Raw genomic sequence first — 144,179 nt, forward strand, 5'->3', positions numbered from 1 at the left:
ATCTGCGGGGATTCATGGGCCTCACATTTCCCAGTGAAGGTCGGGGGCAAACTTAAGCAGGCAGTGGAGTAAGGACACAAGTAAACTGCCACTTTTCAAGATTCCAGACTAGCACGTGGGGATTTTGTTATGAGTCTCTAAAAGAAATTCTAGCTCAGGTATGCAGATACCCCATTTAGCTAGTTCCCAGGACTTGAACCTGAGATGGAAATAGCCTCAGCCCTGAGGGACAGCAAGCTGTCCACAGCACCATTGCTTTATCAGCTCCTTCTGGCACTGCATCAGACTCCTAGCTCCTATTAAGCTTGTGGTCAAGTAAAACATCCAAGACTTGATTTCTTCCATGCCCATGCCTATTAATTCCCCTGCTCCTAAGCAGTTTGTTGTATTTTAATTAGGCCTAGGCTTTCTTTTATTAATGATCTTATCATTCTGGTCCCAGCCTATCATTGCGGTATGTTTGGCTGTTCTACAATTTTTATTTTTTGATCTAAAGCATCAGTTATTTCTCGAGCATTGTCTTATTTTTTCCTAGACAAGCATGCTTTCTTTAGCTTCATATAAGCTATTGAGCTGAGGTGACAGTAAAGGATAACTGACAAAGACTGATGCACCATCATAGAACCTGCAGGATGACTTAGATAATTGTATCAATATTCTTTATATAGGGTTGCTCAGCCAGATTTGGAGCCATTTAATTATGGCTGCTTCTGTCAATCTTACTCATAAAAATATCCAGAGAAACTCTGTACATTTTTTTGTTAAATTCAAGAAATAGCTTATGAGATTCCCTAATTTCTTATTTTAAAGACTCTAAAAAAACAAACCAAAACAAAACAAAAACCTGCCCAACCAAAAAACATGGCAGAAAAGTGCAATTTGTAAGGCAGAGCCTTATGTCGGAGGGCTGTGGTGATTCCAGGGGTCCCGTACAGTCTCCTCTGATGGTGAAGTCTGCTCTTTTTGCTACTACATCAATAGCTAACTATAAGTTTTAGACTTTTGTCAAATGTAAATACACAACTTTAGTGTTGTCTTCAGAATCTACATTTGTTCCTCATGACCAGGCCCTGTTAATCAGACAAAAGAATGTTTTGAAAATACAGTAAGTTTTAAAAATGAGCAGTTTTTAAGAGGTGAAATAAGATAATTGATGTTCTTTTTCAAAAGTTGTACAATCGATGTTAGAAAATTGCTTGACTTTGTGATCCTTGTATACCTGGTTAGATGATTTAGAATCTGACTTGAAAGCAAGCATTTCTCTTTTTTTATTTAGGAATTGTGAAGATACATAATTTTTACTGATTATCTGTGTTTCTATTGGACAGAAAACTAGAATTTTATACTTATCATTGGATCTGTATTCTATGTCTTACATTAGGTTTCTGGTTTTAGACATGAAAAAAGTTAATGGAGATAACTGAACCCTATTTTTGCTGAATGTGTAGGCATAAGATACTTCCTATCAGCAAGTGAACACATTAATAAAACATCTTATTTCTTAACTGAATAGCTGAAGCCATGCCAATATGTAACAAAACAACAGTTTCATTAAATAGAATTCCATATAGTGGACTGCTGCTGCATGTATTTGTAAAAAGAAAAGCAAATATGGAAAAAAAGTTATGCTTCATATAAAATATACTTAAAAGTCTAAACTTTTCTTAGCAAATTTTTTCAAGAAGGTAGTGATAGATTTTCTAGTAGGTAGTGATAATTTACTTGGACATTTTTCTTTCTTATGAATGATTTGTATTCATAATTTAAACACTAGCTTACAACTTGATTGAGAAGGTGATAAGGCACTCTTAAATTGATATTAGTAATATTACACTTTATATTAAATATATACTCTATATATTTTATTATTATACTTTATATTTACAGCATTTAGATTTTTAAAAGGACTATTGAATCCATTTTTAAATTTAGCTGTAATCCATTTATAAATGTATCCATTGTACAAAAAGGTAGAAATTAATATAGTATATATAAGTTTTGGGAAAAAAATTGAGTAGGTGATATAAGATAATTGACGTTCTTTTTCAAAAGTTGTACAATCGATGTTAGAAAATTGCTTTACTTTGTGATCCTTGTATACCTGGTTAGATGACTTAGAATACGACTTGAAAGCAAGCATTCCTCTTTTTTTATTTAGGAATTGTGAGTTGAGAAAGTTGAGAACCTCCCAAAAGTTGAGAACCTTGACTGAGGTGTTAAGAAGAGCAGTACTATAGATTGCTTTCAGGCAGAAAAACCAATTAAGGCAGAACAGTATTACCAAATGTGTTCTTGAAAAGCAGAAAAGGAGGTAAAGAGATGGCAAAAAAAGAAATATCTTGTTGAGAATTATGAAGTGAGAAGGGAATTCAAGAGAGAACTGGAAGATGTGCTAGAGGAAACAGGTTAGAATGGAAATACTGTTTGAACTGATATCTGTTCACCAAGCTTACAACATCTGTGGTTGCACTTTTAGTCTTATTACAGTTTAGCGTAATCCCACTCCTAGGAAATTCCTTTTTCTGCTTTGCTTGAGCACATTACCATTTTTTGTCTAATATCTTTCTTCACAAAGCGTCCGAGTCAGTCACACCTTGGCTGTCTGGGCCCTGCTTTGAGTTCGTTTTCTCCTCCACTAACAGAAGAGTTTCTCTATTGCACTGCCTACGTTCCACACCTGCCATTCCCTGCCTCTGTTCTTAACATACGGATATCTGAATTCTGTCCTCACAGCGTTTTTGAAACACGTTCTGAAGGATGACCAGTTTGGCCAATCCTGAGAATACGCAGTCTTTAGACTGAATGATTTTGCTGCAGTGTTGAATATAATCGCACCTTTTTTTAATCCCCACTCCCAGCGTTTCCATGTTGTCCTGTCTTTGTTCTTTACTTTCCTCTCAGTCCGTCTTCCTCAATTTCCTTCATTACTTCCTTTTCCTTTACACTCTTTAAATATTGCTGATTGTGTTCAGTCTCTCTTCTCTTTTGCTGTATTCTCCTCAGGCCTACTCACCCATGCCCTTGGATTTATTTATGAGATTATTAGTCCTAAATCATTATCTCCACATTTTACACATTTTAATCAACAACAGACCTATATTTTAGACTTCCAAGAGTTCATCTCCACTGAATGACTCACCCACCTCAAAATCCGCAAAGCAGACAAGAATCCCACTTTTGTCTGCACTGATTCCCTGGGTAGTGACTCTGCTCTCTTCAGGCCAAGAGAAAAGTGAGGTTCCTGGCATTCACCTGCTCCCTCCTACGGCCACCGCCACATGTTGGGGCTGCCTCCTCCAAATGACTTCTGATCTCTCTCCTCTCCTCTCCTCCACCTTTCCCTCTGAGTTAATTCATGCCCTGTTTATTTGGGAGTTGAGCAGTATAATATTATACCCCATCCTTAACACTGCTGCTCATCTGAGTCTTCTTTTCTTCATTCTTTAAAAAATTCCATCCTTTCATTGCCACCAAAGCTATCTTTGTAAGGCAAAGAGAATCATTTGGTCTCCCTTAAAACCCTCAGCAAACTCGTCGCTCTTTTCAAGATGAAGTCCAGAGCCTTTCACACGGCATCTAAGGCCGTCTGTCACCTGTGCCCTGCCCACGCGCCTCCCAAACCTCCCGCCAGAAAACACAAGTCACTTTGATTTCCCCAAACAGCAAATGCTCTTCGTGCCCGACTCTTCTCGTGGCCTGTGGTGCCATCGCTCCTCTCCTACCTTGTTTCTCTGGCAAGAACTCCTCGTACTTGAGGAATTAGCCGGCCGCGCACCCTCTCCTGCCCCTGCACCACAGCAGAGTTAGAGGCTTGTTCCTCTTGGCCTGCACACAAACAGGCGCATACTTAGGTAAGAGACATTAATAGCACTTGGTTACCTTATCTTTTTCTTGCATGAAGAAGATTTAAAGATAAGGGTTTTGTTTTGTGGATTTGTATTTAGCAGTATCGAGAATGCTACCTTTGCAAATAGTAGGTAAATAATGCATTAGTTAAATAGTAATTTGATTAAACAGTAAAGATTCACTGATTAAACTGAATATTGCAGGAAGTTTAATTGTGGGAAATATATATGTGGTATATATATGTGTGTCTAAGTATGTTTGTACACATATATAAGTATATCTATGAATTTCTGTTACACAGTGGTTTGGAAATTCTGAATATTTAAACAAAGCACATACCAAATCTGATAATGATAGGGATAATTTACCGAGTATGGACTATGTGCCTGGCAAGCTAAATACTTTGTTTCCTTTAATCCTCACAACACCTCTGTAGAGACTGTATATCTACTTTATACAAGAGGATACCAAGAGTCAATGAAGTTAAATCATTTTTCAGAGATTGCACAGTTGAGTCTGGTGAAGGGATTTAAAAATGCAAGTTTTTAAATTCTTTAAAAAAGAATCCCGCTTTTGCCTGCACTGATTCCCTGGGTGCAGTTTCCAAAGCTTGGGCTCTTTCCACTAAATTTTGCTCAGTAAGGCAACTCCAAACTTATTTCTCCTTATTTTCCAATGATTCCCTCTAACTAATCATCTTGACTGTTCCTTCCAAAGTGCATTTGGATTGTTTTGTGTGCAAATGGAGTGTACTGACCGGGAGAGAAACAGGAGCCAGGAGCCCCGGGAGAGAGCACTCTGGGAACTGGAGGAGGAGATACACATAAAGGCTAACACTGAGCCCCCGTGTTTGTACTTCCCCTCCCTCCCTTTCTGTTGAGTTATGGAGTATTTGTTTTTGGCTAAAAATACTTTGTTTTGCCACATTTAGAAGCTTTCAGAAATGACAAGAAAATGCTCTTCCTGAAACTTGCCATATGAATGCATTTTTGGTTTTGTTTGCTGAATTTCTGTTTGTTAAAAGAGAGGAAACGGTTAATCATTGAAGCTGAGGATGATTCTGGAGGCTGGGTACATGTGATCTACCTCCAACCTTCGTATCTCTGGCAGACACAAGAGAGACTAAAATTTAGATTACCCTTCTGCAGCCTGTTTCTAACTGGCATTTTGGTTAATCAGAAAAAGGGAGAAGAAAAACAGGATGTATAAATGACTATAATTTTCAAAAGACATTTTTTTTGAAAGGAAAACCGAGTTCCTCATTTTGTTGGTATATTTTAGGCCGTATGTGAGAAATACAATAAATATGTTCTATTTTATCAGGAGCAGACTTAGCAGATGAGATAATATCTCAGACTAAATATCAGCAGTTTTCCTCTGCCAAACTCTACACCTACAGAAAGAGAAATTAGTACACTTTTTAAAAACACTTATATGAGATTAAATATCCTTCCATACTTATTTGATTAAATGAGAAATATATATTATTCCACTAGTGCTAGTAATTAACAGGTTTGTTTCATTTTTTTAAAACCAAGCTTTATGACCCGGAAACAAGAAACAATTGAGGATATATCCTTTTAGAATAACTTAGCTGATTATTAATAAAGATTTTAGGAGGTACAACAATTTTCTCACAAATTATCTAAGTTTCTAATACTTTTCTTTCTTTGACATGGCAAATACAATGCCTACTTTGTTACCTACAAAAATTTTACCAGCTTATTCCATAAACTAAGCAAAGTGACCTCTAAGTAAGTATGTACCTAACAATCCTTAAACTTACTAGGAGAGACTCAAGCATTCCATGTAATGATTTGGTACAAGAAGACAGCTTGACCAGTCACTGTAGGTTCTCTATAAATATTAATTGCATGATTACACTACACATAAGCTGGATGCATATCAGAAGCACATGGAACAGATCTTTTTGTTCATCATAGCAATGAGAAATAATAATTAATATTCTCTTACAATGAAAGTGTTGCATTTTCCTAGTACATTATGCTGGAGGGTTGGTTTTCCAAGGCAACAATATGATAGTTTTCTTGTTTACCAGTACTAACAACAATTTGAGCTAAAGATAAACCATTTTCATATCTAAATGAACTGGCTTAGTTACTGAATGCTTATTATCAGAGTTTCAAATAGTAGAAAACAAGAGAATTAACATACTGTTAAGATGAGCTCAAATGAAAAGACATTCTGTACAGGTAGAATTATATTCTTTGGGATTTTACAGTAAAATCAGTACTTCTTTAGTTTGTGCTTGGTTAATCATGGAAAGCATTTCTTAAGTTAAAGAAATGAAATCCATTATTAACAGCACTAAGAACAGTTAGCACTGTCTCTCATCCCACCCCATCCAAAACTTTGCCTCCACATGTTATTTTGTACTTATTTTGCAATGTTATTATTATGACAGTCCAAGCTGTTCATGATTTAAAGTTACATTGGTCAGTTTATTTATAGAGAGATAGATTTTTGAAGTGAAGACAATTTACTCTGGGTGTGGGTTAAGCTACACAGCACTAGAAAGAATGGGTGTGGCTGGTTTTCTCCTTTCATTTCCTTTCATTATGTGGATTTTGTTTCTTTTTTTTTTTTTTTTCCTTTTCTTCTTCTTTAATTCCGTAAGGTTTTACATGATTTACTCTGTGAGGAATAGTTGAGCTTCTGGAACTGCACAGGAAATGAAAGAAACACAAGACAGAATGGTTGATGGGCCCCTAGAATGTTTGTTTCCAAGTCTGGCTCCTGTGAAAAGTGAAATGAGATTTTCCCAAGGCACCCATTATACAGAGCAGTTTGTTATGCTTTGATTGAATAACTAGTACTCCTCAAACCGGGCTTCATCCGGGCCACCAGGCAAGGGGTGGCTGGGGGACCAGGTGTGTGTGTGTGTGTGTGTGTGCAGTCTGGCTCCATCAAGGTTGAGGAGGCCCTATGCGCTGAAAGGCTTTGCTATCCTTTACCTTTATGTACTGTAAAATAAAGCAATATTAAACTGTAACACCAATATGAGAAAGTTCAACAAAGTTCTCATTTTTTGCATCATGACTACGTCAATGCCACTTGGTAATATTGAATTTTTCTTTCAAAACTTGATTTATAATGTAAAACAACAATTTTCTTTTTCAAAAATGGTCTCTCCTTACTTCTGCTTCGCCATGTTTCTCAGAGTGTGCTTAGTCTTTCTATTGGTAAATCTGGCACTAAGTTGGTGGTAGTACAGGCTGGGGGTATTGCAAATTAAAGCTGAGAATCCAGGGAGGGCAGGGAAAGCACTGACAGTTTTGGATTAGGGCTGGTGTGGTATCATTAGAACCATAATGCACACTTTGCAGTTAGACTGATGCACATCTGGCACACTAGAATACATAGTGGATTCCATTTTTAATTATTTCCCTCTGCTTTAGCATTATTTTTCTTTCCACACTTCAAGAAGTGATTTGGAATGCATTTGTTCTCTGAAATATTTTTCTCAATTCACTTTTCATTTAATGATTGAGTTTGGTGCAGTGTTTCAAGGCTGATTTGCTACTTTCTCTTTGAGGATCTGAAATAATCTTACACCCACCTACTTCTCCAGTCAAAATGCTACTTGAAGGTATAGTTTATTTTTTTCAGTCCTCTGAAGCACTGCTTAGGGGCAGATCAAGACCTTAGCTCTGCTAGCTAGTTCAGTTATGATTGTTTTTTATAGATAATGATGCTTTCTTTCAAAGTGGTAATTAAATCGCCCTATCTCTACAAAATTAGATTTCTGTGTTTTCACATTTTCTGGGTTTTGTTTTTTTTTGGTATCAAAACTCATTAAGTTATATAACTATGAAAGCAATAATATGTTTCATCATTTTTACAGGTTGGAAAACATTAATATTTACTTTGGATGCCAAGATTGGGAGACCAATTATTACAAAAAACCACAAGGCCTTTAACCTCTACCTAGAGACCTGACAGAAAAAATTTAAAAGCTATTAATATAGCCAGTATAGCCCATACATATCAAAATACTATTTCTAATTGGGTATCTCTGTTGGCCCCTCAAAGAACAATTGCTAATTAGCTATATTATAAAGATCAGGATCTATATTTTGATTTTTAATTTATTTAAATGATACTTCATTAATGAATGGTGATATCATCTCAATGTGTTCCTACCTGCCTACCCCAATCATATGCTGAAATACTGATGTCCACTTGGGAGTGGAACCTTTGGGAAGGATCTAATGAGGGTGGAGCCCTCACAGATATAATTATTGCCCTATAAAAGAGACTCCACAGAGCTCCCTAGTTCCTTCCACCATTTGAGGACACAGAAAGAAGTTGGCATCTATGAACTAAAAAGTGGACCCTCACTAGACACCAAATCTGCTAGCTCCTTGATCTTGGACTTCTAGCTTCTGGAAGTGTTGTCTATAAGCTCCCCAGTCTCTGGTATTTGTTATAGCAGTCCAAATGGACTAAGATAAACAGCAAGTGCCTCCACTGACTGGTTTTATATTCATTTTTCAAAGTAACTGTATTAAACCTGAGCAAGTGATGCTTTTCTATAGTAATTTCTCTATAAGTTTATTAATTTTCCCTTATTCTTTGTCAATTTAGACTTAATATATTTATTATCTAACTGGCTGGATATTTTGGGGGTGTGGAAAGGGTAGAGTCAAGAAAACTGATACTGGCCCTGAATTTCAGATTGCTCAGGCCTACAGGAATGTCTATGACCAAATAATCTATCCTGATGGTTACAAAAAGGATAATTTTCATAATACGTTTGGAAAGATAATCTAATGACCTCTTCCTTTCTATAAATAATACCATTTTGGATTTGATTGGATTATATAGATATAGAAATTAAGCTCAATTCTCTTGACATTTCACATGTAGCATATTATATTGCTACACTTCAAATATTGCAAATAGCAGAAATACTGGCTTACCACAATAATTCATTCTTCTCCCCTCCCATCCTTAAAACTCCAACATTTAAAGGAATACTACGAGAGCAATCAAGAAAGTAGAATTTATTTGCATGAAGATGACTCACTTTCCGAAACTGATTCTGCTTGTCTGTGGCTTTTTGGAATCATAAAACTGCTGGTTTGGATAAAACTAAAGTTCATTTTCTTGTAGCATTTGGTGTGATCCTAAAGTAAGTCATAACCATTATTTTACTATGGGAAAAAGATCAGTAGGGGCAACCTTAGTGATAAATAATTACCTGCTCCTAAATAGTTACCATATGAGGAAAATCCCTTGATGTTGAAATACCAAGTGTTTTTTTTCTCTTTTTTTCTTTTATTAAACTGTTGCTTTAATAAGTGTAAATAATATTTGTTCCTTTGTTTTATTTAGTAGAGGAACTTCGCCAACTTATTCCTAGATAAATTTTTAAATCATTAGGCTGTGTTTTGCCTTCTCTAGTTAATCAAAAGCAAAGTATAGGACCAAAGCTGAGAAAGAAGCCAATGGTCTGGACGATTGCTATTCCAGCCATGGAGAGCCCAGTGCAGCACTATGTTTTTTCTGCTGTTGTTTTTTGCACAGCATTCTTGGGGAGAGGCTGTCACTGAGCTATAGATGAAAGTAAGGGTCCCCATTCTTTTTTGGGATCAGAAGTTTTCTTTTCATTTTTTTCAAACCTTGAGACTGTCATGACCAAATAAATGGTTGACTGAGCTGCTGCCGAACTTCCTACTTCTTGGGCGGTAGGGACCAACCGAGGGTATGCATGGTTCTCAGAGGAGAGAGAGAGACACATAGTTGCGTCAACTGACTCAAACATCTCTCCTAAAAATTCAAGTTTCAGTGGGTCCTTATGTGACCATGTTTGGGTGCCACAGATTTACAAAGTGAAGTGGTATCTCCTACTCCACTTTAGCTTCAGTGATAGCATCTAAAGAAAAAGACGCCAGAAGGAAATGCTGCAGGCTGCATTCTCAAATATGTGGTCACCTCAAGAATTAGTACTTTTATTAACGCCTTCTTGGGAAGGGTGTGGATAATCTCCCCTAAGAATAAAGTCTCCTGTGAGGTCGACAGTGTGAAGGATGGGCAGGAGAGGCAATTTGTTGCTGCAGCAAGTGACTAGCTAGCTAAAATAGTAATTTATATGTTTATTGTGCTTTACAATGTCAAAGCACTTATAAATGTATCATTTCAGATTTTATTGCGAAGGTAAATGTCTCTGTTAAATTTTTAATGAGTTGTTAAATTGGTTGAAACAATCTTAAAATTGTTAAAATCTATTTGTAATGGAAATTTGATTGGGATAAGTAAAATAGTAACTTATACTAATTGTATAAAAGTACATTAGTTAAACCTCACTTAGAACACTGATAATTAAAGCTACTTTTCAGCTTTGTTTAAAAATTTTTCTAATATGTATATGCCAATTCTTTATTTTTAAAAATAAAACTTGTTAGTAGATGATTCAGTATCTTGGATTGTCTCAATATCATTTTGAACAATATTTTTTTTGCACAAGTTTAAGATATTTTTCAAACTGTTTATATATCAAATTATTTTATGGTCATGTAATTCTGTCTTCTGAAATTATGGTGCCAGTTTTCCAGTCTATGGATATTCTTACTAGTTGAGGTTCTCTTACAACTGTATTTTCATGGCTATGAAAAAAAGGGGATACTATTTTTTGTCTTCCTTACTTCTTTTCTTCCTCCCTCCCTTTCTTCCTTCCTTCATTTTTTTAACCTGCTTTGGGATGGATATGTTCCTCTCTGAATTACTTGAGAGACAGGACAGGCAAGGAAAGATGTGTGACGATTAAAATATTGATCCTGAATGTCTGAAGTAGATGGGGAGAAAGTGAGGTATTATCTGAGGGAAGTTGTTTCTGCAGTTTCAACAGTAAGAAAGACCTGCTGATGTTTGCTCCTGCATCATTTCAGTTCTGAGAAGGACTCAGGAGAAGGATGATAGTGTTGGCAGATGTCCTGCTACCACCACAAGAGAACTGAAGTGAGAGTGCAGTCATGGAGAGGTAGAGCAGTCCAGACATCCCCAAGGAGCCATAGCTGCTGCTCCCTTTCTGTTTGAATTTTGTCCTTTTCTGATGGCACCTGATTCTCATTTCTCCTTTTTTGCTCCAAACACATTTGCCTCTTCCCCTCCACTGCCCAACCAGCCAGCTTACAGGCCCTCTGGACTTCACACACAGATACAGACAGAGACACACACTCGCACTCACACATATGATCACATTTGAGTTCCGATTCAGAGCTGAGGTTTACAGTGGGTTAAGGCCTCTGTGATTTGACTTCTCAGCTTCTTCATGAGGCACTAGTTCAGATCATGGGGAACTACTTCCATAATGAGTATCATGGACACTCTTGGAACTAATAAGAAGTAGGATTTTAAAGGGATATGATGTAGGGGAAGGAGCATGTTCTTTGGAGCCAGCCAGAGCTGGGAGTGACTGCCAGGCTCACTGGTGGCTGATTGTGTGACTTTCGGCACTTTTCTTTGCCTCAGTTTCCTCATTTGAAAACAAGGATATAAATGACTCTCAGATGGCTTGGGGATGATTACATCATATAACTTAGTCAAAGAGTAAGTGGCTAGCACAAAGGAGGCAAAATTATTTTTTGTTTCTCTTTTTCTAAAAAATCTAGAAATACAGTAAAAATGATAATACACTTAGTGAGATGAAGTGTCATTACTTGTAATGGGAAAAGTCTCAATCGATCTGACCACCATATTTATTTAATCTTATTCTTTCAATGGAGTAGAATTTATATTAGCTTCCAGTAGAACTCTGCATTACGAGAAATAACAAAATCAGCCTTAAAAAGAGGCCCTCTCTCCCAATTTGCCCAGATATAATTGCAGTTATATTGAGAAAGGACCCAGTCAATCTCTCTGCTATTAAAATATGTCCATGGGAAGATGGAGTGTCTTTATCTATGCCCACTGATTAAAAAATGTATGCTTTGAAGAATACTACTTAGTTTCTTAATTTTAAGAGGATGGAAGACAAAACTGGCGCTTACATTTTAGTTACTATGATTCATTTAGTTTCTATGATTTTCACATATATAGTTATTCCTTGAATGGTTACATGTGTACACTTATATGGATATTACACATATTAATCATGAAATAAAGTTCATTTATATGTATGACTTGTGGAAGGAGTCATTACTTTCTATCAATATTTATATACAGAATAGTTACTATTATATTGAATGATGAACCTTTACTTCTTGTTACAATTTCGCAGAATAGATGTTGTCACTTCCATCCTGCCAATGAGGGATGAAGGCTTTGAGGGATCGTACAAGTGACACAAGGTCACACAAGTTACAGCCAGTTAAGGACCAGAGCTGGATGTGACCCAGGCTGCCTGACTTTAGCTATGGGGAACTTCCTACTTTCTTGGCTGTCTCACTTCATGGCGATCAGTCCCTATTGCTGGTATTAGCTATATTTAAATATTCCTTTTTTTCCTTACCAATGTTGCTCATTTCACTATTTTAATGACCATTATGTGAACAACTTCTAATTCATTATCATCAGAGCAGCAGAGTTTGACCTGTATGCTCTAAGAGCCTATACATTTCTACTCTGGGGAAAAGCCGTGTTGGGGAACCCAAAGGACACTGTTGCTAATGGGGACTCATTAGGGTCGTTGCCCTGAACAAGTCATATCTTCCCCTGCTAGTGATCATCTCCAGCCCACTATCATGGTGCACATAAGATATGGGGACCCTGCAGAGCAGTTAAGTGTTTAGCCAACGGCTAACACCTGGGCCCAGAACCTAACTGCCAAAAGAAGACAGAGACCTCCCCTTGGTTATAAAGCAGAATTTGGAGACCAGGAGTGTGAATCAGACCTAGATTTATGTTGCTATTCTCTCTTGATTCTCTCTGTATAATGTACCAGCCGTCTGTTACCATCAGTAGTTTACGGTATCTTAGAGACAGAATCAGAGCAGCAAGTTAATGCCTTTTGTGACTAGTACAGGACCTTTACCAGAAGTTCACCATGAGTTTTTGCTCAAACTTGAGTAGGTGCTAGTTTGAAGATCATAATGTTCCATGTACCTAAGATCTATTACAGGTGGACTGAGAATTGCAGTTAAAATTGATGTCTTCTTTGTCCTCACTTATATTTCACCTGGTGTATGAATATTAATGCTAGTTTTCATTTCTCTTTTGTTTGTAGTAATTCTACTTTTATTTAAGTGCTGCATCAAGGATTCAGACTATGTACTAGTACCTGGAGGACCACAGGGTAAACATCTTAAGTCAAGACACATAGGAAGACATGATAGCCATTTGCCACAGTTGCTGTGTCCTGGTTTATTTAACCCTTTTTTCCACGCTGCATATGCAGGCATAGATCTTCTCAGTAACTCCTTGTTGAAAGAATGAAGACAATGATAAACATGGAAAAATAATCTGGCTACTTATGCTTGACTAGATAAGATTGAGGACAAAGATAGTGTTGAAACCATCCAAAAGTTCTAGAGCATGGGAATAAAGTTGTTTAACATCCAGTCTATATAATTCTGTAGGAAAAGATTTGCTGCTCCTTGAATACATAATTTGTATTTGAAGATAGAATTGTTTGTTTTTATACATTAGGACTAGATCTAGTTAGTCAAAACACTTATCTTATGTGGACAAGGAAAGAAATAGGAATATATCATTCCAAAATTTTGTATCTTGGGAAAGGAAAAATAAGTGAAAAACAAATTAAGCCAAGCAGTCCACATGAGCTGTACAGTTGGTAGAGAGTGACTAGAGATAGGCAGGCAGAAGCCAGAATTATTGTCAGTTCTTGAGAAAGCAGTGATCTCTAGAGGGGTAGGAAGTATAGTGCACAGAGCAGCTGTGCATCCTTTCATTACAACAGGAAGGTTAAGGTAGGTCATGAGATTCTGTGCTCCATTCTCAGAGATGTCTCCTCCTGTCCTGTGATGGTTGTGTCTTCTGTGAAACACTGGTGAGGCCTTGCCTTCAGCTAGGGTGACTTCAATCCCCAAAAGAGATTCACAGACTGAGAAAATATGGAGAAGAAAAGGCCAAATGTTCAAGATGCAGGAGAAACGAACATAAAAGATGCTGAATTCTAAACAATGAAGGGGTAGTGGTGAAATCATCTGGGGAAAGGGGGTCATGTGTCTATAACTATAATTTTGTTGATTAAAGTGAGAAAGAAGTTGAATAAATATCTCCTAATACCCTATTAAATCTCCATCTGTTCAGATAAAGGTGGATTCAAAAAGCCAACACTGAGAAATGTAAGATGTTTTGAATTACATAGGATATAGAATCCTCTTCCCTAATTCATAAGTCTGTGAGAGTAACATTTTTCAACAAAACAAACAATAAAGCAAAATGAACATAATTTTAAAAACTATCAACAAATATATTTATTGTGGTGGCTTTCCCCCCTACTAGATACACCTTATTAGAAAGTAGTATCCCTTTTAGTTCCAGATGGACCATTAAGCAGGTAACAAAATTGTTTTTCCCTCAGTTGAGAAAGAAAACTCTTTGCTTTGCAAACATGTTATTTTCTCCTTGCTCTAGTTTTTGTTTTCTATGACATTAAAGTTTTCTTCTAATAAGTATGCTTTTGTTTCTGGAAGTAAGTTACAGGTACATGTTTACAGACTTATATAACCCAAGGTAGTAGAGGCTGGACCTCACAGTGCTGATATAGATTGGAGACCTGTTCCAGGTAATCACAACCCTTCACAGTTTTTGTACAGCACAAAAATTATCTCCAGCTCTATGCTTTCTTCCACATTTTGCTTTTCTCCAATCCCATCTGGTGTATGTAACTCTCATGCTTCTTGCTGAAGGACAGGATGAGGGCAAAAGAACCAATCTTAAAACAGTTGTTTCTGTGGCGGTAATTCCTAGGATTCCAAATGCCGGGCCCTAACATCTGAGCACTTTCTAGATCTTGTGGACAAAAAACACTGTCCTTTGAAAGACATTTCTCTCCCCACATCTCTCCTTTGTTTTGAAGGGACACTACATCTTTGAATTTGCAAAACTATCTTTTGCTTCTTAAAGTGATAGCTTGAAAAAACCTTTTTATAGGGAAATGATGTTGCTTCTCCAGATGTCATCCTTATGCTGTTATATCTTCCTGCCTATTGAAAGTTATGTACAAAATCTATTGTCTCTTAAAAATGCACAGAAGCATGTAAGATAGCCATTTGAAAGCATCCCTTCTTTGAACTTTTGGCTCTTTGTTGTTAACTATGCTTGTATGAAGAATATAGCAACTATTCGGAATGTTGTTTAGACTGAGCAGTAGCTGATGCGTTGTCCATTTGTGGTCCTAATGGCTAGAGCACCTGTCCTGGGCATCTGGTTGAGATAGCAGCATCATGAGTCTATAAAAATCTCATGGGACCCTCTAGTGTACAGTGCTGACTGATACCGATTTCTGTTGTTTATCTTGGACCTTCCGCTTCTTCTGCTGCTGTTTGTCTTTGTTTTCTTGTTGTTCTGGAGTTTCTCTGCTAGGTTCCAGACCTTTGCTATCAGGTATTGCGTCCTTATTTTCTTCTTTATTAATTTTTTTCCTTTTTCTCTCCCTTCCTTTTTTTCCTGAAATGAAAGGATACACCTTTAAAAAAATACATTCAATCATGTTCTGTTTGGTCATTCTAAGTTTTTAAAAAGGAATCAGATTTCTCTAGTTCAATTAGGTTGCATACCATACCTGTAGATACCAAAAAAATCTGCTATTTAAATGATTCACTCAACTGCTTCTTATTAAGTCTGTACTATATTTCAAAGCGATGTAAACATGAAACACATACAAACTGTAATGAAGTAATTCATATATTTTTATAGTTCTGAATTCTAGAGGGTTATATTGTTATAACTTTGGTAATTATTTTACATGATAGATATTTATGGATATTTAATACAAAGTCTTGAGAAGATTTCTTGCCATGTAGGAAAGATATTTATTAGTGTGTATATGGTATCTGGCTCTTATTTAAGGCACTACTTTGTGATCAAGTTTTTCTAAGTAGCAGTCAACTATTTGCAATCTGCTGATATATATGTATGCTATGTGTTAGAACTGAACTGATTTGGTTACAAATATGCAAATAATAGCTCATGAGGAATACTAAGATAACTGTATTTTAACACAAATACTTATATGTTAAAATTAGTTTCCATTGCAGTTTCTCTACATGCAGAGGGCATTTTGACTACAAGTTACCAACAAGCCTATGAAATAAGCTTACAACAGCAGGGACTTTGTGTCTCTATCAATCAAATGAGTTGATGTGTATTGGATATATACTGGAATATATGGAGGCCCCTGACCTTGAATTGGGTTTGAAGCATAGATTTAATTCAGATTCACACTATGAGGTATTTTAAAAAGTGGCAACACCACGACTTTAAAGGTTTTTGATGTGGGAAGACATATTGAAAGGTAGATTGGAGTCAAGGTGAATTGAATTTCATTCTGTTGTCATTGGAGAACCACTCAGACTTTTATAGGAAGAGAGTATTTCGATCAAAGTGTGTGAGCTTTGCACCAACTTGGATGGATTGGTTAATTTATGTCTAAATAGTGAATTTACTAGATTACTTATTTTCATGTAAACATTTTATGTATACAATCTACACCATAAAATAATTTCTGAGGGAATGGTTTTAATAACGTCCATTAACACATATACCCTAGTGAAAAATCACTGATTTAAATCAATATTATGGTAAATGAAAACTAGGAACTGACGACTCCTTGATATGGGACAAATTCTGATAATACATATTGCCCCATACTGAGTCACGTAAAATTTTAAATTAGTCTCTGTCTACAAAAAGTCACTTTGGACAAAAAATTTTAGAGAAATTATTTGCATGCGAGAACCAAAATATTTCCACGTCCTGAAATAAGCTGCAAATATTAAATTCTGTGGTTTGGCTTTCCTTTTCTTGAGCTTTGGTTTCAGAATCCTAGGGAGCAATATTATTAATACTGCTTATGTATAGTTGGCCAACACAGTCTCCTTGGATTAATGCTTTTATGCCGCAGCACAATGACTTTATACTCAGGTTTGTCTGAGACTATATTTACAAAACCTTTCAGTTCCTTTTTGTAAACTCTCCTTGTTGTGCTCAACATAATATATTTCCAAGTTCCAAACCTATAGGAGAGCAGTTAACAAAAATGAGAATATTCAGACCACTCTAAGCAAATTTCAGTCAAATTGTTCTGGATATGTAGAGCTGAAAAAAAAAATATCAGAATCAACTCTAAGGCCTAGGGTTGAGCTAGTTGTATACTGATTCACCAATTCCATTCTTCTTAGTCACTGAACAGACAAAATTGAAGAGTAAATTTACCTTCATGAATATGTAGCATAATTTAATTTCATAAAGCTGTACAAACTGAAAGAGAGAAATGCTGACTTACACAGTACACATTTGGTTTTCAGAAGGACATGGCTGCAAAGGTTAGATTACATAAGATTTCCATTTTGAGGAGCATTTTGGAGGTGTTCAAGTTCAACTCTAAAAAAATTGTCAGTGAAAATTATTCCAAAGGTCCGTGAAAACTACTGACCCCAAACAAAATGTTACTTTTGTGGAAATCATCCAAAAGTTCAGTGTTTGACATTGTTCTCTTGATGACGGTCCAACATCTTATAGCTGTGATCCCAACTATAATGTTTTGGACACATTAAGAAATATATTGCTTCGATCTTGGTCACAGATTGATTTATCTGTTTTTTTTAGCTACACGTGACAACGTACTCGATTTGGAGTGCATTTCTGCTTATTAGCAAACTGATAGGATTATTTCTTAAGACAGGCAGAAACATTTTTGGAAGTAGCTTGAAACTCAACATTATAGTTTTATTATCCAAGGAATAACTGTTTAGTCTGGGCAGTGAGTGAAAGGGGAGGCTCTAGTAAAGTACATTGTTGTTGCCCTACAGAGGGTTATTGCACAACAGAAAAATGGGATTATTATATTTTACATGCCATGTGTTAGCAGTTGGAAATGCTAACTACCCCTTTTCATAAATAATATATTTTCCCCTTGTCCAAGAAATAAAATAGCAGTGCAGAAGAGTGGCTCTAGTCCATTAAAAATCATGTGTAACTTGGGAAATTTTGTAAGGTTTTCATTAAAGGGGACTTTTTTTCTATGCTGATGACTTTTCATTGATGTGGTCAGTAGTTATTTTTATACTTTTTTGGAGTAATTTTGCAAATTAAGCATTCCAATTATCACAATCTAGCATATATGTTTGTATTTTGTCATTCTCTGATTACCCATGCATTCCCATGATTAAAAGAAAGTCCATTTTTTCTTGATGTTCTAACTATGAGAGTGGTGTTTGGATAGAAACCATCCAAGAGAAATTGCTATTACCAATCAAATTTAACCTGAGCCTTTTGAGGGAAGCACTATGGTGTAAAGTTTTTGTTTATAGAGTCAGAAAAACACAGTCATATTCTAGGTCTGCTACCAATAGGTTGTGTGACTTTTGGCAAGTTGTTGATATCTCTCAGGATTAACTGTCTGATATTAAAAATGTGGATAATCATTACTATTTGCTTAAGTTTGTGAGGATTACACAAGATGCTTATAAAGCACTTAACATAGTGCCTGGCACATATTAATCAAGGGAGAAATGAAAGCTAATGTCATTAGCTCATGATGCAAACATGAATTAAACCTCTACCTCGTGCCAAAAATGTGCTAAAACTTGGGGATAGAAGTGAGATACAGACAGACACAATATAGTTACGTGCTAATGCTTATATAAGGGCAGGTACATGATCCTTTTGGCAGCACAGGAAGGAAAGCATTGACTCTGCCAATGGAGATCAAAAAAGACTCCCCAGCTGGGGTGATGTCTGAGCTGGGTAAAGAATGACAGAGTGTTTGCCAGGGTGATGAGGGAAAAAGGACATGTCAGGCAGTGAACAACATGTCAATGGCATGAAGGCATGCAAGGCCACGGTGAATCCAGGGAACTGAAAGTAGACTGGACTTCCTTGGTTTGATCAGAGTCTATATATAGGCGATTACCCAGAGATGCTGGAACGATACACTGGACTTGATTGCCATGTTGGGAGTTTGTCCTGAGGATGAAAGGTACTGAAACCTGGAGAAGGGCAAGTACCAGAATCTGAGAGTAGGGCAGAGTTTGGATGTTTCTGTGACTAGTTTAGAAAAGGCCAATAGGATATTCTGACATTTGACCTTATTTCCTATTTCAGAAACACTTCTGTAAGTAATAAGAACCCACAGAGCAAGTGTAGGTAGTGACTGGTATTTATTCTTTTAACTTTAATGTTTTAATAGTAGTAACTGAAATCTCTGTGCAGCTCATATAGCCACATATCATTTAAGATTTCACTGCAAACCAATATCACCTGGTTGAATATATGATAGGCATTTAAAAAATTCTGGAATTATTTCCTGTTAATACAAAAATATATAGTCATTTATACAAGCACCTCCTAGGGTCTTCTGCAGACCAGGTTTCCAAGCATAGATGACTTTGAAAAATACAGATTCCCAGGCACCGTCCTAGAGATTATGATTCAGTAGTTCTTATGATGGGTGCAGGAACTTGTAGTTAATAACAAGTTCACCCTCAGTTTACTCTGATAGGCAGCTTCAGTTAAGAGCTAAAGTTCTAGATCAACAAAAAGATCCAGTATCTTTAAATATATACTCTCAAATTTTCACATCACATGTTTCTCATTTAATTTCTAGTATTTTTTCCCCAATGGAAATGAGGTACATTTTTAAAACTTAGGGTTGCTACTCATATTTAAGTTTTCTGATTAGGTACATTTAGAATAGACACATACAAAATGAAAATCCACTGAAGATTGTCTTTCTAAAACTTGTTCAAATAGAAATACTAACTATAGAGAATAAACATGTAAGAAAGAGCAAAAACAAAAGGATATGAGACTCAATTAGTTTTTCCTAAGTTTTGTATTACATATTTAAGTTTCAAGTGAAAATAAAAACCATAAAAAATGTTCAATTACCATTTTAATTGTAACGGAGATATGAATAAAACAGCTGTACTCCCTAGAATCACAAATGTAATATATTTATTGAAATTACTGAAATTATGAGTTTCAGCTCACAATTTTCTGGATGTTTGGAAATACCTGCCTGTTCTCTTTACAAAAGCTGCCTCTTGGTGAATTTTGTGAAAGACACCACTAAGGGGAGCCATTGAGCTTTAAGCTGCCCCACATCACAAACTAAATTTAAAATTTTCTCAAAAAGCTAAAAATGTGTCCTACACTGTAGACTGGGTACGAAACTAAACTAAACCATCACTGAATCTACAACTCAAACCAATTAAACAAATATATCAATAAAAATACACAATTTATCACTAGGTCTTTTTCCTTTACTGGATGTGGAATGAAATTCTATAGGAAAAACCACAGCTTTATACCTTCACAAAAGCACACATGGTGTGAAAATGGGGTTAATCTGGTGATTTTTGAAATTTAAGTTGACCTGATTTTTATATATAGAGGATAGTCCTTTTAGTTAAGATAACACTGGAGAAATTTTGCAAAGGAGGGAAAATTACTACACCGTAACTTCTTCAGCAATTATTATCTATTGTTTAGATACATATTTAAAGGCCTTTGAACTGTGGACTATATAAACACAGGACAGCCTGGCCCAGTGGTGAAGAACACAGCTGAAAGTCAGCGAGGCCAAATTCCTTCTAGCTATATTATTACCAAGTAGAATTGACTTGAGAAACGCATTCAAACCTTTGGCCTTTTTGTTCATTTTAATAAAATAGAAATGTGTCTTTCCTTGCTGTTATTTTAACCTAGGAGTTTACAGGAAATATAGTGAAATTAAGAAAGAATAGACAGTTTTTCTTTTTCTTTTTGGCAAATAAGCATACACTTAATTTCTCCATATTGAAATTTAAAGCTCTGTGAATTATTTACTCCCTAATTAATACTTGAATTGATTCGGTTGCATTTCTCTTTAATTTCCAAGATGTTTCAAATTAATTATTCACCAAAAAATCATTTGATATATCATTACATATTTTACTAAATGCTGTTAGTTTGGGAAATTACCTAAAGCCCATATTTGCAAAGATAACTCTGATTATTAAAATACATTAAGATTGAAATAGCATTTTGCCACCAATTGAGAAGGGCTAATGTAGGAGATGCAATCAATCTATGTTACATTTTCCAGAGAATTCCAAAACAAGACTGTCCTGACTGTAAGATGCTGAGTGCAAAGTTAAGGAGGTGAAAGAGGATAAACTCAAGTTTTTAACATGGCACTCAGGGTCCTGTTCTCTGCCAACTGACCCCTGCTTATTTTGTCATCCACTTTGATGATGGCCTCACATTTCTCTTCCTAGTCACCCCTGCACTTCACTTACCACACCCACAGTGTTACTGAGCACATAGATCTGATACATTTACCTAGAATGCATTCTTTAGTATCCCTTGCTCTAACAGACTTGGTGTTTAATTCTCTGTGCACATGTCACTCCTTCAGGGAAACCTTCCTCATTCTTCCAACCTTTTCCTGGGCAGGTAATTTATATTTCTCCTCTCTTTGCCCCTTAAAGTTCCAATTAGTAATCTGTTGCAATCATCAAGATGAAGATGACTTGGGCAGTCTGTTTTTGAAAATAGTAAGAGTAATGGTAACTGAAATGCAATCAACATTTAAATGTGCCAGGCATATGAGAACCATTACTATAAGCTCCATTAGAATCCTCATCTAACAGATGCGGAAAGTCAGGGCTCTTAACCACTGCACTCTGCTGCCTGCACATTGCATCTTGATAGAGTACAAGATGACATGGCATCCTGGGTTTATTTCACATTTAAGCTACTAAAAGAAAAAGGAGCAGGGGGCAGAGAAAGTGTTTGGGTGTGGACTAACATTATAGTAGAGGGGTTTAATAAAAACTAAGGTTTAGAACACACTTACTTAACCTCTTGAAATGTGAATTTTCTAAGCAGCAAGCTGCCTATCAGAACCTGATGGCATTTTGAAGTAGACGTTTTGTGTCAGTGACGTTCAGTTACCGCATTTTCTATTCTTGTCTGTTTTCTTGCCACAGTCTATTTTTTGGTATTTCCAATCCTCTTCCAATAATAAAGAGGTAGGACATAGTATTCGTGAAATTTGGAAATTATTTATGTGTCATTTATATTTAATTTAGATACTTTATTTTACCTTTAAACTACCACTGTTACATTTTGGAAATACTAACAAAATTACCAGAGATTTCTGTATTTTCTTCTATTTAATATGAAAAAGAGAAAGAAAAACTGTACGGATTTAAATTTAAAACTCCTTCTCAGATTGGAATGTAGTCCTATTATAAATTGTTGTATTTTATAAAGCAAACATCATCAATATCAATAATCACTTGTTAAAATCTGTGATTTTGTAATCTGCTTTAGCATAATGAACTTTATTTTGCCAAATCAAATATTGTCCTTATGAACTGATTATTGCCAGTTGGCCTTTCCCGATGCTTTTCCTCTGGCATTTAAATAATTTCATTACTCATTGAAGATTCAGGATCTGAAATTCTGAATTTTAGCTCTAAGTGCTGACAGAAGTTTCTACAGCCCTTTCACCCAAGATAATTCCATTCCAGTTTATTGCTTCTGGTGCCCAGAACCCTAGCCAGGACTCCTTGCATTCAAGAGGGACATTAGTTAAAGTCCAAAAAAAACCAGATACTGGATACTGCACGCTAGGGTGTCTTCTTGTTGTAACTAATCAGTATTAAAAGAACAGTTAAAAGTACAAAGTGTAGAAAATACCCAAAGATTTTTTTACTGTTTGCAATATTTAAAATTTACTCATTGGAAAAGTAAAGGATATCCTTTATTTTCCAATAATTTTAAAACATAGTAGGGCATTACAATTTATACTACTATTTTAAATTTAGCAGTGGACTTATTTCTCTTGAATCAACTACTTTTTCACTAAAAGTTCATTTGAAATTTGAAAGTAATTTCAGTGTAAAAATTTCTTGACTTTGAAATTCTATCTACTGCTTTAGGTTAGATTGTACAAAACTCTCAGAAACTAAATCACACACATTAACTTACATGTTGAAAATTTTTTGATGTTTGTATAAAGTGTTTTGAACTGGATCTTGGGTCTCATACAATTGTATCTATTTATATCTAAGCATATAAACTTACTCTGGTTTTCAGTTGCTGTCGAGGGGTGTGTTGGTAAATTTCACCTATTAAATCTAGTCAAATTTAGTTCATTACTTTTGCCATAAAATTCACAACTAGTTTGTGACATGAATATTAGTGCTTGCTTAAGAAAAAAATTACTCTGCATGTGATATTTTGATTGTGTTATATAGTGTTTATGAACTTGTAATAGGGAGATTTATGTGTATTTTGCTTATATTCAGAAATTCAGACAGTGATATGGCTGGCCCCCCTATTTCAAAAACCATTGAAATCTGCCTAGTAACAATGTCAAATGTCCTCCCCCAAATTTTCAGTTTAGACTAGTCTTTTCAAAGTATTAATGACTATCTCAAAAAGGAATTGATGTGTTTCTCTGTTTTGTAATACTCCTACCCTACCTTGTCTCCCTACTCACTGCCTTCCTTTGGCTGTGCTGGCTGTTGCTGTAGATTACCATGTTATATCTCAAGACATAGAAAACGTATGAGTTGACAGAATCTTTATTTCAAATATTTCTTTCACATCATACTTTAGAAAAGTCTGTTCTGACAATTTAAGTATTTTTTAAAAACTCAGTGAAATAGCCTCTTTGAAAATTCCTATTACCAGATTTAAAATATGTAAATAGTATCACAGATAGGTTTCCCTATAAAATTAGTTGAAAGCAGAATACAGTTGTCATTCAGACCATCTATCAAATGGTTCCCTTAAGAAGTCTGAACAAATGATGTCTTTAGTATGTCATTATAATTAATTCCTTTTTAAAACTTTTTGCATTCTTTGATAAATTGGTTTGCCTAGTTTTGTGTCAGTTTGAATTTTAAATGAAACAATTTAATGTTGAAAGTACTGCCTACAGCGCTTGTTGTTTTGAAAATCTGAGTCAAAATTATTTCTTCCTGGTGAACTTTTATTTTCTTTCTCTAAATCTTTCTGATTTGACAACCATGCTCTCTGAGCCCTCAAAATACATAGTAAAGAAACATACTAAAGAATGCTTACATTTGTTGACTTACCTGATTAATGTACCTTTGAAAACTAGAAACTTCAGTTTTATTAATACTTAAATTTGAAAGTTAATAATATTAAAACTTTTTTTCATCCTTACAAATTCTCATGAGAGAGCACAGTAATAGTGAGTTTTCATGCCAAGCTTAGGATAACACTGATATTTGAATTTTCCCCATTTTCCTTTAGTTAGGTGAAGAAACTGTAGGCCCACAGTTCAGTTTTTCATACTGGAAATGAATGTTCTGGAATCTGTTTATGGTAAATATCCACCAAATGTCTTTTTTTTTTTTTTTTAAAGAGAATGACTAAGCCAAGAGCACTGTCTTCATCTTTGATGAAATATAGCTTTCCAATTAACAGGAAAGTCCTTCATTTCAAAAGGCTGAACAGAATGCTACTTGAAAATTCATTCCAGCTGGTTCAATTGAAGAACTGAAAGAATTCCAGAGAAAGAATATTCACTTGGCATTTATCATTTGATTTTCATTTGGATAAATTTCCATTTGCTCCAGGAACTTGTCTCAGAATTTTATTCTTCTGAGACAGAAAAAGAAGTGTTGATAGCCATGTTTATATTGTACATCCTCCCTTACCCAAATTGCCTGCTCGGTTGTATTGACAGGAGCGGATGGCCTCATGCTCACTGACATATTTGCAGTGATTGATTATACAAGAAATGTTGATATTATTCTAGCCTCTTTCATCATTTTATGAACTAGTTGACTAGGCTGTCTAATTCTAATTCTATCACAGCCCATGCTTTCTTTTCTTTAAAGCTTTCTACTGTTCTATGGGGGGAAAATGTAACTCTAATTGGAATTACATCACAAGGGGAAAAATAACTACCATGTCTCTTACTTAGCATGTGTTACTCTATGATATTTTAGTAAATATGTCACACACTATGGTAGCTATAATTTAATACTTTCAACTAATTATTGATTACCTATGTAAAGAAAATTTTTATGCATCTTCAGTACATTCTCAAATGTTTTCACTTTGCTTCAGTATTTTCTTTTTTTGCTACTGACTCTATCTCAAACTATTGATTTCTTAACTAGTTTGGAAGACACTGAAAACCTTACTTAGTTTCCACTGTATTAAAGTTTATAATGAATACATTTTATTCACTCAAATGAGACTATAAGGTTCATATTTCACCTATGGCAGATAACGCAAACTATTTTAAGTACTTTTTTTCCCACTTTGTTGGTACAAATATCTGTTCTCAATTAGAAATACTTTCCACATGCATTTTCATAACTAGCAAGATAGCTCCTTGTAATTACTTCACAATAGTGGTTGCAAATGCTTGAATGGAATACAACTGATTTAATTTCCTTAACGATTTTTAGCAGTTGAATGTTCACCAATCTAGAAATATTGACCTTATAATTAAGCAAGATTAGTAAGATTTTACTGCATCTCATTTTACAGCTTTTCACTGCACTCCCTTTATTACTGTATTGATGTGTGTTAGGGTGGGGGAGAAGAGTTGAGAGGGTAGACACATGTGCAACAAATGTGGGTATATGCTTGTGTGTGTGTGTGTGTGTGTGTGTGTGTGTATACATATATATATATGTATACACACACACACATATTTATTTTTAGGTCCCTTTCCACCACAGATGGAAAAGTTCTATTTTTCTGGTGGATTTAAAAATATCAATTCAAAGACAGAGAGCCTGTTTTCCAATTTAATTTTCAGTGAGTCTGAAAAGAGAGTCCTATTACAAGAGTCCTTCAGAAACTTGAATCCTCTCTTTTTCTCTTTGCAAACCTTCAAAATGTTGTGGGGGAATGTAGAATACAGGGCTAATAAACATCTGATGAATGAAGAAGAAATCAAAGAATTACATTCACTCTTTGAATCCTTAACCTTCTGTATGTGAACTTCCCTTCCCAACTTTGACATTATGATTAGAAGCCCAATTTCTCTCCTCTTTCTTTGCTACTAAATAGTTCATTTGTTCCCATTGTTTTGATTGGGTCCCTAAGTGTATCACAATATATTATCTACAGAATTTTGATCTATATTTCTAGGCCCTTTTGTTAATATGTTAAAGTGACAATGAGCTACACTTCTATTTTTTGTAATATTAGCAAAAACAGTGTAGTAACTGTAAATACAATGAACTTATCTTTATAGAAACTCAATCTTAATTTTGATTCCCTATAAAAAATATTTAAAAAGGAAATACAATTCACAGGAAAGGTGGTTTTGGGTAGATGGATGATACTGGGGCTTCTAGCATTGGGCTCCTGTTCATTTGCATTATTTTGTGCCCCGGGAGCCTTGAGACAAATGAGGTCCATGCACCAGGTGCACAGGTATAGCATTTCTACCATTGCTCCAAAGAATATGGTAGCTTTGGCTCTATTTTCACCTACAGTCTGTACCCGTAGCTATGTGATAAATATTTGTTGAAAAAATTAAATGAAAAGATGAATAACTCTTTTCTTGATTTGCAGGAAAGCTGGGAATGAGAGGCTTAAGGAGAGACGCTTTTGGTGTGCCTCTCACCCAGGCAAGCATGCTGTGACTACCTGGTATTTCAAATAGTTTGTCTTAATGAGTGCATTTATTATTATGAGGTCCTCAGCCAGCTAGACACTCTTGTTTCAATATCAGCTTCCAGTGGCTACAGCCCACTCCACAGAGATACATCGTGGTCTTAAGGGAATAGCTGACTTGTCGTACCCTGGATGATCATCTTTGGGACCAAATCAGTGATGAGTAACTAGAGTATCCCTAAGGCTGCTTCAAGAAGAGACCTTAAAAGTTCAGGCTGCAGCAGAGACTCCTGCACTCTTCTATTTTGAGAAATAATTTAAATTCCAGAACAGTTTCAGGGATTTGAAGGACGCCTTCTGGCCCAAAGCTGGCCTAACACAATGTTTCTGAGACCAGAAAATTAGAGGTGGTCAGGTAGAAGAAAAGAGAAGGGAAATGGAGAGAGGAAGGGGCTTTGGATGACTGTAAACAGTTGAAAGATGGCAAAATAAATTTTTCTTCATTAAATTATCTTCCATAGCAGACAAAATGATGTTTTATTTGGTTGGGAATGTAGTCTTCTTTTAAAATAATGAAATAGGACCATGGCTTATCTTGGTCAAAGCTTGGTCCTTTGGAAGTAGCACTACACAGTCTTAGAAGCCTGATTTCCCTGAGTATTGAATGACTGTGACTTTTGTTATAATTCATTGACTTTCAGTGGAATTCCACCAAAATGAAGGATCATTTGGTAATATGATGAAACTCCCAATTTAAGAGGGTGTAGCAAGGGCAGCAAATGGCATATGTAATCAAATGGGGAAGTATGGGGAGAAAAATTCCTAGGACAGACTTAAGCAAATGAGCAAAAAATTAAAGAAACTGTGATGATTCCTGAAGGAATGAATGTGTCTCCTTCAATTTCCATGAAAATGAGTATTTGTTTAACTGAGTATTTAAACATCAAACAAGGTGATCTTGGAAATAACAAGGCCAAATGAAACAGAAAAAAAGTTTTAAAGGGATGAATAGTTTTTGATAACCCATTTTTTTGGTTTTTATTTTCTGAGCAAAGTGAACAATCTTCCTGTGTGCCTGAAGACCATACTAAGGTAGAAAGGGGAATATGCGATCAATGATGGTGTATAAACCCTTCTCTTATCTACAGAGAATTTTTAGGGGAAAGGGTAGTGGTCAGGAGGTGATTAAAAATACTGGGGAATAAAAATATTTAAAGAAGGCAGAAGTATGATTGGCAGATTTATCTGCTGTGCTGGGGGCTTGGGTATAGGAAGGAGAATATTTCGTCTTCATTGCAGCTTGGTCTCCCTTAATAAAGTGTACTTTTGGGCTCTGCAAATTCGGTTGGTACTTTTTAGGTGCAGCGGTCTTAAGGAGTTAAGCACAAAATGTCTCCTGGGCAACCTCCCTGAGTATGAACAGGTCTGGGTGTTGGCATGTGAATCCGTCCTAGCAGAAAACTACCAGGGATTTCTAAAAATGAGCAAATGTTTCAGAGATCACTGAATGACTGCATAGATGATTTTCACTGCTCCTTATAACATGTGGTGAACAGTTGTGTTCCTTATGTATGTTAACATATATACCACTTTTTATTTATACATGGATTAATATAGTAACATATTTTGTAGTATGAGAGTAGTCACTCCTTGTTTATATACATATTTCAACATACATTTCAAGGGCTGCTTTCTCCATGAAGTCTTCCTTGATTGTTCCAGCAGGTGAGCAGGTATACAATAAAGTAGAGCTTCAATGACCTCAGACTTTGAAGTTAGAAAGTTCTGAGTCTGATTCCGTTTAGTCATTGTCTAAACATTGGGGGATGATACTTAAATTCTCAATACCTCATATTTAAAAAAATGTGTGTTTTAAAAAATGTGTGGCATTAAGTTACATGTCAAAAACCTTAAGGAATTATCAGCAAACGTGCATGTTAGATTAGTTCTACTATATATCAATAAGGTTTAGTGCAGCACTTTTGGTGCTTCAGGTGCTTCCTTTATGATCTAGAACAGTTAATTCCTGTTATTCTTACTATTTGAGAAAGGTGTGGGGAACAAATGATATAAACTCTTAGAAAAAAGAAAGAATTATGAAATTACAGCTTCTAAAATAATGATGGTGATGATGTTCTCTATGAAAATATAAAACAGTTGAGTGAATCACGTCCCCCTTGAAAACAGAACAGCCTTATTCTAACTAGAGTAAAACCTTAGGGTCACTTAATTCTTTTAAGACATTTGGCGGAAGTCGTTAACCCCTTTAGATCCATCTGCTTTAGTAAAATTTTGAAAACTTTACCCCTTATACATCTCTTGGATGTGTTATTCTCTCTTCATTCTCGATTAGTTCAAGCCTCTTATCATATCTAGAATGCATTTTGGCAAGACTAGGGACATGCTTTTTTGACTTCCAGATGGTTTCTACCCTGCTGCCAGTGTACCTTCGTACAGCACAGAGGGCATCTGTTGTTCCTGTTGGTCCCTTGTTTTTAAGGCTCCTCAGTGCTTGTACCCCCTGCCGGTCATGGTTCAGAGGGCCCTTTACAATTTGACTGTGGCTGATTTTACAGAGTGGCATTTCTTTCCCTAATTTGCCTTTACTTCAGCCACACTACATATCTAATGATTCTTTAAGCATATCATGCTCTTTCCTGCTTCTGTGCCTTAGACGTTGCTCAACAGAAAGCTTCTTTAGCAGGAAAAAATCTACTTATACTTTGAGAGCCAATAAAAATTTGCCTCCTCTGTTTCCATACCCACCCATCTATTTTGCCATTATTTGTTTACAACCAACTCTCCCATGAAATTACGAACTCTCAAATGAATCTTACACGTATTTGTGTATTTTCCTTGCCATTTTCACTTCTAGCATCTAAAAGAGTTCTTGGCATAGAGTAGTTATGCAATACACAAAGTCAAATGAAAGAAGGAATAGACAGAATGTTCAAGGCCAGAACCATGCAAAGCAAAATGAGTGGTGACACCATTAAGGCCTAAACAACAAAAGAGTTTAATAACAGTTCTATTCATAAAAACACATTTTCTAGTAGGACAAGTTATTTTATTGGACTTACTTTTCCTTTGTCACAATTATATTGCAATGTCAGTTTCTTTATGCTATTCTTAGTGAAGGAGTCTTTGGACGATGATATGATCCATATGAGTACGACATCATTACCTCACCCCAGCCGGGAAGCAGTGAGGATACAAGGCTTACCTACAGTACCATTGCATACAGCTTCCAAATTCAAGACTTCAGTTTATCCTTCGATTAATATGCACAACACACACATGATGAGTTTAGGATGATAGATTTAGTCATATTTTTCTACAGTCTGTTTATAAGAAGGATTAACATTCCTTTTTAAAATCATGAAAGGTAGTCAGAGGGGACACACAAACAGAGTAATGAAAGAACTGGGCAGACTTCACTGCATCTGTCAACAATTTCTCATGGAAGAAATCATCACTGTGTGTTTACTTCATAAAAATGAGCAATACCAGTTAATATTTGTCTTTGGCTTGGTGACCATTTACTTAGATAGAGCCCATTAAGAGACTGTTATGTGAAATAGGGGTCCTTCAAATTTCCAAGTAGCGAGATATTTTTACTGGAACTGCCTTGTGGTAGGCAGAATAATAGCCTCCCAGAGATGACCATCTCCTAAACCTGGAAACTGTGATGTTACCTTATATGGCAGAAGGGAATTAAGGTTGCTAATCAGCTGACTGTGAGATGAAGAGATCATCTGAGATTATCCAGTTGGGCCCAGGCTAATTACGAATCTTTAAAAGTGGAAGAGATCAAAAGAGAGGGTCAGAGAGATTCTATGTAAAAAGGACTCAACCTGCCATTTCTGGCTTTGAAGGGGGAGGAAAGGGCTGTGAGCCAAGGAATATGGGCAGGCTCTACAGGCTGAGAAAGACAAGGGAATGGATTCTCCCCTAGAGCCTCCAGAAGGGAACATAGCCCTGCAGACACCTTGATTTTAGTCTGACAAGGTCTATATTGAACTTCTGGCCTGGGGAATTGTAAGATGATAAATTTATGTTATTTAAGCTACTGAATTTTGGTAGTTTATGGCACCAAAGAAAACTAATATGAGTCTAAACTTTGTAATGGTTTTCTTCTATTTCAGTTCTTAAATATAGGCCAACACAGTTTGGAAGACCACCATCCCACTATTCAAATGCTCTAGGTAACCTGAATGGATCATCTTGGTTATGAACAGCACCCATCTTGTCTACACAGAGTGTTGGAACGTAAGTACTTTAAGTTCCTTCCTGGAAACGTTATTCCAGGAAATTTGGAGAAATTGAATGTATTGATGACCAGATACAAAATAATAGCTCAAAGGCAGACAAGTGTCAGAAAGAACCACATTCTAACTTTTTTTAAAGCTCATACTTACACTCTTTATCCAATTCTTTAGAGAACTAAAAATTTGCTTTTCCTAAAAATGGTCTGATTAATTATAAGCCAAATTATGAAATAATCTTATTTTTACATATATGGTAGATACCTTTTCAATGTCAGTTTGTGAACAAGGATTCCTATTAAGCAGAAATTCATCTGGACTGTATCATCTGCAAGATCAGCTTTAAGAGAAATGAAAGAATGTGAAAACAGGGAGATTCTTTAAGAACGAAATTATACTTTCCTCCATGCACCCACACCACTGAGGTTACAGAACTTTGGGGAATTTATTGCAATGTTTTCTGTACTCCTGGTGTTCAGTGCTTCAGTTCTTGCTATCAGAACCTCCTGGGGTCAGAAAGTTTTGCCCTTTCAGATACTTTTTTCAGCCGGTAAAGGCTTCTGAGTTAACAAGAAATCAAAATGGGATGCTGCATTATGTCAGAACTGCATGTTTAGTCTGCCTTCCTAGAAATAATCAAGAAAAGTTACATGTGAAAAGACACAGATGCTCCTTTCTCAGCAATATTTTCATACTTTTGAAGTATAATACGAAAAAAATCTAGCTGAAATCTAGAACAAATACGTATTTTGTATATCTGCATGTTTTATTGATTTCATTTATAAAAGTTCACAAAATATAAACATCTTTTGGAAATGCCTGAGATTACATATACAATATAATAATTGTATTACATTGTATATAATATAGAATACAGGAATACATGTTATATCACGTTGATGTTGACTCTTAGCCCAGCATGTTTTTTCTTTGAAAGTTCATAGGAAATTGATAATCTACTACTGATTCTGACTTATAATGAGTATATTTATAGCATAGGGAATATTTTATTTCTCAGACCTCCTATCATTTTAGAAAAATCTTTGGAGGGGTACTAAAACTAAGTTGTCCCAAATTTAATCATATTACTAATGTTTATTTTTTGTGATTACATGAAAAAAAAGGCTCAAATTAAAGCTGCTTTAATAAATATGTTTTGTTATAAACTTATTAAGAAGCTTGTGTAAGGAGTTGTCTGCAACATTTACAGTTGGTGTCCAGACCAAATTCTACAAAATGTCTCCACCTGTCAACTACATTATATAACATACTGTTCAAAAATTTATACAGTGAAATAGAATTAGTTGATATTTTGATATTTGGATTCAAGATAAAGACTCTCTCACATCGGATGTACAGACTTAGAAGAGCAGTTAAGTAAATACCTACTGATATTCAAGGAATACCAGGTTCATTTCACACTTCATTCTGTTTTTGAAAGGAGTGAAAGAAGGACTGTATCTGACAGATTAGGAGACTAATCCCAGTGTAATAAAATTTATTTGATTCCATTGTTGAAAACAACAACAATAGCAAAAGCAAATTTTTAAGACTCCTATTTGGCTCTCTCTGACTCCCCTCCCTGGAGTGCCATTAAACAATTGACTTTTGAAGAAAAACAAACACATTAGTAAAAAGTTTGTCTTTGTGAGTCTTTTCTACCTTTGTCTTTCATCTTTCATTCAATTTCTGAAGAGAGAAAGCAAATGCAAATCTTTTCAACTTACATTTTTTACAACTTCTTTTCTGTTCCTGTTTCACCATTTTGGCTTTTCACGCAGCTCTGATTATTCATTCCTATAGTTTGAAATGTACTATGTTCACACCTTATCAATAGTTCTAATAAAACATAGAATTCAATTCTTGTGACCAACACTTATCACTGGTACAGAATATTTAGTGCCAACCTCAGACTGATTCCAGGTCATATTTGTATCCACATCCTCCTTTTAACAGGGCCCTACCCTCTGCTCTCTTGGGCTCACATGCAGTTCTTGACTGTATGGCCAGCTGGGTTTAAGAAGGAGGTGGACCTCCGAGTTGACAGCTAAGTGTGCCTCTTCTGTACAGCTGAGATATGGAATTGTCATTGGTGAGCATTTGGTACAATTTGGTAGCTTGAAAGGCTGGGAATTCACATTTGTGATATTTTAGCAGATTTTAGTCTCATTGGCTTATTCCCAAGAATTGGGTAACATGTTACATTTTTGATGATTTGTTGGTTATTTGTTATTCTTTAAAATTCCCAAGGAATGAGCAAAATATCCAGTGGGAACATTGACGTGAGCAATAGACTTTTATAAGCCATCAGCCGTGGCACATCACATTAAAAACCCCAAAGGCAGGCCAATTTTGGGTCAGAATTCTCCCCAGTTCGAGGAAGGCTCTACCATTAAGAACGGATGAAGTTCACAAGAAGTCTTGGATTAAAATGTGAGGTTTGGGGGGAGGGGTGCATGTTTATTGGAAATAAAAAGTTTTCTGTCATAGGGGGTGCAATCATGGGGATTATCAAGGGTATAATAACCCACCTGCAAGAAATTCATGTTTTGCAAACAGGTGTCACCTGAGCTAAATGAAGATGAAGTTTGACTTTTATTGGAAATTTAAAAAAATAGACAAACCCTGAAGTAGAATATTTCTTTTTTAAAGCTTGTCTTGAGTTCTTCATTGTTCAAACCTTGGATTATCATAAATTCATCTTAAATTACTTTCTGGTGATCATGAGTTAAAGTGCCTTTTTTTTCCTTCCTACACATGAAAACGTATCATGCTCTTTAAGAAGGTTACTTTTTTCCATCCGTCTGACCATATCAATAATAGTCATGAAAAATAGCCGTCTTACATGAGATTTTAGGACCCAAAGAAGCTGATCATTACGAGTATTTCAGGTCTATTCACAGAAGAAAATAAGGTATCTGACACAGGAGGGTCAACCCCTTTGCTACAGGCTTGTACTCCAGCTTCCTTTTCTGATTAGTCATTGCAGTGACTCCCACTCTGAGATTAATTGCATGACCCTTAGAGATGAATGATGCTTCACTTAATCTTAGCCAATGCAATCTGGACAACCTCAGGGTTGGTGAGGCTCCTCTTGGGTGGTTTTCATTTGTTTTAAGAACATTAAAGTATCTCATAAATCTATATTTATTATATTGGTGAGTAATCTACTATAATTAAATATGAAATGCTGAAGACAATGTTAAGGTGACATTGGGGTCACAAACCTCCTTTTATGGTGGTTTCATGGCTGCAAAAATACCCTGGAATTTGCTTTTGTCTTTATGTCTGCATCTGTTTAACATTACAAAGAATCCAACAGCATATCATTTTCAGATGGGCACTTTAGAAGTGTTTTAAAATAAGTGATGTTTTTTGATGACAATTACACAGCGCTTATAAGAAAACAATTTAAGTTGTTTTAATTTTTAGAAAGCATGTGGTCAACAATACCCTCATTCAGTATAATGTGTCCTCACTTACTAGCATTACAAAATTTGGTGATCCAGTCTTAATGAATACAGTCTTTAAGATTACTCAGAATTGATACTGGATCTATTCTTACTTGTTTCCAGACTGAGACCAGTATGGATAAGCAGAAATCAGGCTGAGTAATACCAAAATCAGCTTAAGTACCTATATTTGTAATCTGTGACTGAGAACAGACTGTGATGTATGCTAAAATTAACCTTTGAGTTATTGTCAGGGAAACGAATTTGCTAAGCAAATCAGTATTGAAGCAAATGGTTGTTTGTAGAGGTATTAAAATTATCAAAATATATGAAGTTTTCCAGAACTTTCTACTTATTTATGAAAATAACCAGAGTTACCGAGCAGTTTTATTTGATACTTGAAGTGATCACCTAAGCAATTTCCAATTGGCAGCAATAGATTAACCATATGCAGTTGAAGAAAACAACACGGTTGAATGTCTTTCAAACGTACTCCTTAATTCACATGAGCAATGCCTTTACTTCTTTGAATTTTCTAATTTTTTAATATGTGACAAGATGTATACCCTTCACCTACGTCCTAAAAAACTAAATAATGTTTTTTGGAATTTATCTTCAATAAAGGATATCTCTAAGACAAATGAACAAAATGAAATGAATGGGCATACCTAAAGATAAGAGACACACATATAGGGATAAATTCAAAAATCAATAACCACAAATCAATAAATAACTCAGACTGGGAATGTGTGTATGTCAGAGGATAAATGAATTGTAGGATATAAAGAGAGCAAGGTGAGCATTTGGTGTTAGCAAGTAAGCAGGGGAAATCACTTTTTTTCACATTGATGTGTGCTATAAAATCTATTCACTCAAAAGTTGAAAGATTGAATACATTTCAGGCATCCATGTCTAAAGTAAGAGATATAAATGAAAGACGCCTTAGAGTTCCTCGCTCACATGATTCCATGGCCAGTTTAATGTGCAAGATAAAGCTGCCCAAGTGAGAAAGCTTCTGTGTAAATCTACACACTGCTTCTGTCAGCTTCTCTTCAAGCTGGCCTTGAAAGATTATACTGAGTACTTAATATGGAAATCTATCATATGCACGAGAACAAATACAAATAGACCATGACATAGGCTTTGTTAAAAAAAAAAGTATGTTGGTGACTATGTTTGTAGTTCTCTGACTCCATGCTACTATTTTATATTACTGTGTAGTAGACACATACTTAAGCTTTGAGGAAAATGGTGTAAGCCTACTTCCATTCTAATGGCTTTAGAGAACATGGCAGTGAAGTCCACCTGAAAAGCCAGGTCCTCATCTTCCCATAGGACACCAGTAACAATAAAATCCAGCACAGAAGCAGTTTGATCGTTTAGCTCTATGCTGATTTCTTTCTTTTGTTTTTTTATTGAAGTATCATTGATGTACAGTCTTATGAAGGCTTCACACAAACAACATTGTGGTTTCAACATTCACCCACATTATCAAGTCCTCACTCCCCCATCCCGCCACCATTACAGTCACTGTCTATCATCTATGTTGATTCCTTAACATCTTATGTTTCTTTTGCTTTTTTCACACATCTTGGTCTTTTTCCTGATGGAGGCATATCCACAATTCCAAAACTTGGCTAAGTGAAGTGTTTGTAAAAATACACAGGCAGTGCCAAAGCAACCACCAACAACTTTTTCCTATTTCCGTTAGGCCATCCTTGAATTTGAGAATCTCTAATTATGTTTTAAGTGCTTTAGAAGGCTTAATAGACCACTAGTAGATTTTACCACATCTTAATTCTGAAAGTCAATATATGATTTAAAGGAAACATATCCATGTGTTTCGTACTAAGCTTATTTTGTGAGCTCAACTTGATGTCTGAATAATATTTAAAAGCCTCTTTAAATTTTTAAGTCTTCACCAAGAGCAAGGTACCACATACCCTTAGTAATGTGCCGGCCCTTGGCAGCCCAAACGAAAGGCTGTAAACACATATCCAATACTAGTACTAGAGGAAATAAATTCTCTCATCCTTTCCACAACAAATAGCTGATTGCCCTCTGTTTGCCTACTTGGATGAGTATGCTCTACGTTTATAATGTTAGAACGCAACTCTAATTGTGTTCACAGGCAGTTTCCTTTGTTGCCACAGCAAAACCACTATATTCTAGGAGGAATTTTGTAGCATAGCCCTAGCTTCAGTCTCACGTGCCTTCAGCAGATGTCTACAGCAATTGAGAGCTGCATTTGGTTTTTCCATACAGTTGTGAGTTCCCACAGAACAAACCCAAAGTCAACGCTGCAGCTACTTTATTCACACACGCACGCTGTGTTCTCTCTTGGAACTCTATCCATTTATAGCTTCAGGCTTGGAAGCCTCCTGGGGTGGGAACTCTGTACCACGTCTGGCATATCCACTGACTTAACACGACACTTAGGAGACCATATATACTTGTAAAGTGAATCAAAAATCCGAATCTTTGAACTACATTTTTAGTGAATTTCATTTTATATCTTCAGTGTTATTTTATAGTAGTTGGATGGCACATTAATTTTCATAACCTTTTAAAAGGCCAAATGAGGATCTTTATTAGGATCCATATTTAAATATAATCCTGTGGAAATTGCATAAAGCACTTACAGCCTGCATGTCACTGACTCTATTGATGATAGTGTCTTTGTTTAGACAGCCTGATGCTGCTAACATAACAATTCGCTGTATTTGAATATGGTGCTGGCAATTGTGAAAACCCTTTGGCTTTAAAACATCATTGTGATTTGAAGCCAAAGAGGACTCATTGGCCAATTTGCTCATTAAGCTCAAGTTTGTTCTTTGAAAAATACAGTGGTAAAACAGAAAGACTTAGCAGTTTTGGTGGTAGAAAAAGAATGTTCTCAATTTTATCAGCAACAACAATGACAATATTAAGAAATAATGGATAATTCCAACCACATGTGTGGTGAGTATAATTAGAAAAGGTCAAACAAATAGAAATAAATGGTCATCTTGAATATGTAGCAAAAGTGTTAGAAGAGACAACATGGGAAGAAGACTAGAATAACAGACAAAAGATCCAGGGTCTAGTCCTGAATCACTTATTTACTAGCTTATTAACATTTTGTGGCCTCAGTTGCTTGAAATCTCCCATACTTGAAGTCAGGCCTGGGTTTGAGTCCTGTGTCTGCCACCTATTATGTGTGATTTTAAGTCAATTATTCATATTCAAGGCATCAATTTTCTCATTTTTAAAATGGAGTTGATAACAACAATGAAGAGATACCCAGAATATTTAAAGGACCACATGATGTAATTATGCAAAACTGCCAAGATTTAGACAAATCTTATTATTAAATCACAGTCCAGGTGGAAAGGATCTCTATCAATGGATATGTGTTGTTAAGTTTGAGGAAGCACTGACAACCCAAGCAAATTCTTCTTCTGTTTTTCAGCTTTTTGTAAGATGATACTGAATCCCTTGTAATTCCTGGAAAACTATTTTTATCTCTTCTTCAGTAATCAGCAGTCTCATCTATATTGTAATCATTTCATCACATTCCCAGAAGAATGTAACTAGGTGACTGAACTACTGTGCTCCAACTCGTAGTGGCCAGAGGTGAATAAATTCCCTTTCAAGTATTATTTAGTGGGGATCCACAGAACATTATGATTTAAACCAACTCAGAATTCAGATATTACTTTTAAAGATTTTCTGATTATAAAAGCTATACATGTTAAACAATTTGGTTTTAGATGGTGAGATCAATACTTAAGGGCTTATTAGTAATTCATAAACCTCCTTTTCTCCGGAAAGGAGGCTTGTGAAACAGGCATTTTAGTTTAAAGGAATAGAGTTTCCTGGCAATCTAATGTTTAATATGATGAATTAAAAATCCTTTTATGTTTCCTATGGAACTTTGGGTGTTTGCAGTTAGAGAATTCTGGATCACATTTTAGTAGTTTTATTCTTCTCATTATCTTAATACATGTATTTAGGCCCTTTGGGTCTCAAACTAATATTTTTTTTTACATTTAGTGTTGTACACACATTTTTATTTAAGCAATGAACATCTGTCATCTGCCATTTATTAATATTAATTATAAATGGTCAGTGGCTCATGGGATCCAAGTACAGCAGCTGAGATTTTTCTAAATCAGATCTCCTTAGAGTTTATATTAAAGTGTTCAGAGTAATTCTCCTAAGCTCCTTGCCAATTCAAGGCTGGTTTGCAACATAGTGTTTTAGATTATGCATTTAGCAATTAAAAAAGAGAGATAAATGACAGAAACACTGCAAAAAGCATTGTGCCAGGGAATTAAGCAGGACAAATATGTTGTTCAAAATAATATGGTACCAGTAGATGAATGGATAAAGAGGACGTGGTACATATACACAATGGAATATTATTCAGCCATAAGAAAGAAACAAATCCTACCATTTGCAACAACATGAATGGAGCTGGAGGACATTATGTTCTGTGAAATAAGCCAGGCGGAGAAAGACAAGTGCCAAATGATTTCCCTCATTTGTGGAGTATAACAACGAAGCAAAACTGAAGGAACAAAATAGCAGTAGACTCACAGACTCCAAAAAGGGACTTGCATTTACCGAAGGGGAGGGTTGTGGGCGGGCAGGTGGGGAGGGAGAGAGGTGGGTATTGAAGGGTATTATGTTTAATCCACATGGTGTGAGGGGTCATGAGGAAAACAGTGTAGCACAAAGAAGGCACATAGTGGATCTGTGGCATCTTGCTGCACTGATGGACAGTAATGGCATTGGGGTATGTGTGGGGACTTGATAATATGGGTGAATGTAGTAACCACATTGTTTTTTTTCATGTGAAATCTTCATAAGAGTGTATATCAATAATACTTTAATAAAAAATTAAAAAATATATATATAGTACCATGCATTAGTATTACTACAAGTTAAAGGTTGTAGGTACAGTGTATGTGTTTGGAATGTTACAATATTTCATCTCTTTTCCATAGTTTTGCTGCTTTAGATGACAAATGTGGAAGTGACATTTCCATAAATTAATAGAAGTAAGTACAAATTGAGGAGAAAACCAAGAAACCAGTAAATACAAAGCCCAACATGTTAGTATATCTTGAGAGAGCTAGTGCTCACAGGTACTTGTTCCTTATCACCCCACAAGATCCTACAGCTACAGCTTAACCTACACTAAGGCATCGGACTGACATAGCCTCTGCATGATGCCTTGAGGGGCACACTGACATATTTTTCCCTTCCATGATGCTAGCAATTTTCCTAAGAAAAAAATTGTGTGCTTTACTATAGTAAAGGGTCCATAGGAATGTCAAGTTCAGGTTTCACCTGAATCTCATTGAAAAACATAAAAGAGATCTTATAAACCATTTTGCTTAATGGTTTCATGTAGAGTTCTCTAGCACACGCCTATTAGTTGGTTAGCCCTTAGTTCAATGCTAGCACTTAAAATTTTTTATTATTTTATTGTTGTAAAAAGCACATAACATAAAATTTACAATCTTAGCCATATTTAAGTGGACATATTAGTGGTATTAACTATGTTCACACTTTTGTGCCACCATCACCACTATCCATTTCCAGAAATCTTTTCTATCTTGCAAAACTGAAATTCTGTACCTCCTAAATAACAATTGCAATTCCTCCCTACCCACAGTCTCTACTAATCCTCATTCTACTTTCTGTCTCTATGAATTTTACACTCTAGGTTTCTCATACAAGTGGAATCATATAGTATTTGCCTTTTATGTGACTCACTTATTTCACACAGCATTACATTCTTAAGGTTCATCCATGCTGTAGCATGTGACAGAATTTCCTTCCTTAATTTTTTTTTTTGTTTTTACTGAGGCAAAACTGACATACAGCATTATATTGATTTCAGGTGCACAAAATAATGGTTTGATATTTATATACATTGTAAAATGATCACCGCAATAAGTCTGGTTACCATCCATCTGTTACCATAGAATGTTTACTTTTAGGATTTACTCTTGGCAGCTTTCAAGAATGCTCTACATTATTATTGGCGATAGTCACCATGCTGTACATTACATCCCCATGACATTGATATTATTACTGGAATTTTGTACTCTTGACTTCCTTCATCCATTTCACCCATGCCCCAATACCACTACACTCTGGCAATCACCATTTTATTTTTTGTATCCATGATTTTTGTTTCTTTGTTTGTTCATTTGTATTTCTTATGATTGCACATATAAGTAATATCATAAAGTACTGTTATTCTCTGTCTGGCTTATTTTGCTAAGCACAATTCCTCTAAGGTCCATCCATGCTGTCACAAATGGCAAAAGTTTATTCTCTTTTATGACTGAGTAGTATTCCACTGCATATAGCACATCTTTGTCCACTCATCCATTAATGGACACAGGTTTATCCACATCTTGGCAACTGTAAACAATGGCAATGGACATAGGGATGCATGTATCTTTTTGAATCAGTGTTTTCATTTTCTTCAGATAACTTAGAAGTGGAATAGCTGAATTGTATGGTAGGTCTAGTTTTAATTTTGTGCGCAGCCTCCATAATATTTGCTATAGTGGCTGCATTGATTTACGTTCCCACCAATAATGCATGAGGGTCCCCTTTTCTCATATCCTCACCAACATTCATTATTTCCTGGCTTTTTGATAATAGTCATTCTAACAGATGTGAGGTGCTATCTCATTGTGGTTTTGAATTGCATTTCCCTGGTGAGTAGTGATGTTGGGCATGTTTTCATGTGCCTGTTGGCCACCTGTATGTTTTCTTTGGAAAAATATTCAGATCCACTGTCCATTATTTAATTAGATTATGTTTTTTCTATTGAGTTTTATGAGTTCTTTATATATTAGCCCCTTACCTAATATATGATTTGCAGATATTTTCTCCCATTAACAGGTAGTCTTTTCATTTTACTTATAGTTTCCTTTGCTGTGCAGAAGCTTTTTAGTTTGATGTAGTCCCATTTGTTTGCTTTCACTTTTGTAGCCCTTGCTTTGGAGTGTATTTTCTTCTAGGAGTCTTAATGGTTTCAAGTCTTACATTCAAGTCTTTAATTCATTTTGAGTTAATTTTTGTGCATGGTGTGAGTAGTCTAGTTTCATTCTATACATAAAATTATTCATCCACAAATAGTGACAGTTTTACTTCTTTCTTTCTGATTTGGATGGTTTTTATTTATTTTTCTCATTTAATTGCTCAGGCAAGAACTTCCAGTGCTATGTTAAATAAAAGTGGGGAGAGTGGGTATTCTTGTCTTGTTCTTGGCCTTGGACGAAAAGCTTTTAGCTTTTCACGGTTAAGTATGTTTGCTGTGGGCTTGTCATATGTGGCCATTGTTACACTGAGGTATGTTCTCTCTACGCGCACTTTGTTGAGAACTTTTTTTTATCATAAATGGATGTTGAATTTTATCAAATGTTTTTTCCTCATCTATTGAGGTGATCACATGATTTTTATCCTTCACTTTGTTTTTGTGGTATATCACATTGATTGATTTAAAATAGTGAACCATCCTTGCATCCCTGAAGAATTTCTTTCCTTTTTAAGGCTGAATAATATTCCATTGTTTGTGTATTCACCACAGTTTGCTTATCCATTCACCTGTCAATGGACACTTGGATTGCTTTTACCTTTTGGCTACTGTGAATAATGCTGCTATGAACATGGGTATACAAATATCTCTGAGACCCTGCTTTCAATAATTTCAGGTATATACCTAGATGTGAAATTGATGGGACCATAATGCTGTTTTCCATAGTGACTCTACCATTTTACATTGCCACAAACAATGCACAAATGTTCCAATTTCTGTGTATGTTTACCAACAATAGCACTTCTACGTTACCTATTTTATATACCTGGCTCTGCATAAGATTTCTATAAAGCAGAGGGTTCTATTACTAAAACCCATTTAAAAACTATTTTCTAATCCAGTCTTCTCATATTGTAGATAGCCCAGCAATCTATTACCAGGAGCAAAACAAGGCTCAATAAAATGCCCAATCAAAGGCTGCTCTTCTCCCCGTAAGATACCTCTTGCTTGCCTCCCCTCTTCATTACTTTTCTTTTTGGTTCCACTTTTTTGGTGCCCCTTCACAGACCAACTTTCCAGGAGGAACTCTTTTAGCCAACTACTCAAATCTGGTTTTCAGAATACCTGGCCCTAAGTCACCCCAGGCAATGAGAGCAAACTTACTGAGAAAGACCTATTTTAGTTAAGGGATAGTCCTTTTTTTCCACTGTAGCAGCTAAGGTTAGCTCAAGTAGGTGGCTTCCTTTGCTGTTTAAAATAGGACTGATAAGAAGTGACTCAAAAAGAAAAAAGCAGGTAAGTTAGTACAGCGATAAATTATGAAATATCTATATAGCTTCACACACTGAATTAATAACATCAACATAGCTGTTGATGGAAAGCAATAAAACCACACTATAGAAAATACTGTCTATAAAGTAGCATGCTCTAGTGGAAACTGCAGTGCACCAGGATTCTTATTCCTCTTCTGTCATTATCACCCTTGTGTTAAGGTTGCTTGGGCAAAGTCACTTTATCTCTTTAGATCTTGGTGTCATTTTCATTTGTTGCCAAAAAGAAGACTAATGAACTGCTCATCTCTAAGATCTCTTTTGACTCTCATTCTGTTGTTTCATTTTTTGCTATCATAGAAGAAAAATAAAATTTTTCCTAACACACGTCCTCTTAATTACATAGGCAGAAGCAGAAGTGAGTTTATGAGTGATATAGGGCAAGATAGCTTACATAGACGGCTGTCCACATGTACGCACAAATAACATTATACTAGTGTGCCTAGCACTATTTCTAGTACACAATTGCTGCTCAGTGTTTGTTGAATGACCACCCATATATATAAGATTAAACTTATCTAACCAGTTTTTAAAAAATTAGCAACCCAGAAGGAAAAGTTGTGATTATTTAAAATTTAGAAAAACCCACTATAAACATAATCAAATAAGTAATAGAACAAGAAAAGTACTTGTCATACACATGACAAAAGGTTAATATCCCTACTATCAAAGAATTCCTACAACTGATTCAGGAAAGAAATTACTCAATAGAAAAATGGGCAAAACATATAAATAGGTATCCTGTAAAAACTCAAATAATTAGAAAACATTTAAGTAGCCTTACTAGTAGTAAGGCTGATCTTACTAGTAGGAAAATGTCAGTAATAAAACAGTAGGACATCACTGTCAGTCCAACAGATTGACAAGAGTTTAAAGGACTAACAACATCCAGTTCTGGCAGGGATATAAGGAAAAAGTAATTTCTGATATACTGTAAATGTGAGCTATTAAAATCTTTTTGAAAGTAATCTGGCAGAATACACTAGTATTTAAAATGTGTACATCCCTTGATTTATCCACCTAATGTTTGGGACTCCATTTTATATTATATCTCACAATTATTGAGTGCTTACCATGTGCCAGACAAAAGTCTAAGAATTTTATAAAGAGTTAATTTATTAACTCTTTATACACACTACAGAACTGCTCACAATACACCTCTGTGAGGTCATTACTGTTATTAGTCCACTTCGCAGATGAGGTAAGCAGGATATACAAAGGCTAAGAAATTTGTTGAAAGTCATAGAATAGTTAAAAGCACAGATGGGATTTGGTTCTGTGATTCCAAAGCTTAGATTCTAAATATTATGATGTATCACCTCTTGTACCTCTGATAGAAACTGAGTGCATCTTCATTCACATTACAGAGATGTTTATTATAGGAGCAAGAGCAAAAAAAAACGGGAAACATTTTTATTATCCATGTATATCATTAAGGTATATTGGTATGTATACCATGCATAGCATATATACCATTATTGGCACTAAAAAGGAATGCTTTTGTGAAAACTAAACAAAGAAACAAACAACAAATCCAGAGTTGAATTAAGATGTTTCTGCCTTTCAAATGATTTCATTAGTGTTTTACATCACTAAATGGATGTTGCAAGTATTAAACATTATATTTTGAAGATTGTGAACATGAAAAGAAACAATGATTCTATGAGTAGATAATACTTTGGAAATTGAAGAAATCTGCAGGGATGGGAGGAAAGGATAAGGCAAGATACAAAACAGGAAGAAAGGCACTAAGTGCATAAAACATGGTAGGAAGCCAAAGGGCTGAGGGAGAGAAATTAAATATAAAAACTCCCTTCTCCTAACTCGTGCCTCATATCGAAATTACCGAGTATCATAATTCTTCCAAGTGGTAAAGACACCTCAAGACAAATGCTGGGCATAGAAGCCACAGGGCATAAATTTGCAAAGAAGTAAAAAGCTAACCTTTTCAAACAATAAGGCTTCTCTCTCACTTACCAACTTTACATTTCCCTGTATGGCCCCGGAAGATGACTGGTTAGCCAGAGACGGGTAAGATTCCTCAAGGGAGGAACAACCTAAGACAGGCACAGTCGCAGGGGGGTCATCAGGTGAGAAATTGGGGATCAACAGAGGTGAGGCTTAGAACCTCACCCCCACTGTTTTGAGAGAAATCTTCTGCATCCGTGGATGTTTTGTTGCCCTTGTCTAGCTCAGATTAATACTTAGTCTACAGGCACACACCTGATCATCTACATTTACCCTCTTACAGCACTAAACTATGTTTTCTACCATTATCTTGCATCTACCTACCACTTCAGCATTTTATTAAAAAAAATAATAATAATAATAATAAGGGAGAAATGTGGGATTCACATATAAATCAAGTATAAAAATCAAACGAATAATCATATTTGACCTGATTGTTTATAGTTCATGATGCGTGATCAAAACTGAAAGTTTCTGTGATATGACTGTCCTTGCACTGTTCACCATGTAAGAACTTGTTCACCATGTAAGAACTTGTTTGTTATGCTTTAGAAGATTGGAGACAGTTGAGAATTAGGCTTGGGGTTGATTAATAATTGTGCATTGAGTCCCCTATACAGAATTTTATTGTTGTTAACAACTATCTGATCAATAAATATGAGAGATGTCCTCTCAAAAAAAAAAAAACTCCCTTCTCCTACACATTTCAAAGCAAAATTTGACAAACTGGACAAGTGTGAATCCACCACAGCTTTGCCCATGAAATACTTTGGTAAACTTGTGTCTTAACTATGGAAACAATGAAACAAGTCAAATTTGAAATAAAACAAGATCTCTGTATGATTTTGGTGTTGTTTGAAAAGCAGATATGCATCATGTCAGATGTTTACAGTGTATACTTATTATTCTGAAGGATATTTCATGATTATATGTCCATATTCCATAAAATATAATTAGCTATCTAATTAGTATTCTACTAATTACACTGTAGAAAATTACATTATTATTTCTGTCAATTGGGATAATCAGGTTGCAATTACTGAGACATTAATGGCTGATATTAAGTATGCATAGATTTCTATGGCTGTCTTATTTCTGGAATTAGCAATTATTCATATCTCCCAAGTGTGTATTTAGTATATTGATATTTCCTTGCCTAAAATGTGATATTATTCAAAAAAATCCATGAAAAATAAGTGGCATTTGTGCTTCCAGACATTAGATTTCATGTAATACAAAAGTAAAAATGGGCATCTTATTTAAAAGTGTACATGTTTTGCTTTAGGTATAAAATGTAACTGGATTCTGTTCAGAAACTCTTCCCTAAATCTGATCCTTTGCAAAAAATAAGAAAAGCAGGCTTTTCTAGCAGAAACAACAAATAAACAAAACAATCCTTTTCAAGGCATAATTCTCAATTATGGCAGCCTGGGCTTACAGAGGCTAAAGTTATGACCGGGTGGTGTATACGCAGTATAAACACAAAAGTTCAGTAATTAGCTTTGAGTGAATTTTCAAGTTCCAGTGGCCTGGTGCATAATCAGGCAAAAGGTCATTACCCACACTGGTGTATTTCACATAGAACACACAGCAGCTAGAAATGGAAATGGACATGTCTTCACTTAAGCTTGCACAAATCAATCCCAGAAACCACTCATATAGGAGTAGTGGATTCTTTTTTATATTAATTTCAGAGCCAGTTAACTCACACAAAAATGTTTTTAGCAAACCAGAGAAGTCAGAAAAAACTTAGTTAAATTAAATAGATGAAAAAAAATTGGTTACTTTTCCTCACTTAAATTTTTTGCCCATAAGTAATATTGGACAGGGATTACCCTACAGAAGGGTATATGCTTCTAGATTTTGTTAATTCTGAACTTTTTTTTGGAAGGAGCTCATGTGCATCTGTTTTGGCAGCCTAACACCCTTATTTCTGCATAGAATTGCCAAAAACGGCTCACATGTAAGGATTTCCATGGAGGAACTCCTCCAGGAGGAGAGCCATCACCACAGACAACCACATTATAACATGAACTAGGGGTGGGTAGACTGGGAGGGAAGTGGGAAATTCCTGTGTTCCATCAAATATTTGTTTACCAGAAATTTTCTTTCATAGTGCTGTGAATTGCTTCCCTTTTCCTCTGAAGTCTCAGCCCCCTACCTACTTCTCCTTAGTTCAAGATGCCACATATACACCTCAGTGCCCTTGACTGTCTTTAGAATCTATGTCCACGGATGCCCGATATATATGTATTTACACTTTTTCTCTTCTCATGTTAATCTGTCTCATGTTTAATTTGATTCTTAAACCAGCTCGAGAGGTAGAAGAAATTTTTTCCTCCCCATAAAGAGTGAAATTGCACACCCAAGAGATACCTTCCTTCTGCCTTCTTGCTGGTGAAGATGGAGCACAGTATGGAGTACCTTGCCTGGACTTTCAAATATGCTATTGTGGGAATACTAGTTCACATGTACAATGCTAACTTTGAATTAATTTCCTTTGGCTTTGCCTTAATTAGTTCTTCCTGCTGACTTTAAATAAAAGAAGAAGATAGATGAGGAGGAGGAGGAGGAAGAAAAACTCTTCTTTTACTGGCTCACCTGCTACTATAACAAGGCTGCATGTTAGGATAGTCTTCTGCAGAAGTTTCTTTGTGGAATATTTAAACATAATTACTTTTAGTTAAAAACAAAAACAAAACTGTTTTTAAGGCGGTGTAGTATCTTCAGGATTTCTTGATGCTTAGATGATTTACATGAGGTATAATGCCCAATTTAAGGAACTAACTAAGCCTACTTTTAAAAAATGTTGCATATAGATATCATGGTCATTTTTCTCCTTTTTAGAGAAATACAGAAAGATTGATAATAAAAAAAAATGTTTCACATGTCTTTGGCTTCAACAATGGGCATGTGACTTAGGCAGATGAATCACAGTACTCCAGTTCCCCAGCCACAGTGATTGGTTCAAGGGGTGGAATGACTCAAGCAGGGTCAGTTTGAGTCCTTTCATGAGCTTGGATGAGTGGACACTGAAAGAGAGAGAGTACTATCTATTTTTTTGGATTGAAGCAATATGGATACAGACTTAAGGCTGCTCAGAGCCAGCTTTCTCCCTGAGTGGAAAAAGATTCTCTGCAGCAGGGAGAACAAGGCCAATGAACAGAGAGGAACAGAGGCAGCATGAGTTGAATTGGCAAGAAAGAGCCAAATAATATTGTATGAACCCTTTGAGCAAACTGTGCCTAAAGCTGAAGGTTTTCTTTTTGCTTAAGGTAAATTAAAATCTGTCATTTTTCAACTAAAATGCTCTGATGAATATAGAAGGGGTAACATAAACTTGCTGAAAAAAGATTATCAATGGGGAAAAAAAATACTAATACTAATATGCGTTTTTCTGTTAAAGCAATAGTCACATGTGTTTGCAGATAATGTTTTTGGAGAAACTAAAATGCAGAAAGAAAAATTATAGAAGTATTTTTAATTTAGGACTTGCAAAATTGGATGCTTTAAACTAAAGGTAAAAAGGAATGAACTGAAGATTAAATACAAAGAGAAATATATGTGGACAGCAGAAACATAGTGGACTAAGAAGTTTTGAATAATTTGCCATTTACACTCAGTTTGTACATGTTAGTAATAATAATAGCCCAGAGTTTCCAGACACTACGCTAGAAACTTTATACTTGGATTTGTCCATCAGTAAAAAAATATATACCTTATTCTTTTTCGGTCCGGTTTGACTGATCTACAAGGATTAAACTTTTGAGTGGTCCATTCCCATTCATGATGATGAAAATGACATGGTTTTAATGTAAACAAGTTTCAGAATGTTTCTGTTTCAATGATATCACAGGATTTAATGGTAACCTCATTGCATTCACTTGGTCACACCTCTTTGGAGGCCTAAGGACAAGGTATCCAGTCGTTTCTGTCAGGCTATAATAATCTCCAAAGTTAGTCTGTAATGCTTCTATGAAGAAGTTGCTGGAGTAAATAAAAAGAGAACAAGATAACGATCTATGGAAAGAATAATTCTCTTGTGCCTTCAAATGTGGGTGTCTTCTCTGCCAAAGAGGTTTTAGCAACACCAGCAGTTTCAAGGAGCAACTGTCTTAGGGAGGTACGAAGGAGGACAGGGGCATGAAAGGAGGAAGTGTCTTTTTGCTGGAGAAATGTTTACTTTGTAATTAGCAAAGGACAAGAAGGCCCTTTTGGAAACTGTACTTGGGGGTCCAGAATTTAAATTTATGCTGATGCTCTCTGAATCTCTCTCTAGGGAACCCCTCTAATTGGCAGGGATCTCAGTTGGCTGGAACAGGCTGCAAATGAAGCCAAGATCTTGGGGTCATTTCTCCAAAGGGCCCCGTTAACTCAGCTCAGTTCCACAGCCACAAGCTGTACCTTTAACCCCACTTAGCCATCTTGCAAACACACATTAGCACACCAACATGATGGTCACAGAAAAAATACAGAGGCTCACCTTGAGACCAAACAAAAAGTAGGCAGAGATATGTAATTATTGCCAACAAACCAAATGTCTTTGTAAATGTGTTAGCAAACTCTAATGAAGACTGCAGCTACTGTTGGAGCAATTGCAAAGCTGAAAACTCAACATGGATATAAGCTACAAGTACACTGATCACCAATGGTCATTACCTGTGGTAATGATGCCAACATATAGGACAGGAGAATCACAATGGGAGAAGTACAATGAATAATCTACACTACATCTCCTGTATCAACGATTGAGTGTGTTGTTACAAAGAAAGAGACAGTACCTTAGTAAGAGAGTGTTGACTGAATGAGTAAACACACTCATCTAACGGCAAATAAGAGAAAGACCCCTGTGGTGGATTGCAAAAATGGTTACAGCTCTCCACCCAACCTGTATATATAAGCCATCTTGCAGCTTCTCCCACCAAGAGGTAAACTCTCTTCAACTCCTGAATCGGGAATGGCCTTGTGACGGGCATAGGTTAACAGAATGTGGTGAAAGTAAAGCTGGGCCAGTTCTGAACCTGGCCTCAAGAGGAATTGCTTCTCCTCACCCCCTCAGAGCCTTGTAGAGCTGCCAGCCACCTGGATGATGATAGAAACACAGTACAATTTCCTCAGTCCTCAGCCAGACAACCACATGAGGGAACCAAGCCAGAACTGCAAAGTGGACCTCAGCCCAAATGGCCCACCCATATTTACTGTTAAATAAACATCGCTGTTTTAAGAGTCTATATTTTGGGGTTAGTTGTTATGCAGAAAAAGTTAACTGAAACAGCATCACCCTCAGGCATGGGATCTAAATAATGGCAAGATTGTTGTTTGTTTAGGGGTTTAAAATGCTTTGTATGCTACAGCTACTACTCTAGTCAAGTGCGTATTATGTTACACTTATCAGTGTGTGGGAAAGCAACAGATATTTTTAAATATCACAAAAAAGAAATTTCAGAAACCATAGGCATTTGCAAGGATGATTTGTGGTAAAGAGTGTTTTGGAAGAGGGATGCTGAGGTACACACCAACACAGCAAAGCAGCCTGAAAATGACTTCACTACCATCACAGCAAGGAAGGGGCTGCATAGACAGTGAGAACACTTCAGTATTTCCCACCATGAATAATGTCCACCATGAATTTTAACCATCACTAATAATGTCCCAAATATCTTAGACAGCCTACAAAGATGGAATAATATGAACTTGGCATTAATTATGAGTAGATACTAACTGATGATTGAATGATACAAAATGGTACAGTATACAGGATTGCCAGGCAGGAAGTAAAAGGCTCCTAATTTTCTGCAGAGCTTTTTCTTTAACATTGAGAAGTTTAAGAATGGGATTGTCAATATGTTAGAGGCCAGAAACTGAACAACTGTCATTCATTTTTTTCAACATTTATTTAGGTGCTGGCTATAGTCTTCCAGCCCCATTATTATGGAGGAGAGTAAACTGTATGTATAAAGGATCATAGCATATTCTTTAACCTAGAAACGGTCAACAGAAATCCTCCCAAAGATCCTGCTATTGTAATATAAGTGTCAGGGAAAATAATGAGAGGTTGGGGCCTCTTGTAGAGGCTATACATTTCTTTAAGTTATATGGGTAATAAATTCTGAAACATATCCATCGAGTTTGCAAGCTGATTTGGTGTTTCAGGCATTAAATTGGTGTCAGTGAGAAAGAAACAAAAAAGAATAAAAGTTGAGCAATTTAGCTAAAGAGAAAAACATATTCATATAAAATCAGGACTAGGTTATGAGTGAACATGACTGAAAAGGATCTGAAGATGAACTGATTTTGGGGAGATTTTTAGAGGTCAGTGGTGCCTATATCCTTCAAAACCAGTAGTACACCTGTACTATTCTTAAAAGCCTAATGTTAAATTAGGTTATGGTATACACAAACTGTAATTCTTTAATGAATAACAATTATACTCTAGGTCTGGTATTATTAGTATTACAAAACTCAGAGAGTGAAAATTTTGAAGTATGAGGTTGAGCCATTGTGGGGAAGTTGGGGTTCCTGTAACCAGGATCCTCACTGAACTTAAACCACCTGATGATATAACTGGCCTGTTGCTAGGCTACCACTCCCACACCTCCCATTGCCTCCCTTGAGGCAATAAGCTATTATTGCACTGTATAGAGAGCTTGGCCCAGTGCTCTGGGCAGAGACTTTAGTGCTCGACCTACCACCCGGAGAACAAGCTGGGTAATAAACCCTTTGACCCCAAAGAACGTTTTGCTGTCATTTTCTTTGGTCACATTGAATCCAAAGCGAATTTGCCCGGGGCTGAAACCCATTGGCAAGACAATTAGCGAAGTCTGCAAGGTTCATTGTTGACCAAGGAAAAAGACAGGCTGCCCTTATGGTGGGGGGCGGAGGTGCTTCAGCAGGCTGCATGAATGGGGAGACAGTAGATTGTCTCCCAGTGGGTATGTGGTCTGAGGTGGCTTGCCTCCTAGAGGACTGGGCCCCACCCCAGGACTGGAGGCAAGTGGAAGTGACACCTGAGGCTGTAGAGGTGGCCCTTGGTATAGTAAGTAGGTCTTTTGAGAGACAGAGTGCCCATGAGGCAGCGGGGACTGTGGGATGGCTGCTTCTCACAGTATTAAAAAAGTCTACAGAAGAGAAGGACATGCTCCTAAAAAATACCCAAGAAATTGTGGCATGAGAACCTGAGCTGCAAACTTCTGTGGATTTCCTGAAGAAGGAAGTGGCATTGATGCGGGAGGAGGTGGCGTGAGAGCACCGGCAGTGAGGTGCCATTGAAGAGATAAAAGATTCCTTACAGAAAGAGATGGCAGCACTACCAGGTGCTCTGAAGGACGAAAAGGCCATCAGGGAAAAGACAAACTCCTGAGGTGGCACAAGAAGGCCAGATGCAAAGCATTGAGGTGAAGGTAAGAAACATGCTGAAGACTAAGCTAGCATTGCTGTGAGGCACCGTAGAAAAGGTACAGGTTGTAGAAGAAGAGGCACTCAGGGGAAGGGAGAGAAAGGTGCCATCAGCCCCTGGAAATGGAGGAGCTGGGGAAGGATGAAGGGGTGGTGCCAGAGGCACTGTCCCCTCCTGTAATGAAAACACACCCAGTGGTTATAAAGAAAATAAAGACCTAGCAGCTAAAAGTTCCACAAGAAAGGAGCAGCCCCCTCCCCAGGTCATGGAGCACTCTATGCTCCGCCCCTATACTCAGGCTGAGCTGGTGGATTTGGGCTCCTGGTTTAGGCAGAAGCCCTCGGAGTCAATATCAGCTTGGCTCCTGCATCTGTGGGACTTAGGGGTGGATGGAATTGTTCTGTCGGAATCAGAGATGGGAAAGCTGGCTTCCCTTACAGTGCAGCCCGCCTTGAGGCAGCGATTACAAAATGCACATCAGACCCCAGGGAGTCACTCTCTCCTCAACTGGCTCATGGCTGCACTTTATGCTGTGCGGCCCAATCAGGGCGATCTACCATCCTCTCCTGTTAGATGGCAGATGTATGCTGAGCTCCAACAGGTGTTACAGGAACCAGGCCTAAGAAATGCCATCTATAGTCTAGAGAATTATGACCCAGATCACTACTGGGATGAGAAATATTGTGCTTCAAACGGCTCCGACATCCACCTTTGGGTCTATAGTGGCCATTCTTTCCCCTCACTTAGGGCATCCCATAAGTGAGGTGACATTTACAGTAGCAGACTTAGGAGAGGCTGAAGCAATGAGAACACAGAAAGAAGTAAGGTGTTCTACTCACAAGAAGAATTTAAAGGGCCCCATGAAGGTTACGAGGATCCAGATGTGGGTTGAATTAATACAGGCAGGAGAAGATGGAAGGAAATTAGATGGGAAGTCAAATAGGATCTTACCAGAGCTATGGCAACAACTGAAACTAGAACAGCAGTTCCAGCCATTAAGACTAAAGAGGCAGAGGTCAGACACAGAGCTACAAGTCCAGCCTGTTTGTTTACAAGACTTCCTGCTGGAGAGTGAGCCAACCTCACTTGGGCTCACACAGGAAGGTGATTGGGGAACATGGTTTGACTGAGGGGAAGGTCGAGGTACCTGCTCTGAGGGACCAGGGGGGGACTAGAGGCCACATGTTGAAATAGCTCTCCTTTGGTCCCCAGTGAACATACAACATGTCCTGGCTCTGGTGGACACGGGGGCTGAATGCTCACTGATTCCTGGTAACTCTGAGCAGTTCCCTGGGACCCCCACTATCATAGATGGATGGGGGGTAAGGCTATGAGAGTGAAACAAGCCCAAATCCCTCTGGGAATAGGGCGTCTACCCCCAAAAGAGTATATTATGTATATATCTCCTATCCCTGAGTATCCTTTGGAGATTGATATCCTGCAGGGTCTATGGTTGCAGACCACTGCAGGTGAGTTCAGACTGAGAGTACATGTGGTGAAGGAAGTTTTGAGGGGACATGCTAGGCACCTGCCCAGAACTTTGCCTGTGCCTCAGTGGGTGACTACTACCAAACAATAAAATTGCATGGAGGGCATAAAGAGATTGGAGAAACTCTCCAGGAGCTGGAAAAGGTGGCATTATAAAGTGCACCCAAAGTCCTTTCAGTTCCACAGTGTGGCCAGTAAAAAAGCCAGATGACTGTGGATTACAGAGAACTGAATAAAGTCATACCCCCTATTCATGCTGCTGTCTCCTCTATTGCAGACCTGATAGATGGATACCCTCAGCCATGAACTAGGAACATACCATTATGTGGTAGATCTTGCTAATGCCTTCTTTTCCATTGACATCGAGCAGGAAAGTCAGAACAGTTTTCCTTCACATAGGAAGGACAGCAATGGACTTACACTTTCCTTCCACAGGGATACCTCCACAGCTCCACCATCTGTCATGGACTTGTAGCCCAAGAGTTGGCTACACAGGAGAAACTGCCAGTGGTGCGGTTGTACCATTTTATTGATGATGTCATGCTCATATCCGATTCTCTTTCAGATCTAGAAGGTGCAGCACATAGACTGTTGCAACATTTATAGGAGAAAGGATGGGCTGTGAACAATACCAAGGTTCAGGGACCTGGTTTGTCTGTCAAATTCTTGGGGGTCATCTGGTCAGGTAAGACCAAAGTTATACCAGAAGCAGTTATAGATAAAGTCCATGCCCTTCCTACCCCTACAACTGTAGCATTGCTACAGGAGTTTATGGGTCTTCTGGGCTACTGGAGAGTATTTATCCTTCACTTGGCACAAATTCTGAAGTCCTTATACCAGTTGGTAAAAAGGGGCATAGGGTGGTACTGGGATGAGACATGTGCATCTGCCTTTACTACAGCAAAACAGGCAGTCAAGGCTGTGCAGGCATTGAGTGTGATAGACCCATCAAGACCCTGTGAGCTGGATGTTCATGTGACTGAAGATGGTTATGGCTGGGGTCTCTGGCAGCAGCTTGAACAAACTTGCTGACCTACTGGATTCTGGTCACAAGTCTAGAAAGTGGCAGAGGTACGATACGTGTTGATAGAGAAACAACTGGCTGCTGTGTATCACACCTTGCTGGCTACAGAACCCATCACTGGAATGGCCCTGATAAAGGTAATAACCATGTATCCCATCTTGCGGTGGGTACAAGACTGGACCTAAAAGCCAAGGAGTAGTATGGCCCAAGTGCGGTTCTTACCTACAGCAGCATAGTGCCCACTCTAGTAGCCCCTTGAGTGAAAAACTCCAATGCTTATTGGGGCCGGTGACATATACTAGTGAAAAGCAGGAAGAACTTGCTTTTGAACCATTAGTAGCAGAGAGTCCCTATCAGGAGGGAAGAGCCCCTACCTGAAGATGCATGGTATACAGAAGGCTCCAGATGTGGTCAGCCCCCAAAATGGAGGGCATAGCTTTCCATCCTAAGGCTGAGACAATATGAATGGAAGATGGTGAGGGGAAGAGAAGCCAATGGGCAGAGTTGTGTGCTGTGTGGCTTGTGATCAGCCAGGAGCTCTCCCCTATAGTTGTCTGCACTGACAGCTGGGCTGTCTATGGGGGCTTGACCCTGTGGCTGCCAACCTGGTACCATGACATCTGGCTGGTTGGTCACCGACCCTTTTGGGGGCAAGAAGTGGGGCAAGACTTATGGTCCTGTGGTCAGACCAAAAAGTTACAGTATACCATATGACAGGTCATGTGCCACTGGCATCCCCAGGAAATGATGAAGCAAATAAATTGGCCCAGGTATGTTAGTTAGAAGGAAAACCTGCCTCTGATGTAGCCCAATGGTTACATCAGTGTTTTTTGTATGCAAGGCAAAAGACAATGTGAGCTGTAGCCCGTCAGTGAGGCTTGCCTTTGACCTTTGAAGAAGTTAGCAGAAACTGGTAGGAGTGTGTCGTGTGCTCCAAAAGGGACTTACACCAAGTTCCACAGCAACATGGGAAAATAGCTAAGGGGCCTATACCTGTTGTCAGGTGGCAGATAGACTATATTGGGCCTCTACCTGTGTCAGAAGGATGTCGGTACACGATGACTTGTGTGGACACAGCTACTGGACTTCTGGTTGCTTTTCCTACCTGTTGTGCAGACCAGCAGATGACCAAAAGAGGCCTGGAGCATCTCTTTGCTGCCTAAGGCCAGCCACAGGTGATTGAGAGTGATCAGGGCACCCATTTTACTGGACATACACTGCAACAATGGGTGTGACAGCTGGGAATCAAGTGGAAGTTTCATGTGCCTCACAATCCTACCACAGCAGACATGATAGAGAGGCACAATGGCTTGTTAAAATCTGAACTAAAGTCAGATACCAATAGTCTGTGGGGATGGTCAGTCTGCTTATGTACCGTGCTATGGCATTTGAACGAGAGTCCCCAAAAGGGAGCCTGAGCCCCGTTGACATGTCAACACATATGGCTGCCTCCCCTGTACAACTGCAAGTACAAACCAAGGAAGAATCACTGAAGCCGAGGTTTGGCCACCAGAATAATACCTTGCTACCAGCACCAACTGCACTGAACCCCAGACTCCACTGAGTGGACATGGCCTTGGACCTTTTGACACATGGACCAATGATGGCTGGCTCTCCTGGCACCTTAGGGACAAGGCCTGGAAGCTGGCCTCCTGTGTATTCCTGGAATAACAGCAGGATGCCCCCCAAAAGTCACAGTAATGTATCCTGAATGGCTAGAAGGTAGGAGCATCTTATGGGGGAGTTCTGTTTTATCATTATGGCCAGTGCATGCACCTCCAGTAGCACTATATATAGACCCTTCCGTAACCCCCACAGGGAAAGGAGTAAAAGTATGGTATACTAGACCTGGAAGGGACCCCCTTCCTGCTACAGTCCTATCACAGGACCACTCTCTTGCATACATCCTACCTGATGGACAAGATTTGCCTACATTGGTGTCATTAAAACATGTGTCTTATTGCCCCTAAGGTCTTTGTGGATTGAGAACTTCCTCTGGCTTGAGGATTATTATAATGTTTTTTACCTGTACCTTGTTGTATCTTAGTTTTTGTTATTATCTCTAAATTGTTATCCTCTGTTGCTGTTGGAATCTGGTTGCAGTGTTCCAGCTTTTGTACAAAGGGACCATTGCAGAAGATTGAAAGTATGTAGATTGTAAGGCGAGAATCCGGGAGGGGTGGAGTGTGGGGAAGTTGGGGTTCCTATGGCCAGGATCCTCACTGAACTTAAACCACCTGATGATGTAACTGTCCTGTTGCTGGGCTATTGCTTCCACACCTTTGGACAATAAGCTATTATTGCGCTATATAGAGAGCTCGGCCCGGTGCTCTGGGCAGAGGCAGAGACGCTAGTGCCCAACCTACCGCTGGGAGAACAAGCCGGGTAATAAACCCTTTCACTCCAAAGAATGTTTGCTGTCATTTTCTTTGGTCACATTGAATCCATAGCGAACTTGCCCGGGGCGGAAACCCATTGGCAAGACAGCCATACAAAACTGCTAATATTTGGCCATTTATGACCTTATGACCTACAAAAAAGGCAGTTCTATGTAGTTCAACCTATTGGGAGAGTATTAAAACACAAGAGATGGCTGTAGCCTCATAAGTAGTCTTGGTGAAAAGAAAGGTAAATGGTGATTAAACAACTGGCAGCCTTCTCCACTGAGGATATTAAATGAAAAATTGAGTTTAGCCTTTAAGAGGAGGTAATACATTTATATTAAGGAATATCTCTCTCAGAGTAAAGGGTGTCATTTACTGAAATAGACTATACCTTTCCTGGTGATTTTAAATATACCTGAATATTTTTAGGTGGTACTTGAATATTTTAAATTTAAAAAATATTAATTTTTAATAAAGTTTGATTATTACCTTATGTTGAGGGGACAAAATCTTCCCCTCTGTTCCATCATCTTGTCCTTGCTGCCAAGCTTCACACCGTGAGGGTTTTCATTGGCAGCACCCGGTCTGCCCCAGAATCGGAACAAACAACGCATTTGGGTAGGGACTGACCAGGCCCCAGAAGGGATAACAAAGAGAGAGTGTTGAGTTTTATACCAGGGTTTCTCATCCTTGGTTCTAATAGCAGATAGCTGTGTGGGACTGTTCTGTGTATGGTAGGCTATTTAGCAGCATCCCTGGCCTCTACCCACTAGATGTCTGTACTGTTCCCCTCCCCCAGGTTGTGATAATCAGATGTTTCACCTGTGAAGCAAAATCATGCCTGGTTGAGAACCACAGTCTCTAATGGCCTCACCTCAGCTCTGTATTTTGTTGAATTTTCTCTGACCTATGTCAAAGGGCTAGCCTACTAACTGGGATAGAGAGAGAGAGCAGAAAGCTCCCTTCCTCCAGTGCTTAAATAGGATGAGTGTCTGTGGGCCAGCTGGTTTCCCTCCATGAGGTGAAGGTGGGGAGAGTACATCATGTAGATACTCTAAGCCAACTGGCATCCTACAATTTTGAGCTAATGAATCCATCTACTTGGATTTTGATGAATTGTTCTGGGACTCTTGGCTAAATGTCTTGGTTTGAATTTGAATGAATATTTAACATACATCCTTCCTGTAGAAAATCTGACTATTCATCACTGGAATAGTTGTAAAGATTTTAAGAAGTAAACTAAATACAGAAGAGCAGACCTAGGGACAAAGCAGACTCATCATTTTTTATTCCTTTTAAAACTGATTTTGCTGTAATTTTAAATATAGTGCTTGTGATAAACATAATATATATTTATAATACTGCATTTGACAGCATGTTTAATAACAGTTGTAAGTTAACATATAACACTTTTCCTTTCTGTAAAACCTACTAGACCTTTACTACTTTGTTTTAATTTGGGAAAGGCACCTAAGGTGATCTATAATATACTCAAATAATGCAATAATTCCCAAACTTCTTTTTCTCCCTAGAAATATTTCTAGATTTTTTTAAACAGGCATACATCCTTTTGTTGTGCTTCACTTTATTGCACTTTGCAGATAGCGCATTTTTTATGAATTGAAGGTTTGTGGCAACCCTGCATACAGCAAGTCCATTGGCACCATTTTCCCAAAAGAATCTGCTCACTTTGTGTCTGTGTGTCACATTTTGGTAATTCTCACAATATGTCAAGGCTTTTTGTTATTATTATATTTTACGGTGAACTGTGATCACATATTTTTTATTTTAATTGTTTTGGGGCACCACAAAACTTGCTATATGAAACAGCAAACTTAATAAATTTGTGTGTGTGTGTTGATTGCTCCACCAGCCAGTCTTTTCCCCATCTTTCCTCCTCTCCTCGGGCCTCTCTATTCCCAGAGACATGATATTGAAATTAGGAATTAGGCCAATGAATAACTCAAAAACAGCCTCTAAGTGTTCAAGTGAAAGGAAGAGAGTCATAAGTCTCTCACTTTAAATCAAAAGCTAGAAATGATCAGGCTCATCAAGGAATGCATATCAAAAGTGGGGATAGACTGAAAGCTAGGTCTCTTGTGCCATTTAGCCAAGTTGTAAATGCAAGGGAAAAGTTCTTGAAGGAAATTAGAAGTACTACTCCAATGAACACAGGAATGATAAGAAATTAAACTGCTTTTTTTTGCTGATATGGAGGAAGTTTTAGTGATCAAGATAGAAGATCAAACCAGCTATAACATTCCCTTAAACCAAACCCTAATCCAGAGCAAGACCTTAATTGTCCTCAACTTTATAAAAGATAAGAGAGGAGAGGAAGCTGCAGAAAAAAAGTCTGAAGCTAGCAGAGGTTGATACATGAGTTTTAAGGGAAGGAGCTGTAACATATATCTCCATAACATAAAAGTGCAGGTGAAGCAGCAAGTGCTGATGTAGAAGCTGCAGCAAGTGATCCGGAAGACATAGTTAACATAAGTGATAAAGGTGGCTACAGTGAACAACAGATTTCCAGTGTACACTAAACAGCCCCTTTCTCTTAGATGTAGATTCCATCTAGGACTTGCATAGCTAAAGAGAAGTCAATGCCTGGCTTCAAAGCTTCAAAGGACAGACTGACTCCCTTATTAGGGGCTCATGCAGCTGGTGACTTTAAGTTGAAGCCAACGATCATTTACCATTCCAAAAGTCCTAAGGCCCTTAAGAGTTATGCTAAATCTACTCTGCCTGAGCTCTATAAATGGAACCACAAAGCCTGGATGACAGCACATCTGTTTACAACATGGTTTACTGAATATGTTAAGCCCACTGTTTAGACCTACTGCTCAGAAAAAATGATTCCTTTCAACATATTACTACTCATTGATAATGCACCTGGTCACCCAAGGGCTCTGATGGAAATGCATGAGATTCATGCTGTTTTCATGCCTGATAATGCAATGTCCATTCCTCAGTCCATGGATCAAGGAATTCAACCTTCAAGTATTATTCTTTAAGAAATACATTTTGTAAGGTTATAGCTGCTAGAGATAGTGATTCCTCTGATGGATCTAGACAAAGTCAACTGAAAACCTCTGGAAGAGACTCACCATTCTAGATGCCAGTAAGAACATTTGTAATTCATGGGAAGAGGTCAAAATATCAACATTAATGGGAGTTTGGAAGAGGTAGATTCCAATCCTCATGGATGACTTTAAGGGATTCATGACTTCCATGGAGGAAACAACTGCAGATGTGGTGGAAATAGCAAGAGAACCAGAATTAGAACTGGAGCCTGAAGATGGGACTGAATTGCTACCATCTTATGATAGAACTTGAATGGATAAGGAGTTCCTTCTTATGGATGAGCAAAGAAAATGGTTTCTTGAGATGGAATCTACTCCTGGTAAAGATGTTGTGAAGATTGTTAAAATGACAAGACAGGATTTAAAATATATAAACTTCATTGATAGAGCAGCAGTAGGGTTCGAGAGGACTCACTCCAATTTTGAAAGAAACTCTACTGTTGGTAAAATGCTATCGAACAGCATCACATGCTATAGAGAAATCATTCATGAAAGAGTCAATTGATGTAGCAAACTTAATGACTGTCTTATTCCAAGAAAATGCCACAGTCACCCCAACCTTGGCAACCACCACCCTGATCAATCAGTAGCCATCAACATGAAGGCAAGACCCTCCACCAGCGAAAAGGTTGCTACTGACTGAAAGCTCATATGATGGTTAGCATTGTTTTTAGCAATAAAGTATTTTTTAACTAAGGCATGTACATTTTTTTCAGACATAATTCTGTTTCACATTTAATAGACTACATTATAGTGTAAACATAACTTCTATGGACACGAGAAATCAAAAAATTCATTCGACTCACTTTGTGATGTTCAATTTATGGGGTCTTCTGGAACCAAATCTTCACTGTACACCTGTATTTATCTTTTAATGGTTTCTTTTCTCTTTCTCTGCTAGGAGGGATGTTATTTCTTCTTTACATCAAGAAAGCAAAATCTGCCCCATTTGTTCTATGACTACCTGTTTCTTTTCTTAATCCCAAGATCAGGCACTACATGTAGTTAATTAGTATCTTCTTCATGCAATTAGCCAAAGATCAAAATTTCTTTCATTCTTTGTAAATTTCCTGAAAACTCAATTCCTATAGGAAATTCTGTTCAATTAATTAAAGGAAAGTATAAATTAATGAGAAACATGATCCTCCTCTCTCTGACCAAACCCCAGCCCCACAAACAAAACTTCACCCTTTGCATCAAATACAGGTACAAATGTATTTCCTTGTCTTATTTCACTTCTCCTTATCTAAGATGGTTACACCCAGTATATCAAAAGAGTCAATAAGTATAAGTTGATGACCATTGAAAGTGCCATTTTCTCCTTGTTTTCATCTATGTCAATGTACTGTTTTAATGCATTTGGGATACTAGTCTATATATTAGCCTTTACAATCTCTTAAAATATATGATATATATCTTTGACATTTCAGACATATAAATCAATTGGTATAGACTCAAGCCAGAAACTATTGCAATGCTAGTAACTTCTTATTAAAGCCAGTAATTAATTCATAGAGAAGTTAGGAGTGATTTAAAGGTAGGATTCAGGTAAAGAAAAATAATCCTAAAAGGTAACCAGATACAAATTTAGATTCCGGGCTACAAATGTAATGGAAATTAACATTTATCTCCTCAGATTCATTTGCTCTTAACTATTCTAAGCATGAGAGGAATGTTTGTAAAGAAAAATGAGTGTGTGAGTATGAGATTGAAACCAGTTTTTCCAAAATATACATATATTACACAGCATTGCACAACTAGAATAATCTGTTCTGTTACTAAAACCTACTTTCTTTTATTCTGCTTCTTTGTGTACATTTTGGGAAGTCATTTCTGGATCTTATCATTCTTCCCTTGAGGCCTTGCCTTTGGCAAGTACAACACAGCAGAAAAAGTCCTGAACACATGCTCCATACCTTTTCCAAATACGAGTTATCTACCTCTGTCTATTGTTAACTTCTTCACCAGGAATGATATAGATTTAAGTTTAAATTCAAGTTTAAGTTTAAATGCAGGATTCTTAATTTTATTTTAAAAAACCTTATCTTTTAGTTCACTCATCCAGAAATGCTGTAGCCATGAACCTAAAAGATCTTATTTCATGGGTCTATAAGCAGTCAGGAGCAACTCAATAGCTATTCTGAGGGGTAGAAGAAATCATCTTTATTGTGTTTATCTTTATATGTGTGTATACATTTGATTATATATATATATATATATATATATATCAGAGTCTAAAGAGAGCCCTCTGGGTAATGTTCTTATTTTGATATGATATTTGATATAGTGGTATGTCCAGAGGTCACAATTACTTTTCTATTTGGTTTCTTCATGTCAAATAGTGTATTTAGTAAGTTACCATTAAGAGAAGTTACAAAAACTGTTTAGTTGAAGAAATAAGGAATAAAGGGAGAAGTGGTTTCTTTCTTATCTTAAATTTCTAGGGCACTTGGGAAAAAAATTTGACAGATAATATATATAGAAAAATTAACAGGGATTAAATAATAGAGAAACTAAATCTGGAATTTAATTTTAAGTGTGATCCATATTTCCTACTTGGTAGTCTATGCATTATCAAATTTGAAATAGAATAAAACACCTAAACTTTTATAGTTGCATAAAGTTCTCTTTGTAAATGTGAAATGTCACTATGTCTTACTCAGAGTGGAGTAAAAAAGAGCAGAAAGAAACTTTGAAGCCAAGCTTATGTCACAGGTTACTATTTTAAACTTCCGTGGCATTATTTATCTTATCTTTGCTAGTTTTCAAAACTGACATTTTCAATGTTAATATTTAAGTCAAGTGCTACCAAAATACACTAGAAGACCACATTCTCAAATAAAATATGATTTTGTATCATAACTTAGTTTTTCTACTGGGTAAGATATACTTCACTTATAAAAGCCAAGTATACTGAATACTGATTAGTAATGGAGAATCTTTGTGGAAAGAATTAAGATGAGCAAAGACCACCTGTAAGTCATTAAATTTCAAGTAAATGTAATAAACATAAGTAAATGTATGGCTATGGGAGCTTACCAACAAGTAAAGTGATGAAATATTTGATTTTCAAATCCAACTTTTGAAATCTAAGATGTTTTAAATTAATTGGTAACAAAAGCCAGAAAGACCTTTTTCACTAGCCAACTTTCATTCCTTAAACTTAATTTTAATCAAAACCTCTCACAAATTTACAAAAACTTGATGTTCCCTGTAAGACAATTCCTATCTTCAAGAATTTTATCACATTAAGTACTTAATTACTAATGGGGCAAACAGCCTTTACATATTCTGATGATGGCCAATTCTTTCGGTACAGTGAGACACTTTGCAAAATACAGGTCCCAAGGTGACCTAACTTCTTTCTTGTGTGATCAATGTTCAAGTTTGTATAACACGGTTCTCTGTGTACCCACTGAACATTGTTTGCATATCTATAATTTCTCTAAGTATCTGATATTGTGATTGATTATCTGTTAAAACAGTTTAATCCTCCACTGGACTCTGTATACCTTCAGGATATTCAGTTTTGAATCACCAGGGCTTAGCACTGTGTATGGCCATAAAGTAAAAATTCAATAAAACTATGCAGAATGAATGAAATAAGCAAAAACAGTTCAACTACAGAGGCAGCCAAACTCCTTTTGAGCTGCAATTAGTTGAGAGGATCACTTATTGGTTCACCAGATAACTACTGATAGTTACATAAAACTACTTGATGTATTTGTTCTCAGTGGTGCTGAGGACATTACTGAGAAAGAAGGAAAAATTATATTCCAACAACTTCAGATCTTCTAAATAGAAATTTAATCACCCTAAAACATCATATTAAATGGTATATTTCTCCTTGGCAATCATAAGACTTCAGAACAAGCCCTGACACAGGGTTATTTAATATTCATCTAATAGGTTCAGCAATCTTGTATATAAAGTTAGTGTAATATGAAAAATGTCTGGGGATAAAACATCATTAATGCTTGTATTATATTTATAAAATATGGCCTTGGACATTTACTTCATATACAAAGTCAGTATTAAAAACATGTCCATTTAAATATTTAAAAAATCCCATGTAACCTTTAAAATATGTTTAGCTACAAAAGCTTATAACCTAATTGCTCTACTTTGTTTTGTGGGCAATGAAGAAAGGAGTAACTTGATGGCTGGTGCCCCTTCACCATGTTTTTTTTGCCTAATGGCATTAGACTTTGTGTTTGTGAGGTGTCTCAAAAGTGTTTTAGGCATCGAGAAGACGGGTGACAGGAAAGATAATGGCACCTCGAAAATAGAGACCTAAATCCCTATAAGGGAGCCTCCTTCATCAGAACTGAATTAGTACACTTGTATAGTAGTTTACAGGTCTGTACCATTTAAAAAATTTACACATCCATATTCTGTAATTTACAGCCGACACATTGGTTGGTACACATTTAAGGGTTTTAGACATGAGTGGTAATACTAAATGGTTCCTAAGAAATAAAGTGAAATTCACATCAATTTATGAGGCATCACATAAGCACATTTTGTTAGTATGACTGTACCTCGTTCTCCCTTCTGACACTTCTTTCTTTGCACTGTACACTTTCTTGTCTCACTGGTAGGGGGACACAGGTTACCCTTTGTTGATGGATGCTGTGTTATTTCTCGGACCCGGGTTTCAGTTCCTCTTTTGAAGCCACATGTTTTTCCTTTCTTTGTGCATGGACTCCACGGGCCCCACTCACTGGCCTCGCAGTGCGCTGAAACAGAACAGCAGAAACAGTCTCAGCTGGCTCACAAGTATTTTCACGATCGTTAAATAAACTAAAAGATTTGCTTCCATCAATACTTGCCCAAATTCTGAGCAGAAATCCTGCAAACAAATCCTTGGGCAAGATAACTTAAAGAGAAAGGGAAAGGCACGAACTGAATAGCTGCAGGTTTTCAGTAGTCATATTACCAGGTAAACTCGCTCTTGCATTGGGTTTACTTTTCACCCTAAAGTTGATTAACCCAGGCACTAAAATAATTATCCACAATTGACCAATGTGTTACAATTTCTAAACCACTGCTACAATTGATTGATCCTGACCATACCTTGATAGAATAGTCATTGTTATGGGCTAGAGAATTGATTCTCAAACTTTACAGTGCAACAAAATCACCTGGAGGGTTTGCTAACGGAACACGGGACCTCACTCCCAGAGTTTCTGATGCAGTTGTCTGGGTTGGGGGGCCTGGGACTTTGCATTTCTAACAATATCTGTTATACTGTTGGTAGTACTGAGAACACACTTTGAGAACTCTGTTAGAGGATGGTTAAGCTAAAAAGGAACATTGGCCCTTGGCCTACAATTCATTGCCTTTTCTACTTTATGTGCTGTTGGGTACTTAAGTATTATCATTTTTTAAGGGGCATGGTTCAGGCAGCAGCATGTATTGTAAATGAATACTGGGTCCATTTTAGCTAATAAACTGTTTCTACAATTAACGTGATGAAACGATTTCTAAGATGAACTGAAATACTTTTTCTCAAACTTCTTTGGTTGATTTGTGTTCCTTTTTCTGTACGTATTAATCTCAGTGAGGGCTTTCCAAGGCTTTGTAACAGATTTTTTAAATAAATATCTGCAAGGTGCTATCTTTATATTTAGGTCCATAAAACTTCCTAATTTAGAACAAATGGAAGGTCTTGCAACAACAACTTTTTCACATGACATAAAACACTCTTTCCATGAAAACAAGTTGCCAGTAAACTTTGTTGCTTCCTTTTGATTTAAATAATTCTTATTTTAGAGGGGAATGTTATCTTTCATACAACCTGAAGAAATATAACCTAAATGTTTGGGAAATTTAAATCCACTTGCCATACAATTTTTAACATGATTTTTCCATCACTTTCAGGTATCTGAATGCAACACATTTATCAGAGTTAAAAGGAAATAATTAGATAAGTGGATTTAAGTTTCCATGAACTTAAATGAACTTTCTTGAACCACCTTCAAAATTGTTTTCATGCTCAGTTATATCCATTATAATTTTGGTTAAAAAACAGAGCAACCAAGTCACTTAATGACATCATAAGCTCTTGCCAGTTAAAGACATATCTTCTATGCTGATAATAAATCATTAAAAAGCAGTGGATCTTTAGTACATACAAATAAAAACACCTCTAAGAAAGCAAATAGAAAAATAAAAATAAAAGCTTATGAATTGTCATTTTGTCTAGTATTCATTCAATGCCAGAACTAAGAGGACTAAATTAGAAAAAATGGTCATGTTGTGGAAGTGACCAGAATCTTGGTGTTTTTTCACAATAGTGAAGGTGTTGTAGGCAAACATATACCTAGATTCCAGAAAAACAGATGTAAAAAATTATGGGATAGGTATCTGTGAATCCTTAGTCAGATGATGACTGGTTCTAAATATGAAATTCTTAGATAATTCCACTGAGGAAGGAGGGAAAATATGAAAAATTATAAGTTTAGATAGAAAAAAGCTTTAATAACTTTTTAGTAGATGGGATAGTTAAAAAGCCTTGAGAGGCAGAGAATTTTTCCTAGAGAAATACTGTAGAATGAACCTGTCCAAAAAATATTTCTGGAAGAAAATAGAAATTTTGTAAAGACTACAAAAAAAGGTGAATTAAGTTTTATTTAGGCCATTAAGTGTGCAATGTAGATACTGGGGCACTATTTGGTTAAGAAGTAATTAAGAAAAAGAAATATTTAACTTATGTATTAAGAATAATCTTAATGCTGGAAATCTTCAGAAGTATCTCAAAAAAGTCATTAGCTCCCTGTTCCCAGAAATGGCCATGCTGTGGTTGATCTTCAGTCTGGAAAGCTGTAAAAGGGATTCTTGAATTGGGAGAAAAGTTCAACTGGATGTCCCATCAGTAATGGCCTTATAACACTATTACTCAATTACTCTCTTTTACTATCACTATTAGTCTATTTTTTGTTGACTAATGGTTCCCTAGACAACATAGTAAGGGCATAGTCCTTGCTACACGTTGTTTGGAGCAGGACATCTTCCCTTCTTGACAACTTGAACAAGGTCACCTGTTCAAGAGGAGTCATGAGGATGACAGAATGACAGTGTAGAAAGGAAGCAAGTATTTGAGGCACAAATGGAGGAAATAGGTTCTTTTCTAAATTTGGGTTCTGTGGACATGTATGCTTAATGTGACCTGCAAAGCACGGAGAGTGGATATGTTATGACGTGAAACTTTCAGTCTGGTTCTGTATCAGGGTGCTATTTTCTATTTGTGATCTTTCTTCTCAATTAAAACTCTGAGTGAGAAATCACACAGCATACAACTTAGCAAAGGGATAGACACATTCTTCAACCTCTTGGGTGAGCACTAGAGACTTAGAATCGAGGTACTAATTATAGCAGTGACAATAACTCACATTGCATTCTTGGTATCACCATTTCAGCTCTCTGGGTCCTAGTTTTCATACTTGTTAAAGGATCAGGCTTTAATGTTCCCTTGTGATAATCAAGCAGGTTGTCATTTTTTCATGAATTCCTGGGACAAGCCCATGGACAAGGCCTGCGTACTGCTCGTAGGCTTGACACCACCTGGTGGGAGGCATCCCTTATGGAGCAAACAACAGGCATCAGCCCTGAACAAAAGTTGCAGGTTTGCACAATTACTATGTCCTAGGTCATTTATACCTATCTGTTCAATGAGCCAGATTCAGTAAAGAGCATTTAGATTCCTAAATCTAAGATTTAGGAATAAGATTATGCTCAAATAAATAAATTTCTTAAAGTTTGTGTTAAGAACTAGTTTTGATCTAAATAGTATAAATTACCGGTAAGCTTTAAAACCGAATCCAACAGTGCCAGATGTTAAATGCTGATGGGAAAGCTTTAATACATTTAAGATAAGTAGGCTTTCAAAGACTGAACACTTATACCTTCAACAACTAAGAAAATCTGAACACGTGCCTCTTTTCCTGGGTAGAGAAATACCACAAACTTTCTTTAACTCATCCTGAATTTCTGTCCTTGAATATCTCACAGAATTGTTTCTTATTTTTTCCACAGTTTGGAACTTACTACCTTGAATCATTAGCCCTCAGGACCCACCAAGGGATGAGTGTGAAGTGCTTGCTCTGTACCTTTTACTCTATTTCTAAGTTGTTTTTCTGTGTTTTTTTTTTTTTACTAGAGGGAAAAAAAGCAACCAAAATGAGCCATGATCTGTTTCATGATTGTTGTTTTCCAGATGCTTTGGAAATTATCTTTAAAATACCAACCGTTTATTTCATTCTCCCAAAAACTTTGTTTAGAAATAAACTTTCCATGTGAACCTGAAATGGTTAAACCACCACTTTAGCATTATTACTCCAACACTTGAGATTCTAATGGATCTATCTGTGGGGACCCCAGGGGAGTCCTGGAGGCTATCTTGTACTGGATCAGGAGGACATTCGTGTGCAGATGCCAACATTGGTGCAGCATCAAAGGTTCTCGTAGCTCTTGCCCAGGGGATTTTGAGATTTAGTATGCTGTGTTCCCATTTGGTTTAGCATCTGCTCCCCAACTGTTCATCAAGCTCATAGCTGTAGTAGCTGCACAACATTTAAGAGGGGGAAAATATAGCCTGACAGTGATTCGTTATTTAGACAAACAACTTGTCTAAGGGACCTCCCCTCCAGGAAATACAGTATGCAATTAATTAATCAGACCCTGGGACTCTGTTTTTCTGCCAGTTTGAGCGAGTCCAAAATCCTCTCCTTGTTTCTGAATACCTGTGCAAACAGGACACTTCAGCAAAACAGTTTGAGAGAAAAGTGAGTTTTTTAACTACATCGGTTCCAGTTCCCTAGGTCTCTGATCCATCTACTGAGTATTAATGGGTTATTTCTAGAGAATATATTTCCCGCCTTTGGAAAATAACTTTGGTCCCTGTTTCATATGAAATCTAGGTGTTTTCTGAAACTCTTGCCCTATGGGGGAAATTTAATCCAAGATCAAATTTATATATACATAATATATACTATATAAACATATATATAACAAATTACTGTAAGTAAAACTTCATTAAATAATGATGCAAAATAAATCTATAATGAAAAGAAGAGTTAAAACAGTTATTGACAGTCTGTAAGAAATAATGGAGCACCCATGGGGTGTTAAATTGTACTGTGATAAATATTGAGTAAGGCGATGGGAAGCCCATTAAGATGGTATCTTCGTAAAGGACCAAGAAAGCTTCTGAGAGACAGTCCCTCGGGTTCTTGTGAAATAGCACTTTGAGCAGCACTTGCATGGAAACTGACATCATCTGAAGCACGTCTCATCTCCTCTAAACATTAGAGCTCCTCCTCACCAATGCTGACGCACTCCATGGTATGGTTGTTGGCTTCCAACCCTTCTGGGCAATTGTCAAGGCACTTCCCGAGGTGTAAGTAAAATCCATTTTTACACTTTGTGCAGAAATTTTTGTTGAAACAGGTATCACAGTCAGCTTTGCATTCTGAAAGAGAAAAAAAAGAAATATGCCTTCATCATCTTCATTTAACCATTGTTTGTCCATTTCTACATGCTTACAACACAGGAGCATAGAACTTCTGTATCAGATAAACACTTGGGATTCAAAATTATTTTGCCAAACTGAATTAAGGATTCCTCCATAGTCATTTAGTTGGTGTACATCAGTCATTGATTTCAAAATTATGATGTTGATTGCCTTATAAAACAATTTTGGCGATATGTCCATGGCCAAGAATATGTATAAGACCAAGTATTTACTTTTATTAAATGATAGAAAGTGGAAAGTGTTACAACAGAACTTTAATGAACTAAACTGGGATATTGACTTTGTACTGCTCTGAGGTCTATTCGTTCATTCAATCAATATTTATTGCCCAAGTACTATTTTAGGTATTGATTGACAGTGGTGCATAGAAAAGAGATAAGGCCCAGATTTCACAAAGCTTACATTCTAGAAGGGGAAGCACAATACAGGATAGTAATAGTTGACCCTTTCCTGTGATTACTGTAGGACACGACTGCAAATATTTTACAATATTAAGTCATTTAAGCCTTATAATAACCCAGCAAAGTAGACCTTATTATGATTCTTGTCTTACTGATAAGGAAACTGAAGCTTGGAGATTTTATGTAACTATCCCAGGAGGACAGAGCAGAGTGGTTTTTGAGACAAGACAGTCTGGTTGTAAGTGATCTGCTCTCTGGAAAAAAATAACAACAAAAGGTAGGAAAAAGAAATGGAAAATGACTGATAAGGGGAAGAGGTTGATTATTTTGAAGAAGGTGGTCATGGAATGTCTCTATACAAGAAGGTGACATATGAGCAGAATCTTGAATGAATGGAGAAAGTGAGTCAAGCAACGGTGTGGGTGATGAGCTTTCCAAACTCCAGAACAAGTGACTATAGATCAGTAATTGCAAAGGCCTTGTGGTGGGAAGATTTTGTAAGAAGGCTAGTGAAGTTGATGCAAAGGGGTTCAGGGGGCAGTCATATGAGATGAATTTGGAGAGGTAAGCAGGGCCACATGTGACATATGATAAAGGAGTGATATTTCCTAATTTACATTTTAAAAGTTACTTGGTGTATAGTGTGGAAATAGACTTTCAGAGTCCAGATGAAAAGTGGTATGTTTCTTACATCTATTTCCACGTGATAAATAAATCTTACAGTTGCTATACAGGGATCATTCTTGAAGCAAAAATAGCTGAATTGGTTCTTTAAGTCATTAAATGCTTGGATTTTGTGATGGCAATGGGAACTTAGATGGTACTGATACTTGCAGAACTGTCCTATAGGTTCATTGAATAAAATCATATTCTCAGGTTTTTTCTTTTACAATGCAAAAAAATAACCAAACATAAACATTGAGTGATTTTTATAAGTGGTAAAACATTTCCTGAGGCTTAAGTCTAAGTCTGGTTTAGCTTAATTATCAGGTAGACATTATTTACTTAACATTGAATATCACAAATATCCTAGAGGCCATTTCAAATCTGGAAAGTCCCCAAGGATGAGATAAAGTATAATTTTGTGTAGGCACTTACTTGTACACTTATTTATATCTGGATATCGAATTCCATAATATCCACTTGGACATGAAGAGAGACACACTCCAATCTGCTTCATGCCAATTCTTTCCAGAACAAAAAATAGTTTGGGCTTACATGACAAACATCCATTGTAATCTGAACACGTTGCACAGCCTCCTTGGCAGCCTTGACTGACGTTAGGATGCACTGAGAGGACAAATGTAGAAAGAACAAAACAAAGGTTAAACCATAAGTGTCAAAATCCAGTGGCATTATTTGGGCAGGATATAAATTTTCTCACATTAATCTTCAGTTTATTGGTAATTTGTGAATGAGTTGGTATTTTTTCCCTCTCTTTTCTGTGATCTTATATATCTTCTATGATCTATTATTTCCTTTTAACATATACATATATTATTCTTACATTCAAAGTTCTTAAAATATGAGCATTTGAAAAATAAGAATATATTGTCTCAAACTATTTATAGGTTACTAGCACCCTGGCAGATTGTAGACTGGGTAATTTTGTACCCATTCCCTGAAATCAATACACATTAGTTTTACTTTTCATTTATGTGGTGGACGATGAACTTGTCTCCAATTTCTTCAGGCAAGGCTGACAACATAGACTGGGACTTAGCTTGAGTAAGGACACTACATTCTAGGATATCTTTTTTTAACTATGGTCCATGAAAGAACAGAATTTTACTCTTTGATCCGTGGCAAATTAATTTTGAAAATATGTATCTATTTAGCATCCCCCCATGCTGTCCTGAAATATTTCTTGTCACATGAGTTTAGTATTTATCAGTTCAAATTGATTTAATGGTGAAAATGTGACATTTTTACCTTACCTGTATTTCCATGTGGATCAGATGTGAATACAGTTGACCTCTGAACAATGCAGGGATTAGTTGTGCTGACACCCATACAGCCAGAAATCCATGTATAACTTTGACTCCCCAAAAAGTTAATCTAATAATAGCCTACGGTTGACAAGAAGTCTTATTGATAACATAGTCGATTTACACACATTTTGTATATTACATGGATCATATTCTGTATTCCTACAATGAAGTACGCTAGAGAAAAGAAAATGTTTTTTCAGATTCCTACAATAAAGTATGCTAGAGAAAAGAAAATGTTTTTTCAAATTGTTGCAAATCTCAAAAAAATTTCCAAAGTATTTATCAAAAAGAATCTGTATATAAGTGGACCCATGCAGTTCAACCCTATGTTGTTTAAGGGTCAACTGTTTTAATAAAATTTATCATAATTTATGTTCAACATTTTATATTTTGGGAGAGAAGTTTTATCATTTTTGTGCCATCATTTTCCATTTACTTCAGAGGCAAAAACATATTTGGTAAGAACATGACCAGTCCACACTAAGAACTACTGCTACACATATTCCTGAGAATTACAAGGTTTCCAAGAGTCATCAATACATGTGGCGAGACTATTCATTAGCAAGTCTGGACAAATATAAACAAACATTTGGAAGATTCATGTTTACTTGCGATCTTTATGACTTTCAACCTCCTCATGACTATTAACTGGACATCAATATCTATGTCTGAGCTGATGAAAAGTGGCGACCTATGGTGAATCTCTCATGCAGCTGGTGTTTGGAATTTCTTCTCCTAACGTTTTCTCTATTCAAATACAATATTAATAGCTTTATTGTCCTTTCAGGAATCTAGAAGGGAAGAAACCTGACCTGTACAAGAAGCAAAAGTTGATGCACAAGAGTTTAAAGGCATCCCTGTGTATTTCTGACTTCTTTTGTTTGATTTAGGGAGGAATAGGCTCTGATGGACCCGCCATTATTAAGTCTATCTTCACGGTGATGTTTGCTTATTGCTAAGTTCTTCACCACAAAAATAAATCTCACCAGGCTTAGTTAGAAAGGGTACCCATAGGCTCAATCAGCCTTCCCACAGGGATGTATGAGTTAGCTACAGAGAGGTCATTTGATTGACCAGCACCCTCTGCCTAGAGGAAATCATCCCTGAATCAGCCACAGGAACCACAAGCAGCTTATTCTCATTCCAAGACGTTTTGTAAATAAACTGAGGAAATGTGTGGGGGAAGGGAAGAAGTCTGCTTTTCTTCTACAAGCTCCTACGTGGGGTGGGGTGGACATATAAAGTGGCACAGGACATTTAGACATTATAAGACCTAGGGGACATGTAAGTGAAAACTGCTTTCCAAGTAACTGGGTCATTTTTCATGCCAGTACGTCAGCACTGGAGACAGACAGAAAATATGTAATATTTGAAGTGGAGAAAGACCCTAAAAAGAAAAGGGGTGAAAGAACTGCAGGTGTTCAGTATCTAACTGACCCATTTCAGGATGTAAGGGGTATAGGTAAAAACCTGTAAAACCTGTTCATAAAAGCTGTCTATGAAAAAGTGGACTCCATTCTGACAAAAAAAAAAAAAAATCACGCCAAGCTCAGGGTTGGACTGGTCTATGCCAATCTGCCTCCATCTCTGAAATGCAGCTGGTCAAAGGAAACACAGTTTTAATTTCAGGTACCTTGAAACTTTTGTCAATTATGATATAATTTTAAACAGATCATTTATGAAAATAAACATGATCTACATGTTCAGAGTCTCAAAAACTGATATACCTTAAAATAAATCTCATTTTAAAAGTTGCATCTTGGATGCTTGGAAATTTCTCCAGGAGATCATTCTGTACGTGTCCCATGATTGGCAACCATTTCCACCGCAATTATGAGATGTGCCAAACTACCTTGCACGCCTCCCTTTTTGAAAAATTTACTGATGAAATGCAGCATGAACACCTCATACATTGTGCTACAATCATTGTTTTTGTTTGCCTTTTTCCCTATTTTGCCTTTTTTAAACCAAGTTTTTGACAAAATAGAGTTGTGAAGAAGTAAATAAGACATAATTATCCTAAGTGGCAAAGAAAATTCCTGTTTGTTTTTAATCAGGGAATTTTTAATATCAGCAGGTACAAATAATGACAAACTTGATTTCTTCAGGAAGGTTTAAGTATAAGACTGGGGTAATTGAGAAAAATTGATACTATGAAGCTCGGATTCTATGATTTTAGATTTTAGTTTTTAAAGTTGAGTAGCATAGTGATTGCTTCCTTGAATGCTGACTAAGGGTCACTCAAATTATAGTCACTATTACACAACTAGATACAAATTTCCCAAACCTCATCTTAAGGCAAACGTTTTTACTTTTTATATGGAAACCACAGAAAACTTTGCTCTGTATTGACTGTAACAACCCTTTCAGCCTTAAAATTGTATGATTCTAAGAAAGAGAACAGAATTCTACATTGTCATGCTTCTCCTTTTTTCCCATTTCGATAATTACTTCATTTTGTATTTCTGAATCAGTTTTTTTCAAACAATGTTTTTGTACTATTATTTTACATGAGCAATGGAGGCATTGTGGTTAAGAGGTTTCATAGACCTCTTATGAACTTAATCTTAGAAAATCAGTTAAGTTATCAGTATATAAATGATCATGGTGGTTAGAGGGGAGGAACACCACCATTACCTACATCAAGAAATTGCATAAGCTTGAAGCAACTGCGGTATTAAGTAGTGGTTAAGGGATGTATAAGGGGTACCAAGAAGACTGGAAGCACAGGGTAGATGTAGATTATGGAGCTCTTTGTGGGCTGGGCCAAGGAAATTATTCTGTAGATATGGGGAATTTGATCTGCTGTGTGATATGAACACATTTGAATTTTTTAGAAAGGTAATTTTCCCAGCAGCATGGCAGGCTTGGACACTAGGAGAAATGGAATGTTGTGGTTAAGGTAAAAGGCTGATGATAGCTTAAAATACAGCAGAGGCAGTGTAATGTGCCAAGGAAGGGATTACTCCAAGGATATTTAGTAAGGGAATCAATCAAATATAGCGATCAACAGAATGTGGGCTGAATAAATAAGAGAATTTGGGAAGGTGTGTGTCGAGTTTTAGCCAGTGGATAGAAAAGAGAGGGATGGCTGGGGGAAGTAAAAGTCTGCAGTTGGAGGTCTGGGGCAAGGTACACAGAATAAAAAGGTCTAAAAATATAGACATGGGTTGGGACCTTTGACTTCATAGGTATTATGAAATAAAATCATGAAATAAACCAGAAAGCGATGTTTAATAGATGGAGCTTAGTATTGTGGTGGTTGATAGAGATGTACATGTGAATCTCTGGTGGTAGCTACTTAATGAAAGACGTCCTCAGGCTCTAAAGAGTGCCAGAAAAAGGAAGCAGTCCAAAATACGGGGCATTTAGTAAAAAAAATAAAGTACAGTATCAGCTGATTTTTAGTAATAACTTTTATTTCTATACTTTTTTGTTTCTATGCATGGGTCTCATAGAAAGCTACATTGTCCGCAGTAACTGCTGTTAGTAAGGATAAAAGCTATCACAATTATTTATTTTGAAACCCAAAACTAGGACTCAAATGTTGTAAACTACTGGAAAAGCAGTGAGTTTAGATTAAACATAGAACCTAGGTCTCTAATATCTGTCTCTTCATATACAAGTAAACTTTAGATGTGTAATGTGGGTAAATATGAGTGGAAAAATTGGCAGAATTCATGGGAACTTTAAATTGGGAACTTCTGATTATAAATATGTCAAATACAAGGTAAAATTAATGTCTTTTCCTAAAATTGAGAAAGAGGAAAGTATCTCATGTATGAAGGTTAAGTTTGAAAGAGTATATTTTAATGCATAACTTAAACCAATTTTCAGTGTCTGAACTGCTGACACTCACTGTGTAAGTGACTTCAATATCTCTAGCTGTTAAACAAGACTTCCTACTGTTTCTCTATTTAAGAATCTTGTGATGCTTAAATGGTGCAACAACTCCTAAAGGCTATTGTCATGAGAATGAATTCAACTTTTGTGACAGAATATCCAGAACATAGAGTTTTAAATGGTGCTAGAGTATTTGGTAGATATGCAACTGTCAGCTAGTTGTTTTCAGTGTTTATGATATACCAAACCAATTGCAGCACTGGAATCTAAGTTCTGTTTCTGTTCAAGTTTCAAGGATTTGCCTTATTTTAATCCCCTTCTAAAGCCCAACTGCAAACATGCTAAAATCTATTTTAAATTGCTGTTTGGAAGAAACCCATTATTGCATGCTGCCAATTACCTCTGATGGTCATTTATTTGTGGCCAGAGAATTTCAGAAGTGCAAAATTTAACAGACTTTAGGCTTATAAAAGAGGTTTGACTAATGGAAATGTTTAACTTATTGATTTTATAACTCATATGGTCACATTAACAAATTAACAAATAAGATAAAAGTTATTTTTAATTAAAAAAGTACAGATCCTCCCTAAAGCATTTTTCTCTACACAACATACACTGCCTGCTCTTCTCTATGTAGTGGCCTTAAAAGACATGGTAGGGAGAGGAGACTAGTGGAATTCTGTAACCAAAGTTATTATACATCTGTCCTTTCCTTTTACAAGGATGTTCACATTGACTGGAAGCTTCTGGAAGGCAGGAGTTGGGTTGGTCTTGATAATGTCTTTATACTTTTCTTGGTAATTCCTATCTTCTAAACAAGGCAGCTGTTTATTTAGTAGGTTCTCGGCAAAGCCTTTTTGATTATTTAATAGAGGAAGGAAATATACAATATAAGCTATTTATTTGTGTTTTTAAAAATAATAAAGATGCCAAAGCAGTAAATATTTGATAGAAAATACCTATGATAATTGATTTTAAGTGGGCTGTACCTATAAACATCTGGTAAAGAAGTCAAGTTTCAAGTCACCTACAGTTTGAGGATTCATAATTATGAAATAAATTATTCAAAATAAAATAACTAAAGCTTTCCTAGGTGCCCTTTACTTCAGTTATCCATTTTCCTAGAGAAAATGTAGACTTCCGTCTTGTCTAATCTAGGAGAGCACATTTCTATCATACCTTGGGACTTGATTGTTATATAATACTTTTTAAGTTTAATGGAATGTTATGCTCACAGAAAGAGATATTTTGTAGGTCCATTGGAAAGTTTGGAAATATCAAAATCTTTAGGAAAAATCTAATATAAAAAATTTGAATTACTTGGCAGTCTCTTTCAAATTCTATTGAATCTATCCCAGAAAATATTGAGAGTCAATGTTTCTTATTCATTCGTAAGTTAAAGCTTCCAAACAAGCACTGACAATGTCTTTTGGTCAATGTGGGGTATTAGGTATAGAATATCAAGTACCAAATAAAATATCAAAAGCTGTGTCAATGAATATAATTGCTTCTTGGTATACAATACTCCTCTGCATTCTCAAATGATTATATTTAGATGAATAGAGGTCTATCACAGTCCTGCATTATTATTTTTGAATACAATTTATTGAAAAAGCCACATTTATATATACCAACATATATAGATTTTGCTATTTTAAAATATCTATGTGACATCTGATGGTTTTAATGTTTTAATATACCTATGTTTTAATCATTGCATGAATTAAAATTCACCTATGCTATTTAAATATATGTAAACACACACATACTTATATATAATTAGACACATGATACACACACATTCAATTTGGTCTTTTATCAAGGTCAATAGCATGGCCATTAATTGACCTGAAACTGTTGGGGTAATAGAGACTGCTACATCTTTTGTCCCTGTGAATCAACCCTGAATACTCTGGAAGTTTGTGTCCACACCAATGGGTTCACAAAATTCCTACCAGTCTCAGAGAGGAATGTATTCACCAGCTGCTGGATACAGCCCATTTAGGGCCCCACCATTATTATGTGGGGAAACATACTGTTTTTAATGGAAACTATTTCTTTGAGAACTTGGAAAACCTTTCTTTTTCTTTTACTGAATAATAATTTCCTGAAGGGAGTCTAATATTTATATTCTATAAATACTTTAAAATAAAGCCACAGCAATAAAACAGACCTAACATTAAATAGCAATTAGCTAGACTTTCCACTAAAATCAAGCCAGCTTGAAATATTAAGAAAATGGCTAGCAAATCATGGCAGGCACAGAATTCCTGAAATCTAAGATATGATGAACACTTGATAGCTAGATGCCAACTTGGTGGCTAATGGCTGTGGTTTGCTTCTCCATAGGCTATAAAATCGGACTAGAAATGAAAGACGAAAGTGGGATGCACTGTTTTCATTTTGTGGAGACTATGTTTAAGGCTTTCAACAAAAATTTCTTAGAACTCACTGTGTGCTCAACACTAATGATGCAGAAAATGTAGGAGTGAACAAGATGTCTGTTTCCTTACCTCTTGGTGTCAGTCAGTTGGTAAGCAAGTAAAGAAATAACTAAATGCTTAAAGACTGTATCGGGAGTTGTAAGGAAATAAACAGGTGGGCAAGGCAGAGAATAACTCTAGGGAGCAACCAGATACAGTGTTAGGGATGGCTCCTTTAAAGCGGTTACCCTTTAACTGAGAGCTGGAGAATGAGGAGTCAGCTATGAAGGCCTGAGGAGAAGGAGTATTCCAGGTATCAGCAAGTGCAAAGGTCCTAAGGCTGTGAGAAAGCACTGGCAGGAGGAGCTGCACAGGGAACAAATGAGGCTGTAGCGCTGTGCCAGTGTGAGACGAGGCTAGACCCTACAGACCCCTGTGGACCAAAGTAAATAGCTGGCGTTATATAGCAAGTGCATTTGGACTCTACATTGCTAAGTAGTATCAGAGAGAAAGGAAAGAACACACCTTATCACCTGATTTTTTGTTGAATCCATTTCACTTTACTTTTTGTTAATTTTGTGAGTCATGAACAGAACCAGCATCTCATATTCCATGAAAACATATTTGTTCTCCTATTAATTTTTATATTAGAGGAGAATGTCCTAAGTAGCCACAACTTGGGAATTTATATTCAGATTCCAATCTATACAGAGGTTGTGCCTCGGTCTATATGCTCTTTGTTCCTGGAAACACTTCATTTCTCCTTTGTTCCTCCCATCTCCTCCAGCAGTGATTTTAGTTCACTTTGGGGTTTCACATCTTCATTCTCTTTTATTGGAGTGTGTGTGTGTGTGTGTGTGTGTGTGTGTGTGTGTGTGTGAGGTGGTGGTGGGAAGAAACAGCAAAGTTATGAAATATAAAAGAGGTCACAAGAACAAATAAAGAGGATAAAAAGTAAAGCATTTTTCAATCTTGCCTATAATCTTGTTTGTTTTTTTCTGAATTCTTGCCATTAGTGATGCATATTGACACCTCCTAATTAACTTAGAGCAGCAGCACTATAGTTTTCATTTGTAATATAACCTTCCTTTTAAAATTTCAGTATTATGTTCTTTTTCTACTAAATGAATCAATAACCTCTGGACTAATTCCAAAGTTGATTCTTCAAAAGTAGTGAAAACAATATTAGTTCTCCTGTGACCTATCAGATAACCATAGTTGAGTCTGCTGCTGAAACTGCAACAGAAATCATTTATAGGAATAAAAACAGTGCTTTTTCTTCTAACCACAAGTAGAAAATCTATCATAAAATTTTTGCACTCTGCTAAGGGTGTAAAATGTAAGGTACTGAATCAGCATCTCCAGCTGTTGCTAAGGGAGGGAAAGCTTCCACTGTCCAAGTGGCCATGTTCCCAGGTGGAGGTGAACAGAGGACAAGAGGGCGTGGATAGGGGTAACAGAGACCCAGATTCCGTAAAGAGCCAGGTCCTGTTGATGAGTTAGTGGGTGGTAATAGCGTTTTTCGTGAGACAGATCCAACAGTGTTCATCCAACAGTGGGAATCATTATGTGCTCTGGTCTAGCGGAGAGAGCCATTCCTGTTTTTTTTTTTTAAAACAGAATTAATCAGAAATCAACATAAACAGAAAATGTGATAGTTTGATGGTAATGAATCTGCATGGGTGTGATTCCATAACTACTAAGCTTGCATTCTTGAATGAAACAAACTTCAGTTTGTGCTAAAAACAAACTCCACTTTGTTATAGTATGAATAAACTTGGATCTTCTTGCCACACAGTGTGCTAAAGTAGCGTATCTGATGGCTAAAGTCTTTGCATAAGCAAACAGCAGGCAAGGGACTCGTGGTATTTTAACAGGCACAAGAAGATGTGCAAATAGTGGGTACACCATTAAATAAATCCAGCTCCCTCTGTCGTATCTAAAATCCTGAGCAGAAAAAATAAGTGGACTTCTCTCTTAAAGTCACAAAACTGTGGACAAAATAGAAGGTCATGACATGCATCTTTGTGAGTATGATGCATCTTTGTACTTAAGTACATGGCTCACTGCATCATAACCTCATTCTGAAATGAGCCCTTCATACTTCTCAGAGAAGTGCAAGGACAGGGCAGCAGACTGTCGGTCTGGACTCACAAAGAATTCTGACATTTACTAGCTGAATAACCAAACTTTATCTCTTTATCTAGACATTCATTTAAACAATTAAATTATCCAAAATCCAAAGATGAATAAAACCAATAATCCGCATCAAGGAGTTGCCAGTCTGGTTATTTATTTGGACAAAAGCTTCCTCACCTCTGAAAGCCTGGGCTTCCTCACCTTTAGCATGGGGATATCCACTTCGCAGATACCTGGGGACACTGATGAGGCATGTGGAAGTACCGAGCACTCTTACAAGCACTCATCACAGATTAATTGGTGTAAGACATTTTGTTTTACCCAAGAAGTGCTAACTACATCCTTCTGCTGTTTCCACTCTTACTCGAGGCAGCCAGGAGCTTAGTCAATAATAACTCTCTCAAAAATCTCCAAGCAAAGAGGCTGGAGAGATGCTGATGCTTCTTTCTAGAACAGGAGATTTGGGGAGCCTTGGTGAGCCAAATAGGGACTCATTAATAGTCATAGGGAGGAGCTATTTTTTAAAAACCACAGACACAATTTTTAATGGGTAAAAATGAGGGTCTCACACAACATTCTGGAAAAGAAGTCCTCTGGGACTCTAGTAACCCACTAAAGACAAAAACCTTTAAACAGACTGAAAGAAGTATCATCATAGAGATGATGTCAGAATGGTATAGAGAGCCCAAAGGTCTATGCCAGTGATTTTAAAACTTTACTGTGTGTAAAAATGACCTGCTACTTTTTAATAACGCAGATGTATAGGTCGATTCAGGAATGAAGAGGTGGGCCTAGGTAGTTGCATTTATAAGAAGCACCCCAGGTGAATGCAATGCAGGTGATACACACACCATACTTTCAGTATCATAACATTTCAGTATCTTCACAAATAAATTTTTATTCAGTGATTACTGAAATACACTTATCAATGTTCAAGAAGCCTACCTTACAGTTAGCAGAGTAGTCTTTTTATATTCTATGGGCCATAAGTATATAAATCAGACATTTAATGCATTAGGAATTAACACGCAGGAGCAATTCCTGATGGCCAAGGTATCTGAAAACTTCAGAGAGTGGTTAGGAGTAGCTTTGAGATGTGAAGGAAAAGAATTTAGACAGATGGAAAGGAGGAAAGAGAGAGAATGCTATGACCAAGAGTGTTTATGTAGGGATATATAAAGAAGATTTGGAAGAGTGGTGAATATAACTGTGGAATTTAAAAGGATCTTAGAGCTCTTCCCTCTTAAGTTTCATATGAGAACACTGAGGTCCACACAGTTAATAAGCTTCCAGCTGATAGAATCATAAACCTTTGGAACTTTAGAGGGATTTAGTTCAAACAGCTTCCCAAGAACAGTCTATTTAATCATGTCTAATAAAACAAATCTTATGATATTTGGGGGCAACCAATATAATTATTTTACAGCATCTCCTCATATTGAACATCTTAAAACATCTCCCCATATTGAATGTAAATCTGTCTTTAAGGAAGTTCTACTACCACAGAGAACACCCAATATGTTTTCTATTTTTTTTCTTAGGACAGTTTGTCAAATGATACTTGGTGCTTTGAATGGAAAGATGGATAAGATGTAGGAGTTCAAGGTACGGTGAGGTAATAAACAAAGTAAAGCCGGTGTGGTAAATATGATGTAAGAGTCCTTGGTAGAAAGGAAACAACTACCCACCAGGAAGCACCTACTTGGGTGCTCTCTGATATTTAGGCTGGATTTTGAGAAATAAGGGGCAACTAGGTGGGGGTTTGAATTTAATCTTATATGTAATTTGGAGGAACTGTTTAACAATATATCAGTGACATGATCTGATTTGGTTTCAGTAAATACTGTCTGATGGCAGAAAGAAGAATCACTGGGGAAGTGAGGCTAAAGGTTAAGACAGTCAAGAGGGTGCTGTGCTCTATACCTGGCTATTGCTGTTAGCTGAATTAGAATAACATTAATAGGATGCAAAAGGCAGGCATGGATTTTAAAGTTATTTCTGAAGAAGAATGGGCAGGATTGACATGATTTGACAATTTTAAATGGGCAAATGAAGGAGGAAGAAATGTTGATTTGGGAGTTTCTATTTTGGGAGATCAGGCACAATTAACTGAGATAAAGGATTCAGGTATCAAACTTAAAGGACAGGTACTGATGGAGAGAGAAAGGCATGTAAAAATGATTATTTTGCAGTCCTGGAGGCTTGGATTTGTTTTATTTCCCCTTTTTATCCCTATCACATAGACCAGGACTAGGCATATTAACAGATTCATAGTAAATCATAAAAAATAAATAAACCCCTTCATTTTATAAAAAAACAAAACTTACAAAACCCCCTCAAAACAAAATCAGGCTTATGGAGTTTTGGTGCTTTGACTAGGATCACCTAGCGTTAGGATGATTTTTGGTTTATGGAGAGAAATAGAGGAGGAAAAAGTTAAGATTAAATTTAGGAAGTATATGAGTATCAGGCTAAGAAGTTACTATAAGAAGATAGCAAGGGAACATTACAGTTTTGAAAGGCAATGGAATGTGTTTTAGGGAAAGTTGTCCATGCGTTATAGGAGTTCAGAAAACAAAGTTGGGGGGATGGTTCCAACCCAGCATTTCAACCATCACCCCTAAATGTGTAAGAACTAAGAGTTTTACAAAGCCAAAGAGAGCCAAAATGCTGGAGCTAAGTATAATTTCTTACAGCATCAATATCCCATGACATTTTTCAGTGTTTGAGAGCACTCCCTGATGCTCGGTTCTGGGTGACTAGTCACTGTGCATGCAGCAGGACCTGGAAAGTTGGTCATGAACACTCCCCAGAGTAGGAGCAGAGACACCTGATAGCTACTCCTTTGATTTTTCATCTTCCTCACTGGATAAAACCACTGTAGGCCTGTATACCTATATACCATTTTCCTGTAGGCCATTATAAATGATCACTCTACATTGAGATTACAGAGCCAACACCTTTTGTTACAGAAAGAGACACAACATGGTTCTTTTTTCATCATACCCCAATGGGCATGTTGCTTTGGACATTCTATATCCCCAGAAGACTCACTGATCAATTTTAATTAGGAAACTAATTTCAGGATCCTAATTAATACTCTATACTTAACAAAAATAATGATTACCGTCTGTGAAATAGCAAAGTGGAACACTTTTTCCCCTTAATCATTTTACAAAATAATAGTATCACTACAAGTCTGTATTTTTCTTTCTTTTTTTTTAGCTTATAAAGACTGTTAGGGGAGCCATCAGCTTAGAATTTTATTCTCTCTTCTTTTTTTATTGAAGTATCATTGACATAAAATCTTATATTGGTTTCAAGTATACAACACGGTGGTTCAACAATTACCTATATTACTAAATCCTCACCCCCACTAGTACAGTTACTATCTGTTGACGTAAGAAGGTGTTACAGAGTCACTGACTATATTCTCCATGCTGTACTACTATTCTTATGATCAACTTATATTATGATTGAGAATTTTTGTGTCTCTTTATCCTCCTCACCCTTCCCACCCACGCACTACCACCTCTTTCTTATAGTCACCACCAGTCACTTCTCAGTGTCTATGAGTCTACTGCTATTTTGTTTAAAATTTTATTCTTAGATTTGAAAGTATTTTTTCTGAGTTTTCAGTCTTTCAAATAGCTTATTTGATACCTTTTTCTCTGTAAGTCCTTCCCCTCATGATGTGCTCACACATGGGTATTCCAAGGGGAAAGGACCTTAAAGACCCACCAGTTCACCTTGTCAGCCAGGAAGAATAATCTCATCCATAATCAAGATTTCCCCTAAGTTATATGCTTTTTGTTGTCAAACCCACAAAAATTACACTAATAGTAGGAACTTCAACTATCTCATATAGGAGACAAATGGGGGGAGGGGCATTGTGGCAATGCAGAGTAATTTGATGAGAGCAGTTTTAAAAAAATTGTGCCCTATCATGAATCATGTTAGACTAGGGCAACATGATTTATAGTAATTTTTCAAGATTTGGATCTCAAGGAGTAACGAAATAAGAGATTGTGAAATAAATCTTCACCCAGTGAAGAGATAATTCTCTTTGAAAGATAATTAATTAAAAAAATAAGAAATCAGATTGCCAGAAGATCCACTGAGCACTTCTCTGGAATGTCAGTCCTTGCAACCGTCTGCTCTGCAGCATTCAATGTCACAGAATGGCCATAGGCATTGTTACTTCTCTTGGCTCCACTGTGAAGTGATGTTCGTGAAGTTACTTACTTCTCTAGTCTCTCTTTACCTCTTAAGTAACATGAGGGTATTATGCTGCATATATTATTACCCAAAACCTTCCTAGTTATTAAAACATGTTATTCCTAATCCACAGGTACTCTTTCTTTAGTAGTTTCTCTTTCATAAATAGCACCATCCAGATGCTAAAGCCAGAAATCTAGGAGCCCTTCTTAACACCATCTCCAATCCCCTTTCCTATGGATTCCACCTCCTTAAATAACAGAGTTCACATCTTTTTGTTTTCTACCACTGCTACTCTACCATTTAGCAATTACAGTGACCCCTGCTTTACAGACAGTTTGCAGGCTTCTTATTGCACTTCCCAAGCAGCAACTTCTTTAGTTTGCTTGCTTTGTTCTCTCTCATCCTCTTTTTTTGTCTAATGAGGAAGTCTTAGTTGCATATCAGCTGCAGCAAGAGAACTCACCCTCATTTAAACCTTCTCTGGCATTCTCCTCTAACAGGCTTACTGAAAAACAGACTATAATGGGGGAGGCTGTGCCTTAGGTCAGAAGATCTGGGTACACACTTAATTCTATCATTTCTGGCTGTGTCATTTTGGTTTGTTTCTTAATTGTTTTGAGCTTCAGTTTCTTCATTTATAAAACAGTTAACAATATAGCAAGAGATTTTTGTGAGGTTTATGTGAGATAACACATATAAAATACCGGATACTTATCTTTCATTACTCAAAACCCTTCACAAGTTAGTAATAATGTACAGAAAAGAACTGGATCATATTATTTTCAAAACTCTGATTCTGGCAACTGAAATCTTTAAAGCTATGAGTTGATGTTAGGAAAGGTCATCAACAGACTTACATAAGAAATCCAAGTAACTTGTTGACATGTGTTTGCCAAGCGGGTACTTTAAGTAGATCAGATTGTATGTTCCATGCAGTGGTCAAGGGGTTACCATAAAAGGTTTGAAAAATGTCTCTGAGAGATGAACAAAAAATGCACTATTTTTAAACATACAATATTTTAATGTTTGTTTGGTAAAAGTAATTCCAGTTAATGAACCAGTGTGAAAGTTCAACTATAGAAATTAGTCAATGTACTGAAAATGGAAATATGCTCAGCCAAACTATGCTACTTCATTACAAGCTTTATCTAACAATGCCAACTACGTTTATACTGTGCATAACATACTTCCTATGATTGTCACAAATGTCATGTTAAATGATGACTCCTAATCATTGGTCATAAATTTTCAGACAAGAAAATACTGGAAAGCCCAATAAATTCCAGTGTTTTCATTTGATCTTCCTTCCATTTTCCTGCTGCATCCCCACATGCTGTCTAGTATCCTGTTTTCCAGAGAAAAATCTGGGTGTACATTAGGCTCATTTGTAAACCATCTAATTAATTTTTTATTTTTTAAACATTTCTTAAAAAGAAATGTTATTCAGCTTAGAGTATCTAGCAACTCTAATTTATCTTATGCCAAACATCATTTAATTCTGGCTTTGTAATTTCTTTTCTTAAACAGTGTGACATGCTACAGTAGATTTCAAGTGTGTTTTGCTCACTTTTGTAATCCCAGCACTTACTGTATGTTCAATAAGTAGCTGTTGAATAAATGAATGAATTTATGTTGTTTTAATTCTGGCTAAGTTTAAATTCAAAATTTCCCCCTACTTTTCCCCCAACAAAACTTTTTTCACTTGTTAGCTTTTCAAAATATGGCCTAAAAAACTCCATGAAAGTACAAAGAGAAATGCATGCTTTTGAATTCAAGCCCTAAATCCACATTCTTGAAGTTCAGACAGACAACTCTCTAAGGTCAGAACATGCTACATGAAGGAAAGTGGAAAGAGCTTTGGTCTGACTATTGGAGGGACTTCAAGATCAGTCTTCTGCTTTGAGAAAATGGGAAGATTATGGGTCTCATTTTATAGTAGATGCAAGTGAATTACAGACTAAATGATTTATCTAAATTATACAGCAGAGTATTAATAAGGAATCTATCCAGCTGCCTTTTAATGTGGGATTTCTCTATAGTAAAAACTCAGGAAAATCTAGATTCTTAAACAGCAATCAGAAAGATGTTACTCTCCTGTAATGAAGTTTATGAACTTTCCATTTCCTCTCCTTTATATCTCTTTTTATTATTTTCTTTGCTAAATCATGAACAAATACAGGATCCAAGTAGAATTCTACTGGAGACTCAGCACTGAATGACTGTCCCATTATATTTTTGAAGCAAAAGGAGTAAAATCCCATTGTAGTTATTTTAACATTACTTACGTAGCATCTTCTTCTAAAATGCTTGTCCTCAGGGGAAGAAACCCAAATTAAAGTAAAAACAAAATCCTACTCCCACAAAGAAGAAAAATACTCCCACATATAGTAGTGAGAATCTTTGACTGACTTACCAAAAAAGAAACTAAATTAAAATTTATGTTTTTTTATATTTTAGTATAGGCCATAAATCAACAGAGGAAGGAGGAAACACTAGCTTGGATGTACACCTTTTGTAGTCAAGTATCACAGTTAATCATTAATAATGTAGAATTAATTTGAAATCTGGTCACTGAAGCCTCTGATGCTCTAAGTTACTTAGCTGTGTAATCCCCTAGTATATAATAAACACTTGAAAATGCTGTGCAAACAGGAAACCACAGAAGTGGGACACTGGTGAGCTTCCACCCCTTGAGGCTAAGGTACTGCCCTATTTTAACAAGTGATATTTGATATATGCACTAGAGCCCAACCATTATCCCTTTAAATAGTTCTTGAATAATAATATAGAAACCAGAGTGTATGTCAGATGGGATCTCAGATGCATTACATCATTTTGGTGGGAAAATGGAGAACTAGCTAAGAATTGCATTTGAACTGGCATGGTGATAAAAAGATCCATAATTGCTCCTTACCTTTTTTAAACCGTTAAAACATTAGTAGCAAAGTTTTACTATTTTCAGTTTAAATTAACTCATTTCCCCTAATTCTGTGCATATTAAAACATATCATCTCTTTAGTGATAACTTAAAATAATTATTTTGCAGTTCAGATTACATACAGTTCAATCTCATTCCTGTCTTGATCCTTTTTCCCTTAGTTTTCTCTCCAATATACAGTATTGGAATCTGTGTATCAGACAGCATAAGGCCTGCTATTGCAAACATTAATAAGATCTATCATTTAGGAGTAGTTACTTATTCTTTGTTTAATCTCTAATGGAAAGGATTTCTCTAAATATTTACACCAGAACAGTTGTCAGAATGAATCCTGCAAAATTGCTGGCATACTCCCAGGAGCAGGGGGCCAGCATGTGGGGAAATGGAGATTCTTGGTCCCTGGTCATATAATTTTAAGCAGCCTTAGAATTTCAGGGAGCTGCTTGCTAGAATATGAAAGGCTTGTATTAACAGAAAGATATGTTGGTGTGCAGACCAATTCAAGTAAAGTATTTGAATGGCCACTTTTGTTTATTGCTCTTGTACAAATTACTCTCCATTTGCTTCACATTTAAAGTAAAAGGATTATTTAGGTTTCGAGACCCAGTATATTAATTGTATATGAGGAAAGAAACTTGTAGAAATGTGAAGAAACACCAATCTTACTCTGTGCAATGGCCCTCAAGGTGCTTAATATATAGAAGTGACTTGTTCCTTTCATGAATTGCTGAGTGAGAGTCGGTAAGCAAGAGTTAGACAGGAGAGAATTGAAATATGCCAAGATAAATGCAGCAGTGTCTTATAAATTAACATGATGATGTGTGTTTGTTTTTTCTCTGGAAGATTGTAAAATTATGGCTGCTCAACTCATTTTAGTAATGGTATAGAATTTGGGGAGTGGATGAAGAAGTGAGTTTGGGCAGGGAGGGGTGGAGAAAATACCCTGCACTGGAAAATCTTGGCAATTTTCATTTGAAGAGTGTTCTTATCTGATGAATGATAGCACTCTGCTCTACTGCCTGTTAATCCAGTAGTTTGGTTTAAAACTGTTGCATAAAGGTTTCTGGGATTGTAAACTCTCCATATGTAGTATGGGCAATATGTTAAGTTGAGAAACAAACAGTTTATAATGAATTCTTGGAATGTCAGTGATATGTCCCATGGGTGCTAAGAATGGTAGGGGTAATCTGAAATGGTTTGGAGTTCCTCTTCCTGGAACTCTCCCTTATTGTATTAGAAATTAAACTTTATGGCACATAACGGTCACAAGTCTGAGAACACACATGAATAGGGGTTGGCTCCTGGAGACTCAGTGCTGGGTGGGATGGCACATGCTATTGGGCCAAGTATGCACTGACATGATCCTGCAAGCCTAACTAGCTTCTAAGGGAATCTCATTGATTTATGTTAAAAGCTTGGATCTATATCTATCTCTGGAGAGAACTGCAAAGTTGGATGGAGGTCTTGGAAATGTGCTATAGGAAAGAGCGACTGCCTCTAATTTTAAATTATATCAGTCTTTGTGGAAAGGGCTAAGAGTTATCAACTTGAGGATGGCATGAAGTGAGTGAGTGAACTGAGGCCAGAGGGATTAAGGATACTACCTTTGGAATTTATTTCTTGCTGGAAAATAAGGCTGAATTCTGTGAGAGAAAATATGCAGCTGTTCAATATGTTCAGATTTAGTTTGCCGCCAAGGAGCATTTGTCTGTATCTTTTGTGCTTCATGGCATTAATTACACATCATCAAGATGCAGTGATACAAGTAAACACAAGTCACAGTTTTGCTGCTAAGTTGTCAAAAATTAGAATTCTTCTGTTCTTTGGTTAGTTCACAAATTCAAGACCAAAGAAAATCAAATATGTAGTTCCACTAAATTGCTGATATCATATTGACAGCAGGTCATTATAACTCTTTGCTGTGCACAGCGCATGAGGTCAGGGTTCGTTTGTCAAATTTTACCTGAAGATTGCCAGTTGCCAAAGACTAGCCAGAAAAAGAATCTGACTGCCAGTCTGTCTGTGGATTTAAAATAAGCAGTATCACCCAAACATGTTTGAACAAAGAGAGCTAGCAGTTTTAAGTACTGAAATACACTGAAGTCATTCTGAATCCTAAAGGAATGTGAAATTTACTACATTTAAGGACAATGATCATTGGGACCTCTGTGTCTCTGTTCAGTTAAAGACACATCACATGAAGTGACAGAGTATCTGTTCTGGGTATTTGAGGCAATGCCAAGAGTTTCAAAGACAAATTTTCACTTAGGTTATTTTGCACAGATATATTTGTGCTACTTGAACATCTTCTTATAGAAAGGTTTCACAATCTTCTGATTTCTAACTGAAAGTTTAAAATTAGAGCACCACTTAGTTATGACGATTTATACTGTTACTTACAGCCTTGTCTTTCTAAATGGTATTGTTTTTATTAGGAGAAATTGTTAAGTTTGCTCTTGACCTTTCCCTGGCTCTAGAGGCTTTAGAATTCTTGTTCTGGTGACATGTACTACTATTTTCTTATTTCCAAGTGTTACTTCAGTAACATTATATCTCCATTGTCCTTAGGATGTTTACAAGGATCCCTTCTCTTTCCATCCTAATCAGACACCTCTTTTACAAAGACTCAGACTAAATTCCTTGGGTTCTTTTTATCTACTCAGGAAGGGAGGAGAACTTGAAATGATGACAGCAGGAGTTCTGTATGTGTGCATTTGCGCTTATGTAGGCAGACAAGGTGGTTTATAGGATGATGGTGACATGAATTGTGCACGTATCCAGGCGGCCTATTTCCATCTCCTGCATGCTTAGGGTGAATAACCTACTGAGGAAAAAATTGGTGGAAAAGCACTATTTTCTGATGGATTTCCTGCTCTCTGTAACTCATGATTGCTCCCAATCCTTAGGGACAAGTAACTAGGTCTGACCACAAAGCAATGGCTCAAGCGTGCTGTGATGACCCTCCTCCCAAGGATTCTGGCTTTCTTCAGTCTAATTACTTTTGGCAATTGTGGTTATTGGGATTTGGCCTAGTGATTCGCTAGAACCCAAATTCTCCCAAGCAGCCCCCTCAACAGGCAGAATTAAGTCTGACAGGAAGCCCAGACTTCCACCTCACTTTTACATGGAGTTTTCCCTGGTTTATGACAAGGTTTGAAAATCCTTCATGGACTAGAAAAGAATAATAAGCAGGATTTAATGAAGATAACCACCCAAAGAAGAGCCCATTAGGAGAGAAGTAAAAACAGTAAGCTTGTGAATAAACAAATTACCACATAACTTAACTCATTAAAAGAGAGGTAAAATTATGCTATTTATAGTAGTTTTACTAATCACCAGTAGTCAGTCTAAGTTAGTCAGGGATTGTAGAAACTGTAAAAGAAAGGGATGTTTATTTCTTGTTAGGCAGTTTTTAACCATTACGTTTTTCCTAAACATGAAGAGGACTCTAAGACACATTACCAATCATTATTCATTATTAAGTGGCTTTGAAAGAATTTTTGGGGAGGCTTGATAGCCCTTCTATCCTACTTACTGTTTGATTTATCCATAGTACAGTCCAGCAGCAAGGCCACTTATTCAGCCCAACCTGTGCTCTTACTCTGTGATGTCAGCATCTGTTAAACTCACTATCATGTCCCACTGTGTGCACTTTGCTTTGGCTGTGACAATTCTCTCCCAGGTAGCCTCATCTGCACTAGTCAGTATCACACATGTAATGACACTATTGATAAACAATATGGGGCTGCCTGACTGTTTTGTATTTTAAACTACTATCTGCTCAAATGAAATATATCTCATCTCTTATCACACACTACAAAAGTCTATTTTTGTCTAAACCTCATGAAACTGGCCTTGTTTTCAACAGATGCTTAGCTGTAATAGTTATCCCTGAATGAAGGGCCCAACAGTAGCGCTCATTCTTGGCTACACATTAGAGCCACCAAGACTACTTCTGAATATATACATGTCCAGGCCCCATTCCCAGAGATTGTTTAGTTTGAAGTTTAGGGTGGAGTCCAGGATTGCTGGTTTCTTTTTTTTTTTAAGAGCTCCAGGTGATTCTAATTTGAAATCAGGGTTGAAAATCACTGTACCAAGGCCCACAAAGCAAGAATTTGGAGTGGAGGTTACTGTTAATGCTCATGGTAAGAGTGACATAAATAACAGATTTTATGAAGCATCATAAAGAACTTTTCTGGATAACCAAAACTAACCAGTGAAATATCTATTATGGTTGTAAATTACCTAGAAGGATTTTGATATTTAACCACAAAATTATAGACTTTGCCACATCCTCATGCCTAAGTTAATCTTCTTTTGGATATGCACACTGTAGATGGGAAGAATAATCTTAAGAGTATTTCATTTAAACTTTGCTATTTTATTGCTTCTAATGAAAGAAACCAGCAACTTTTTATGTTTAAAAACCATCAGTAGGACAGGCTTAAAGAAAGAAAAGAAAAGGGGTGGAGAAAAGAAAGAGGTAGGAGGGATAGTCCTAGAATAACTGAAGCAAACACTACAGTAATCATTAAAAAGACTTGTTTGTTAGATGAGGAGGAAGAATAATAGCCAAAGAGAGAGCAAGGGAAAAAAAGAGTAAGGTGGAGTTTGAGAAAATTCCTCCATGATTGTCTCAAGTATCTCCCCCAGCAGTTGAGGTGATGTGGAGAAATCAAGGAAGGACATGGGCTTTGGCATCAGATGTGGGCTGGAATCCAGGTCCACAACATGTTTGTTGAGTGACCTTAGGCAACTAGCTTGGGGCCATTGGCATTTTCCTTATAGCGTAAGTGTAAGGACTAAATGAGATGGTATTTGCAAAAACATCAAGTACAGGGACTGGCAATCACAGTTGATTGAAACATGCAAGTTATTTAAATAATAATCATTATCACACACTCATTTTGACAAATAAATATAAATGTATATTAAGATAAAGTACATGTGAATATAACAGTGGCTCTGAGTAAAGCCATGGTTTGCCATGAGGTGTTTATACACACTTTGATGTAAAAATTTACCTCTTTCTTATCAGTAAAATATGACTGATACCTGTTCCCATTATATGTCAGGCTTTGTTGAGATGACTGTGTTCCTATCTGTGAGGCCCCTTTGTATGAGAGGAGAACACAATAATGGGAAGCCAGCTGCCCTTTTTCTTACCAACTTATCAAGCATATGTTAAGAAAACAGTGCCCTAAAATAGCAGCTCGCAGATTCTGTTATTTTATATTGTGTGGTGGTGGTTTGTATTATGTGGTTATAAAATGGGGGCTGCTTTACCACTTACTCTCAGGAATGTACTTTGTATTGGGGTATAATTATAAATATGCTTACCAGCTAGTTTTCTGAGGACAATTTTTTGGGAGTGAATATAGTGCATTGCATTATTGTGTATTCATTTTAGAAAGATGTTTAAGGTAACTGAATCTAATCCCATGCCCATGCTAAGTGTTCAGAAGAGAACTAGAGGAATAGTCACTCTGAAAAATATAACCCTTTCTGGTACAGAAAGCCCAAACTGAATAGGAGGAGAAAGAAAGGGCATGGGCCCGGCTGTTACTAAGGCTGGACAATTGGTAGGGATGTTGCAGAAGTAATCCATGCAGAGGTAACAAAGATGGGCTGGGTTCCTTCATCCCATCCTGAGCTTATCTTGTTTTAAGAGAGCACACTTTGTAGGGAAATCTGCTAGAAAGTAGAATGCCAGTGTTACAGGTAGATGCTAGATCCAAATGCAATGATATTAAAAGACCATTTTTTCACCTTAACAAAACTTATCTTTCATTACCATAAAGTTTTTCAAGTTGCCTATGATTTGTGGCAAAGTAATATAGTTCCACAGGGGATGAGAATTCCAAGAATGATCTTCAGTTGGAAGATCTGGCAATTTAATATTGCAGCTCACGATACCAGTGACCATATTCTTATATAATACAGAGACTATAAAAATGAGAAACCACAGTTGAGAATGATATAACTAGATTCTTTAAAATAGCCAAGGTACTTTGATGTAACAGTAAGCAAGTACCACTAGATGTTAGTCATGCATTCAACAGTCCCTTTATGTGAGTGACTCAAAACACTTATCATCAGTCCCTGACACTGTAACTTTGATTCTGAATTACTAAATGTCCTCCTGGCCCTCAAAGTAAAGTCAATTCAAAAGGAAAATAAATTTCCAGAAGGAAACCAAATTTGCTTCTCCTATTTTCCCATCTTTTTGATTATCTCCAGTGTTTTTCCATTCACTCAGACCTGAGTTCTTATACTCCAAACAAACAAAAAAATAGTTTAGTGCCAAAGATGGCCCTCTTAATGTTTTCCCTTCATGTCCAATTAGTTGCTAAGACCTATGGGTTTGATCAATAAAAATTGTCTGCTTACGTACTTCTTGCTCAATCACTGTCATAGCACAGGGCCTTGCTACCTTAAACCTGGGCCACTGTAATTGCCGCTTCCCTCCCAGCACAGGCCACTTCTGAAAGCCTGTCATGGTAGTGGAGTCCTAAAGCATCTCTTGAGTTACTTTAACAAACCCGCTCCCTGTGACTCTGCCAAAGGACAAGATGAACCTGCTGAAAATCAAGCATGACGACTGATACTATGGCTGTGGTCTTCAGGTCTAGAAATTGTGAACCATGGGGAATGGCACAATGAATTAATTCTCTACTTTGGAAAGTTACTTACTTTATTATTTTTTAGATGATGAATTTACTACTAATAAATAGATACTTATATTTATTTGGATTCTTAATCTTTATCCACTAAACTTAGTTGAACAAGACAACCAAGTTGAAAAGTCTTGCTTAACCCCTTAGTTGTGACTTGCTCTCATATCAAAAGATTAAAATTTGGAAAGGTGATAGGAATCATTTAGATTTAAATTTCTGAGCAACCACCTAGTGTGGTAAAGGGACTTGCTTGGGTTAGCCAGATCTTAGTTAGCAGGGCTGGATCTAGAACGCAAGTCTTCTATTTCTCAATCTACTTTCTCCAACATACACTGGGAATTCTCCCTCAATGGCTTCTTGGGTCCCATACCATGAGTTTATGAAGCTTGCTATTCATCAAATTCATAAAGGTCAGATGGTACCCTAATAAGGTAGTGTTTTGAAGACTGATTCAATTTTGCAGAAGGCAGAAAGATAGTTAAAAGGTATTAAATATATATTTACTTCGGTGATCATATTCTTTAGTACCATTGAGTGCTCTCTAAAAAATTTCCCGAAGAATTTTAGTGACAGCAGATGGTAACTAGTTCCATTGCCAAGATTACAAATGTGGCATAAATGCTCTTATCAGATAAGAGGCACCTGCAGCTATATTTTTTTTAATGAATTTTTGAAATTATTCAAACGTTCCATTTTTGAAAAGAATTCAGGTATTTTGCTTAAACATTACACGGTGTTGAAACACATTTGAAGCAGAAAATAGGACATCTTAGCACTAATGGCACTTAGATGCTAAGCATTCTCAACACCCCCACAAACCTTGGAAATGAACATTCCTTTCTTTCCAGTATTACTGGATGAGAACTTTAATCAAAATGCTAGTGATATTCCTGGTTGGAAAGAGCTGATGGACAGAATAAAATAAATAGAAGAAATAGGCAGATGTGTATTTTATACTTCATGTATTTTGTTAAGGTATAATTGCAAAGTATTTCAGACTTATTAGGTTGTCCAAAAGATAGTCAATTTTGAGATTATCCAATCATTTTAAACCTTAAGAAAAAAAATTCATAACCAAGAAAGCAACCCATATTTTTCCTCAAAAATCAAAAAGCAAGGTAAAAAAAATCTATATAATTTATGATGCAACACTTTTTCAAGTGACCATTCTCAAAAAAGTGCTAGTGTATAATGCAGTACTCAGAGAAGAAAATAGTCCTAAGTAAAACACATAATTTCAACACACTGTCTTGCATGATCCTTACCATGCTCTCAAAACTGAAATGTTTTCCTAATGGTAACCAAAGTTGATTCTTACATTTCATGAAACGTAATACCCATTCTGATGGCATTTCAAGAATTCATTATTTGCAAAAGGATTTTGGGGGGATGGGGTGAGTGAATAGTGAGGAAATGGGAAGAGAGATTATGACAATGTCCAAATAAAACATTTGGATAGATAATAAGAGGGGAAAGATGATTTAGTAAAACAATATACATGGAAGTTTTATTTTTTTGATAGTTTATTCTTATAACTGCAGAGGGATCATTTGATCTTAATTCTATCCAGGATTTGGACAACTCCATATTGTACTCTATCAACATTACATAGAATTTAAAAGAACTATGAATTTAAAAATATTAACCATTTAACTTAAAAATATTTTAGATATTTAGTGTTAATCTAAAATGATCAGACGACTAATAAATTCCTTTTTTTTAGTAGCATGGCAAAGGTTTCTCCATAATAAGTTGAAAATCAAATTTAACTACATGTCGTAATTTCCATTCATTGCTTTCTGGGGATCTAATTTGTGGAATATTAAATGCCAGTGAAATATTTAATGAAGAAAAGAAATGATTTAGCAAAACTTATCTTCTTACTAGTTTAAATACTGTTCATATTTCATGCTTAAAGGAATATTGAAATGATGACTTTAAATCAATTTCATAGACATTCTTATATTCTCAATTACATTACATGGAATAACTTGGGATTAAACAGACTATTTAAAAATTATTTTTTAGTAAAATCCTTCTATTAAGTAATAAACAAAGAATTAAAATAGTATAACAAAAGGATGTTTTAAGAAACAACTCTGACATTGTATTTATGATTAGATTAAAATTCACAAAAATAAGTATATTTTGCTTGTATTTAAATGTTCCTTTTAGTGCCTAAGAATTTGAACTTGTGGCTTTGATTCATACAGATACCATGATTGTTACAGAATATACTTTCTTCAGCAATGTTACTTATGTCTCTATCTATTGTTTCCTTCAAAGATAAGGTAGACTGGTGTCAAAAATAGGTGCAAAGATGTAGCCAATATCCAGATACTTCCATTCAAAATTAATATTACAAAATGTATAGTAGAATGAAAGATTTTTCTGTTTTATGGTTAACTTTTTATTTTCAAGGATTAGCAAGTGTAATCACCAAGAGTGTATCAGAATCTCAAAGAATGGCTCAATGTATGAAACAATGTCAGGAGCAATGACCAGAATATTCCAATAAATCAGTTTTTATTTTATTAACATTAAAATTATCTCCCTTATATTCTTATTTATTTCAGACATTTTTATAAATGATTTTAAAAAGTCTCATAGACTTTGCAATGGGTACTTTGTAATTAGTATGCTATGATGACTTTTCAAAACTTGCATTTTCGGGAATTTAAACAATTAAAGCCCAATTCATAGATGTCATCAAGTGAAAAGGACATTGTAGTGGTATCTGATGTTTCTAAAAATAGTCTTCTGGCACAATATGATTATGCAATGTCTTCTGAATAACCAAATAATACATTATATTTTCAAGCTTCACTGTTACTATTAGATATCTAATTCTTTGACATTGGTCACTACTATGTAATACACATAAATGTCGGTTCAAAATTTCCAGTCAACTAGAACAGCTTATTTTCCAAACATATTGGGTAAATAATGGATAAGATTTATTACTTAATATGCCTGACATTTTCTTTCTGACATGGATCAATATATAGCATAAACAGCAAGAGACAAGTTCCACTTAACTAGCTGTATAGCTTTCTATAGGTTACTTAGCCTCTGATTTTTGGTTCTCTCTGTAAAATGGGATTATTAATACCTGCCTCTATACTCTATACTCATAAGTAGCTATTTAAGGGCCCAAGTGAATAATTAAAGTGAAAATGAGGTGCAGAAGCATAAGGTATTGTAATTATGATTATTATGGCAAATGTGATCTTTACTTTTATTAGCAGATAACCTGGAATTAAGAAGGTGTCTGTGCCAAGTTGCAAAGGCTGAAATGAAAATGAGTTAAAAACTGGAGTTGGGGTTCTTGATTTAGCATCCTGTACTTAAAGCTATGGTTTACCTTTGAAAATGTGGCTGGCTGGGGATTTTTGATGGCATTTCATTTTTATCTTGAATAGATTTAATTTGGTCATCTCTACGAGTTGTATGAATACAAACAGGTAGAAATGTTATTTTCTATTTATTCACCCATAACTCAACAGACATTTTTTAAAGTACAAAGCTGTGTAAAGTGTTTCTTTTATAGCAGTAAACAGGACCACTGGTTTGCAACAAAGGGGACACAAATGGCATAGCAGTTGTTTTAGGGAAACAAGAGAGTACTGATATGGCTTTATCTGCTGTATCTGAGGTTTAGCCATGGTTCCTTGGACTTGACAATATTTAACACTGCAAATGGATATCTTTTTTTTATAAGAAACTTTTCTATTAAAACATTCAAGAGACCCTTTAAGAATCTTTGAAAAATAGTTCTTACACTTTAATTTTCTACCTCTCATATCATTAGTTGAGATTTTAATAGTTTAGAAGAGCGAAGTTTTTTAACTACAAGCCAGAAATGATACTCTTAAACATTCACTTTACTTGTCTCTTGAAGAAAAAAAAAACTCCAGTTTTTTTCTAAAATACTTTTGACTGCTACCTTATTTTTTATTAAAAAAAAACAAAACCTTTTCCTAGTCTGTACTTGGGGAAAGTTTTTTAAACGTTTCTTTCGGAGACTTCCTAAAAAATGAGTGTGCGCAAATGCAATCTGCAAAACGAGTTTCTGTACACTTAACAAAGATCTTTCATTACCCTCCACCCCGCCTCCCTCATTCTCCAAAAAAAGCCTCACTGCACCTGCCAAGAGTTAAGTCTGTCTCTTCGGAGGACGCAAGAGGTCGCCCCTCTCCCAGGATTGCCCCAGCAGGCTCCAGAGCGAAGGAGCAAGGAGCATCCCCAACCCCGGGAGCCGTCTCCCAGCCTCACTCCCACAGAATAATTGAATTTCAACCCATTTCCATCCACTCCCTCTTTTATCCCCACTACACAACCAGAGGGCGCCTTTGACTTGGCCTTGAGACATTAAGGCCATCGAAAAGCAGTTCGCAGGACTCCAGGATTCCTCTTCATCCAGCCTGGAGGTGCACCACCCCGCCGCTCCCTCAGCGCCACCCGCGGCTTCTCTGGCCGTTGTCCTAGCTGGAGGCCGTGCCTAGCTGGAGGCACGAATGATGGTCAGCTTTCTTTCGTGTACCTTACTTCAGAAACAGTGTCCCCCAAACTGCAGTCAGAGTCACCTCTAACACTAACGCTCAGGACCCTATCCTGCCCCAGAGGTTGGGTGGCTCCTGGCCCTGGGTTTCACAGGTGGTGAAGGAGGGAGTGGGCTGTTGGCGCTGAGTGGGCAGCGGTGGGAAGAGCAAAAGAAAGCAAGAGGCTGCGCTGGTGCCCAGCATCCTTTTCCCCAGAGACCTGCGACTCGATTCCCGCAGCCAGACCCCGCGAGGGGGGATGGCGGGCACCTCCAGGAGCCAGGGCCAAGCTCGAGCCCCAGGCCGCTCCTTCTGTGAGGCGGCCGCACAGCTGAGTGAAAGGGTGGGCGGAGGAGTTACGAAAAAGACAAACCATTCAGAGGCCAAGAATAATAAATCGGATGCCGTGACATGTTTAACTTAGGCCCTCCTGCCTCCTACAACGAGATTCTAGAGGCGGTAAGGCTGGGCCCGAGCCCCAGCCACGCTTTTGAAAAGCAGTTGTCAGGTGAATCAAACTTTGTCTGCCTGAGGTAAGCGACACAAAGGAGCTTTAGGTGACCCTCACGTCCAGGGGCAGGGCAGAGGCAAACAGCGGCGGAATAGCGATTCCTGCCTCTCCATCCCACATAAGCCCTTGCTGTGTCCGCGCTGCACCGCGCCTGCCCCGAGGAGCTCGGCGGGCAGGCTGTGGGAGAGGGCTGGGCGCGCGGGCAGGGCGCTGCTGAGAGTCGTTCGCACCCCCTGCATGGGAGGTCCGAGGGGCCAAGGCGCTTGCATCGCTCTCTCTGCCCCACGAGCTCCGGGAAGGTTTCTCCCTCCTCTTATCCCACCAGTGCCCCCATTCCGGAGCCAGGGTTGCCCCCTGCTCTGCTACTGGCGAGGGGACAGACTCCAGAGCATCTCCGGGCTACCTGGGAGCAGGGAGAGGTGCCATACTCGCGTCTGTCTCCTCATCTCTGGAAGCGCCGCCCTTCAGACAGACCAACTTGGTGGAAGGTGTCCTGCGGGTACCCGCTGAATCCCAACTAGGGCACTGTCTTAAGGCTTCACAAGCCATCCTTCCAAGGTACAGGAGTCAGGAGAAGGGGCAGCGTGGAGGCGAACCTGAGTGTTTTAGGGAGCCCTACCCGCAGTATGTGTCTGCCCCAGGGGACCCACTTAAACGTGCCTGAGGTGGTAAAAGCTCTCACGCGTGACAGGCAAAACTGTAACCGGAAACCTGGCACCTTCGGCTCCCAGCGACCGGCTCCGCAGTCCTGAGACCCCGGGGGAGTGGGACAGCGAGTGGCTCCGCGAGCGCGCAGACCCGCGAACCCCGAGCGCCCTGCACACCCACAGGTTCCGCTCGTGCGAGGTCGGGGCAGGCGGCCACGCAGGCGTCCGCTCTCTGGTCCCCGGGCTGTAAGCCTGGTGCGGCGGGAGGGCCCGACCAGGTCTCTCCGCGCGAGGCGGCCACCCGAGGTGAGCGGCCCCCGCGGCCGCGCCTCCCCCGGCGTTTGCTCCGTGGTCAGGGCATCCCCGCGGGTCTGGCGTCCGAGCGGCCAGGGCCTCGAGGCCCCCGTCCCAGTATCGGGAAGGAAAGCAAAAATCTCTAGGGCTAGTCTAACGAAGGACCGAACTTCTCCGGGAACCTTAAGTTACCAAGGAATGGGAGCCACTCCAGCGTCCGACCCGCCCGGCGCTGGCACGGGCGAGGATGCGCGGGAAGAGCCGGGCACGAAGGGAGGCGTGAAGACGGAGCCTAAATCGTTACCTCCTCTCGGAGGCGCGGGGCGCGGGGCCGGAGGACCGCCGCCGCCGGGAGCCGCCTCGGCACCCCCAAAGCCACACGACAGGTGAACGCGGCGGGAGGGAGGAAACGCACAAAAAACCCTGCACTTACTTCTTCGCTGGCGCCTTCCCTGAGAGGCGTTTTGGCTGCCGATGTATTCCATAAAGTTCAAAATGATAAAAAACCAAGAAATCAGTCGCAAGTGCATAGTAACCCAGTAATGTTTCCCTTCCTTTTCTCCTTTTTCTTTTGATTGTTAATTATATTGAGTGTTTTAGAAATATACGTAGGTGTTAGAGAGCAAAAGAGTGAGGACCGAAGCAGCGGACAACTTCTCCACTTCGATCCGACAGGCGTGCTGGATGGCAAGCGAAGAGGTCTGGAGGACAGGGACCAACTACTGTACTTTCAGATTGTCCGAGCCCTGAACTGCGGCGGCTCCGCGAGGGTGGCTGTCAACGCCGCGAGCGAGGGTTCCACGAGCAGCGAGCGGCCTCGCCCGGGCGGCCGCAGGTAGCATGGTGCGCGGCGCGGCTGGCGGGCGGGATCCGGGCGGCGGCCCCCCGGGCTCAGAGGGCGCGGCGGCTGCGGCGGCAGCGGCGGGGGCCCCGGGCGCGCAGGGGAGCGGGCGCGGTCGGCAGCGCGGCCATGGCCAAGGGGCGGCGGAGAGACCCTGAGCTGCTTCTGCCGTTCGCGAGCAGGAGACGCTCCAGTGGTGGAGGCAGGGAGGAGGGAGGGAGGGAAGGACGGACGAACGGGGAGGGGAGGGGGATGGCTGCGGGGGGCGGAGGGAGCTCAGGGGCGGGGAAGGAAACTGCTGGAGCAACAACCCTGAGCGACCTCAATAACTTTCAATTTCAAGAGGGAAAGAGGGAGCTGGAAAAGTACAGGCGTTGTGATTTGGCAGCGGGACGGGAAGAGGCGCCTAAGGGGTCCCGGGTCTGCGACGGAGCATCTCTGGAAGCGACGAAGAAGGCGAGAGAGCACGAGCTCGGGGGTGGAGGAGGCACAGTGTGCGGAGAAGAGCCCCTCAGAAGGGCAGCTCTCGCCGGGAGAGACGGCTCTCTCCAGCTGGGGAGTGCGGAGGCCGAAGGTCCAGCGGGCGCAAGACCCTCCGACCCCCACTTGCGAGTCTGGCTGGTCCCTGGCGTCCCCGGCCGGGTGCCCCCGGCTCTCCCGGGCTGAGCGCCTCCTCTCCCGGCTCCTCGACCCCCAGCGCCGGCGCGCCACGACTGGCCCCGGGCAACTCGCTGCTCGCCCCCTTGGCCGATCGCTTAAGGGTTTCTGGCAGCGGACTCCTTCCCAGTTTTCCAGAGCCCCTCCTCTGCTGCTTTTCTCCCTTTCTTCCTTTCAATAAAAGTAGCTGCAATTGGGCGCTGGACGGGTGGGGAGGAACCTCAGTGGGCGCTGGCGGTCAGCTCGCCCGAGAGTTACCTGCCCGGCGCGGGTAGGACCCAGAGGTGTGGACGCTCTGGACTGTCCATTTGGAAATTTAATTGTGCTGCAGCTTTCCTCCACAACGAGCTTTTGCTGAGGTTTTGGAAGGTTTTCCCTCGGGCTAGTTCTCTCCGTAGTCTGCTTGCCCTTGCTCGGCGCTCTCTTTTTGACCCTCAGTCTTCCAATCATCTTGAGAGGATCTGTTGTGCAACTTAGTTTCTCATCTGGGGGATTGGGAATGATATTTGGAAAGACTTTTCCCTGTTTTGGGGGGAGAACGGGAGGGTGCACTACTTCCTTCTGTTTCCAGAGCAGGTAGGGACCCCACTGCTGAGCAAAATAAGGTTTGCTTGCCCACTCAGGGGTGGGAGAGCCCAGGGCCAGCACTCCTGAGCCGTGTACACCCTGAATGTTAAGTCAATGGTAAGCTTCGCACCTCTTTTCTCCAGTAGCACAAGTCGATGAGCTTCCAGGAGTATTTAGTTGGAAGTCACAAGCCCCCAAAATGATTTTGTATAACTTGTCCCACATGCTAACGGAGTATCTGATATTAATGCAATTTCCGAAGGACTACCCTCTGTATGTAGCATTACAGTTTTACACAGGCCCAAACTTCTGAGGTCATTTTGAAAAAGCCCCTGATTCAGAGACACCTTGCTAATTTTTATATTCAAATAATTAGCTTTAGAAAATGGCTAATGCCTTGCAAGAAAATAAGTAAGATTTGTATTTCTCTCTTTCCTCCATTTGTGATTCCTGTTACTGGATTGCCTTCAATTTGTGTGTCAACAAATAAGAGGAGAAAAAAAAGGCTGCCTTCTCTATCCATCCCATTTTGCAAGCTTGCAATGCTTCGAATTGTTGCATGTCTCTGAAGTATTCAGTGGTGTAGTTGTTATACATCCCAAAAGTGAGGGTGAAGATGAAATGGCCTGCATGCAAAAGGAAGGAACATGAAATATATATTCTTGTCAAGGTATTAAAAGTTAGAATCTGAGAGACTGGCCTTTCCATGCTAATTCCTGAATTAAATATCATTTATTACTTTGCATACCTGTATTGGAATTCTAAAGGTAGGAATCATTTTCTTTAGATTTTATATTACAGGGAAGACAATAATCGCATCAAGATTAAGATTTGGGGATAATTATATAAGAATTCCCATTGGTAACATTTTGCTTTTCTCTGGTAGAACTGTATTTTCTATACATTACACACACACCCTGAACCCCTTCCCCCCAACACACACCACACTCCCCCTCCTTTATCTGTTGCATAATGTCCAGTTACAAATGACTGAGTTTATCACTTCTAACCAGAAAAGTAGCAGATAACAGGACAATCCCTATAATGATTATCCAAAAAAGAAGCTACTCTATTTTTCTGTGCCCATCCCAGTCAACTTTGCTTTCCTTCTTAATACTTCAGATCCTGAATATCTGCACCATAAAATGTGGGGGATTTAAAGGCTGTGGGAGGCTCCCTTTGAAAAGGACTCCAGAGACAGCCTTTTTAATCCGGGATACTTGAGCCGGATGGGATGAGATTGCAAAAGGGATGTAAAAAAGCAATTTGGTGAACAACTTCAGGGAAATAAACACAAAGAAAGACACTTACTTTTCACTGTGTGTTGTGCAGACATATGTTAGTTGGATGGGAACAGGAATGACAGTATAAATAAATAAACAAACACAGTGAGAGGCTGCAGTTCTTGAGCCATCCCAGAAAAGAAGTACTAGATGCAGTGGGCAGGAAAAGCTTGTCAAGGAATAAGCGCTGTTCTTAGGAAGCATAAGGAAAACATTAAAGAAATGGTGAGTGTATTCTTTCTCTCTTGACGCTATGCTTTAGAATAACTTTTTCCTGATCCATGTTACCATACTATTAAATGTGTGTTTACTTGCCTGGCTGAGTCTTAAATTTCCTCAACTGTCCTAGAAGCTTATGGAAAGCATGCCATGGCCTATTTTGTGCAACATAGTATCTTCTTTTTTTTTTTTTTTTTTTAAATCAAGAAAACAACACTCACAGAAGCCTGTGGCTGTCAACAGATTCCAGGGCCTAAAGCAAGTTAAAAACCATAGGCTCAGCCGAGAAGTCAACATTTGCTTGTTATTTTTCTCCAGAAAACATTTAAGTCACAGGGAGCTTGAATAACCAGGAGTTTAAGAGAGGCCAGGAGATTAGAGTAGTTTTGGACAAAGATAGGGGATTAAACACATCCAGACTATTTACTACAACTTCTCATCTTGTCTTTATCACCAACCTAACCAGGCAGTGACAATAGTAACAAGTTATTTTTGTCCATGGTAGCAGTGGCACTTTACGGAAAGAAAATGATTGTCATATTGTTGAATCTATACTCAAATATGTGAAAGGTGGTATGCTCCAGAAAGAGAGAGCAAGCCCAATAGTTCAGAATGGGATATAACTAGTAGTGATGAGAGATGTTTGGCAAAGTTCAGGCTGACATCAGTCATTATACCACAGAGCTAACATGCAGATCCTGAAAATGCTCAAGTCTCCAGTTACTCAGATCTGGAGGCATCTGAGTGCATAAGTCAACCGTGGCACTGCTGGCGGTGGTCTGTGTAACTGACACAGCTAGAAGTCAGCCCTGAAATACAGAGCAGACAGCAGTATTTAAAAGCCATTGAAATGAGTAGCTGCAAGACAACTACTATTTTTGGAGACAGAAATAAAGAAGACAGAATTATTATAGCAATTTAAAAAAATGATTAAATGGTTATATAGCACTAAGAAAATGAGAAAATCAAGACCCATGATGGATTACTTTCTGTCAACAAGAAAGAATGTTCTTCCTCCTGATGAAGTTATGGGACACTTATAAAATTGTGGTGAGCACTGTCTGGTGCGTCTATTTTTAAAAACTTCTTTCTTTCACAAATTCATTGCTGGGCTCATTTTATTCTTTTTTTCTCTCTTTTTTTAAAGTTTTTTTTTTTAATATACAATATTATGTTGGTTTCAAGTATACAACATGTGATTTGACAGTTACCTACATTATTAATGCTCACCCCGAATACTGTAGTTAGTATCTGTCAAACATAGAAAGATGTTACAGATTGATAGACTATTGAACTTCCTGGGCTCATTTTAAAAGTAAACATCCAACAGTACTTAATATAAAGAATTGAATACTCCAGAAAATTTTATTTGATTATACAGCTTTAATTTTAATGAGGCTCTGTGTTGCAGGAAGAAAGGCACTAGACCAGCAATCTAGGCATCAAGGTGTGTCCTTGTTCTGTATATTGTTGTATTGTTGCATTTCAAATTTCTTTGTCTGATAAATGAAGAATTCATCTAAATCATCTCCAAAGTCCCTTTAGCTCTGCAAATAGTGTCAGTATATCTGAAGAAGAGAGACAGACTTATAATTTCAAATGTCAAAGCTATTTCTAGTTATGTGACATCACAGCTTTCACATCCAGAATTGTGTTTAATTGAATAGCTCCAGATTTAGAAATCTGCTTGCAAACTCGTTCATTTTCTGGAAATTCCTAACCCATTACAAGAATCCTAGATGATGCTGGCCCAGCAAACTAAGTCCAGGACCAGCTTAATCTTTCTAGACGTCTGTAGACTTCAGGACAAGGAAAACACATTTTAGACCTCAGCTTCTGAACAGATGCCCAGAAAGAGTAGGGAAAAGGGACTTTTGTACCTCATGGAGGTACCACTCAATCTCTGACTGTTTTCAGGAATCATAGGTGAGGAAGGAACATGGATTTCACTGAGTGAGGACTTTCCTTTTTATTTTGTGTTATTCCTTTCTTTTCCCTATTCTTATCTTTGGATGAGGATTTCCACCCATGTCTCCTTTGTGACAGGAAACTCTAAAGAAAATCAACAGTAAAGCCTGAGTGGCTGTGGTCACAGCTTTAGATTGAGAGATTACTATCAAAGACATAAAAGTACTATAAGATACAGTGCAAGGCTAGATGAAGGATACTTTTAATAAACAATTTTTTTTGCAGTTGCTTTTGCATGTGTTTTCTCAAAGCAGCCTCAGAACACTTAGTTTATGGGTGAGAGAACTGAAGCTAGAAAGGTGAGGCTGCTTGTGTAAGCTTATATAGAAAGTATTCTGCTTATTTTACACTATCTCAACATCTATTTTCTCCCTGCCCCCCCAAGATGTTGACTTCAATGGAGTAGCTACCAAAGCTTCCTTCCTCTGGTTTCTGGCTGGGTTCCCTCACTGGCCCCAGCAGGAGATCAGGGCATGGCAGGAGAGAGTGATTCTGCAACCTCCCTCTTTTGGCATCTTTCTGGAAGTAGCTGTAACCCTCAGGGTGGCAAGCAGCCCCTTTTCCATGTCTCTTGCTCTCCACCAGATGTTTCCTCTCCTTGCCTTTTTGGGCCTAGGAATGGAAATGGCTTCCCATTGTTTCTAGTCCCTGATGCCTCAACATCTCCTGTTGTTGCCCTTAACTCTGCCCTATTAGAGATGCCTTTTGTAAAAGTATCTTCCAAAAATTATTGCTTTGTCCCTAAGTGACACATAAGTGTCAGGGTTGGCTCAGTCAGAGAAGGGACTTGAAACCACATTGTATGATTTAAGGCCAATGCTTTTCTTTTCATTTCTTTCATCTGGCCTTTCCAGAGGAATGCACTCTGATTAAAACTGAGATGGGTGAAAGGGAGGCAATCAGAGGGGCCTAGAGGGCTATAAGCCAGGCGAGTTTGTCAAGTAAGGAAGGGAGTACACAGCAGACATCAGAGCAAGGTCATGGGCTAAAACAGAGTGAATAACTAGAATCAGAATGGCAAGGAACAAGTTTATGTTCAAAACTGTAGCCAGTTATCAGAAACAATGTAATAAACAGGAAAAGAAGGAGCGAGACAGGAAAGAGCAGCAGCAAAAGGTGAAATTGATTTTAAGGCTGTTTTGATTAAGCTAATTTTTAATTATTTATTTTTTCCTGCTAGGTCTAAATCTAGTCTTGAACAATCCCTAAGTGAGTAAGGGTACCTTATTGGAAAGAGTAGTGAAGTGTGGCCACTAGGGTGAATCAGTCATCCATTCAACACAGAAATACTAATCAATGGTGTTGACAGTCGGTGACTGCAGGCCGGACAGAGAAGTGGAGTTTTATGCATGGTCTTTAAGACAAGAATACTGAGGGGATGACTTTTTAGGTTGTATTGGTGTTCTGGTTGAAAGCAATGTTATAGTTTATGACAGAGATAAAATGGCATAGAGGAACACATATGGGCCTGAACAACAAGCTTTAGGAAACATCTTTTCAAAGCAGCTACATTAAAAACCAAACAACCCCTCTCCTTGGATATGCTTACCTGTTATTTACAGTTTACATTTGCTACTACTGATTCTTTTAGGTAACTACTTTGCTCAGCTGGTCACTGTTGTTTCAGCATTCACTGAACATGTGGCAAACACCATCCTAGGCTCTAGGGATACAAAACTATGAAGACTAGGGTCTTGCCCTCACTGAGGGAGGCAGGCACATAAACCATTAAAGCTTCCATGAGATAAATGCTATGCGATAAGGGCGATGTGGTATGTTGTGGGAAGAGGAAAGAGGAACAATGCTTTGAAGGAGGAGATAAACTCTCTGTCTAAGATGTACAGCATTTAAGGGACGAATGGTGAGTCTTAATGTGGATAAGGAAGGATTCCTTACTTTGCTTCAGACTGGCCCTGATTCAGAGGTGGAGGGATAAGCTCTTCTATCTTGTTTTGTGGAGGTCAGTGGTCACAGTTGGCTGCCTGCTGGCTTGGGAGGCAGCCCCACTCTGAGAGTGGTATCAGGCTTCCTCCTCCAGCAATCCAGTGAAGCTCAGTACTGACCATGTGGGAGTGTGGTTACCAGCTGACGCCTGTGCGGGGGTCTATGTAGGTTAATAGCTACACCGTGGGCAGATTCCTGTCATGTGGGAAAAATGGCATTTCATTTCTCCTACTTCCTATAAGTGTTTCAGTAAATTTAGAGTAACCAACAAAGGAATGAGGGACAGCCTTCCTAGGTGTCTGGCTGCTCTGGTTCTCCTGTCCACCCCCATGCAACACCATTCTCCATATGTTCTAGTATTCCTGTGCAACATGTTCTCCCCAGACAGTGCTTTGTGCTCCCAACCGCACCCAGAAGTCCTGTGGTATCTCATCCGTTTGGTTGCCTGCACTCCCCACATGAGAAGCTCCCTACTCTGACATCCAGCCATAGTTTTCAAGTTAGTGATAAAGGTTTAGCTCAGCTCTGCCCTTCTCTTCCCTGGTATATTCCTTTCTTTTAGAAACATATCTTGAAATTAGAGTGACCTGTGAAGTGTGCCCTCTGTGTAGGGAATTTCAAGCCATTAGGAGCCACAGAAGGGTTCTGGTTGGCTAGTGGTCCTGACATTTGGACACTAGCCTACTTGCCATCTTTTCCAATTTGGTGGGTGGTAGTCTGTATTTGTAGGTGAGACTGCCTCAGTGAGAAGTATTCTGCAAGAAGATGGAGGGAGGCAAAGGACTTGCCTCCCAAGAAGCTTGTGTCTGTTACATATTGCTGTATAACAAATCACCTTTAAATTAGTGAGTTAAATTGTCTCTCAATTTCGTGGCTCTCCTTCTGGTTTACTCTCATCCACTTAAGTGCTTCACTCACATGTCAGCTATCCGGTCAGTGGGCCTGGACTCAGATGAGATGGCAGAGATGGTAGGCCTCTTTCCCAAGGTGTTTTTTCATCCTCTGAGCATGGAGCTGTCTGGGTTCCAGATCCACAAAAGGGGCAGTTGGAAGGCAGCATGGAAGTCCTCCAGTGTTACTTCCATTACATTCTTCGGTCAAAGCAAGTTACAGGGGTAGCCCAGATTCCAGTATTTACCCAATAGAATCCATCTTTTAATATGAGAAGCCAAAGAGCATTTGGCTGTTTTAATCTATCACAGAGCTAATGAACAAGTTATTGGCCATTGTATAAAAGTATCAAGCTTTAGAACCCTTTGACCAGTCAGAAAACTGACACTAAATTGAAACAGGAAAGCAAGACTAAGGTTTGCCATATATTCTAAAGAGGGTTCTCGTTCTAAATTAGTTATTTCCCTGGACTGACTTTCAATTCTAGTCCTGAGGACTCAGAATATCAAATAAGTACAAAGTTCCAAGCCATTTTTGGAACAAACTTTTGGCCTTCAGTCCATAAATAGAGAGCCACTTACATTTAATGAAATAGGTGCAGTCATTTTCCACTACAAAGTAGATTTACCTTCAGAGTTTAGGAAAGGAAGTAAACTAATGGATTTACTCCCTCAGCGTTAATTGATTCTCTGACTTTCTTAAAATTGATACATTGATGTTGAATGACTTTATGGTGAATTTTCATTCTTTGTGGTCATAATTTCAATACTTTTTTAGTGACATTATAAATTACATAAAATATGGTATCTTTCATGTTTTTGTTAAAAATAGTTGGTATAGTTATTAGACATTCAAGGCCAGGCTGGCATCTAATAGATAAGTAATAACATGGAGATCTTGCCACCAAATAATGATATTTATACCTATAGCTTGGTTTTACTCTCTATGTGTATATTTTTTTTCATCTATTTTCATTGCTGAAATTATTCACATCATTATGTTTACTACTTGAAATCATCAGAATCAGAAATTTATTTTAAGTGCAAATACTCCCAGTAAAGTTAAAAATGAGTGACTTATTTTAATTAGATTGCTTTATTCTTAACAGATCTCTGATATGTGGCAAGGGGAGAAAGTGACCTGTACTAGGCACTATGAAACATGAGAATGTGTGAGATTTGTGTTTAATAAGGATGTTTAGTGTTGCTGGGAGATGGCAAAGTGAGGGCAGAAACAGAAGCTGCAAGAAAAAGCAGCAGAAGGGGAAGTGTGAGTGGTTCAAGGATGAACTTAGTCTCCTAGGTATGACCTAACAAAGCATTAATAAAAATTTAAATTTGACACCTTACTGCAATCCCTTTAACATAGGAGGAGATTGTGTAAAAGATTACATAATGGATTGTTCTAAAAACAATTCAGAATTTCCTGACAGATTCACCTGAGAGTAGGTAAATCCTATGGCATAAGAAAGAAGAAAAATTATCCTGAAAGTGCAATGCAGATTGAAGTAGATGAATATATATTCTCGAACTCACACACACACAAATGAAGCAGAACAACTATATCATTTTCACTCTTTATCCATTTAAAAAATAGAGTAATAGGCCAGTCTCTTCTTGAAAGTCAATTATTCATGTCCTTTTTCATGTAGGAGTAGAATTGTTGTGAGTATCTAGGGTCTTGTATTAAATGTCCATAAAGAATTTATAATCTAAGGTCAAAGGATGAAGTAAAATTCCTCCCTCCCAATGTTAGTTGGACCTAATATAATAGTTCAAGGAAAGATCTACTGAGGGCTGGAGACATCTGTACAGCACCAAAATTTGGGTGAAAAGTGACTAAAGGAGGTCCCCTACAATGCTGACCTTTGCAGGGCCTTGTGGTAGCCATGCAGTTGTCTGACAAAGTTAGGCATAGAATGTATAAACTGAAAAAAATGAGATCAAAAGTGATTAAGTCACTTCAACATCCAAGCTTTAAGAGCCAGGGTCACATTCTCTTTCTGCTGCTGTGATGATCATGCAAGCACATAACAAAATGAAGCCTTCATCAGACTAGATCCCTGTGGGATTATGGTGAGCAGCCTCTCACTCCCTAAACCCTGCTGACTGTGCTGGAAATACAGCACGAGTGAGCAACACAACTTTGTAGTTATTGGGCTACTGAGATTTCCCATGAGTTATATTCTGATTCCTTCAGTTAGCATAGGTCCTAGTATGTAAATCAAGATAAGTATGCAGAAAGAAAATAAATAAGGGAATAAATATAGGCAATTTCCATCAAAATAACAAAGAGAAGTAACAGATAATTTACAGGGTAGAATTTAATAGGTCCTTACTGATAATGGGCAAGATTGACTGAAAAACGGAACAGCTGAACCCCTCCCCAGGAATAAGATACATTTGCTGTTGCTCATTAAGTTGGCATTTTGAGGTTAAATGAAGAATGGTTTCTTTTATTTGATGTCCATTGTTAAAGAATGACTACCTTTAAGGCTAAGATAAAATACACACATTTTATAAAACCGAAGGGTTTGGTAGTTAATCTTATCTTTCATACCTGGCCAATATTTCAGTCTGGTACCACAACTCCCTCCCTCTGAGGTGAACACAAAGTCAGTTGTGCTTCCGCACTGCTGCTAAGTGTGATGGGACTGTGGCACTCTGAACCAGCAGGTTCTCAGGGGCTTCAAGATCCATTATATACAGGGTTCTAGGCTGTGACTGCTCATCAGTGGGAGTTGGAGTAAAATGGGGAAACCTGTTTGTCACTTGAACCTGATGTAAGAACTTTTAAGCATCCTGGAGAGAGCAAAGTGTAGTGTATACTGTTTTTAAAGACCTTGGAGGGCTGGGGGAATTTCCAATTTTTGCAAGCTTTTCAAAATAAAGAACAATTTCCATAATGTAGGTTGTGCCAGCATAATTTTCTGTACTGAACTGAAGTTTCAAAAGCAAACCAAAATCTTTGCCTAGACACTGGTAAAACTTCTGATTTGTAATGAAAGTTTTAGTGGACTTTGACTTGCAAAATTCACAGAATTCTAGAACTGTAAGGATTCTTCCATCTAGCATATACTCTTTTATTTCATATATATGAGGAAACTGAGAACTGAAATATTAAATGACTTGTCCAAGGCCATCCTGGCAAAGCTGAGACTAAAACCCACTCCACTTCATTACTAGGAGGATTTTGTTGACTACACCAGGATTCTGAATGCTTTCTTTCAGCATTCAGTGTTTCCTTACTCCTGTAACTTTAGAAATCCATATCCTTTTGTTTCATATTAATGGAGTCTGAGAACAGCTCATTCATTTACTAGTTCATTCATTCACTCACTCACATTTATTCAACATTCCTTTAACACCTTCTTTGGGTCTTGTTATTGATCCTCACTGCCATTTTCAAATGAGGAATTCTTCATAGAGCTTAAACTAATTGTGAATTTACCCATTCCCTTGGGTTAAACACTCTACTTACAGTTCTTTTAATAATTCTCGATTGACTTTCACATACTTGTATTTACAAAGTCTAGGGTTGGGTAAATTCTGAGTATAATATAAGGAAGTCTTTATAGCTCTGCATATACCTTTGTAACTTGTATATTTGTTGTATAGTAGAAAACTACAATATGAATTTGCTATACAAGTGGCCCTGTTTTTTTCTTCAGTCATAAAAAGAAAATTATAACCTGATTAAGTAAATCAGGCAATGTATTTATCCCATGTATTCTCTTATACTTGTACTGCTGAAATGTATTCATTTATTTTCAAATGTGTTGCCAATGGGTTTCAGCCCCAGGCAAGTTCGCTATGGATTCAGTGTGACCAAAGAAAATGACAGCAAAACGTTCTTGGGGGTTATACCCAACTTTATTTCCAGGTGGCAGGTCAGTCACTAGAAACCCATTTACTCAGAGTGAATCTGTATGCAGCAAGCCGGTCTCTGCTTCTGGGCCCCTCTGTCTGCACAGCCGTCCTCTGGGCCTCTCTGCACAGTTGTCCCGCACAGCCATCCTCTGGGCCTCTGTTCTTGGTGCTGCCACCACTCCAGCCTCTGCTCTGCTCTCCTGCAGCCTTGCAGCCCTGCCACCCTGTCATGCCCAGAGCACTGGGCAGAGCTCTTTATATAGAGTCAACAGCCATGTATTGCCCACAGGTGTGCAGTGAGCTAGTCAATCATGACCAGGTGAGAATCCTGGCCACAGGAACTCTCATTTTATCCACATCAAATCACTGTAATGTATAAAAAACACTTGGATTCTGCTTCCACACTTCTGAGTGAATTCGGAGTGCTACTATGTGTGCAATAAGCATAAATGTATTAAATGTTGGAAAGCAACGCCAAAGAAATGAAGGACACATGCCTCCAGGAGCTCCTAATTTAGTTATGAAGAAGATATAAAGAAATATATGAACAACAAAATTGTTACATTATATTACTTTCTTATCGCTAGAAAAAGGTTACTATTTAAGTTACAGAGAAATGAGCAAAACTAGGTCAGTTCAGTCAAGGAATCAGTCTTTGATGACTTGAGGGTTAAGCCAGATTTTGAAACAAATCTGAGGGAAATACAGGACAAGGGCAGTTCAGGTGTTGAAGTTATTACTGTCCAAAGGCAAGATATAGGCTCAAATTTTTCCCTCTCTTCTTTGAGATCAATTGAATGACCCACTCTGTAAATTTGCCCCTTAGAATGTTCAGATTCACATTCAACAGCAGTTCCTGAGCGCTCATGTTCCAGGCTCACTGCAAGGCACTGTAGCATGTTTTCACATTTGTTCACTTAATAGTTCTTTCATCCAGGCAGGTTGGCAGGTTGTTCTCAATCTTTTTCTTCATGCTATTTGTCTTACTCACCATTGGAATCTGAAATATATAAATAACGTGTGTGGGGGAGAGAGAGAGGAGGGAGGCGAATGAGTGAGCCCCAGCTCTGGCTCTGGCCCCATTCCCAAAGACATCAGTGTAACAGGCCTTGCCGCTCACATGTGGTCCACAGAGCAGCAGCACAGAGATCACCTTGCGAGAAACGCAGAATCTCAGTCCCCACCCTAGACCTGCTGAATCACAATCTACTGAATCATTTTCCCAGGTGATTTGTGTGCGTGCACATTCAAGTTTGAGGAACTTCTTTGTGATGTAACCATTTGAGGGAACTTTTGAAAGTGCTCATGAATGGGCTCTATTGAACACAATTAAATCAGAATCTCTGGGGTTGGGGCATCTGTGTAATTTAAACACTTATCAGGAGGTTCTAGTGTGCCAATAGCATTGAACACACTGCCCTGCTCTTTCCCAAATATACCTAAAGATAAAAATCACATACAGCCTTTGTAAACAAAATAGATTCCAAAGTCTAGGTTTAGGACCTAATGAATCAGAATTTCCAAACAAGACACCTGTTCATCTGTATATTTAACAAGCAGCTCAGGTGACATTTATTAACTCTTAGGAGGCCTGGGAAACACTGATAATCCTGTGGTGTTCCATTCATCTGCTGACCTTGTAGGAGCTCAGTTATGTTTCAATGCCTCTGTATCCTTTTACCAGGTGACATGACGGAATGGACTCACAAAACAAGGGGGTAAACATGGAAAGGAGAGACTATGGGATGAGATACAGGTTCTAAAATACCTGATGGGGTGGGAGCAGAGGTAAAGGTGGGACTCAAATCAGCCTGCATCCCTTTATCTTTATCAAGAGCCATTGCTGCACCTAGATCAGTGAATGATTCTCAGTGATTCTAAATCTCTTTGTTTGAGGAAGGGCTAGTGATAAATGGGGACATTTCAGAGAAGATAACCATAGCTTTTAGGGGAAGGGAGAGCAAATCAGAATGGTTAACTAGAGACTGAGTGTCTTGGGGTATATGAAGGGAATGAGTTATTCTTCAGTATTGTGGGAAGCCATCCTTTGGATTCCTTTTACTCATATTTAATCCCCAGACTGAGGAATACTGATTTCAAGAACACGTAGTCTCTTTATTGGTAAATGTCACACAAAGAGCAACTGCACATTTCTGTACTGGTGTGGATTATACTTACTGCATCTGTTCATCTTAACACAGAGCACCACATTGGCTGGGAAGATAAATTCTTCATAAAATTGTTAGTGGTCATTCAAGACCTTGTTCTTTCCAAGGCTTTGCACTGATTTATAGAACCATTTATACTTTTATTTGTTACATTTTGTATTAGGAAAATGCCATGTATTTTAAATATCTACATAGAGAAATGTGTGGAACACTCGGCTAGGTGCTACAGATAAAAAATATGGGGGGGATACAGTCTCTACCTCTGAAAGGCTTAAAAGTTATTGGGTGGGGAGAATAGGGAGCCAGAACTTGTATGCATAAGATATAAACAACAATGGAGCGGAGTGCATGGGAAATTCAGACAAGTGCTAGAGGAGTTAAGTGCTGTTATGCCTGTGGGTAATTGTGCTTTGGGCTCACCCTTTAAAAGGTGCCTATGTGAACTAAGAGACTGTATTCTACTTCATCGCCTACTCTCACTTATAACTTTAACAATTATTTAACTTTGTTAGATATTAGCTGAATGCAAACGCTTCTTGGATTTCTGGGGGTGTAAACTTAAAGTACTTCAGAGACACAATGAGTTATCAAGTTTGAGTATCTAGGGAAATTTTAAGACCCTAAGATAATTAGCCTTTGTAATATGCTCCCAAACTGGACATTTGGCAGATAACTATTGTCCTGCCTTCTCATTCTAGCAAGGGGTTGTGATTTCCCAACAAAAGCAGAGGAGTTGCAAAACAGCAGGACTTTGCTACAGTTAGTAATTAATGAGGTGCTAAAAGTGCCAAAGCAGAGGCTCCCAGATGCCGTGTGTGACTCAAAGGGATAAAAAGCACCCAGAAATTCAAACAAGAGTGTCATTTAAATAAACAGAAAGTCAAGTGAGTCCAGTCTGTGGAATGGGAAGTGGTCTATTGACATCAGGAGTCATCATACAACTGTGTAATGCAATATAATCAGGATTAGTCACTACATTTTGCAACTTGTGAAAAAGTGGAGTTCTTTTTTTTCAATTTTGTAGAAAGTGAGCAATTATCTACTTTGAGTACTCAAGAAAGTCAAAATGAACTCCTAATGTGCCACAGTGTTCAAATAAATAACCAGTCTGCTACAGGTTCCCACCAGCATGACTTTCCTCTGCCCCTTTAATATACATTAATCAATCAAGTTAATTATTAATATTAGTAGACAAGCCAAAGTACTTTACTAATCAACTAATAGCTGGACACCCAAGGCCTAATGAGAGCTTTCTTTACTGGGAGGAGCATTCCTGAAGAAGAATGACACAAGAGGTCATTTTGGACCTTGGGAGCTGCCTAAAATGTAATGTTTTCCTGCAGAATAGAATTCCTGCCTAAACTCAAATGAGTGTCAAGGTATTTTCAAATAAAGATTTTATGTTTTCTTCTTCCATTTTATTTTCAAGAGCATTGATTAAATTTTGGGGTTGTAGCTGCTAAAATAACACTGTAACAGGGTCTACCAACATAAGATAGCAGAAGCTCATTAAACAGAGCTTGCTAAAATATATATCTATCCATAACTATATCCATGTATGTATATACATATATTTATTACATATATATATATGTGTGTGTGTGTGTATTTTATGTAGTTTCTCTGTTAGAATGGGGAAGAACTAAAAAGATCAGATGTCATTTGATTATCCTGGCATGGGTATTATTCCTATGAGGGATTTTATAAACACTTCTATTATTATTGATGTATGGTACTTAACGCTTCAGTGACCTTCAGAAAACTCTCATGTTGAATAAGTCTACCTGAGATTGAGAATGCAAAACATGTGAAAGAAATCTCTTAAATGTATTCAAGTGTTAAGATATTAGGAGAATTCAGCAACTCCTTCATTTGCCTTTTTGCAATAAGGAACTGATACATGTATATCTTGCCATAAAGGAACATAAAATATTTGCACATTTACAAGTGAATGTATGTATATTTATTTATTTTTGTGAAAAGCTGAATTTCATTGATTTTGGTTAGAGAACTTTAAATTGTAGAAATAAGGCCTTCATGGTAGACTTATTTGATTTGTTAAATGCTAGTTCATTAAAAAAAGAAAACACTTTCTGTCTCATACATACTAAAGCTATTATTGTGAATGTGGAATTTTAATAGTTAAAATCACAGAGTATTTAATGGTTTATTTTTGGGATTTCTGGTACCAGTAGGTGAATGAGTTAGACATAAATGTAGTTTACTCAGCAGAGTCATTTCAGCTCTATCCATTAAGAACAACTGAATTGCTTTTTTCCTTTTTTTCTTAATTTAAGGAAACTAGTAGATTTTCTCAGGGAGGGGGAGTATTGTATCAAGTACTTTCCATGTTTTAAATTGTGTTTTGAAAAAGAATTTACTGGATCAAGTCTTTTCCTCCAGCATACTCTAGAGGGAGTCAAATCTAAGAAAGTTCTGTTTAGTGCATTTCAACTGCCATTGGTTCTTTTTAGAAATTCCTTTTCTTGGTGACAACACTGTTTTGACCCTCTTAGTTAATAAGGGTCCATCCAAGGAGTTGGTTAGAACCTGGAGATAATGAGGTCAAGATAGAGACTGACTCCCTGTGTGGACCAGTTATCATCTCACAGAAAAAATACCCTCTCCCTTGGTCACAGGCCACACAGTTCAGCCTGTGATATTTTGGCATGAATGGGGAGAGAAGAAAAGGTAGTGTGCAGAATAGGAGAGTATTTATGAGCCAGGGAAAATATTTCCTCCTGTACTGGAATCATAAACTCCACTTTGGGCCTCAGTGCTGCCATTAATTAGCTGTATATTATACTCTTTGAAATTCAGTTTTTCAATTCTGCTAAAATAAAGGGTTGAACTAAAAAGGTCTCAGATCTAAATTTTATGATATTTTAACAGATGATAATTTATGGTTTGCATAAAAGCACACCTTGAAAATCTGAGTATGAGCCTGTAGCTCCTAGGAAATCGTAGAATCTAGCATTTTTTTCCATACTATGTTTGTACCATCACTAAATGTGCACAACTGGACTATGAGTTCTTCCTCCAAATGATTCTTGGACTTTTATCACATTATTTCTTTCTGCACTTATTGCACTCTTTCTTCCACTTGGAATTCCTTCAGCTTCTATGTACAATTATAGAAATCCTATGTGTTTTTCAAGGTCCTACTCAGCTGGTATGTGCTCTGTGAAAAATGCCTTGTTCCTCCCAACACTGTGGGAATGATCTTTGCTTCCATTGAACTTTCCTGGAATTTTGCTTTAATTTTTCTTTCAGCATTATCGTTCTCTGCCTTGCATTATAGTTGTTTTTGGACATGACTTACCTCTTAGACAAATCTTCAAGCTCCTTACGTGAGCTAAACTTTACATTCTTCATTTTAAGCAACGTGGTCTACTCTTTGGAGATGCTCAGCAAAAATTTGCTGACAGAATGAATAAAAGAATGCCATTGGAAAAAGAACATTTAGTTTTGAAAACATACTTAAGGACACATGGAGTCTATTTAGCATCACTAATTGCAGATCTTTAGGCTTCATACTTGAATGCTAAGAAGCTCCTGTGTTTGTGAGGAAGTAATATTAGGAAACTTTCTATTTAGGAATGGAAGGAGGAAAAAATATATTTTGTAATTTGCATTTTGTACTTTACGTATTTATTTCTAAGAAATCATATGCTTCGATTTTCTTCTCTGGCAACTAAAACTGGTATGTACTCAAAGCAATTATTGAACAATTATTGTTTAAGATTTGCATAACATTTCCACACAGTTAGTCTGTAAATGTAGACACTGGAGATAAGGAGTATCCATTATTTTTCTAATCAGGTATCAGTTTATTTCTAGATTTCAAATCTCCAAATAGAGCTGGACATAGCATCAGAAATTCTTCCATTTAGTACAGGATGTGTATTAGGATTTTGCTTCCATTTCTCAGCTGTTGTCATACCTTTGATTTCTGTTATGCCTCTTTCTTACCTTCCATTTTCACTTCTACATTTGTTTCTTCCTTGCAGCCCACAGCTATAGCAAGGCATTTGTTACACTGGGTGCCCAATACACACTTTATCTGCTTTAATTCTCACTGATCCCTTTCCTTAACCGGAGTGTGAAATTTTATCCAGGGAAAAGAGCAACATGTGTAGATTTCTTTTTTTTAACTAATGGTTACCTACCTTTCAGGGGCCTTTTTCATCACAAACATTTCATTTTGTGTTTTGACTTTTCTGAATTTCTTTCTTCAAGTGGCTGCCATTTCATTCCTCTTATGTATCAGCTTACACGTGGGATTCCCTCCCTCGGTAAGTGCAGAGGCATAGATTCCTGGTGATAAAATATCAAGTGGTAAGTTTGAGATTTTTGGACAGGAGGGCTTTGTGCATCATCATGTCCTTTATATTTTCATGCCATGAACATATATTTTCATGCCATGAACATATATGGCTTGATCAGTGGGTGTGGACACAGTTTTCTTCTGCCCCTGTTAATTCCTTCCACTTAGGTGTGGCCTCATCAGCTCAGCTCAGCTCCGGGCTGAAGGCAGAGCTCCATCCAGATTGTTTAAAGACTCTCTACCCGCATCCAACTGGTTAGCTCCCTGGACTGCTGTGCTACCTGGGGTGGGAAGACTTTATCCCCATCTGAAAACACATCTGAAAATTATCTTAATGATAATATAGCAGAATAGGATCATTGACCAATTACAGAGTAAAAAAGATTGATGTTAAAAAATAGAAATAGACTGTTAGAGACGAATCAATGTAATTTGCAAGGATGAGCTCTGGTAAGAGTTCACGGCACCTGGATTTTTTTGTTTTTGTTTTGTTTGTTGAATTTATGTTCTGTTGAACTGTTGTTTGTTTTTCAGAGTTCCACCAAACTGAGCAGTCTGAGTGTGCAATAGCTAATAGATACAGAGAGCAGAGACTTTGTAATAAGCTTACCTTCCAGGTAATTTCTAAGTCTGCATTGTAGAATGAAGATGTTTTCATATAAAATCAAACTAGTAAATGTGAAGAAAATAAAGGATGTTTTTATCCTTTACAATGAAACTCTGAACAGAATTTCATAATAGATATAGTTATCATCGTCTGCGATTTTGGAGTCTTAGTTTCCACTATCTTCTTTGATAATTCTTTACACAGTTTGAGGTGTATCTTTAAATGATAGAGATACTTTGAGCATCAAAGCCATTGTGACTCTACTGAGCAGCTGGCCTTCTGCCTTACAGAATGGTTGGTATTCTTTTCTCCGGGCCTCAGAGTCAACTTCAATGTCAGGCTGCCTCTTCAAGCCATTGATAATGATATAAGTGGTGGTAAAGTATAACACATATATGACCAGTATTAATAAAGTGGACATAAGTTTTATGAGGTTATCACAGAAATGACCTATTCTCAGTATTTCAGAGTTTTAGATTATGTCATCATCTTCCTTCCTTCCTTCCTCCTATCCTTTTATCCTTGTTTCCTCCTCTCTTAATGGCTAGAAAGTGTGGATGAACTGAAGAGTTTATATGTACTGAATTCAAATATTTTTTGAAGCTCCTAAGTGAGTAACTAGTGATAGAGCTTGTGCTTAAATATCTTGGAATAAAGACACTACTGCCATCAAGTTTTCAGAATCTGGAACTGAGCCCATCATAGCTATTGTGTTTATCATAAAGACCTAAGTCCAGTGCTAAGATCATTTCTTGAAAAAGATTAGTGGCAGAGGAATAGTTTCCATAGTAACCTGTTGTCTACTTTTAGCTGTGGAAAGGTTTCTGGCAGTCTTTGCTGCCTTTATCCTGGATGTTTGGCTTTTATTCTTAACATTTTTTTGTGTTTCTGGGTGCTGTTCATATCCAGGATAAAAATAAACAAAAAAAATTAAGTATCTTTCTTTTTATAGCAAAATTTTCTAAAGGTACATGATAAGAACTTTGAAGGCATATGTACATATCTATAGTGCAATAATTGTCTCAAATATTTAGATATGACATTGGAAACCTGCTAAAGAACCTTGAGCTAGAGAGGAAAAAGAGATTAGGTTTTATTTACAATAATGCAGAAAAATATAAAAATGTTTTGCAGGGATAAAGCTATGTCGTGGCAGAGGGCACAGAAATAAGAAGTTATCTTAATCTCTCTCAAAAGCCTTATCTGAGTTATTACTAGGTGGTTTCTCCTGTTGTCTTTATACTTCTGTTCAGTCTTATGCCAAGATTTTTGAAAATGCAAAGGACATAAAGAAGTAAAGCTCTTAAAGGATTTTCTCCATAAGCAGAGGATTCACATTCTTCCTCCACTTTTCCTCTCCCGACCCTGCTGAAAAATCTCAATGCCACTCTGGATCCCATAATTTAGAAAATGATATTCTTTCCCCCATACTAGAAAACAATGAGATAGAATCATATTCCTACAACTATGGATTATGTAGTGGCCATTAAAAATAATGTAATGAAGCATTTAGATTCAAACTTCCAAATCGCTCAGTGCCGGCCATCTGATTTTATGCACAGACTCTAAGAATATCCATCTGTGCATTTTTGGGCTCTCTTTCTATTGACAGCTAGTGATGCTTTGCACTAGATGAAGATATCTTAGTTTGTGCATTGAGCAATCTCATAAATGATGAGCATTTTGCCAATAAATATTTGTATATTGGTTTGTTATGTGCTTAATACTAGCTATGCATCCTTGTTTTCTAATAAAAGAGTTAGCTATTTAGCATTATTTAAATGTATGATCTTTCATAGTATTTTGCTTTATGCTTTCTGATTATTGTGCTTCTTTGGAGTCCCCTTTTATTTCTGTTATGAACTATATTTTGATTTTTACTTGTTTAGGAATTTGGAAAATAAGCATCCAAAACACTTCATTTCAAAAATACTTTACTTTCTTTATTTCCTTTATTATTCAAGGTAAAAATACATCAGTAACTTTTCTTTGATTACTTATTAATTTTTAATTCTATCACTAGTGTGTATATATAATTTATTATATCTGTGGTGGAATTGAACATTACTGCACCTATCTCTGTTCACTAGGCCCTGTCTGTCTCCTGGGGTGTGGCCACTTATTCAGAGATCTTTGGCCATCACATTGTGGAGTCACCTCATCCCCAAATAATCACTTGCTGTCTCAGGTTCCCTTGGCAAGAAGTCAGCCTTTATTGCACCTGATGAAGGGGACCTGCAGCAACATCTGAAACAGGCTTACCTCAACTAAGTGCAAAACAAGTCTGTTTTTTTCACCATTGGTTCTGCGTTCAAATGAGTACTGAGCATGGGGCATGAGATCTACCTTTCCCAGAGACCCTTCAGATGCAGTGACTAATACAAACCAGTAGGTCAGGGGAGTTAACTTGTGAGGGAAAAGTTGAGCAATGAGAAATAGGAGACGAGAAAGCTGATTCTCTAGTCCACTCCCAGTCCACCTCCAACTCTTCCAAGGTGTGGATGGTCTGTGTGGTTTGCTAGGACATGTCCCCAGTTATGTTTTGAACTGGGGGACATAATATTGCCCCATGATTTTCGCTTTCCTTGCTCCCTGCCTCATTTCCTGGTTTCTCTCACTCTGTGGCCTTGACTGCACTCTTCTCCTGACTAAGGCATTATGATCCAAACTTTGCTCTAGCCTCTATTTTTTAGGGAAACTTGGGTTTTAACAGATATGTATTTATTTTTAAATAAATCCCATATAGAATTATAAAAATGTAAGAATTAAAAAGTAACTCCCCTTCTATTTCTCCACTTTTTCCATATTTTTAATAGACATTTTCATATACTTAGGACAGCTAATAATATATGTGTTTTGCTTTGGGAGTTTATCTGTAACTGGAATAATCTTGTGTGCATTATGACTTCTTCATAAAGCCATGCATTTTTGGATATTGTTCTATGTGAGTACAGGGTGTTTTATCTCATCCTTTTAAACACAGTATTGCATAGTATAGATGTACCATATGGGAATATTTTATGCTCTTTAGCCCTTCCTGCTATGGAGGTACTGATTTTTTTTTTAACATGGACTTTTATACAAGGTTGTTATTAGCAAATTATTATTTTTTCTCGTGGTTTCTCATTAGGTTTTATTATCAAGTGAGTATTTCAACTTGATTTTGTACTTAATGGATTCAGCACTACTGTTTTAATATTATGATTGCCTATTAAATTCCTAATTTTGATTAATCTCTTAATTTCCAGAAACATTTTCTTTCATGATACAAGTAATCACATACTAGAACTTTCATTTTCTTTCACGATACAAGTAATCACATACTAGAAATGTAGAAACTCTCATGAGCTGAACAAGGGAAACTTTCATACATATTAACATTTTGCTATACTTTTTAGATATTTTATATGAATATATTTGTAAAGACACACACTTCTTTAAAAAATGGCCTGAATAATACTTATTGTTTTATGACCTGCTTTTCCTATTTAACTGTACAATGCAAATGTTTCTTCAGTATGTCTTTATTTTTTCTATAAGTGTTGCAAGGGAGGTATGTTTCTGAGTCTTTGAATATCTTCAGTTGCCTTCACAGATGCAAAATAACTTGGCTGAATATTACATTATTGGGGTAAAATTTTTTTCTGAACTCTTTTTGTCAATTATTATTGCAGATGACAAAGCCATGTCAGCTATTTTTTTTTTTCAGTCATCATGTAAAATTGTGTCCAAGCTGTTCATGGATAATAAATCCATAATGTAACTCTTCAAATCCTTTTTCATTTAAATTCTTTAATTTTATTTGACTACTTCTTTTTTTCAAGATATTCTTTTTGAGTGAAATTATAACATAGTGACTAACAGCAGACTTTGAGGTCAAATGTCCTCTGTTGTAGTTCTTTCACCCTACTAGCTTTGCAGCCTGGTGCTAGACATTGTCTCCTCAGTTTCTATATCTGTAAGTGTGGGGTGGATTGTTGAAAGAATTAAATGAGTGGAATTTATATAAAGTGTTTTGAAAAATGCTCTATAAGTGTTAACTCTTGTTGTGTATTTAAATATTTGTTACCTCACCTATATAACCATCATGTAGATTTTTCTTTTTCCATAAAATTTTGGGAGAATATTTCAAGCACTGGTGTGACTTCTCACAGTGTTAATATCATTTATGTCTTCTAACATGGATTTTAATTCTGTTATTGCATTTTAGCTTAAGAAAGCACACCTTTCTTATCTCACCCATATCTTCATTTTTGTGATTCTGCTGGCTTTTCATCTCACCCTATGGTTTTCTTTTCTATTTCATAAGTGTTCTAACTTCTTGTTTCCTAATTTAAATACCAAATAAATACATTTTAAATTTATTTTTTCAAAGTTCTCTTCTTTCCATTTGACCTAAAATTTGATATTACCTTTCTCAGGTTGCCATTACTTTTTCTCTGTTTCCAGAACTCCAGCTTTCTTTTTGCATTATTTTTCTATTTATTTACTCTTCATCTTTGCCAATATACTGGGTGTATGCATTGCTTTTTGGCTTCAGAGTCTGTTTACTTTTGTTAGATGGTTAAGTCTACTTCCCAGACTGATAGCCATAATGGCTGGCTGGTAGACAGAGTTCTTTCCCAGTTTTCACTACCTGCAACTGTTTTTATCTTGTATTGCTATCTGAGATGTGACCTACTTTTGCATTCAACTGCTTGCTGTATATTACTCTGAAATCTTCAATATATCCTGATTCCACAATTCTTGTCTCTACCTAAACTTGTTATGACTCAGTAAGAAGTGAGAAATAAATGCCTTTTAGGAATAAATGTGCCATTTCTACTGTGCCCACTCTCTGTTTCCTACCCAGTTTCCTAGAGTTTGCAGGATTAGACCAGATGTAGCACCAGTGGTCTGAATGGTGGGTTGGGAAGCAGAGTAGGAAGAAGCCCTCTGCCTGCTTCAAAAACCTGTACCTACCACTAGGGATATATAGGCGCTCCCTCTGGAGAGTTCTGATGAATTCGCTTCCTAACTAAAGCATCTACTAGATTACTGGACACATGGTAGGTACTCAGTAAATGTATATTCCTTCTTCTTTATGGTGGGCTGTAACACTGATTTTGCATTTAGTGAGAATTCTTCCCAAGTGTTTCCTTATTCTGACATTAGTTTACTGTCAGTCTTAATTCTCAGTGTTATGTCATCTTTTCATTTCTTTTAGACAGTGAATAATGAGAAGATTTATCAGAGACTTCAGCCTTTTCATACTGAACTACATATGTGTGTTTTAGAAATATTGCTCTGGTATCACAAGGGCAGATGTATTGATGGTGACTGAGGTTGACGAAGCAAGAAGAGTTAGCAGGCTACATGTATGATTCTAACCCAAAATCATGAACTTGAACATTAGTAAGAAGAGGGTAGATTTAAGATTTATTCAGGAGGTAACATAAAGAGAAGAGGATAGATTTAAGAGTTATTTGGGAGATAGAGCAAAAATGTTTAGCAATTGATTGTATGTGATGTGTTTGGGAGATTGGTGAATAATATGAAGGGGCCAGCGATGATCAATAGATTCCAACCTGTACTATTGATTCAGTAACAGGGCAGGGAGGGGCAGGTTGCAGAGAAGGAAATTTAAAAATTCAGCTTTTGACACATTAAACATATGACATCTGCTGAATATGCACTTGCAGATATTCAGAAGGTAGGCAATTGGGATAGTAGTTCATTCTCACATGTGATCTTTCCATTTTTGCTCATGTAGCCTAGGATCACCTATGCAGATCTGATGCAGGTTTCTTAGCTGTAGTTTATCTATGGCCTGATATATCGATGTAATAGTTATTCTGTGTGCAACAACAGAGATGGCTGTCGTAAGGATGAACCCCAACAATAAATAAATGACTGTGTGATGCTATTTGATGGCTGTAGTTTGGTCTTTCAACATTTATGTATCTCTCTATCCTGGGCATGCTGTCTTGAAATTTTACTTAGATTACTTCCCTTGAATTCACTTGAAAAAAAAATGCAAACCTCTTGATGGAAGGGAATTCACAATAAGGTGAGTGTGACTTAGCACCTCCTTTATACAGGCAGCAAAGAGTAACCAAGTCAAAGTCCTGGATGTATGTCTGGAAAATGAGGATTAGAGTGGTTACAGAAAAACCACAAGCTATTATTGCTATCATTTTTTAATCCAAGCTAGTTTTCATCTTTCTAGTACCTTACAATTTAATAAAAAAGAATGATAAGAATGAGTCTCGTCACTTGCAATTTTGCTTCCCTTTCAACTTTGCAAAAGTATAGTATAGTAACAATTGTGTTACTATATTTATGTGTCTATATGTGTCACATATATAATATATACATGCCTTTATGTATTCCCAATATAAAATAATATTCTCAATATAAAATGTCTTTTATTAAGATAAATGAAATCACTCAGTAATGTGGCAAGTTAAACCAACTACTTACCTAAATATTTTTGTTGGAGTGGCAATATGTGTTTACTTCTATGATGGTCTGGTTCTAAAAGGTAACTGCCCACTTTAAGATCCTGTAGGGCAGGGATTTTGTTTTATTCTTCATTTGGTACTTTGTGCTGAGTGAAATGCTTTAAACTATAGTAGGTGATCAATGACTTCTACTGCCTAAATAGCAGAGAGTGAGAAAGTGTAGACTAAAAGGAAAAATATATTTTAACATGTAAATTCTATGGGAAAATTTCCACTGATAGAAGTAAGAGCCAGGGCCCTATCATGCAATTCTGAAAAAAACCCTAACTGTGAATTCCAATGTGTAATTATTAAAATAAACAATTCCTTTTTTTGACAAGTTGAGTAAGCACATAAATCTGGTCTTGGTCAATTTGGTGTGTCCAGAAAGATAGCTTGATTCATACCAGATTAGCTGCGATGGGGGTGCTACTTGCCATTGTCTCTGCAACCTCTCAGTCCTCTTGTCCCCGCCTGAGCAGGCTTTGTAGTGATAATGCCTTTGCTTTTGAGTAGGAGGGCTTGTTAGACCACAAACTTCCAGACTCAATTTTTGTATATCCTGATGAAAACTCTCAAATTTCTCCACTGAATGTAAACATCTGTGTAATGTGTTTAAACTGAAACTTACTGAGTGTTGGCAAAGATATGCTGAAGTGAATGGGGTGGTGCATTTGTATTGATGGAGCTGTTTGCAACATTAAAGTGATAAAATAATCTAAGCTTGGGAAATACTAGCCTCAGGTATGTCTGCCTCAGGCCACCACCTGCCCTGTCACCTCTGCCTCTACTGTTTCCTCTCATCACGGACTTGCTGGAATTTACTAACCTTTTCGTCTTTTTACCTGATATTCACTTAAGTCTCTACACTTTTTTTCTTCTGTCATAGTTACTTTTTATGACCCTTCATCCTCGCCATCTGCATCTTTCTAAAATTATATCCCAGGGTCACTTCCCCAGTCTAGATACAATACTGATAATATTAAAAAATGAACTTTTAAAGAAGTTCCAAAGGACCTCTATAAAGAGTACGATGTAGACATGCTCCATATTTCCTAGAATTTTTAATAAAAGGCCTAAAATACTGACATGGACAGATAAATATTGTAGATGTGATAACTGAAAAACAATAGGTAGATATAATTTGATTATAAATTATTACCATATGAGACTTGCAAATGTACTGAACATCTTGGGGCCATAAATAAAAAATAAGTGCAATTTGGAGTAGAGATCAAGGGTAACTGAAATGAAATGCAAAGCCAATGGGAAAAATTCACAGGATTTCTAAATCCAAGCTTTTTAAAGAGGAAATCTCATTTAGGGTAGAGATAATGTCTTCAATGTATCTTTAGGTATGAGTGGGTTTACTTTTGAAGGTATATATATAGGCTTCTGAAGTAAAGTTATATAAAGCCAATATTTTTGGTGTCTAAAATAAACAAACATCACATGAAGTACATTTAGTGGTTTAGTCCAAGCTTTTAAGTTCTCCCAAGCCTATGGTAAAGTATCACTTCTTATCTAGAGATGGTTAACAGAAGTGAGTCTCTCTTAAGGAAGTTCTTTTACAAGCAAGTTATTTTAAATTATTTTTAGTCTATTTGAGATGTTATACTCTTTGCAAGCTAACCAGTTAGCCTGCACAGTTTCATAGATGCTGGCAGAAGATAGACTCCTGCTTCAGAAACAAGGACCTTATTACAGCAATAGCAACAGCCATCAGTTCTTTCTTGTGCTGGTTGCCTACACCTCACTTCCCATAAGACAGTGCAAAGATTAGTTAATGTCTGTCATATGGGATTGCTTGTATTAAAGAAGAGGGCCTTAAATTAGGGGACTTGAATTTTTCATAATGGATAGTAACCATTCCTGCCCTTTACTCTGAAGATAGACATACTTTTTATTATACAAGACACTATGCAAACCTGCCCTTTGCTGTGGTGGGAAACACTGCCTCTGTCTTCGAAGGCTCTTTGCTTTACAGACATTCTTGAAAAAATAGTCTGAAAAATTATAGAAAGTACCTTTGCTTATAGGATGTGGAAACATGAAAGAGACCTACGGAGAACTGTCTCTCAAAATAAAATTTGGCAAGTTATTGAGTGGTTTTATGAGTAGTCTGAGAAGCCTGTTACTTTTATTTTTCCAGAGCAATGATGCTATGTTGGCCTCAGAGGGTCTAGATATCTTAAAAGGGTTTGATATTTTTGTCTTCTACTGTATTACTGTGGTGGTAAATATCCAGCCTAATGCTCCTTTAAGCTGACTAAAAAACCTACCATTCAATATCCATTCTCCCCCTCCAAAAAATACCCTGCAAAAAATACTTGCTTCATTCATTCATAACCAAGATAACAGTATCATAAACATTGTACTACATGCCACCTTTCACTCTGATTTCTGACCTGCTCATGATCTCTTTAGCAACTTTTTGTTTTACTTCCTGTCTATGTCTTTACATTTGTTTCTTGGCTTTCTTTTTAATAATATTCCTTTGGTACTGACCAGTAATCCCTGTGATAATACTAGTGCTTATTCCTTGGCTTACATCTGCTGCCCAGTGCTCTGCAAAACAGAGCTGATCTAGCCAGGCCTCCTGGATTCTATCTCATGCCTGAGAACTGGTCCACAGGGTTGAAGTCCACACCCAGTTTTCACCAGCTTTTATGAAAAGAAGCCAGATTCTGCCCAAAGCATGAACAATCTCTCTAAGATCCATGCCAGATGGCCATCAAGCTTTTACTAGATTTGTATTTCTCAGTTGACAAGGAAGTCAGAATAATATATATATTTGGGAGGTGTGTTTTGAAAACCATTTCAATAAAGATCCAGACCTTGGATTCAATGACTTTTCAGTATGGATCAGATACATGCTTCAAAAAGTACAGAGAATATATTATTTCATAAAACATGTAGAATTGCCCAATTTTGAGTGCTTCAAATGTAATCTGGGACCTAGGAAATTCAGTGTGTGACAGGGCTTTTCTTGAATGAGATAGATATTTTGTAAGAAAAGACCACAAATATTTGAAAATAATAAATATAATTTTAGCATCTCATAGAACATTGCAGGGGGAAGACAAAATATGAGGACTGACATGAAAGCCAATGTTAGTGACAATATAGGACCTTATCAATTTATACATGTCTTTGTTCTATCTTCCCTTATGGTCTCAACTTTTTATTTTACTCACCATTTCCTTATTTTAATTTTTTGATAGTTTTATTTTCCATATTATTTGATACATTATTTTTAAGTTGTGAATTAAAGCAAGATATGAACAAATGCATAAAAACTTCACAATTTTGTTTCTGCTTATTTAATTCATGTGGATCATAATACTTTGGAATAAAACCTGACCCTAGTTATATATGCCGTAGACTGAAGATTCTTTTACTTCCTATGAGTGCAAGGAGAATGTACTATATTAGAAATACCACCTCAGTGTTTGGCAACAAAAGAATTCCCATGGGTTTCTAGAAAGTAAGAAATTCATAGAACTTTAGAATATATCAAAGCTTTTGCAAATAGAAATAAACATTTTTTCTTAATGAAGGAGAAAACTGAGCTCTTGGGGGATAAAACAGCTTAATCAATGATATAATTAATTAATAAAAAATCCAGGACCTCAATTCAGTTATCTTTATATCAAATTCAACATTTTTTCACTATAACCTGCTGTGATTATTTTAGCTTGATATTGAAAAATGAATTAAGAGTTAAAGAATTAAAAAATGAAAGCCAATACTACTTAACAAAAGACAAGATAATACTTGGGGAATGTGGGGCTAATTCATACTGAATTACTTGGGAGAAATTGAAACCATAACCAGTATGAGACAAGTCTCCAGGTTAAAAAGTGAGTGAGAGATCTTAAAAATGCAGGGTATTTTGTGACCAATAGCATTTGAAGTTATAAAAATTAGAAAAAGATAATCAAATCTCATACCACAGCACATAAATTGATTGCTTGAGGGATCCAGCACCTCCTTCTCTTTCTCCATCCCTCTCCCTTATGAAGTAATTTCTTGGCCCTTAGAATTGTTTTCACAATTTATTCAAAGTGTTGCTGCCAGAGTCCCATCCCTTTTGGCAGAAGGAAGGGAACAAAGCCCCCAATAAGTCCACTGCTTTCTACAAAGGACTTCACTCCCAGTGTCTCTTCATTTCTTGGCTTCGGGCAATGACAGATTGCAGAATCAGATGTTGCACAGAAGTCTTGATAACAACTTAGAAAGATGATCGTTGCTTTCTTTCTCACTCTGTTGTGTTTCTTTTTTAACTGGTAAGTTTAATATGATTCCTGGACTTAAAGAAAGAGTCTTAGCTCTTCTTCACAGGTATCTAATTTTCTCTGGCAGGAGAGTAATTACTAACCCTTCAGAAAACCAAACTGATATTTCTGTAGGGCTACACATTTATTTCAAAGGATTCTAGTACATCTCAGTTACTCTGAGAATTCACTTGGCAACTCTTTTGTACTTGATGTGAAAATAAAAATCACTTTCGACAATCTTATAAATAAGTAAGTGTCCATCTATGTTAGAAATCAAGTCTAGGGGAGTGTACCTTCTGTAGAGGAAGAGCATGTGTACTCTCGGAGCCAGAATTTCTGTGTCTGAGTTCAGGCTCAGCTGTTTGCCAACTGGATTGCCCCCAGCAAGCCTCTCCGTCACTTCACTGTCCTCACCTGTAATATTAGATAATAATACCTTCTTTTTCTACTACAGAACAACGTGCGAGAATCAAATGCGAAGATGTGAGTGAAGGCTCTTCTAAAAACGGTATAGCACAGTGCAAATGGAGTTATCATTATTACCATCTGCAGAAAGTGCGAGGATTAGAGAATATTTGTGGCATAGACAGCCAGACTGATGAAAACTGTCAGCTTCAAATGATTGTGTTTTTAGTTGTCTTAGCTCTGTAATATTGTTATTTGCATTTGTGACAAAGAGCTATTATTGCCTTTTTATCAGGGCATTCATCTTCATTGACACTGATAAGGGTGGGATTGTGGAAAGTATATACATGGTGATGTTTACTGAAACAGAATTCCCAGTGTTGAGAGAGTTACCCAAGAAGGAGGCATTTTTCAAACCATAGTCCTATGTATATCATTAACTTAAAACTTTGTGGAGTACGTTAAAACTAATGTGAAAGAATACTGAGATAGGACTCAAAAGACCTAGATTTAAGTTTTGCCCCTAACTAGCCCCAAATAACAAAGCTGCTGTTGCTGATAAAATAGTGTTGATAATTTCAGTGATGATGAAGATGATAGCAGTAATAACAACAATTTGAGCAGTTATTCTGGGTCAGTTACTCTGGGTAAGTGCTTTATATACATTCAATTATTTAATCATCTCAGCTACTCTATCAAGAAGGCCCTATAATTATCCCCATGTTACAGATCAATTGACTGAGAATCAGACCTAGAAATCATTGCTTAGGAGCCAAGATTAAGTCCTGATGGTCTCACTGCAGTGTCTGTGCATTTACTGAATACTCTACTGTCATAATGTTTTCTGTGCATTGGCTATTTCCCCTGTAAAATGCAAGGATTAGGGTTTCTTCAAACCCCATCATTTTGCAGATATGGCCCATTTTGTCGTTGTTTTTTTCTTTTTATTAAGTTAAGGTATCATTGATATACAGTCTTATGAAGGTTTTGCAAGAGCAACATTATGGTTTCAACATATCTATCCATATTACCAAGTTTCCCCACCCCCACCCCACGGCAGCCACTGTCTATCAGTGTAATAAGATGCTATAGAGAGATATGACTCATTTTAAAAATTTTGTTACAGAGTACAGGATTCCTAAAGCACATTTTGGGTATTCAACACCTCTGGAGTAAAAAAGGAAATAATACCACCTGAATTTTCCAAAATATATTCCTTACCATCTGGACCATTTCTCATTTAATGTCTAACCTCTGCTAGGATTTTGCAGAGAATAGATGAGGATTCAGACAGGGAATGTTTTTAAAAAAAAAACTAAATATGGAATATTTTCTTAACTAAGGATTCACTTTTAAATGAAACAAGTGTGACAATGAGACATTCAGGAGAAAGTAACGGAAGGTGGAGAAGATCAGGCACTGCTAGGAGCAGTCGAAGGGGCTGTTTTAAAATCTGCTTCATCAGCAAAGAAAGAATAAGATAAGTTGTCCAAAGAAGTGGTTACACAATGGAGAAACAGAGACTGTTAGAGTTGGAAGGGGCCTTAGAGAGCATCTAGACCCATAATTTCATTTCAGTGATAAGGAAAGAGTGGAATACAGAAAGAGCACAGGTTTTGGGGTCAGACACAACCGCATTTAAATCCCTATACTTGTTACTTAGTAGATTTTGAGTTCTGGCAAATTATTTAGCTACTGTGGGACTCTTCAAAGAATGAGAGTAGTACTCTCTGCCTCACTAAGGTATGTGTCAGCAGGTAAATGATGCAGGGTGTCTAATAAGCATCCACCAAAATTTAGTTCTCTTTCCATTTAAAGACCTGATCCTTTGTGAAAGTGTCCCAAGTTCCACTGTACCAAGTCTCCCAGGTCCTCAGACCTCCACAATCAGCAGCACCCAGGCCCACCAGAGATACGTCTCATTTTGCTAAAAAGGATTGCAACACCTGCTTTATTTCTTTCTCAAACACCCCCTCGCACCTTGAAGTGCCATTGTGAAAAAATGGGCATTATTTAGTAAGAAAGGGAGAAAGGAATAAGGAAATTTTATATTCTGCATAAAGCAAAAAGACAAATTGATCTCATCTTTAGGCCCCTCTTGGGAACTTGCTTTAATTTCCTATTTTCCTCGGGTCTTTATCTTTGCCTACAAGCATACAGAACAGCATTATGATTTGTTATCCCAATACTTTAAAGGAGGCACTCAAGGGCTTTTAAACAATTAATTATTAGCATTTTAATAATTTTTCTATTATACAGATGTTTAATTACTAGAATAACTGAAAGACCAGTAGTCATTATTTATTGTTCCTTGTTTTTCGTCCCTCATTTTTTCTTAAGCATTCTCATTCTTTCTAACTCCCTTATGTACAGGCATATCTTATATCCCTCTTTCTCACACAAATAAATCAAAGTTCCTTAGCATTTCCATTATCAACTCTGTACTCATGACTTAATGTTTCTATTTTACCAAATGTTACATTCATTTTTCCAAGAATGTCAATGTGATTAAAACAAATTTTATTATTTTGCCAGTTCTCCTTGTTTCTTATCTATTCAGCTCACTATTCCTTTAAACATTTAAAGTAATTTTATTTTACTTTATTCCATTTTTATTCATGGGCCAATAACATTATAAAATCTTGGGCATTATTTTGGAATATCTTACTTTAGTGACAAGTCAGATACTCTACCAATTTAATTCTGTCATCATAAAGCTCTTCCTTTCCATTGTCATATGCAATATTCTAACATAGATTGCTGTCAAATTGTTTCTGAAATGCTGTAGTTTTTTACTATTTGATCTGTTCTTCCTCTTTTGACCCATATGCACAGTTTTGGCAGAAAATAATTCAGCTTTGACTTGCCCCCTTTTCCCTCAACTCTAAGACTTATATTGCCTGCTAAAGTAACTCCAAAAAGCTTTTCAAGATGACAAACAAAATCATTTGACCTTAGTTATATTTATCCAACTTGACTTCCTGTTACTCCCCATAAATCGTCCACTCCAGCCACATCAGCTTTCTGTCGGCTCTCCTCCTCCCGTAGCCCAGGCTCACGGCCGTGGCATCCTCACTCAGAACCTTTCCCCAGCTACACCTGGAGCTTGTTCATGGCCCTCTGCATTTGCCAGATCACTTCTGCAGGGAGCATTATTGCATTTGATCCTCCCATAATCATAAGAGATAGGTAGGTATTATTATCATACCCATTTTTCAGATGAGAAACCTTAAGTTCAGAAAGGTTAACTGGCTTTCAAAGATCACATGACACTCAATGGACCTTATGATTGCAAAAAATGGTTTTTATTTCTTTAGAACACTACCTAGAATGCTTTCCCATGCCTCATTATCTTTCCATTTATTATTCTAGCCCAACTAAATTTTCTCTGTTCCTTAAAGGTTTTTAGGACTACAAAAAGGCCACTGAGATCTTATCTCATATTAGATGACTACACAATAGATGTTTAATAAGTGTATTCATTTTTTTAATCTCTTAAGGGCTAGAATAGCATTTTTTTCTTTCTTTTCTTGTTGGATTCCGAGTACCTACTGTGGTGCTTTAGTGCTGAAATTATTTTTGTTGAACAAAAAAGTTCTGTCTTTGTAGGTCAGAGTTTCCTATGCTAGCACATAAGAAATTATTTATCTTTATTACTATTTAAATAAAATATATTGTCAGTATTTAAAACAGACATATTTAAAAGGGTAGCTTTTACTTTACCCACATCAATTCAGAATAGAATTAGTGCAAGAACTTAGATCAGTTGATTCAACAATGTCCAGTGTTTTGCCCCTTGTCTAGTGCTTTTAATTTATTAGGAGAAATACAACTTGACATTTCAATCTCTTTTCAGCTCTTAGTTATTAAATTTTTTCTGAGAAGAAGGTGTGGTTGCTCAGTGTCCTCTGAAAATGGAGGAAATGTGGATTAGCTAAGTAAAGTTTAGTGTTATTCCACTGTGATTAACCTCACTATCGACAAACAAATATTCCAATTGGCTATGTTATGTGACCTTAAGTAACCTTTCTTAGCTGTCATGATACTTTTACATTGCTAAATTATCTCTCCTTGGCTTGGACCTATTCATATGACACAATTATACATGACAAGCCAAGAACAGACAATATCAAATACATACTAACATTTCCTAGTCTTTTTGTAGTCAAAACTCTTAGGAAAAACACTAAATTGTAAGTTATTTTTACACATACAAACTGCATTAAAATATGACATAAATCTATTTTAAATGAAGTAGGTCTACATTAAATTACCTACTTTTGAAGTATTTACCAGTAATTATCACTGACCTGCAGATTTGTCCAATTATTTTCTCAAGTATATTTCCTAAATGATTATTCAATGCATAGATTACACTAAAATTTTTCAAAATATATTATATATAATTACTTTGGATAGACTATAGAGGTCATATTGATTGGTAAGAAATGGAGCCAGCTCTCATTCATGTCTCCCATAACAAATGTTTCCAAACTTGTCTCCTCTCCAGATTATAAATTATTCAAATGGCTGGTTTCACTTGCAGAGATTCAAATTAGTATGTCTGGGATGGGGGTTAGGCATTTCTATATTTTACAATATTTTGCAGATGATTCTTCTGATTAGTCAAGGTTTTGAGTTACAATTTTAGAGAATTGCCACTACTTTTTTACTCAATATTTTTGTTTTCTTGCAAGGCTTCAGCAGGTTCTTCGCCTCTCTCCTGGGCATGTGTTGCTTCTAAAATGGTCAAGATAAGCCATCATACGTTGCTAAGGTAGGGATGTAATGGAGCAGAAAATGCTGAAGATTTGATTGGTATTAAAGTAGACATGCAAGGTATGTTACTATGTATCCTGTGAGGCTCAGTATATATTCATTTAATGCTATGCCATTTGCATTAGGAAAGAACCCATAAAAGAATCATAATTTTATATAAATATATACATTTCATTAAATTATGGTTTAAGATGTTATTCACTATCTTATCCATACATCCTCATTAGAGAATCTATCAAGTCAATTCTTATTTGTTCAGTTGTAAGATAAAATTCGTCTTTGCAAGTGAATTGAATACTTTCCTTAGCCAACCAAACATCCATTAAACCAAATGTGTTTTGCTTTTTGCCTTAGCAGTCAGGAAATTTAGAGATAATGTCACTGTCAAATTTTTAATAAGCATCTTAATCCTGTTTGGTGGCATCTGTCTTCTTTTGAGAATCCTAGAACCTTATAGTTAGCTAAAGATCTGGAAATAATTGAGTGTGAACACCTCAATTTCCCAAGTTAAATATCCAGATTAGTCACAATGCACATTTGTCCCTTTATCTACCCCCTCTACCAGAAAGTCCATCTTTATTTTGCCTCCCACTTCTGTCCTCCACAATTTAAATTTGCTATCTCCAAGTCTATTCCCTTAAAAGTAAAAATTTCTTCTCTGGGTATTCATAAAAGAGGATGGGTTTCTTTTTACATTTCAAGTATTGACCCAGTCTCCCATTTTTATTGCAGCCCAGTTCCCAACAAATAAATGCCCACTTTTCATTTATTTATTCATCCTTCTGTTTGTCATTTACTATGTGTCACTGGTGAAATACCAATGAAGAAGACAGAAACGAAAAAAAAACACCTTAAAGAATTGGCTTTTAATTAGTGGAGGCAATAAAGAAAAAATTTATTATATAACAAGTTTAGACTTCCAAAGTGTTGTGGAGATAAAGTGTGGCAGGGGAAATAGAGTATGTGAGGCAGGAAGGGGTCTGTAATTTTAAGTAGGGTAGAGGACTAATTAAGGAGATGAAAGTTAACCTTGGGGTAGGTAGAAAGGGAGAGTTTAGGATTTTTTTCCAGGTTCTTAGAATAGCAAATACAAAAGCAGAGGGGAGGGCTTCCTTACCTAGAGTATCAGGAAATACCAGAAAGATTGGTGTGGTAAGAGGAGGAGTGAAAGGTGAGGACTCAGAGATGAGTACATCTCAGAGACGAGCAGCAACTGGGCAGGTCACATGGGACTTTTTAGTCCACTGTAAGCAGTTGAGATTTAACTTTGGGTGAGATGGAGCAAAAGATGAGTTTTGAGCAAAAATTATTCCTCTGATGGCTCTTTTGAGAAAGGATTGTAGGGGAGCAAGTGTGGAAGAAGAAATCCTTTAGGAATATTTTGTAATAATCCAAGAGAAAGACAACGTTGATTTAGGACAAGGTGGTAGGGGCAGGCATGATAACTGGTCAGATTCTGGATCTGCTTAGAAGGGAGAGCCAGCAAGATTTTCTGAAAGACTGGATGTGGGATATAAAGAAGATATGGGTTAAGAATGACTGCAAAATTTTTGTCTTAAGCAAAGGAAGGATTTAGTTTTTATTAATACAAATGATCAAAACTGTCAGAGGAGCAGGTTTTGGGGGAGAGTATCAGGAGTTCATTTTGGATATAGATGTTTAAGAAGTTAACTGGACATATAAGTAGAAATTCTGAGTAGGCCATTGTGTGTGTATAAAAGTCTACAGGCAAGTAGTTAAGGGAAGAGGTATGGGTAGGAATATAAATCTGTAAGCTGTCTGTATATAGACAGTAAAAGATGAGGGAAAAAATGGGCATTACTTTTTCCTTTTTTGATGCTCTTCCACAGGAACAATGCTTCCTAAAGTAAAAGTGTGACCTCTGCCAAGTCCTCTTTATCAAGAACCAATTTTAGACTAAGTGAGGTTGGGTGTCAAGAAAGGAACTAATTTCTCTCCTCAGTTATTCAATATTGTGATGTGTTCAACAAAAAGTAATTTAAGCTCTTTTGAAAGACAGAGTATACATTCTAAATGAAGTAGAGACACATACTATTGTTATTAAAATAGTTTAATGATGTCACTTAGAAACTTCATCAGTAGGCAGAAGCCCAAATATATTTTCACTCATTCATTTATTGACTAAATCATTCATTCATTAGCCAAAAACACTTATTATTAAGCACTTTCTATGTGGAGTGGAATGTATAAGATTTGATGAGGAAGTATGTAAAGTGTGAGGGGCAAGGAAGATTCTTGCAAAGTTCTTCTGAGGTAGTTAGCTTGTGTGAATGGTGGTGCCATTAGCCAGGACACAAATGGCCAGGAGGTGAATCAGGGCAACTTGATTCATGTGGAAATTAGAGAGTTCAGTTTATACACCTTAAAGTCAAGGAAATTATAGGCTATTCAAATGAATTGTGTAGTAGGCAACTGCTGGGGCATGTTCAAAGTTCAGGGAGAAATCAGGGTATGAAGGGGTCCATGTAAGAAACCCTGTAATAATTTTCTCCTTGATCTTTGCTAGACTGGATATTTCTTATTATTTTTTACATCTCAACTTAAATGTCACTTCCTCATGGAAGTGTATCTTTCCCCCTTCCTACCTTATTCTGTTACTTTGTGTCCTGTTTTTTTTCTTCCTTTCACTGTTTATATTTAATTACATTTTCTTTCCTCCTCCTTTTTCTTCTTCTTCTTCCTTATTTTTTTCTTTCTTGGTGTATTTACATTTTTTAATAATGGCTCCAATACTTGTAAGATTATAAAGATGGTGAATTGGCTTTGAGTTGCTAGACAGTGATGACCATTTCTTTTTTTTCCAAAATAAGTAACACAAATTCTGGGGACATATAAGTGATCAACAAATATATGTAAACTAAATGAGTAAGGTATGTACTTGGGAGTTTATAGCATCTTGATGATAATTGAAGTCCAAGGTAGCATTAAAATCTCCAAAGAAGAGGGCCAATGAAATAATCTGGGCAATCTCTAACCTCAGAGTCAGAAAACAGAAGAATCATTATGATTTCAGATATTAGGAAGAGAGTAGTGCCCTGAAACTAAATGAAATTATTTAAAGAATACCCTTTTTGTTGTTGTTCTAAAGAAAGCAAAAATCACTCTAATTCCTGATCTTTACTTTTGTAAAAATAAGAATCAGAAATCAAACAAAAACGTCTTACAATTTATTATTTTTGCCTTTCTCCCTCTGATCAATTCTACCTGTGAACTAAGGGTATCGAATATATTTTCTTGTACATTTCTAATTTTTCCTTTGCATTTGGAACTATCATTTACTTAGTTTGAAATAGGTGTCTTAATTTTCTCAAACCAATGTCCAATATAGTTGAACTGTAAAGAATATATATTTCTGTGTCTCTGTGTCTGTGTAATGTAAGTATGCATAAAAAAGAATGTGTATGTATGTTCATATGTGTTCTTTCAGGGAGTATTTGAGTCAATGAAAATGTTTCTTGAGTCTTATGTAGATCTACATAAGAGAGCTTTGAAAATATAAAGTACATAGGGCCTAAATGTACTGATTAGAAGATCTAAATGTCACCAGGAATGACCCTCAGAGTGAATAATTTGTTTCCCTAGGAACATATGGAATCCACTGACTTCAGGAAATATTTTCAGAGTGCACACATATTTCTTCAAGACGTTAACATCCCAGGGGAGTAGGAGGAATAAAAACATGACAGGGAGTAATTTAAAATGGCAGGTACTGCAGTTTTCTTTTCCTGTGCTGGAAACCTGATATTTGATATGAATGTAGATGATTTTCTTATGATTGCTATAAAAAGTTGATACTGTTCTTTCCAAAATTCTCTAAGATTTATATTTTCCTACTCCTTTGTGGAATTTTGTTGTTTTTGAATGGCTGAGATTGTGGCTACAAAGAAATCAAAACATTGCACATTATTTTTTATAATGTAACCACAAGAAAACGCAAAATGCTGAGGCTCTGATTCACAAAAGAGTATTGCCTATTAGTTACGGTATGGTTCAGTGGGAAAATGGAGTCTAATATTAAATTATATTTCACTAGACTGTAACACAATCAAACCTTGATTTTTGTGCATCAGTTACATTATTTCCCTTTTTAATTTTGATCTTTTCAACATTTTTTATAAGATTATAACACCTCCCAAGAGTTAAGTGCTGGACTTGAACACAGACAACCTAGGTTCCAAGTCCCATTTTACCACTTACAAAATATGTGACTGGGCAACTTACTTAAATTCTCTGAGTTTCACCTTCCTCAGCTATTAAAGAGAGCTGATATCCATTTTAGAGATGGCCATGAGTATTAAATCACATAACAGAAATGGATAAATTTGTTTTTTTTCTTTATGTTTAAATGTCTTGTCTTCAGTGGATGTTGCAAATGTTTTAATTGCTGGATGCATTATCTACAAATCCTGGAGAACAAAATCATCATCCACAGGAATCTAAGCTTGCAAAGGCAACATTTTGTGAAAATAAATTTTCAGGATGACTTATATGAGCTTGATTTAATTTTCTGAGAGACTAATCTTTGTTGTACTATGAAAACATAATTCCTGAGTTTAAAAACCATAGATTTCATCTCTTTTCCACAAGCACACAGATTTTTTATGACAATGGCTTTTTTAATGATGACTGACAATAATAAATACATCTTATATTGCAACATGTTATTTCATTCATAATTATATGTATATGTATGGAACTAAAGTTTTGTGAAGTTATACATACCTTTGGCATATGGGCAGCACCCTGATCTTTTCTGTTCTTGTCTAGTCTATTTCATTATTTAAAAAAATATTGGTTACAACCTAATAATTTGATTTCAAGATCCATTAATGGCTTGAGAACATTTTTTTTATTTCAGATATGAAGTATTTCTGTAACAGAGTTCTTGTCTGAATGTATTCCCACAAATAGTATCTGTATAAGCTTTGCCCTCACAAGGGCCCTCTGTTTGGCTTAATGCTCTGTTGTCACCTCTTTGATTTTTAATAATGCTGTTGTAGAACTTATGTTTTGTAAGTGGAGTTTGATTGGATAGTAGAACATACACATGAGCAGAGAAGATAGGAGCAGTATGTCTGCCATTCCTTGCCATCCCACTTGCATATAGGCTTTCTGATGTACCATCAACACAGAATTCTACTGGATTCATGATGCACTGCAGTTCAGAAAGACTCAAAGCCAGTGCAAGGTAAGCATGTTATGGCAGCTGATGTGCTTTAGAAAGAAAAGGAAAGATAGGGCAACCCATAGTTCCTTTTCCTTTCAGTCCTTCTTTACTCACGACTAAATTGCCACTCACATTGGTAAAATGTGTGCATATCAAGAAGTGAAATAAAACAGTGGAGTTAGTCTTATGCAGTGTCCTTTTTTCTGGCAACAATAAAATAAATATGCATGTGCAAGCTGCAAAGTAGAAATTGTGTTATTTGGATGATTCTGTACAAGAGATTTCTCATATTTACATTTCAAACTGGCATTGGACATCATAAAATTAACAGCAAAACTTTTGATAATTTAAAATTTTAATTTTCTTTGCTCAGAAGGACATTAAATAGGGAATAAAAACACTAACAATTTAAGAGAGAAACCTCAAGAACCAGGAAAAAGCTTTCTATTTTAGAAACTGTTGGCATTTTTTTCCTGCTTTATGAACAAGGGACTTCACATTTACTTTTTTATTATGTGGTTGGCTCAGGCTGCATAATCTATAATACATATTCTATATAATTATAGAAAATTACACTTACATATTTATATCAGATATTATATTTGTATATGCTTATATTATTTATAATTACATATTTATGTATTATAATTATTTATAATATAGAATATGTATGCAATACATACATATATATCAGAGTCAATTAAGAGAAACTAGCAGGTAATTGAGAATTATACGCATTTCTCTGTTAATTCATTCCTTTACTCATACCCTCACTCAATTGTTTATTGTGCTTTTATAAAGGTGTTCTAGAAACTAGAGATTCACAATGAATAAGACAGACAGCATCACTGCTCTCATGCATCTTCATATGTACAGAAGGCACTCATTTAGAAAGATTTGTATTGGTAATCAATTCATGACAAATGTGTTAAGAGATAAGAAGAAAAGTCCAAAATGCAATGAAAAAATATAACAAACTATATTCCAAATGATGATATTAATCCAAGGACAACTTTAAACTTCTACTTTCCCTTATTGAGAATTTTTATATCCCTAATGGATGTCAGGCACTGTGTGGCAATAAGGATGTAATGAGCATTGGCTCCAAGGAGCTCCCAGCCTATTGTAATGTTGCTTGTTAATTGTTAATATGTAATGATGGGTAATAATGTTATGACAGATTCAAGGTGGAGCAAAGATGAAGTCCCTGTTCCTTGGGGTGTTGGGAGGGTGGATGATGGGAATTATGGACCCTCAAAGAGCCTTCTATGAAGATGAATGCCTTGCAACAAATTTTGGAGGATTTGGGGAATCAATATTTTAAATAGTGGCACTTTAAATCAAATGGATCAAAGCAGGAATTAGTGAACTTTGCTGTGATATATTGCCTTTCCCTGGGATCTAATGAGAATGTCTCCTTAGAACTTTATAACTCTTCTTGTTGAAATAGAGCTTTTACTGGCTCCTATTCTGGAAAACTCTGAATCCCAAGTAAGTTTTACATCATCTATTTAGAAGACATTTGTTTTCAAGTTAATCCACTAACATTACTATGTTCACAAAAGTGACACAGCCTGCTTTGCCTTAGTAGGGACTCTCTTTGTTTCATTGATTTTTGCTCATTTTATTGGCCACAAGCCTCACTTCCTTAACTTTTCACAATATCCTAACATATTTCTTTTATATTTAGTTTCATGTCTTTTAATATTTAACCTCTAGGATTAAATATTCATGTTTAGTTTTTTTTCTAGTATTAGATTTTTAACATAAAGAACCCTTACTACCTAAGCTTTTCCAAACATTAAATAGGTCAGTTTCTTTATATATTACATTATGCTGAGTATCCTATAACATTCCAAGTAATGCAAAATTTTCTCTCCTGATTTATTATGAAATCATCTCTAATTGCTCTGAGGCCAAAGGTAATTCTCCTTAAGAACTTGATTTTGAGGGATTCCATTCTTAAACACTCTTTCATTCTTTTCATTAGTATGACATGGTGGCCTTGTATTTCACTCACTGGTTGCATTGTCTGCAACTCATTCTTTCTTTTTATGATTTTAAGGATATACCTAGAATCACAAAACAAATAAACCTAACTCACAAAATAAATCACAAAATAAAATTTCCCATATTCCATAATATATTCAAAAATGAGCCTCAAGCCAAGAAGACTGTACTGCAAGGTCTTACCTATTATGATCTGGGGAGGCCTCTGGCTGGTTGCTCTGTGCCTGGTTCTGGAGCAACTTGCCTGTGCATTCTGAAAGGACCAAGGGAAGACTAGCAAAACATAGTGGAACAAAATCAGGGGAAATGGAACTGACATCTATTTGTTCACCTTTTTAGCTTTTGGTCTGTAAAAGAATGTCCAGTTTGAGGGTGGATCCAAATGGATGAGACCTTATGTCTGCACAGCTTGCAGCTATCAGTAAGAGAGTGGCTGCACCATCATCTGAATGTACAAGAACAAATCATCTTACTTGAGTGAGGGTGAGAAACCAGGGTATTCATGTGGTCTGACCTGTTATTCAGACATATAATACCAGTATGAGTGATGTTTCCAGTGCCCAACATGCTGTGAACACCCCATTGAACAAAAGACTGTCACCACCAAGTAATATATTTAGAATGTATTCAATGGAAGCTGAGTGAAAAGTTTCTGATTGTGCTGTTCTGATTATTCTAAATTTCAAAGCATAGTTATTTCACCAGGAAAGGAAAAAAAATAATGAAGATCAAATTACTCAATAACTTAGATAACAGGAGTACATGCCAAGCAGAGCTAGGCTCAATTAATTCAGCTCGGATATCATGTTCATTCTTCTTATATTCAGTTTCTAACTTAGAATCAAGTCATGTACCATAAGTTCATTTGGCCTACATTATCCTGTAATAACAATATTTACAGTGGTGGTTAGGTTTCCAGGATTGGTACAAATGCCCACCTTATACAGTAAAACATATGCTTGAGGAATAAATATTTATAGAACACGTTTTCAGTTTTTCTCAATAAAATTATATAAGAAATGTTTTAAAATATGTCTCCATAGGTTTGTACTTGAAGAAAAGTATACTTCAATTAGATGAAGAGTTAGAAAATGGCAAGTTTGTGCAGGTTAAGTGGATCCATGGACATTTTCAAAGCCGTTAAAGATTAACATCATTCATATAATTTAGGCTTAATTTTAATTTTAAATCTTTGAACATTGCTCTTTCCTTCATACAAGTAATGTGCCACATACCCACACTTGTGTTATCAGTGATGACAATACAATAGAAGTAAAGAGTTGGAGAAAGGGATGAATACAATCAGAAGTGGTTTCAAACCCAGCCAGGAAGACAAACTACTTTAATAGAGAAGCAATACTCAGTTCTAAGTTCTAATTAAGTGCCAGATACTGTTAATTTCTTCATATCAGTTATTATATTTATTCCTCACAATAACCTCAATGTGGATATTAAAATCATGAAGGTGTATATATATTAGTGAACCAATTTTA

At 37.1% G+C, this 144,179-nt stretch overlaps 1 protein-coding gene across 2 annotated transcripts; it reads right to left on the bottom strand.

Moving 5' to 3' along the window:
* Positions 1–14,221: 14,221 nt before the first annotated feature.
* RSPO3 (R-spondin 3) lies at positions 14,222–101,243 on the bottom strand. Of its 2 annotated transcripts, XM_057489281.1 has the most exons (6): positions 100,635–101,243; positions 71,072–71,263; positions 69,363–69,509; positions 64,579–64,776; positions 60,062–60,198; positions 14,222–15,441 (listed from the first exon to the last, which is right to left on the bottom strand). In XM_057489281.1, the coding sequence occupies exons 1-6, from the start codon at positions 100,729–100,731 to the stop codon at positions 15,217–15,219; spliced, it is 996 nt and encodes a 331-aa protein (XP_057345264.1). In that variant the 5' UTR covers positions 100,732–101,243; the 3' UTR covers positions 14,222–15,216. The 2 variants fall into 2 exon arrangements, with proteins under 2 accessions (XP_057345264.1, XP_036759774.1); XM_036903879.2 differs by lacking the exon at positions 60,062–60,198 and having other exon boundaries at positions 100,635–101,240.
* Positions 101,244–144,179: the final 42,936 nt, after the last annotated feature.

Source organism: Manis pentadactyla, chromosome 12 (assembly GCF_030020395.1).
Source record: "Manis pentadactyla isolate mManPen7 chromosome 12, mManPen7.hap1, whole genome shotgun sequence".
Classification (NCBI taxonomy): domain Eukaryota; kingdom Metazoa; phylum Chordata; class Mammalia; order Pholidota; family Manidae; genus Manis; species Manis pentadactyla.

Bases quoted from the DNA above. Each gene is read 5' to 3' on its own strand.
- RSPO3 (XM_057489281.1), bottom strand. From the start codon at position 100,731: ATGCACTTGCGACTGATTTCTTGGTTTTTTATCATTTTGAACTTTATG. The intron at 71,264-100,634 runs GTAAGTGCAGGG...TTGTCCTCTCAG, and splicing joins GGGAAGGCGCCAGCGAAGAA to TGCATCCTAACGTCAGTCAA. The intron at 15,442-60,061 runs GTGAGTCTCTTC...CTTTCATTTCAG, and splicing joins TCTTACTGGCATCTAGAATG to GAAAAAAAGGAAGGGAGAGA.